Source organism: Enhydra lutris, unplaced genomic scaffold, assembly GCF_002288905.1.
Source record: "Enhydra lutris kenyoni isolate GAN:26980312 unplaced genomic scaffold, ASM228890v2 scaffoldscaffold7, whole genome shotgun sequence".
Taxonomy (NCBI): Eukaryota; Metazoa; Chordata; class Mammalia; order Carnivora; family Mustelidae; genus Enhydra; species Enhydra lutris.
The window spans coordinates 46,376,939-46,521,117 of record NW_019154091.1 but is presented as its reverse complement, the minus strand read 5'-3'; the positions used below and the strand labels follow the sequence as shown (position 1 = coordinate 46,521,117).

General features: G+C 36.1%; 3 protein-coding genes across 5 annotated transcripts in view; all 3 read right to left on the bottom strand.

Moving 5' to 3' along the window:
- LOC111142168 (solute carrier organic anion transporter family member 1B3) overlaps positions 1-14,808 on the bottom strand; it is a 45,857-nt gene extending 31,049 nt beyond the window's left edge. The window contains exon 1 of the mRNA XM_022495169.1: positions 14,666-14,808. Within this exon, the coding sequence (XP_022350877.1) occupies positions 14,666-14,749 (84 nt within the window). The 5' untranslated portion in view covers positions 14,750-14,808. The remainder of the gene's footprint in view (positions 1-14,665) is intronic.
- A 34,486-nt stretch (positions 14,809-49,294) lies between these two features.
- LOC111142204 (solute carrier organic anion transporter family member 1C1) lies at positions 49,295-105,962 on the bottom strand. 3 transcript variants are annotated; one of them, XM_022495228.1, is made up of 14 exons: positions 105,834-105,962; positions 104,347-104,488; positions 92,881-93,013; positions 81,709-81,833; positions 78,341-78,487; positions 76,444-76,542; positions 74,424-74,669; positions 73,228-73,392; positions 65,051-65,246; positions 60,510-60,675; positions 57,634-57,818; positions 54,897-54,961; positions 51,092-51,209; positions 49,295-49,517 (listed from the first exon to the last, which is right to left on the bottom strand). In XM_022495228.1, the coding sequence occupies exons 1-14, from the start codon at positions 105,960-105,962 to the stop codon at positions 49,295-49,297; spliced, it is 2,139 nt and encodes a 712-aa protein (XP_022350936.1). The 3 variants fall into 3 exon arrangements, with proteins under 3 accessions (XP_022350936.1, XP_022350938.1, XP_022350937.1); XM_022495229.1 differs by having other exon boundaries at positions 49,416-49,515; positions 50,987-51,209; XM_022495230.1 differs by lacking the exon at positions 78,341-78,487.
- Positions 105,963-124,925: 18,963 nt separating this feature from the next.
- Positions 124,926-144,179, bottom strand: part of LOC111142110 (phosphodiesterase 3A) — a 320,975-nt gene continuing 301,721 nt past the window's right edge. The window contains 6 exon segments of the mRNA XM_022495077.1: positions 124,926-125,779; positions 133,562-133,817; positions 135,968-136,123; positions 136,801-137,004; positions 138,665-138,864; positions 139,005-139,118. Of these exon segments, the coding sequence (XP_022350785.1) occupies positions 125,538-125,779; positions 133,562-133,817; positions 135,968-136,123; positions 136,801-137,004; positions 138,665-138,864; positions 139,005-139,118 (1,172 nt within the window). The 3' untranslated portion in view covers positions 124,926-125,537.

The window sequence follows — 144,179 nt, the reverse complement described above, 5'->3', positions numbered from 1 at the left end:
TCCTCTAACACAGTAACTACAAAAATTATTTCAAAATAAAAATTAGATTATGCCACTGCTCCCTGTTTTCCAATCTCACTCTTAGTAATATCTAGTCTTTCCAATAGCCTACAATGCTCTAAATGATCTGTCCTCCCCTGATTATCCCTTCCCTAAAAATATTCCATTTTACCTTTCTGATCTCATTTTCTGTTACTCTATTCTTGCTCATTGCTCTGCATCCACAAGAGCCTTCTTGTTTTATCTTGAGCATTCCAGGCTTATTATTTTGCCACAGGTTCTTTGTTCTTGCTTTTCTTCTTGCAGGCAAAGCTCTTCCCCATAGTTATTCCCCTATCACTCACTCCTTCACATCCTTGAGGATTTTCCTCAATGTAACTTTCAGAGTGAGGCTTTCCTTATCCATCCTATTTAAAATTATACCATATCCCCCTCACAATATTTTATTTATGTATGTAATATACATTGCCCTCACTATAACTTTCATCAGTGAAGGATTTTTTTTTTGTCTGTTTTGTTCACTGCTATATTCCCAGGGCTTAGAATTTTTTTTAAGATTTTATTTATTTATTTATTTGATAGAGAACACAAATAGGCAGTGAGGCAGGCAGAGAGAGAGGAGGAAGCAGGCTCCCCACTGAGCAGAGAGCCCAATGCGGGGCTCTATCCCAGGGCCCTGGGATCATGACCTGAGCTGAAGGCGGAGGCTTTAACGCACTGAGCCACCCAGGTGCCCCTATCCCTGGGCTTAGAACAGTGTCTGCTACAAAGATGCTGAAAAGTGTTTTAAACTGTTGTATAACTAGAACTTACTATGTGTCTTACATGAGGTGCTTGGAGGAGGAGATAAAAGGCCCAATACAGCCCTTCCATGGCTGGAAAACTGTGCGTACTTTCCTTCTTGTATATGGAACTTGCAATGAAGTTGAAAGAGCTTGAGAAAAGTTGTAAATACTACAACTTATTAGAAATAACTAAGAATTCTTATATAAAATATAGGAAGTCATCTAAGAATGAAACACCAAAGGTGGAAGGGTATCAAAGTCAGTTTTGTTAGGTTGGTAAAGGGAACAACAAGGCTCACAGGACAAAAATAATAAATTTGTCCAGAGAGATTAGAAAAAATTATCAATATTTTCTTCATGGAAAGCCAATTTTGACATATTATAATATCATTTATTATCTTTACATTATAGAACAGAAAGGAAAATTTTCCGGTTTTAGTCATTTCAAAAGAATCATGTTATTGACACCAGAAATTAAGAAATGGAGATAGGAGTGATGTCCACAAGATTACAAAATAGGAATATTCAATCTTCCTTACCCCATGGATATATAAGTTTAACAACAACAAACTGAACATCTCTGTGAGAAATCCACAAATTATTTGAAATAATTCTGCATCTGTGCAGTGTGAAGCCAACTGCACAAGTTCAGTAGGAAAATCTGTGATACTCTCAACTTTCTTGTCAGAGCCTTCCCCCAAACAAGCATCACTGATGCGATTGGGAAAAAACCCCCAACTCCCATATTCTGTCTGGGGAGAAAAAGGAATAGACTTATATCCAATGTTCTGGCTTGTAAGGAGGCAGCACGAGGGACCAGTTAGTATTCAAGTACTGACAAAAGTGTATGGCCAGATTTGAGAAGCTCAAAATAGACAATGAACAATGAACCAGAATCTGTAGTACCAAGGACAGACACTAGGTGGAGCACCAGTATTGTAATTTACTAAATCGGGGAGGGTGCCGTATCTTAGGCACTGGGCAGAACTCCTAAGTAGACACCAGCAAACTTTTCTAATAGCCCAAGAACAAACATCCAGAAAAAACTTGAGAGGTCTAGATAATCTCTAGCCTGGCTACATAGTTAATCTCATCCTGTACAAAGCCACCCAGTCTGAGAGAAATGGCTGATCCTTCAAATGCCAAATTTCCAACGACAAAACTAGTAAGACGTATAAAGAAACAGAAAAACATAACACATTCAAAGGAAGAAATTAAATCTCCAAAACAGACCCTGAAGAAACGGAGATACATGAATTGCCAGAAAAAGAATTCAAAATTATCATCATAAGGATATTCAATGAATTAAAACACAGAATAGATATACCTCTAAATGAAATCAGAAAAACAATGCATAAACAAAGTGAGATTATTAATGATGCAATGGAAACTTGGAAGAAGAATCAAACAGAAATTCTGAAACTGAAGAAAACATTACCTGAATTGAAAACTTCACCAGAGGAGCTCAAAATTAAACTTGACCAGACAGAAAAAGAATCAACAAACTCAAAGACTGATCCAAGAGGGGGGAAAAAAATGAATGAATAAAAATGAAGAATGTAAGGACCTATGTAACACCACCATCAAGCAGAACAGTATTTACATTATGAGAATACCAGAAGAAGAAAGAGAAAGGGGCAGAAAAATTGTTCAAAGACTATAGCTCCAAATTTCCCAAATCTAAGTAAAGAAATGTACATACACATTTGATAAATTCAAAGAAGCAAGTCTAGGATAAATGTAATGAGACTGACACCAAATATATCATAATTAAATTGTCAGAAGCCACAGACAAAAAGAAAATCTTGAAAGCAGTAGGAGAAAAGTGATTAATCACATACAAGGGAATTCCCATTAAACTATCATCAGATTTTTCAGCAAAAAACCTTGCAAACTAGAAAGGAATAGAATAAAGTATTCAAAGTACTAAAAGAAAAAGACTGCCAAGAAAGAATATTATATCTGTCAAAACTGTCCTTTTTTTAAAAAAAATTTTTTTTCATTTATTTGACAGAGAGAGATCACAAGTAGGCAGAGAGGCAGGCAGAGAGAGATGGGGAAGCAGGCTCTCTGCTGAGCAGAGAGCCTGATGTGGGGCTCAATTCCAGGACCCTGAGATCATGACCTGAGCCAAAGGCACAGGATTAACCCACTGAGCCACCCAGGTGCCCCAAAACTGTCCTTTAAGAATAAGAAATCAAGATTTTCTCAGATAAGTCAAAGCTGAGGGAATTCATAACCACTGGATCTGCCTTACAAGAAACACTGAGGTTTCTACAAGTTGAAGTGAAAGGATGATGAATAGCAACACAAAACCATACCAAATATAAAATTCCCTAGTAAAGGAAATTTAAAATACAATACAATAATACAATTTATTGTCTATAGAGTATACATAAAGGGAAATGAAAGGAGTATCAAAATACATCACTACAAAAAATATAAACATGAAGAGAAACATCAAGAGAGGAAAAGAGAATAAAAAATTTTAAGACAGAAAGAAAACAAATGGAAAAATGATAATTGTTGTTTGCTATTCATAATTACTTTAAATATAACTTGATTAAGTACATTAATTAAAAGACATGGATTTCCTGAGTTGATTAAAAAAAATAAGATTCAACTACATGCTGTCTATAAGAGATTCACTTTAGATCTAGGACACCAAAAGGCTGAAAAGGAGAGGTATGTAATAATCTGAATATTTCTGTCCCTTTAAAATTCATGTTGAAAACCTAATCATGAAAGAGAAGGTTTTAAGAAGTGGGACCTTTGGAAGGTTATTATGTCAAGCAGAGACCCCGTGAATAGGATTAGCATCCTTAAAAAAGAGACACCAAAGGGCTCTCCTGCCCTTTTTCCATCATATGTAGACACAATGAGAAAACAGCTATGACAGGAAACTAGCCATCACCAGTAACCTAATCTGCCAGCAGCTTGATCTTGAATTTCCCAAACTCCAAAATTATGAGAAATAAATATTTGTTATTTAGGTCACCCAGTCTATGGTATTTTTGTTATACTGCCCAAACAGGTGAGAAATAATATTTTATGCAAATAAGAACCTAAAGAGAATAGGGATAGCCATACTTTTATAGATAAAATAGTCTTTAAGACAAAAACTCACAAGAGACAAAGGACATTATATAATGAAAAAATGGTCAGTATATCAGGAAGATATAATAATTGTAAACACATATATATGTAACTAAAATTAGAACTCAAATATTTGAAGCGAATATTGACAGAACTAATAGTAGAAATAGAAACATATTAAGAATAAGAGGTCGATACCCCCACTTTTAATAGTGAATAGAACAACTAGATAGGAAATCAATAGGGAAACAAGACTTGAATAACACGGTAAGCCAATTAAACCCATTTGGACCCAGACATTTGTAGAATACTCCATCTATCAGCAAAATATACATTGTTCTCAAGTATACATGAAACCTTTTCCAAAACAGACCATATGTTATGTCACAAAACAGTCCTAACAAATTGAATAAAACTGAAATCATACAATGTATTCTTTCTCATTGACCACAGAAAAATCCACAAATATGTGGAAATTAAACAATACAACTAATAAATCAAAGAAGAAATCACAAGAGAATTTAGAAACTATCTGGAGACAAATGAAAATGAAAACACAACATACCAAAACATATGGGTGTCGTAAAAGCACTATTAAAAATGTATAGTGATAGATGATAACATTGAAAAAATAGATCTCAAATCAACAACCTATCCTTATACCTCAAGGGTCTAGAAAAAGAAGAAAAAACTCAACCCAAAATTAACAGAGTTAAGTAAATAATAAGGATTTTAGAGTAGAGATAAATGAAAAGAGGACAGAAAACAATAGAAAAAATCAATGAAACTAAGAGTTAGGTTTTGAAGAAATCAACAAAATTGACAAACATTTAGATTAATGGAGAAAAAGAGAGGACACTCAAATAGCTAAAGTTAGAAATGAAAGAGGAGACATTACAAATAATGTCACGGAAATAAAATAAGTTATGACACTACTATGAACAATTATATGCCAAAAAATTGGATAACCTAGAAGAAATGGATAAATGATTAGAGATGAAATAACCTACTGGAATTGAATAATGAAGAAATTAAAACTCTGAACAGACTTGTATCCAGTGAGGAGATTGAAGCTGTAGTTAGAAACTCCCAACAAAGAAAGTCCAGGACAGGATGGCTTCACTGGAGAATTCTACCAAGCATTTAAACAATTAATACTAATCCTTCTCAAACACTTCGAAAGAATTGAAGAGGAGGGGATACTTCCAAATCCATTAAATGAGGCCACATGACCTAATATCAAAGCCACACAGATATCACAAGGAACTACAGACTAGAATCCCTGGTGACTACTGTTGTAAACATTCTCAACAAAATACTAGCGAACGGTAATTAACAGTGCATAAAAAGGATCACATATCATAACTAAGTGGAATTTATAACTGGAATGTAAGTCAGATTGTTGAAAATCTAACTTATGAAAATAAACCAATGTAATACCTCACATTAACAAAATGGAGAATAAAACCACATAATTATCTCAAGAGATGCAGAAAAAAACATTTCACAAAATTCAACAGTCTTATGTTAGAAGCACTCAGCAAACTAGGAATAGAAGGAAACTATCTCAGGGCACCTGGGTGGCTCAGTGGGTTAAGCCTCTGCTTTCAGCTCAGGTCATGATCTCAGGGTTCTGGAATCAAGGCCCACATTGGGCTCTCTGCTCAGCAAGGAGCCTGCTTCCCCCTCTCTCTCTGCCTGCCTCTCATCCTACTTGTGATCTCTCTCTTTCTGTCAAATAAATAGATCTTTAAAAAAAGAAGGAAACTATCTCAACATGATAAAGGCCATATGTAAAAAGCCCATATCTAACATCATAATCAATGGGGAAATATTGAAAACTTTTCCTCTGAGATCAGGAACAAGGTAAGGATGCCCACTGTAGCCACTACTACTCAACACAGTACTGGAAGTTCTAGCCAGAGTAATTAGACAAGAAAAAAAAATTAAAATCATACAAACTGGAAAAGAAGCAAAATTATATTTTTACTATATTATTTATTTATACTTTATGTTATTATTATTATTTGTTTATGGATGACATGATCTAGTTCATAGAAATCTGTAAGGATTCCACATATAAAAAGCTATTAGAACTACTAAACAAGTACAGCAAAGATACGGGATAAAAAAGTTAACACTCAAAAATTAGTTGTTTCTATACATTGAAAATAAGCAATCTGAAAAGGAAATTTAAAAAAGAATCCTGTTTACTATAGCGTTGAAGGAATAAAATATTTAAGAATAAGGAGGTGAAAGACTTGTATCTTAAATACTACAAAATACTGTTAAAAAAATCAAAGAAGATCAAATAAATGGAAAGACAACTGTGCTAGTAGATTAGAAGATAAAATATTGTTAAAATGTCCATGTTACGCAAAGTTAAAATGTTCACACTACTAAGTGGGGGTATGTTGATGATCAGGGGAGACCTGTTAAACAAGGAAAGATGCATGTTTTCATTTACTGAATGAGTGGGATACCCAACCAACCTCCTGTCAGTTTTCCCTGGGACCTCTCTTCCTCCTGTTATCCGTGTCTTTGCCTTTGATATACACTTGGAGCCACTTCCATGCTTTACAGTTTTCTTCTCTTGCACCTGTCTTGGACTAGAATCTCTAGTTCTTTTTACTATTTACCTTTCAGAAAACCCTCATGGTTTCTGATTTACAGAATATATCCCTTCTTGTTTTCTAATAGGGTTATCAGTTGCTTTTAATACCCTTCAGAATATTTATTAAAATTGGAGGGAGGAAGATGTGGCTTCTGACTTATGGTCAGTCTGCTATGAAGAATTGGAAGGCTTCGAGTTTTGACTCTCTTCTAGTGAATAAATAGAGAAAATGTTATTAGGCTCTCCATCAAATTCGGATGCCTAACATGCAATGAGCAAAGACTCAATAAATGTTTTTGGGTTGTTAGATAAATTATTATTCCCCAATTCAGATTGTAAATCTGGTACAGAGTCAACATGTAGTGAAACCTCTCATTTTTTAGTTTTCTGAGTTTTCAGATGGAGATAATTCTTGTACATTTGTTAGGAAGATTAATTTAAATAAAATATATAAAATTCTTGGCATAGTGCTGGCCATATAGTAAGCACAGATAAATGTATTTTTATTACCATTATGAGATACCATCATCCAGTTTTTTAATTTTTTATTTTTTAAATTTCTTTTCAGTGTACCAGAATTCATTGTTTATGTGCCACATCATCCAGTTTTTAACTTTAGGTTCATAAACTTTAGGTTCATTCAGAGCAAAACTGAACTTATGATCATTTAGCTAAACACAATTTTATGCCATATACTATGATAGGCATTGCAGAATCAGTAATGAGCATATTGACAATATGATTTATTGATTATTAAAGAAATAGAAAAGTGAACTCATCTAAATACTGACCACTAAATCACTCCTTTGTGAAATCAAAGAGGAGAAAATTTCGGAAAGTAACAGAATATCTCATTAAAGCAGATATAATCAAATATAAACCCTGACCTGTATGAGAGGAAATTTCTGGAAGTTCAGGGAAAGCTTTTTCACAGTTCATATCTACAATCTTAAAAGGCAAATTAGCTTAAGATAAGAGACTCAATGCTGTGAAGTGTGTAAACCTGGCGATTCACAGACCTGTACCCCTGGGGCTAATAATAGATTATATGTTTATAAAAAAATTTTAAAAATTATAAAAAAAGATAAGAGACTCAAAATAGTGGAACTCTCATAGCATAATTCTAAACTTTTTTAAAGAAAGGGAAAAGTTCATTAAATTCTGCCTCTGAAGCCAATATACACTCTATGCTAATTAACTGAATTTAAATAAATTAAAATAAAAAATAAATTAAAATTTAAAAAAGAAAAAGGTAATAGATGTAAACGTATAGCCACCAAAGAATCCCTTCAATGAACTGGGATTTTAGAAGGATATGAAATCAGTTAATATAGATAGATTTATAAATGTGCTTTCTTTTAATCTAACTATAACCCCATGAGATGGGCATTTTTAACCCTATTCCTAATGTAGGACTGAAATGCAGAGAAAGAATGATATAATGATTTTTCTCAGAACTTAAAAAAAATCAAAAGGAATAAGAAAGCCAAAATCTTTAGTGAAAAATATTAAAAGGACATGCCATGAAGGAGAGAATTTAAGGCTGAAAGATTTCAAAACAGAGATACAAATGTTCACAATTATCAAGTGGATATTAAAGCATCACAGGTTGAAGAAGGTTACTGGTATTCAGGTAAGAGATAAAGTCTATATTTACCTGCAATCATGGCAAGTTAGTTCATTATATTTTTTGGCAAGAGTTCTGGGATTGAAGTCAGGAGACAGTTCCAAGTTTCTATTTTGCCAGAGGTACAGCCATGATTAACTAGGTTAACTCATTTGAACCTCAATTGATTTACTCAGCAAACATTTATTGAGCAATTCCAATCTAGCAATTATTCTGCTACATCTTGGAGTTGAGACAGGTACAGAGTAAGAAGGGCGGTAAGCCTCTGGTCAGGTCCTGGGATCAAATCCCAGATCAGGCTCCCTGCTCACTGGGGAGCCTGCTCCTCCCTCTCCCTCTGCTGCTCCCCCTGCTTGTGCTCTCTCTCTCTCTCCTTCTGACAAATAAATAAATAAAATAAAATCTTGAAAGAAAGAGAGAAAGCAAGCAAGAGAGAGAGAAAGAAAAAAAGAAAAGAAAATTTGAAAAGAAGGAAAGAAAACAAAGAAGAAAGCAAGCTGATCTCAGAAAAAAAAGAAAGCCTAAGCTGGAAAGAAGGAAACAAAAGATCACAGACACACTTTGGAGAAGTTTAAGGGGAGAATCAACAAGATGTGGGAATAAGAGGAAATGAGTTTTCTGATTTTATTTTCTAAGTTTCTAGTTTGGATAAGTGTATGTATTAACATTGTTATTTGAGATGAGAAGAGAAGTCTTGGGGTTAAAAACAATGAAATCACCTTTTCAAAAGTCAAGTGTGAGATACCTAAAAATAAACATGCATCAAGAAGACACAGCTGGCAGGTTTGGTGCTCAAGAGAGAGTTTTGTCTGGAGGCAATAGGGAATGGCTTTATAGTTAATCAATTTTCAAGTTTATTCTATTTTAAAAAATCTCCTGCCCCACTGCACCCTCACTTTTCCATAAGTCTCTTTCCTGTCCTTTCCAGTAAGTTGTTTACATTTGCATGAATCAAACCCTATTTCTTGACTCACTCCTCTCAAGTATTCTGAGCAGGCTTATGTTATTCTCGCTTTTCAATTTTTTTTTTTTTTTCAGGGTTTTGTTTCAGACTCTCTTCTCTTTTTACTCTACATACCCCTTCTGGGAAAGCTCACCAACTGTCATTGTAGCCAGGGTGATCTTGAAATATGTATAACCATTTCTGCCTCCAAAAGAGCTCAGTAAGTTCCCACGAAACGGATCCTCCAGCAAATAACAATTATAAAGACTAAGGGGAAACCCAAAACCACCTGGAGGAAGACACGGGAACAGAGCAAACAAAAGCAGTCAGACTCTGGTTGGGAGTTGACACTTAGAAGAAAAAGGTGTAAGATTAGGTTCTCATTCTTATGGCTTTGAGGTGAGGCCACAGTACCTTCAAAGCTACAACTCTAGGGCAACTGGGTGGCTTGTCCATTGAGTGAACTACTCTTCCACTCAGGTCATGAACTCAGAGTCTTTAGATCAAGCCTGCTTAGGGTCCTCCGTCTCCTTCTCCCTCTGCTCCTGCTCCCTGCACTTGTGCACATGCATTTTCTCTCCCAGGGGCATGCGGGGGCGGGGGTAGGGGGAACAAAATCCCTGTAGTCCTTTTCATTTCAAAAAATGAAAAAGAAGAGTTTAGGTTAACCACAGCCACCTAAAAGTTGCAGGAGGAGACTCTTATAAAGGAAAGGTCCAGAGAAAGGTGGCAGGGGGTGCTGGGGAGGTGCAGCTGGGATGATAAGAAGTAAGGCAAAAGTCAGGCAAAATTGGAAAATAGTGTGAGTATACACTAATTAAATGTTTGCTGGAAGGGGCGCCTGGGTGGCTCAGTGGGTTAAGCCGCTGCCTTCGGCTCAGGTCATGATCTCAGGGTCCTGGGATCGAGTCCCGCATCGGGCTCTCTGCTCAGCAGGGAGCCTGCTTCCTCCTCTCTCTCCGCCTGCCTCTGTCTACTTGTGGTCTCTCTCTGTCAAATAAAAAAAAAAAAAATGTTTGCTGGAATTTAAATTAAGAAAAATGGAAACAGTTGTGTTTCCATTTTTATTCTTAGAGCTCTTAGTTTTTAAAAAAAACTTATTTTTCATGTTAATATAATGACATGGGGCGCTGTTTTAGCTTTTTTACTGAAATGCAAAATTTTCATAGTTGAATACTACAAATTATTATTTGATCTTTTTTCGTTTGTTTGTTTTCAGTTATCTCTTGAAAACTATATCTAAGTTTTTTCCTGCCTTTTAGAAACAAGGTATAGGGTTTTTAAATTAATCTTAATTCACTAATATTTGTAATGTAAATTTATTATGCTATTTGCTTTACCGAAATAAACTGATTTTTTTCTCATCTTCAGATAGTACTGTTGCTCAGAAGAATTTCTAGTTAGAATGCTTTGTGAATGGAGAAGACAACTGTGGATGTGGTAGAAACAGGAAGAGAATTGGAATTAGAAGTGGAGCCTGACGATTTGACTCTATTGCGGCAATCTCCTGATAAAACTTTAATGGAAGAGGAGTTGCTTCTTATGGACAAAGAAAGTGTTTCTTGAGATGGAATCTACTCCTGGTGAAAATGCTACGAAGACTGTAAAATGACAATAAAGCATTTAGAATATTATATCAACTTAGCTTAACGTGGCAATAGGGGTTGGTTGAGAGGCTTGACTCCAATTTTGAAAGAAATTCTACTATGGTGAAATGCTACCAAACAGAGAGCTATGAAAGGAAGAGCTGACTTGTGTGGCCAACTTCACGGCTGTCTCATTTCAGGAAATTGCCAAACTTCAGCAACCACCACCCTGATCAGCCAGTAGTCATGAACTTTGAGGCAAGACCCTCCACTAGCCAAACGATTATCAATTTCTGAAAGTTCAGATGATGGTTAGCATTTTTTAGCAATATTTTTAAAAATTAAGGTATGTACATTGTTTTAGGCATAATGTTATTGCACACTTAATAAACTACATCATAGTGAAGTATAACTTTTGTATGCACTGAGAAACAAACAAATAAAAAATTATTTGACTCCCTTTGCTGCAGTGTTTGCTTTGTTATGGTGGTCTGAAACCAAACCCAAAATATCTCTGAGGTATACTTTTACAAGACTAACAGAAAACAACACTGTATCAATAGTAAGTCTTCTCTATCAATAATTACTCTAAATGTAAATAGATTAAGACATTATAATTGATGCCACAGAAATAAAAAGGATTGGGCTCAGTTGATTAAGCATCTGACTCTTGGTTTTGGCTCAGGTCACGATCTCAGGGTTGTGAGATGAGCCCAAAGTTGGGCTCAGCCAGGAGTCAACTTAAGATTCTCTCCCTCCACCCTTCCCACATGCATGCATGCGCTCTTTCTTTCTCTCTCTCTCTCAAAAAAAAAAAAAAAAGAGAGAGAAAAGAAAAGAAAAGAAAAAAGAAAAAAAGAAAGAAAAGAAAAGAAAAAGAAAAAGAAATAAAAAATAAAAAGAGACTACTGTGAAAGACCACTTTTTAGAGACTACTACACCAACAAACTGGATAACTTAATAGAAATGGATAAATTACTAAAAACATACAATGTACCAAGACAAAATATATAAAATATATGTAATATACAAAGTGTGTATATATATATATATATATATATATATATATATATATATATATATATTTATACACATAGTATATTTTTTCACAAGTTTTGGAGATTAGGACCTGGACATCTCCCTTTGAGGGCTGTTATTCTGCCTATCTGTGAATTTATTAGGTAAATGGCAAAGAGGTATTAAGGTTGCAAATGGAGTTGCTAATCAGATGACCTAATGAGATTATCCTGAATTATCCTGGTTAACCCAATGGGATCACAAGGGTCCTTTAAATGTGGAAGGGGGAAGCATAAGAGTTAGTGTTCACCTGATGCAGTCTGAGACTTTTGGACTGACCACCAGCTCTGCATATGAAAGAAAGCCTTAAGCCACAGACTTTGGGCAGCCTCCAGAAGCGGGAAAAGGCAAGGAAATGGACTGTTAACCTAGAGTCTCCAGAAAGGAACACAGCCTTGCCAACACCTTGATTGTAGTACACTGTGAACCCATTTTGGACTTCTGAACTTCAGGACTCTAAGGTTATTACAGAACTCTAATAAATTAGTTTGTTATGCCATTAAAGGCACACATGTGTACACACTCATCTACATATCTGAGTTTGTGTGTCAGTGTCAGCTGGTGATAAATTCTATGAAAAAAATAAATTTGATCAATGAGTTATGAGTAGGAAAGGGTATTTTATATGGGGTAGTCAGGGATGAGGTAATGTTTAAACAGAAATGTGAATGAAATGAAGGAGCAAGGTATCTGGAAGTAGAACATTCAGAAGGGAAAATAGCAAGTAGAAACTTCTCCAAGTCAGAAGTTTGCTCAACATTTTGACAAATTAGCAAAAGTCTAATATGGCTGATGGTTAATATGGAAAGTGAGTCAGAGGAAACCAGCAGGATATGAATATTACTGATGGTTACATAAGGGGTGGTTATTCTGATTGTTTTTGAAGGGGGAGTGCAATGAAGGCAAAAAGGGAGGACTTTTACTTCCACCTTATTATTTACATTTTTTTATAACGATGCATTATCATTGCCTTAAGAATTTTTGTTACAACATAATGGTACAAGAAATCTGAAGCCAGAAATGACACATGTAAAGATGAAGAATGTATCAGCAGGGTTTATGTGATGTAGTTGGTTTAGTCTAAAACTTGAGGGAAAGTGGTAAGGAAAAAAATCAAACTATGCTGTTGTTATTTATTTAGCTTTTCAAATTTTATTTTATTTAAATTCAATTAATTAACATATTATGCTGTTGTTATTTTCAGAGGTCTATTATCTATTTGCACTCTGATACATTTCTGAGTTTACACTTGTCAATAACATCATGTGTACATGTGTGTGCCCATGCACCTAAACAGATTTAAGAATCCTGTGGTTGCTTGATACTGAATTACTTGGTCTGAAGGTGAATTTTTTAAAAACACAGAATGAGGAAGATCACTGAATCCCTACCTACCAGAACATCTGGAGGGTACTAATATAGAAAACCACAGTTACTATAGCAATGTGGAGTAGAATTGAGAGCATGGGATTTGGAATCAGACTGCCTCAGTTCAGACCTTGGCTCCAATACTTAACAGCTTTGGGACCAAGAAGGATTCATTTACCCTCTCTGTGTCTCAGTTTTTTCATCTGTAAAAGAGAGATACTAGAATCTGGCGGTGGAATCGTGGTAAGGAAAAAAACCACTAAAGCATGGCTAGAACAGAGTCTGACATATAATAAGTGCTCAATAAATGTTAGCTTCTATTGCTATTCTAGCTCTCAGGTCCGGATCATTATACTGCAATTAACATACTTTGTACATACTAACTTGTAAATATGCTACAGAGGACCATTCTGGCAATTTTAATTGTTTCAGCCAGATTGATGTGCAAATGAGATCATTGTAACCCTCAATGTTTAAAAGCAGAAAGAACCCAGCATACCATATTACCCTTAGACTTGCATTCACCATTACCTTTTACTTGTGACTGCTATTCTGCTTAAATATTACTCAAATCTTTCATCAGAATAGACCTTATCCGTAATCTCTGAAAATAAACAAACATGTTCTCTGGACAAAGTTAAAAGGGACCTTATATAACAATATTGCAATTGAGTCTGATTCCTGTGGTCCTTATTCAGCAACTAAGACTACAACTTTGAGGAAAACACTTAAAATATTGGTAAAAGACAGACATGTTTTTTTTTTAATTTTTTTAATTTCTTCAAAACTTCTCTATGGGGGTTGAAAAGTTTTGACTTGGGTTTAAGGGTTTTCAGTTACAAGCTGGATGACATTAGGCAAACTTCTCAATTTCCTTGAGTCTTGGTTTCTTCAACATTATACTCAGGGAGTACTTTTTTCTGTCAATGAAAATCCTAATACAGTCTATATCCTCTAATGTCTTACAGTTGTAAGACAAAATCAAGACACAACATTATTACTTTTATTAACTTGCATATGAAAAAATTAAATGGCTTTCCTAAGACAGTAGTTAGGTATTTGGTTCATGTTTTTTTACTGTTATTACAAATCTCTTTTCTACCAGCCTCTATTATTTAAATTATTAGAATAAAAATTGCTGTTCTTCAAAAGAAAAAATAATCAGTAGGTCAAGACCACAAAGTGATTCATAAAACTAATGAATCTGCTCTCTTTATAGGTCAGTTCCAAGAATTCATTTTATATACTATTCATTATACAGTGACTTATTTTAATGAAATTTATAAATATCTTTTGGTCCATCAAAAACCAAAGAGAAGATATCAAAACATTTCTAAATTTTTTTTAACATTAGTAAACTCTCAGCCATCAGAATTATCATGGAAGAAATTCCTTTTTCAAATTTAAAGACTTCTTTAAATCAAGATATAGATCATTCTGTTAATATTTTAAGATGTACTTTAGTTGGAAACTCTAATTTGAAATACAATGTTCTTTTCCAAAACTGGCTTAAACAACAACAACAAACCCCCCACTTACTTTAGTTTGAAAGCATGAAACTATTCCTACCTTGAATCCATTGCAGCATCTAGTTTCCCTTTCCTTGGAAGGTGTTTCTTCCACTGTCTTTTTCAAATGTTGATTTGAGTCCATCACGGAACTACTGATAGCATGTGAGTGTTTCCAACTGTCCTTGCTGCTTGGTTTGAAATGATCACCTATTCAGGGAGGAAAAAGGAGAATTTATTTCACTTTAACAATATAGGATTCAAAAACAAGAAAAGCTGCAAGGTTGACCTCAATCAATAAACCTACTAATACTCATTCAGGGTCTTTAATGTCACAAGCACTAGACTAGGTAAATGCTAGACACAAAGGGAGGGTAAACACACACACAGAGTACTAGCTTTAGGGGGATTATATTTTAATTGGGAAGATAGATTTATAAAGAGAACTTGAAACAAGTAAATAGTATAGAGTCACACACTAGATGAGATAAAAATTTTAAATCACAAAAATTTTAAATATGTTTTACCTACCTACATTATAAAATTTAGGAAAGCAAATACAAGTTTAATTCATCTTTATAGTTTTACAAAGTGTCAAAGAGTGTCTTGCGCATAGTGAACAGTCAAAATGGGTAGAAAAATCATGTAATGAACTGTAATTACAGTGGCTAAGCCCAGAAGTTTTCAAGGAAGAGATACCTCAAGCACCAGGTTTGAAATGCAGGTTGGATTTGTTAAAGAAAGCAAAGCACACTCTAAGTACCTCTCAGACAGACTCTAGCCATGCCTGACCTTACCACCATCACGATCCTACTTTAATTTTGTTCATTTATTTTTGAAGAGAAAATGTATGCAGTTGAATATATGTAAAATATATGTAGTTCAAAGTACAAAATATCAAAAAGACATATATTAAAGATTCTTCCTCTAGCCCTTATCCACCCAGAATCTAGTTTCTTATTTTGAAGACTAATATCAGTTTTCAGTGAATATGATCTAGAAATATAATATGTATTTTTAATTAAATACATAATGGTTTCCTTTTTTAACACAAATGGCAGCATACCATTAACGCTGCTCTCAACCTTTTTATGCTACTTTATATACTTTATATTAATAAATGACTTCCTTAGTTTTCTTATGGTTGCAGATTATCCCATTATCCATAATATATCTAGCTAGTTACATGTTGAAAACATTTAAGTTGTATCTAAGTATTTCACATTAGGACATAATGTGTATGATAATATCTGTAGGACAAATTCTTACAAGTGGAATTTTGAGGTCAAAATGCAAGAGGTTGTAATTTTGTAAGTTATTAAGCCTCTATTTAATTTTTTATTTTTATTTTTTTTAATTTATTCAAATTAGAGTTAGTTAACATACAGTGTGCTATTAGTATCAGGTGTACAACAAAGTGATTTAACATTTCCATACAACACCCAGTGCTCATCACAAGGACATTCCTTAATCCCTGTCGCCTATCTAACCCATCCCCCATCCACCTCCAAATAAATCATCAGTTTGTTCTCTTGGGTAAAGAAATCTGTTGCTTGGTTTGCCTCCCTCTCTTTTTTCCCTTTGCTCATGTTTTGTTTCCTAAATCCCACACAGGAGTGAAATCATATGGTATTTGCTTTCTCTGACTAACTTATTTCATTAAGCCTCTATATTAAAGAGTAGTAAAATGAGCAATTTTTTCCTTAGATTTGCTCTTTAATAGTGGGTTCTTCACTGAGGTTTAGAAAATGTATTCACATTCATACATATCTGAATAATACATACTTATATATCTAAGATATTTATATATAGAAACACACATAAGCATAAATAGATAATAATAAGTCTGCATAATTACATTGATTCTTATTATTTGTAGTACCTGTGTTCTATAAAGTTGCTGCAAACTGTGAAACCTGAACACTGTTTGTTCCCTATAGGGAACCTAACCCTATTTCTCATAGGGTTAGGTTCCTATATATCTCTGGTCACAGCATTTTTATCAAACAATTAATTTACAACCTTGTTTCTATGTGCTTCTGTTTAAAGACATCTAATTAAAATATATTGTTGATCCATTAATTTTAAATTTGTGGCCAACAGCACTATAGCTCATGCCTGAAGGAAGCTTCTGGTACTCATATATTCTTTCCATCATGTGCATTACGGCCTTCTTACATTTACGCACACCGACCAGCTCTTTACAGTACTCTTCAGAACTGATTAAACAGCAAAATCATCCAAAAAAAAAAAAAAAGAACAAAAATGAAAAAGGTATGGCATTCTCATTTACAATATGAAAGATAAAACAAGGACGCAGAGCCACATCTTATCTGACCTCAGTGGGGACCATGTATGTTGGACAATTCTGATTTTTTTGTCACTCTGTCAGGCATATGAATGACCACAAAAGAGCAGCATTGATTTGGGGGTTAAAAATAAATTTTAAAGAGAAAGCAACTTCACAAATACTGAATCCATGAATAATGAGAGTTAACTATATATTTTATGTGTCAATTTATTCAATAAGGATTCATTGAGTACCCATATTATAAATATATAAAGACCATGAATATATATAATACCAATTTAATGTACAATGCAGGATATAGAAATGATAAATATCTAAAGATATTATCACTTGTGTATATAAACATATGCATCAATGCAAAAATCCATATCTATGTACATCTAAGTAAATCCTAGTTATTCCATTTTTTTGCATGTGCTCCAAACATGCCTGTACCTATTCAGTTATGGAATGGAGTGGAGTGAGGAAGAAATTATTAGTTGGGTGGTCCCAACATCATAAGCAGTCCTTTGATAAATTTCATGTTTATTTTTTTTTTCATGAATACCTCCTTCTGTATCCTTCCCCAGAATTTAAATGTTAGAAAGTCATTTTTTACCACTTAATTCTATTATTACAGATCTCTCTCTGAATGATTGACATGGTGTGTATATGCCCTTTAGCTTTAGTTTTGTTTGTTTGGTTGGTTGGGTTTTTTAGCTACTGAACAAGAACTCCTGAAGGCCATTACCTGACCAGTCTGGTCCTGTTTACTGCAACTGATTAAATGCTGATTATCCTTTCAGCCTTCTTCCTGTTTTATGACTATCATATCCACCTTCAGAATCTTTCAGAGGTCTCCTATAGTGTATAGAATAAAATTCACATTTCCTATTTGAGGTTGTTTATGAATAAACACAGCCCTTGTTTTTAGTCTTTTTCCCAAGACACCCATAAGCTCCTTCAGCCTTGTGGAACCACCTGTCCCTAGAATACCTTGCCCTTCTATATTCCTTCTTAACCTGTAATGTTCTTCCTCATCTCTTGGTTGTAATTCTGTCCCAAATCACCCTTCTTAGGTATTTCTCCAGTTACTCCCAGCTGAAAAAAACCTCTCCACACTGTTGTTCCACTAGAGGATATAACATGTAACATAGTCATTAATTTTCCCTATTATTTCCACTACTTACCCAGACAGGTCAATATTCCACACCTCTCTCCTAGATAATTGAGAAAAAAATATGTTGACAAAAAGTGGGAAATGTAGGTACTTTCCCCCCTCGTTTCTGAGAACAGCTAAATTATAATAGGTAACTCCAGAGTAATTACAAAGTTGGAATATCAATTTAGGTTTGGCTTTAAAACCCCACTTTCTACTTCATCATGACATTTTAAGTCTGACTAGGAGAATTTAACTTATTTTTCTCTGGACATATTTTTTCCTTAGAGTCCCCAAAAACTGACATTTAAATAAATCTGGGAGAAATGATATGTTTATAAAACAGGACCACAGGCATTCAGACAGAGCACTGCAATTCTTCCTTCAACAGAACAGCCCAGTTCTGCTTAATTTGATTGGACTGGAGAGGAGAGCTGGATCTCATCAGCCTCTCCTTACCTGCATCAAGATTTTACTGTTTGAAAGCCACTGAAAAATAGTACAAGCCACGTGACCCAGTTTGTACTATGCATCCGTTGAACCAAGGAGGAAAAAAAAGACAAACAAATTTACTAACTTTTTGACATTTTATAGGTGGATTTTCCCCATTTTCTACCTTCCTTTGACAATAACAACTGTCTTATAAGGTAGCCACCTTCCTGAATTGGAGAAGGGAAATAATATGTATTAAATTCTTAGTTTTTGCCAGAAACCATGCTGAGCAATTTTTTTTTTCTCATTCGATCAAAGACAAAATTATCTAGAAAGCTTCTTTTTCCTCACCTTGAATCAGTCAAACAAGTTGAAACAGGAATGTAGAGGTGGGTAAATGACTTTGAGACACATCCCGTTTCTTAATGTTTGCTAACACTCTGCCCCATACTATCCAGTTAAGATGGACTCAAAAAAATAGGGAATAAATCTAATTATTCCATGTAGTTAGTGAAAATAATTGCCTTGTGGTATATTTTGAGAAGGTAACCAGAGATCCATTTTTTAAACTTGAAGTTCCACTTATCTAGAAAGTAATAGGAACAGGGTTTCAAACTTTATTTTTAAATTACAAATGTCTTATTTTCTGTATTTTATCTTTAAGAGTATATAAACCTGAGATTCACCTATCTCCAGAAGGAATACTTAATGAGCTTTAAGGGCTTAAACATAAGTGTGTAGAAGACAGAAAGCATAAAATGTTTAATACTTATCATTTCCATCTGAAAAATTTTTCCCTTGAAATCTGTGGCAGTTTCTCACATAGAAGAAACCCTGAAATTACAGAATGTCAAAGGTTCTTACCTGGACTTAGAATCTTACAGTGGCAGCTACAAGTCCATCCTTTATTTGTTGTTAAAGCCTCTCTTTAAATAGTTAGCTGACTTTTTTTTTTTTTTTTTATCAGTTCAATGATGATTAACCATCTTACTAGGTCATTGTCCTAGGCAGATAAAAGAAAATTAACTAGCTATCCTAGCAGTCTGTTCCAGATTCTGGTATTTTTAAAGTTATATATTTTGTGCCAGTCTCAGTCTATTAACAACCAATGTTACAGTTGGACCCCTCTGGGTGGTTCTCATTATGATTTCAAGACACCCCTCACCAATAACCATCAGGGAACTTAGAAAAAATAAAGGTTTATTTCTTATAGGACCTGGAATTTACACAGCACACATGGGGCCACGCAGCAAGGTCATGGGTAGAAGGAGAGAGTTCAAAGCCTGGGGCTCTGCTTTTATTGGGGTTGAGATTAAGGCCCTAGCCAGCTCCCTCTCATTGGTGAATTTCAAATGTAAGAGTGAAAACATAAAACGCAGGAAAAGAAAAATAAAAATGACCCAAATGGTCAGTTATTGAAGTCAACCAAGATTGTTAAAACAAAGATGCCTCAGTGCTGGGGACAGTGGCCTGGCTCTTCACCTAGTCAGTGGTTGGCAGTGTGTTTATTTGAGATAGTTCTCTTTAAAGTGGATGCCTCTTTGAAATGAATGCTTTGGTAATCAAAGTTTAAGCCAGACAATTCAATTACAGAAAAGAAAAAAAAAGTCAGACTTTATACTATATTAATAATTTCTCAGAATTTATAAATTATTTTCACATAAAAGTTTAATTATTAAGCTTTGTTTCTGAGAATAACATATTTGGTTATGTTGGTTACATAATATTTTTTTCTTCAAAATTACAACAGATTATCCAAGATAGTTAAAACTCCTCCAAATAGAAAATAATTCAAAAACAGTTATTAAAATGTGTCTACTGGTTCCTTTAGCTTTTAAGATAAAATATGTTCTTTTGGGAGGCATCTGGGGGGCTCAGTCAGTTAAGCATCTGCCTTCTGCTCAGATCTCTGAGTCTAGGCTCCCGGCTGAGCCAGGAGCCTGCTTCTCCCTCTCCCTCTGCCGCTCCCCCAGCTTGTGCTCTCTCTGTCAAATAAATAAATAAATCTTTAAAAATATATGTTTTTTTTTACTTGATAGTTTGGTACAATTCTAATATGGTATTGATGAATACTAGCTATTACATAGCACTGTATGTGTGTGTGTCTGTGTATATACATATACATACACAGACACACATATACATATACATACACACACACACACACATGCATATACAGTAATGTGAAGAGGCATATATGAAAACATTACCCCTTAATCACTTCTTTTTAAAAAGTTTTATTAATTAATTAATTAATTAATTTATTTATTTATTTTGAGAAAGAGAAAGAGAGAGAGTGCATGCATGTATGAGTTGGGGGAGGACAGGGAGAGGGAGACAATTATAAGTAGGCTTCATACTGAGCACAGAGCCCGAGGCTGGGCTCAGTCTCATGACCGCTCTCCCTTCCCCCAAGGTCATGACCTGAGCTGAAACCGAGAGTCTGACACTTAACTGAATGAGCCACCCAGGTGCCCCAACCTTAATCCCTTCTGGAGGACAACTGTTTGTACACTGCAGCAATACGTATTTTAGTTCTATTTCTCTCTTATTTGATATATTAGTTCTGTCCTCGTTTATTCTTGGAAGTACTAGAATCATGAGAAGAACCAGAGACTAAGGAGAGGTAGAAGGGGTTGGGAAATTCTAATTTCCCAAGGAAGGGGAACTGGGAAATGTACACCTAGGGCAAAGAAAATTAAGACCTGGGCTCCCAGATAGTTTTCTGCTGAATCAGAATCTGCTGAATCAGAATCTATAGCAGGCCAGCGTGCATCCCCGAACACACAGCCCCACCCCTCCTCAAATCTCCCCACAAGAAGTTCTGATTCACCTGAATAAAAATTATATGGGTTCTTCTTTTTTTTTTGATAGGCACTTTGGTTAATTTTTTATTTAACACTAGATTTTAAGAACCATTATAGCAGAACAAGAGAACACTTTCAGGACATTATGGACTTCCCTATCATTCAGAGTGGAAATATAGTTCAGGTTGTCCCACGTTAGTGATTTTCTCTTCAAATTTCCATTCCACCCAAGGTTCCTCCCAAAACTTTATTTTGGGACAGCTATATAAAAAGAATGAAGGTAAAACAGAACAAATTAAGTGAGAACATTTCTAATCCCTAAACCAAAGCCTTCTGGTGAAATCTGGAAGTGTTTCCAGAGGTCAAAGAGCATTCTCTGTGTCCTTCCTTCTGCATGACAATTTAAATACTAATTAGACTATTTTTGTGAACCTTGTGGAGAAATAAGGTGGTCAGAAGAAAAATATTATAACAGTTCTTTCAAGATCCATATTATGGCAACATCCATGGGTCACGAAAATTGTAAAAATTTACTAAAATAATCTCGTGATATTTATTTAAGAGATAATCGTTACAGTTCTGATGACATATCATGGTCCTTGAAATCCAATAAATTTTAATGCCAGTTTGTCTCTGCTACTTGTTAACAGTATGAACTTAGTTATTAAATTTTCTAAGCATCAATATTCTCATCTATAAAGTACAAAGATAATCAATTACACTGTCTATCTTTCCAGCATATACTCTGTAATATATATATCTGTATATATATGTAATATATATGTAATATGTATTACATATGTAATATATATGTAATAATCAGGATCTATATAATCCACTGGTTGATTCTACTGCAGATTTCACTGCTCTTTGTTTCCTGTCCTCATTTTCCTGCATATCTGGGTTAAATTTAGTGGTCATGGTAATCACTTTTTTCCACATATATTCAAGTTATTAGTAACTTTTGTGTTTTAATTGCTTGATGAAACTACAACCTTGATGAAGCCCAACTCTCAGACAACCTGTCCATTCATCCATGCTACTGAATAGGGTTGAAGAAAAACCCTCAACATGTTAACTTTATGATTAAGAAACTCAAATGAGCCTTTCATTTTACGTAGGTATGTCGCATTTTCCTAATTCATGTCACCTTGTTTTCTATTTTATAACTTCATATCTCTCCTCAAAACTCTAACATATCCTCTCCTATTAAAAATTCCAAAATCTCCTTCCATCTCACTTATCTTTCTATAGCATCAGACCACATATTTCACCTTGATGAACTGTTCATGAAGAAGCTTAGACCATCCTCCATTTGTCTACAAAGTTGTCTCTCACCCTGTGTTCCCAAGGATATCAATTTTCCTTCTCTAAAGAAATGTTCCCATCAGCTTATAAGTATGTTCTCACTTTCCTACCTTCAAAAATCCCTCTTTTGATAACATTCCAAATACTGTCCTATTTCTGTACTATTAAAAAAAAACTCCCAAAACTCTTATCTATAATATTGTTTTCTATTCATTTTCTCATATTCTTTGAGTACACTCTATCAAGTTTATACACCCAACTCCATTCAAACTACTTTCGCCTGTCATAAATTACCTAAATGTGGTAGTGTAATGGCCTTTATCTGATTTGACCTATTAGCCATTTTTTCATACCTGAATATTCCCTTCTCCTGGAAATAGGTTTCAGGACCCTATCCTTTGTGGTTTTCCTCTTAACTCATTGGTTATTCCATTTCCACCTCATTTATTAAATATTTTATATATTTTTGGTCTCTTAATGGGAATTTCAGGATTTAATTCCCACTTATTCCATGACAGTTTTATGAGTCATTCCCAGTTTTTCCATGACCACCTCGGGATTCAATCATCGTATTTTCATGATCTCATCTATTCTCATATCTTTAATGTTCTCTATTTGTTGAAAATTCTAAAATTTTTACCTTTGGTCAAGACTTTACTCCTGAGATTTTTCCTCGGGACTTTACATTTTTTCCATTGCCTGCTCACCATATCCTTTTAGATAGATAATAGGCTTCTGATACTTAAAATTTTTAAAGCTCTTCCCCTCATCTTCCCTTCCCAAATCTCTCCTCCTATGATATTCCATATTTCAGTCCATTGTAATTCTATCCTTCCAGTTGCGTTTGCATGCATGCATGTATGCACACACCCATACACACACCCACACACACACAATATTGGAATCATTATTGACTCCTCCTTACTCAAAATATATCAAGATTTAATTTCAAAATATACCTAGAATCTGTTTCTCACCACCACCATGGCTACCACTCCAGTCTTGAATTACTGTGACACTCTCTAATTTGTATCTTAGCTATCTCCTTAAACTTACCAACTCCACTCCCCTGTGTAAACTTCACCACGAAGCTAGAATAATCATGTAAAAATAGGTCATATCATGACACTTTCCTGCCCAAATCCCCCCAATGGCTTTCTTTAGCACTCATCATAAAGTCCAAAGAATGGCCTTAAGGTTTATAAAATATATACCCCATATTCAGAGTATTTCTACTTGCCATTCTTCCCACTTTTCTCCAGATATCTACATATCTTGCTCCATCACCAACTTTTAGTACCCACACAAATGATACCTTTTTTCCGACTTCTTTTATTCAAGATAATTATTGTGAAATTCAACCATATTGTTATGTATATCAATAGTTTATTCCTTTTTTTATGCTGATGAGTATTTCATTATATAAATATATTACAGGGGCGCCTGGGTGGCTCAGTTGGCTAAGCATCTGCATTCAGCTCGGGTCATGATCTTAGGGCCCTGGGATCAAGCCCCGCATCTGGCTCTCTGCTCATTGGTGAGTCTGCTTCTCCTTCTCCCTATCCCTCTGTGATCTCTCTTACTCTCACTCTTTCTCAAATGAATAAATAAAATCTTAGAGAAATAAATATTTCATGATTTCTTTATTCAACTGTTTATAGGAATTTCTGTTGTTTCCAGTTTTTGGCTATTACAAATAAAAGTGTTGTGAACATTTGTTTATAAGTTTTTGTGTAAACATATGCTTTCAATTCCCTTGGAAAATGCCTCAGTGGAATGCCTGCATCATAAGGGAAGAGTGTATTTAAGTTTTTAAGGAATTGCTATACTGTTTTCTAACATAATTATATCATTTTACGTTCTCTTCAATAGCGCATAAGAGTTTTGTTCCTCAACCTCTTCACCAACAATTGGTATGAATAGTCTTTTTAATTTTATTCCTTCTAGTAGATATGTAGTGGCATATAATTCTGATTTTAAATTTTCATTTACTTCATGACTAATGATGTTGAGTTTCCTGTCATGTCCTTATTTGCTATCTACCCCCGCAACCCTTTTTGGTAATATGTCTGCTCAAACATTTTGCTCAATGTTTACTGGAAGGTTTGTCTTCTTATCACTGAGTTGTAAGAGTTATTTAGATCTGAGTTGGATATATGTTTACAAAGATTTTCAAGTTAGAACTTTAAAATTTGATGAAGTCTAATTTATGAATTTTTTACCTTTGTGCTTTTGGTGTTCTATGTGAGAAATCTTTACCAAAATCAGAGTCAATAAGATTTTCTCATCTTTTTCTAGAGTTCATGTGCTTTTAGATATTACATTTAAGTCTATACTGCATTACTGAATTACTGTTGGTATAAGGTATGAGACAAGGGTCAAGATTTATTATTTTGCCTATTATTATCCAATTTATTTAGGAATATTTGTTTAAAAAGATTGTTATTTCCCTACTAACTTAGACTGGAATCTTTGTAAAATATTGGTTAAACATAAATATGTGGGTCTATTTCTAGACTGTTTATTCTGGGTCATTGATCTTTTTATCAATACCATACTATCTTGTTTGCTATCACTTCATAATAAATCTTGAAATCAGATAATATAAGTCTTCCTACTTTGCACTTTTTTTTCAAGAATGTTGTGGCTATTCTAGGTCCTTGACACTTCCATATATATTTTTGAATATGCTTGTCAATTTCTGCAAAAAAGGCTCTGCTGAAATTTTGGTAGGGATTGCAATGACTCTATAGATCAGTTTTGGTAGAATTGTCATCTTAGCAATAATGAGTCATACAATCCACACGTACACTATATCTCCCCTTTGCTTAAGTTTTCTTTAATTTCTCATAGCACGGTTTTGAGTTCTCAGTGACAAGTCTGTCCCATATTTTGTCAAATTTATTAAGCATTTACTATTTTTATACTATTATAAATTATATTATTTTCATTTCTATTTCTGATTGCTTAATGTTAGTATGTAAAAATAAAACTTTTGTATGAATATTGAACTTATATCTTGCAATCTTACTAAACTCACTTGGTGGTTCTACTGGATTTAAAAAAATATATTTCTTAGCATTATTATTATTTTTTTTTTTTTTGAGAGAGAGAGAGAGAGAACGTGAGGAGAGGCAGGGGCAGAGGAAGAAAGAATCTTAAGCAGGCTCCATGCTCAGAGCAGAGCCCAGTGAGGGGCTTGATTTCATGACCCTGAGATCTTGACCTGAGCCAAAATCGAGAAACAAACACTTAACTGACTGAACCACAAGGCTCCCCCTATTTCTTAGAATTTTTAGTGTAGATTACTATGTTGTATGCAAACAAAGACAGCTGAACTTCTACCTTTCTAATTTGGATGCCTTTTCCCTGTCCTTATTGTACTAAAACCTGCAGGGTTCTCTCTATACTATCATATCACAAAAAAGGAAAGGTGATAGCAGGGTCTTGCCTTGGTCCCAATATTAGTGGGGAAAGTTTTCAACCTTTCACAATTAAGAATCATGATAGCAGGAAGAGAAGGAGAGCAGCAATTCTATGAACAGAAAAGTGACCATTTTCTGGAAGGTAGGACATGCAGAGAAGTGAATCTGAGGCGATAAATGGGAAGATAGACTGTGGTGGGCAGGGCCGGCTCCTGGCAAGCGGTGGAGCAACAGAGCACAAAATTAGAACTTTAGGAAGTCTGCTCCACTGAGGGATGTCACTCCAGAGGCTAAGAGGTGGGTGGAGACCTCACAGGGACAGTGTGGTCTCAGGACCTATTGGGTCACAGAAAGAGCAGGGGTGTCTGAGTGCGGCAGAGCTCCCAGGTATTGGAGCAGGGAAGCTGGCTCCAGAGACAGAGCCAAGGAGTCAGTTCTCAGCTCAGGGTTACCTTAAACCATGATCCGAGGCACAGTCGGGCCACTGTTCACGGAGCAGGGACCCCACAAGTGGCAGATCCAGGGAGATCCCCTCCTTCCTCCCCTGGGAGGAGCTGCAGGGGAGCACTGCAGGAATCTGCTGGGTTTGGAGACTCCAAAAAGGGCTGTGCGCCAGAGATAGAAACGCTCAATCACAGTCCGGGTGAGCACGGAGTGTGGCCAGAGTCAGAGGAACAGGAGGGACTGACTGCTTTTCTCTGAGGGTGCCCTGAGGAGCAGGGCCCTGAGCTCTGGTTTCCTATGGGCCAGCAACTGGGAGGCCACCATCTTCATTCCTGTCCTCCAAAGCTCTATGGAAAGCATTCAGGGAACAAAACTCCCAAGACCAAAACCAAGCAGACTGCTTACCCTGGCCCCCGGCAAGGGCAGTGCAATTCCACCTCAGGCAAAGATATTTGAGAATCACGGCAATAGTCCCTTCCCCAGAAGATCAGCAAGAGGATCCAGCCAATACTAAGTTCATAAATCAATGAGAACTGTAGAACTCCAGAGCTAGGGGAAGGCAACACAGAATTTATGGCTTTTTTCCTATGATTCTTTAGTCTTTCAAAGTTAATTTTATTAATTTTATTTTTTTTCTTATTCTATTTTTAAAATTTTTACTCTTTCCTCTTTTAACCTTTTTAAACTATTTAATTTTATCAATACCTTTTTTAAAAAATCTTTTAAAATTTTCATTGTTATAATCATATTCTATCCTTCATTGTATTTAACCTTATTTTTGGTATACATATAGGTTTTCTTTCTTTAAAATTTTGGGATATGGGGTGCCTGGGTGGCTCAGTGGGTTAAAGTTCTGCCTTCGGCTCAGGTCATGCTCTCACGGTCCTGGGATCAAGCCCCACATTAGGCTCTCTGCTCAGCAGGGAGCCTGCTTCCCACCCCCCGCCCCCGCCACCCTGCCTGCCTCTCTGCCTACTTGTGATCTCTGTCTGTCAAATAAATAAATTAAATCTTTAAATAAATAAATAAATAAATAAAAATTGGGGATACAGTTTTTTCTAACAGACCAAAATATATCCTAAATCTCATGCATGGCTATGTTCTCGTCTCCAGCCTGATCATTCTTTACTTTTTTTTTTCTTTTCAACCAACTACTTATCAATTCCTTTTTTAGAATCTTTTTCAATTTTCATCTTTACAGTTATATTTCATCCTTTCATCATGTTTACCCTCATTTTTGTATATATGTAAGTTTTTCTTTCTTTAAAATTTTGGGAGGCAGTTTCTTCTAACAGACCAAAATACACCCAAAATCAAATGTGTGGCTCTGTTCTATTCACCAGATATCTATATATTTATATAGGTATGTGGATATATATGTATGTATATATTTTACTCCCCCCGCCCCTTTCTTCTTCCCCTGGTTTTGGTTCTTTTCCAATTTGGTTAGTGTATTTTTTTCTGGGGTCATTGCTACACTTTTAGTATTTTGTTCTCTAATTCATCTATCCTTATCTGGATAAAATGACAAGGTTGAAAAACTCAGCTCAGAAGAAAAAGAACAAGAGGCAATACCAATGGCTAGGTAACTAATCAATACATACATTAGTAAGGTGTCAGAACTAGAGTTCAGAATGATGATTATCAAGGTGCTATTAGGCTCAAATAAAGCATGGAAGATACTAGAAAATCCCTTTCTGGAGAAATAAAATTCCTTTCTGGAGAAATAAAAGAACTAAAATCTAACGAAGCTGAAATCAAAAAAGCTATTAATGAGGTGTAATAAAAAATGGAGGCTCTTACTGCTAGGATAAATGAGGCAGAAGAGAGAATTGTAGTGATACAGAAGACCAAATGATGGAGAATAAAGAAGCTGAGAAACAGAGAGACAAACAACTACTGGACCACAAGGGGAGAATTTGAGAGATAAGTGATACCATAAGATGAAACAATATTAGAATAATTGGGATCCCAGAAGAAGAAGAAAGAGACAGAGGGGCAGAAGGTATATTGGAGCAAATTATAGCAGAGAATTTCCCTAATTTGGTGAAGGGAACAGAATCAAAATCCAGGAGGCACAGACCCACCCCCCAAAATCAATAAAAATAGTTCATAAATCATCTAACAGTAAAACTTACAAGTCTCAGTGACAAAGAGAAAATCCTGAAAGCAGCTTGGACAAGAGATCTGTAACATACAATAGTAGAAATATTAGATTGGGAGCAGACCTATCCGCAGAGACCTGGCAGGCCAGAAAGGACTGGCATGATATATTTAGAGCATTAAACAAGAAAAATATGCAGCCAAGAATACTATATCCAGCTAGGCTGTCATTGAAAATAGAAGGAGAGAGAAAAAGCTTCCAGGACAAAAATTAAAAGGTTTTGCGAATACCAAACCAGCCCTATAGGAAATATGGAAAGGGGTCCTCTAAGCAAAGAGAAAGTCTAAAAGTAGTAGACCAGAAAGGAACAGAGACAATATACAGTAATAGTCACCTTACAAGCAGTACAATGGCACTAAATTCATATCTTTCAATAGTTACTCTGAATGTAAATGGGCTCAATGCTCCAGTCAAAAGACACAGGGCAGCAGAATGGATAAAAAAAACAAGACCCATTGAAATGCTGTCTGCAAGAAACTCATTTTAGACCCAAAGATACCTCCAGATTGAACATGAGGGGGTGGAAAACAATTTACCATGCTAATGGACATCGAAAGAAAGCTGGGGTGGTGATTGTTCTGTCAGATAAATTGGATTTTAAGCCAAAGACTATAATAAGAGATGAGGAAGGATACTATATCATATTCAAAGGGTCTGTCCAACAAGAAGTTCTAACAATTTCAAATATTTATGCCTGTAACATGGGAGCAGCCAATTAAATAAACCAATTAATAACAAAATCAAAGAAACACATTGACAATAATACAATAATAGTAGGGGACTTTAACAACCTCCCTCACTGAAATGGACAGATCATCTAAGTAAAAGATCAACAAGGAAATAAATGCTCTAAATGAAACACTGGACCAGATGGACATCACAGATATAGTCAGAACATCCCATCCCAAAGCAACAGAATACACATTCTTCTCTAATGCACATGGAACATTCTCCAGAATAGATCACATCCTGGGTCACAAATCAGGTCTCAACCAGTGCCAAAAGATTGGGATCATTCCCTGAATATTTTCAGACCACAATGCTTTGAAACTAGAACTCAACCACAAGAGGAAAGTTGGAAAGAACTCAAATACATGGATGCTAAAGAGCATACTACTAAAGAATGAATGGGTCAATCAGGAAATTAAAGAAGAATTGAAAAAAATTATGGAAACAAATGAAAATGAAAACACAACTGTTCAGAATCTTCGGGACACAGTAAAGGTGGTCCTGAGAGGAAAGCATAGAGCAATACAAGCCTTTCTCAAGAAACAAGGAAGGTCTCAAGTACACAAACTAATCCTACACCTAAAGGAGCTGGAGAAAGAAAGAACAGCAAAGAAAGCCTAAACTCAGCAGGAGAAGAGAAATAATAAAGATCAGAGCAGAAATCAATGAAATAGAAACCAAAAAAACAATAGAATAGATCAACAAAACTAGGAGCTGGTTCTTTGAAAGAATTAATAAGATTGATAAACCCCTGTCCAGACTTATCAAAAAGAAAAGAGAAAGGACCCAAATAAATAAAATCATCAATGAAAGAGGAGAGATCACAACCAACACCAAAGAAATACAAACAATTATAAGAACATATTATGAACAACCATACACCAGCAAATTTGACAATCTGGAAGAAATGGATGCATTCCTAAAGACATAAACTATCAAAACTGAACCAGAACTAAATAGAAAACCTGAGCAGACCCATAACCAGTAAGGCGATTGAAGCCATAATCAAAAATCTCCCCCAAAAAACCAAGAGCCCAGGGCCAGATGGCTTCCCAGGGAATTCTACTAAACATTTAAAGAAGAATTAATTCTTTCTGTTCTCCTGAAACTGTTCCAAAAAAGAGAAATGGAAGGAAAACTTCCAAACTTACATTATGAGGCTAACATTACTTTGATCCCAAAACCAGACAATGACCCCATCAAAAAGAATTACAGACCAATATCCTTGATGAACATGAATGCAAAAATTCTCACCAAAATACTAGCCAATAGTATCCAACAGTACATTAAAAGGATTATTCACCACCAAGTGGGATTTATTCCTGGGCGGCAAGGTTGGTTTAACATCCGCAAATCAACCAATGTGACACAATACAGTAATAAAAGAAAGAACAGGAACCATATGATATTCTGAATAGAAGCTGAAAAAACATTTGACAAAGTACAGCATCCTTTCTTGATCAAAACTCTTCACAGTGTAGGGACAGAGGGTACATATCTCAATACCATAAAAGCCATCTATGAAAAACACACAGTGGATATCATTTTCAATGGGGAAAAATTAAGAGTTTTTCCCCTAAGATCAGTAACATGGCAGGGCTGTCCACTGTCACCACTGCTATTCAATATAGTACTAGAAGGCCTACTCTCAGCTATCAGACAACAAAAAGAAATAAAAGGCATCCTAATCAGCAAAGAAGAAGTCCAACTCTCACTCTTTGTAGATGATATGATACTTTATGTGGAAAACTCAAAAGACTCTACTCCAAAACTGCTAGAACTCATACAGGAATTCAGTAAAGTATTCAGTATATAAAATCAATGCACAGAAATCAGTTGCATTTCTATATACCAACAGCAAGACAGAAGAAAGAGAAATTAAAGAGTTAATCCCATTTAAAATTGCACCCCAAACCATAAGCTGCTTAAGAATAAACCTAACCAAAGAGACAAAGAATCTATACTCAGAAAACTATAAAGTACTCATGAAAGAAATTGAGGAAGACACAAAGAAATGGAAAAATGTTCCATTCTCATGGATTGGAAGAACAAATACTGTGAAAATATCTATACTACCTAAAGCAATCTACATGTTTAATGCAATCCCTATCAAAATACCATCTTTTTTTTTTTCAAAGAAATGGAACAAAGAATCCTAAAATTTATATGGAACCAGAAAAGACCCTGAATAGCAAGAGGAATGTTGAAAAAGAAAACCAAAGTCAGTGGCATTACAATTGCAGACTTCAAGTCCTATTATAAAGCTGTAATCATCAAGACAGTATGGTATTGGCACAAAAACAGACACACAGAATAATGGAACAGAATAGAGAGCCTAGAAATGAACCCTCAACTCTACTGTCAACTAATCTTTGACAAAGCAGGAAAGAATGTCCAATGGAAGAAAGACAGTCTCTTCAACAAATGGTGTTGGGAAACTTGGACAGCCACATGCAGAAGAATGAAATTGGACCATTTCCTTACACCACACACAAAAATAGACTCCAAATGGATGAAAGACCTCAATGTGAGAAAGGAATCCATCAAAATCCTTGAGAGAACACAGCCAGCAACCTCTTCAACATCAGTTGCAGCAACTTCTTCCTGGAAACATTGCCAAAGGCAAGGGAAGCAAGGGCAAAAATGAACTATTGGGACTTCATCAAGGTCAAAAGCTTTTGCACAGCAAAGGAAATAGTCAACAAAACCAAAAGACAAGTGACAGGATGAGAGAAGATATTTTCAAATGACATATCAGATGAAGGGCTAGTATCCAAAATGTATAAAGAACTTATGAAACTCAACACCCAAGGACAAATAATCTAATCAAGAAATGGGCAGAAGACATGAACAGACATTTCCACAAAGAAGACATCCAAATGGCTAACAGACACATGAAAAAGTGCTCAACATCACTTGGCATCAGGGAAATACAAATCAAAACCACAGTGAGATACCATCTCACACCAGTCAGAATAGCTAAAATTAACAAGTCAGGAAACAACAGATGTTGGTGAGGATGCAGAGAAAGGGGAACTCTCCTACACCATTGGTGGGAATGCAAACTGTGCAGCCACTCTGGAAAACAGTATGGATATTCCTCAAAAAGTTGAAAATAGAGCTACCCTAAAACCCAGAAATTGCACTACTGGATATTTACCCTAAAGATACAAATGTAGTGATCTGAAGGGGGCACGTGCAAAATGTTTATAGCAGCAATGTCCACAATAGCCAAACTATGGAAAGAGCCTGGATGTCCATAAACAGATGAAAGGATAAAGAAGATGTGGTGTATATATATGCAATGGAATACTTTGCAGCCATCAAAAACCCCTGAAATCTTGTCATTTTCAATGACGTGAATGGAACTAGAGGGTATTATGCTAAGCGAAATAAGTCCATCGGAGAAAGACAATTATCATATGATCTCTCTGATATGAGGAATTTGAGAGGCAGAGCAGGGGGTTGTGAGAGATAGAGAGGGAAAAAAATGAAACAAGATGGGATTGGGAAGGAGACAAACTAGAAGAGACTCTTAATCTCAGGAAACAAACTGAGGGTTGCTGGGGTGTGGGGGGATAGGGAGGGATGGGGTGTCTGGGTTATGGACATTGGGGAGGATATGAGCTATTGTGAGTGCTGTGAACTGTGTAAGACTGATGATTTACAGACCTATACCCCTGAAGCAAATAATACATTATATGTTAATAAAAAAATTATCATGCTAGCAGGCACCTGTGTGACTCAGTTGGTCAAGTGTCCAACTCTTGATTTTGGATCAGGTCATGATCTCAGGGTGGTAAGACTGAGTCCCGCTTTGGGCTCTGTAGTCAATGTAGAATCTGCTTGAAATATTCCCTCTCCTTTTCCCTTTGTCTCTCCCCCTGCTCTCTAAATAAATAAATAAATAAATAAATAATAAATAAATAAATAAATAATTTTTTTGGAAAGAATGATGCTTGCTGTAGGTTTCTGTACACACAGGCTGAAGAGGTTCTCTTCTATTTCTAGTTTTCTGAGATTTTAAAATCACTAATAGCTTAACATTCAAAAGTCAATCAAGGTAATTGATTGCATTGATAGAATAAAGAGGAAAAATCTTCTAAATTTATATTATCATTTTAAAAGGTACAAAAAATGCATTTGATAAAATTCTTCATTACTCATCATAAAAACTTAGCAAACCATGACTAGAATTTCCTTAAAGTAATGCAGATTGTCAGAGTACCTATATAATCATCATAGTTCATTATATGTTTATTGGACATCAGTGTACCAGTGGATAAGGAGAAAATAGAGGGACCAATAAATTGAAAGTCCAATGAGGCAGGAAGAAGGGTATATGGAGAACAAGTGAGGGAATGAGATGATGGGGGGAAAGTGGAAATCTAATTTTATTATTTTGAAGCAATTTCCCAGTGATAATAAATACCAGGTACAAGATGGGGTGACTAACGTGAAATGGAATAGATCTTTCCCACGGCTCAGCAAGGCATAGAACTCACAGTTATTTATTTGTGTTGAGCCTTCAGGGCAGTGCTATGTAAAAGCACTTCCTATAATGATGAAAATGTTCTATAAGTGTACTCTCAAATGTGGTAGCAACTAGCTACGTGTGGTTAGTGAGCACTTCAAATGTGGCTCGTGTGACCGAACAACTGAATTTCTTTTCTTTAATTTAGATGTAAGTAGCCACATGTAACTACAGGGTCTGTCTTATTGGGCAGCATAACTTCAGGATTATCAGTCTGTATCATGGCTGAAGTGCAGCAAAGGGAAAATGGCCTTTTCCTACGAGTGTCACAGAATCTTACACCATTTTTAAGGCTTCCATCTTTAATCTAACTCTTTCTAAGGCCTGAAATACCAAATCATAGGTTGTTAGGAAACATAGGGGATAGGCAATGAATACCCTATTACTTCTATTTTCTTTTATTTTTTTAAATTTCTCTTTTCTTATAGTATTCCTCTCTTTTCCTTCTCTTTTCTCTTCCTTTATTTCCCTGCTGTCTCTCAAGATCAAGGATCAAGCACAATGGCAGAAACATTGTAACTACTGAATATATGGTAACTATTATAATAGACCTTTTCTGATTAAACAATACTGTACGGAATATATTTTTATGTAAATATTTAAACACATCTATGATTATTTCTACGGTGTATATCCTAGAATCAAAACAACCAAATCAGAATATAAACTTTTCAAAGTACACTTTTCAAAATTGCCTTCTAAAAGGATTAGTAACAATGCCTCCAAATACACTGCATCTCTTAATTCTTACCCATCAATCATATATTCCTTCAATCTTGAACAATTAATTGCAAAATGAAATCTCACTCTTTCATTTTTGCACTTATTTGATCATAGACTACGTTCATGCTAATTCTGTAAGACTTTGTGACAGAGTCTTCTAATATATTTCAAATGATTCAAATCTTTCCCTCAATTCTTTTTAGGTCTCTTTGGCTCAAACCCAGAATAATATTTTTCACACTCAAATGACAAAAGTGTGTGTTCTCTTGAATAGCACAAGTATAACATTTGGTTTTCTGTAATAGAAATCCTAACTAACCCTGTTTTCTAAAAGATTCTTAACATTTCTGACAATAAAATAAATATTTTGTTCTGGAAATCACAACTTTCCTAGAGAATTTTCAAGCTGTTTGCTCTCACATGACATAACAAAGACTAGTTACAATCCCCAAGACTGTCTTTGGAGCAACAGAATTCTCCTGTCCTCAGCAATGGCTAACCTCGGCCCCCTAAAATTCCAGTCATGCCCTTACCTCCTTTGATCATCTTGCTCCTTTTCCTCAGGGTCCTCTAAGTGTGTTCTGTATTCCACGGACTTCCTCCTGGATTCAGATGTCCTCTGAGATACTTGGTTCTCTGTAGCTACCTAACAATTTTCATAAAACAGCACACTTGTTAGTGTAATCACCCACTCTAGAAGGCAGGACCAGAAAGAGCTGGTTAGTTTGGGAGTAAAGAAGGCCTAGTAGGCCGGAGTGGACATTATGCCTTTAACTCAGACACAAATACAAAAATCCAAGTAGAAATTACCTGTGTGGTCCTGATTGTGAAATTCTCCAGCCAGTAGATGGAAGCAGGCTCCTATCTGTAAAGATGAATACTATCAACAGTTCACACATCTGAGCACTCGTTTAGCTGTTTGCGGTAAAAGCAGCCATCATTCTCCAAAGATCAGCTCTTTCTTGGGCAATATTTATCCTGTCACTAATCCCTATTCAAAGGAGATTAGGGGCCGTCCCAAATTTAACCCATGCCTAGGATATTAAATTTCCATGTAACCTTCAGGTTAGGTGAAGTAAAAGTAATAACTGAAGAAGAAAACACCATCTGAGGTTTCTAATGCTAATAAACAAATCATGCTATTCATGTTATGTGTTTACATGAATCCTGCTCTTGCCCCATCCTCTGACAAAATCAGGCTACCTGGTGTAGGGTAAGGAAGGCAGGACTGGACAACGAAGGGCAAACTCACAGAAGCAAGAAAAGGAGTAAGGGGAAGGGTGTACATTATTTAATAAAGGGGATAATGTGACCTGTGAGTTCCAAGGAGGCCAGACTATATCTATGATGGGCTAACATGGTTCTGGATACCTAGTAGATATCCATCAAATATCTGTTGAATAAAACAGTGAGTGATTAAATAGAAGTTCAAATGGTGTCTCTTCTTGGGATTTGCTATCTCAGCAGTGCCCCTTGTGGAATATATGTAATGTATAAAAGAAATTTAAAAGGTAGTGGAGAGGGACGCCTGGGTGGCTCAGTTGGTTGGACGACTGCCTTCGGCTCAGGTCATGATCCTGGAGTTCCGGGATCGAGTCCCGCATCGGGCTCCCAGCTCCACGGGGAGTCTGCTTCTCGCTCTGACCTTCTCCTCGCTCATGCTCTCTCTCAAATAAATAAATAAAATCTTTAAAAAAATAAAATAAAAGGTAGTGGAGAATGATGTCATGGGAAACTCAATGGTGGCCCCCAAAGATATCCTCATCACCGGAACCTGTAAATGTTCACTTACGTGGCAAAAGAGACTGTGCAAATGTGATTAAGGATCTTAACATAGGGAGGGTATCCTGGATAATTTGGATTGGTCCTAACTGCAATTGGAAGTGTTCTTTAACAAGGGAGTAGAGCCAGGTTTGACTACACTCAGAGAAGGTGATGCGGTGGTAGCACAGACTGCAGCAACACATTTTGACAGGGAGATAGAGGCCAGAAGCCTCAGAATACAAGTTACTAGAAGCTGAGAAAATCCTGAAAACAGACTCTACTCTCAGAGTCTCCAAAGGTGCCAGCCCTGTCAATACCTTGACTTTATCCCAGTGAAACTGATTTCAGACTTGGGACTTCAACAGCCAGAAGAGAATAAATTTGTGCTAGGGCAAACCACTAAGTCTGTGAAACTTTGTATAGTAGCAATAGGAAAAGAACACAGGTGGTAACTGCCTTCTTATTAGTCTTATTAATTAATAATTAATCTTATTTTGTTATTTCCTTCAAATACATGTGAATCTTGAACATAATCTCATTCCTCTTCTTTATCATGCTCCACTTTAGAAATGATCCTAGTCTACACCATCGTCTACACTATTGACCATAGTTCCAACAGCTCATTCTCTTCCAAGAAGTTGAATCTGCTTCCACTCTCACCTCAGATTGAGACCCTACTCCATATTGGTCATGCCACCTTAAATATCATTCACTTGACCATAGATATTCTATTTCCCTCCCCAGACTCCAACTGATATTCTTTCCATTCTTGATCACTCTGGAGATAAATTTTGATGAAGCTCCTTGAAGGAGAAACTCATATACCTTTGAGCTCACAGACTGAATACAGATTACGTAGGCTTCAATTCCAGCTCTTCCACTTAGGAACACTGGGACCCAGTTAAGTTCCTAAACCATGTCTCACTTTTTCTCATCTGTTAAATAATAATAATGCCTGCCTTATGGTTGTTAGGAAGATTAAACACGAGAAATATTTGAAGTATTTAAAACAATTTTGGCCTCAAAAGTTCACATTTTTTTATATTTCCAGTTATGCGAAAGGTCAGAATAGACAAATACATCAAGACAAAAAAATAGATTAGTGGTTGACAGGGGCAGCAGCAGGAGAGAGAAAGAGTGAGAAGTGACTGCTAATGAGTGGGTTTTTTTTGGGGGGGGGGTAATGTTCTAAAATGAACAGTGATGATGTTTGCATGGTTCTTTCAATATATTTAAAAACCCACTGAATTGTACACTTTAAAATAATGAATTTTATGGTATGTAAATTTTATCCCAATTTAAAAAACAATGTGGGCACATTGTGCTGCTGTTACTTTAAATCATTATTATGGTCAGTGTGTCTGGTCATTCTCTCTTACATTAAAAAGAGGTGCTAAACTGAACTGTGTTGTCCCAAAATGCATATATTGAAGCCCTAAAACTCAGTATAGCTGCTTTTGGAGATTACGTTCTTAGGAAGTAATAAAGGTTAAATGAGGTCATAAGGATGGGGCCCTAATCCAATAGGACTGGTGGCTGTATAGGAAAGGAAGCTAGGAATGTCATGTAATTTTAAGAAAGCAACCAGAAGTTAGATTTGAACCCAGGGTTGGCTCTGTAGACTCTTGTGACTTTGTGAAAATTAGTTAACTTCTCTAAGCCTCAGTGTCCCTCTCATCTTTAACACAGGAATCATTATTTACATATCTTGATTGTTCAGATCATTAATTGAAGGTATATGTTTATAGGAGCATAATACCTATACTTAGCGATTGACGAAAAATAACTATTAATATTCTACAGAATATTTTTGGGAACTAGGGTATAATAAAAGAAGGATAAAATAATAACTAGAGGGAGCTGTAAGATCAAGAAGGAGTTGTTCTCTTTCTCCCATTTTTTTTTTCCTTTAATAGCTTGAGAAAAAGGAACTCACTATCTAGTGGGAAGGCAATATAAGAAAAAAAAAAGCTGGTTACTGAAGCAGAACTTTATTTCAGACACAGGTCTTTAATAAGCATCCTGTGTACAGAAGTCAAGTGCTTTAACTACCTTGTTCCTCCAAGTTGGAGGAATCGGAAGCCCAGAAATAACCGGCAGGAGGAAGCATTCAGGAACAGGGCCACAAGAGCGGGTACTGATGCCTGTGGCTCTATGACAAATTCCTAGGGATTGTAGAATGTTTTGATGAAGGCAAAGAAGCAGGGCACCCCTGTCGTGAGAGGGACTGCATTCCCTCAAGTATGGTGGGGTGGACAGGAGAGTAGGTGAGGTGATGTCCATGTACAGACATGGCATTTTGCCAGCTCCCAGGCAATCCAAACCTAGATACCTAATGGCAGAGACTCCGTTTACAAATGTACAATAAACACTCATCACATGAAGAATTGCAGGAAGAGAAATCCTTTCAAAATGGCCAGGGTTCTGGCGGGTTTGTTGTTTTTGTTATTGTTGTTGTTTTTAATATGCATTTCTGAATAAGGCAAAACAGATGCACTTGTTAGCCTCCTAAATACTTTTCTGTCTTGGAATTGGAATATTTTACTACTTTGGATTTTGCTTATGAAGGATGTAGTATGTTCCAATCACACCGGCCTTAGGCATGAAATAAATCAATGCCTGAATTTTTAAAACATGGATTTAATCCAAGCCAGACCTGGCCTTAAGCACTGCATAACCTGAGATTGGGTCGTAATGATGTGGGAGGCTGAATGTTAGAAAATGCAATCTGTTAAAGGGTCTTATGTGTAGGTACGACCAAATAACCTCAGTAGTAAAGCCCAATTAGTTGTAAATAATACCTTAATAAATAAAAATTTCTGTAAAAATTCATGTCAAACTTTGGTTCGAGAGTTTGTTAGCTTCCAGTATGTGATATTTATTTACACTTTTTTTTTATGGACAAAATGTTTTTTTGTTTTTGTTTTTGTTTTTTAATGGAGAAGAAGACTTCTATTCTAACCTCCAGACACTTCTTTCAAATCTGGGATGTTTCATTCTTTTAGTCATTGGGTACCAATTCTGTGCCAAGATAGTTACAGGGGGGACAACTACTTCTTGACACATTGTGGAACTTGCAGGCAATAAATAAGTTAGCAAGAGGATATATATTTATATATTAAGGAGGAATAACTGCTGTAAAGAGAAATAAGTAAGATTAACGGAATAGAAAGGGGTCACACATCTTATTCTAAATAGGGTTTTCATGGAAGTTTTCTGAGGGCCAATGTTTGAACAACAAGAGAGTGAGGGGTCAAGTCATAGGGGCAAAATGTTCCAGAGAGGGCTCAGGAAATGCAGAGACCCTGATATAGAGGCTGCTTGATGTGCTGGAGGAACATGAGGGAGGCCTGAGTGGAGCAGAGTGAGAGGGGAAGAGAGGAGGAAATGAGAGTGAGAGGTAGCTGTGTTTAAGTTATGTAAGAACTGGGAAGGCCATGGTCACATTAAATATATATATATTTAATATAATATAATTTTATGCCAAAAATTATATGTTGGATCAGGTGGGTGCGCTACTCATAAAGTTATCAGAGTTTCTCACACCAGTTTTTATCCTAGGTTAGTCTACCTTGAACTTCAGAGGCCTTGAATCTCAACTCAGGTTGGCCAATGACAGGTACTGGCGGTGAGTCAGGGCGCCTGCCTAGCAACCCCACACAGTTAGGAGGTAACCTGACTTTGTGGACCACGAGAGCTTTTGCTTCTGTGGTCCTGATCCTCCTATCTGTTAACTGATGACTTCTGAAACCACCCGGATTGCCGGCACTCTGATTACTATGGTAGTACGTATTCTGCTTTCCATGGTCAGCCCTACTACCATAATGGGTTCTCTGCAGTACGTGAAACTCTAACCCCAGTATCCCAGAATGTGACAGTACTTGGAGATAGAACCTTCCAGGAGGTGACTAAGTTAAAATGAGGCCATTAGAGTGGGCCCAAATCTAATCTGGCTGATATCCTTATAAGAGCAGGATATTAGGATAGAGGAAGAAACACCAGGGATACACATGTACACAAAAAAAGACCACAGGAAGACCTGGAGAAGGCAGCTCTCTGCAAGCTAAAAGGAAGCCCTCCAGAGAAAGCAAACCTGACAACACTTTGATAATGGACTTCCAGTTCCCAGGACTGTTGGAAGATAAATGTCCGTTGTTTAAGCCACACAGTCGGTGGTATTTTATTGTGGCAGCTCTAGCAAACTAATACCACCCCCAAATTAGAAAAAATATTACACACGGAACACACTCACAGTTAGTATCATTAATAACTAACAAGATAAATAATATTCAAGGCTGTGAACACAACCTATAAGAGATGTGACCAGTAGACATACGAGTTTTAACATACGAGTTTTAACACACTAGCAAAAAGAATGAAAATCAAAACACTGATATGCCATTTTTAATGTATAAAATTGATAAATTAGTGATGTTTAGAACAGCTAATTTTTCAAATGCAGTTTGTGTGACATTCTATTGTCTTTCCCTTTTGGAATGCCACTGGTTAGTATATTTAAAACCCTCTATCTCTAGGAATCTATTTTAAAGAAATAAATATAGGCAAAGGGGAGTATGCTTAAAATTTTCCTTGTGGATTTGTTTATATAGCAAAGACAAGACACACAAAAGTAATTTATTAATAATTTATGTCTTACATCTTTGATTACATTAGTAAAACAATCTTGGAATTGTGATGGGGAGAGGAGATAGAAAGTAAAGACAATTTTTTGTAGTTTTATTTTTTAAATTGAAACAAGTAGTAGATCTACTGAGGTAAAATTAACATATAAAATAGTAAGATATCCCAAATATACATAATGGTGATTGTTTGATTTATATCTAAAGAATCCCTCATCTACTTAATTAACACAACCATAACCTCATTTTTGTGTGTGAGAACATTTAAGTTCTACTCTCTTAGCAATTTCAATTATACAATACAGTATCGATAATAATCACCATGTTTTATATTAGATCCTCAGTTCTTTCTTCTTACCCTTTTAAAATCTGTACCCTTTTACCAACCTCTCTCAATCTTCCCCACCCTCTAACCCCTGGCAACACCCTCTTCTACTCTCTGATTCTATGAATTTAATTTTTTTTGTTCAGGTTTCACACGTAAGTGATACCATATAGTATTTGTATTTCTCTCTCTGGCTTATGTCATTTAGCATAATGCCCTCAAAGTCCATCCATGGTGTCATACATGGCAGGGTCTCCTTCTTTCTCATGGCTGAATTATACTCCATCATATATAGTAGGTGTATACCACATCTTCTTTATCCATTCATCCACTGATGGACACTTGGGTTGCTTCCAAATCTTATCTATATGAATAATGCTGTGATGAACATGAACATGGAAATGCAGATATCTTTTCAATATCCTGTTTTCATTTCCTTTGAATATATACCAGTCGTGGAACTACTGAATCATATGGTGGTTGTATTTTAAAATTTTTGAGGAACCTCCACACTGTTTTCTGTTGTGGCTGCATAAATTTATATTCTTACCAATAGTTTACAAGGGTTTCCTTTTCTCCACATCCCTGTCATGCCCGTTACCTCTTGCCTTTTGATGATAGCCATTCTAACAAAGTGTGAAGAGAGATCTCATTGTGGATTTGATTTTCATTTCCCTGATGATTAGTGATATTGAACACCTTTTCATTTTCTTGATGGAAATCTGTATGTCTTCTTTGGAAAAATTTCTACTCAGTTCTTCTGCCCATTTTTTAATTGGATTGTTTATTTTGTTGCTGTGAGTTGTATGAATTCATTATATATTTTGACTATTAATCCCTTTATCAGATATATGATTTACAAATACATTCTCCCATTTTATAGGTTGCCTTTTCATTTTGTTGTGTTTTTCTTTTGCTGTGCAGAAGCGTTCTAGTTTGATGTCATCCCACTTGCTTATCTTTGCTTAAGTTGCCTTTGCTTTTGGTGTCAAATCCAAAAAATTACTGTCAAGACTAGTGTCAGGGCACCTGGGTGGCTCAGTGGGTTGAGCCTCTGCCTTTGGCTCAGGTCATGATCTCAGGGTCCTGGAATCAAGCCCCACATCAGGCTCTCCGCTCAGGGAAGCCTGCTTCCCTCCCTCTCTCTGCCTGCCTCTCTGCCTGCCTGTAATCTCTCTCTCTCTCTCATTCTCTCTCTGTCAAATAAATAAATAAAATCTTTGGAAAAAAAAAAAAAAGACTATTGCCAAGGAGCTCTGCTCTTATGTTTTCTTCTAGTAGTTTTATGGTTTCAGGTCTTACATTCAAGACTTTTAAGTTTAACATTTTAAATGTTTAACCTCAGACAAAGAGTCAATGGAAAGCATTATTTGATGTTTTGCATTTTTAAGAAGAGAAAAATAGTATTAACGCATTTATATAATTTGGGGATAACTTTAGGATAACCAATTGCAAAATATTTTTCAAATTGCTAAAGAAGTGGTTATAACTTCCATGTTGTTAGTAAGAACAAAAAGCAAAAATATAGGGATGCCTGGGTGGCTCAGTTGGTTAAAAGTTTGCATTCAGCTCAGGTCATGATCCCAGGGTCCTGGGAGGGAGCCTGCTTCTCCCTCTACCTGGTTCTCCCCCTGCTTGTGCTCTCTCTTTCTGACAAATAAACAAAATCTTAAAAAAAATAAAATAAAAGCAAAAATATAGCACAGATAGCATATGGAAGTATAAAGGAAAACACAAGGAAGAAAACATAAAACAAAATGGAATAAATAATATAAAAGAAGGAAAATCAAACATCAAGTATGACAATTAAATATATTTGCTAATAGAAAAAATTTTAGATAAAGTACAGAAAAAATCCAATTTTATCCTGTTAATAAATTTCTAACCTTAAACAGAACACAAAAAATTTAAAAAAATAAAGGCAGGGCCAAAAATATATCAAGTAAACATAATCAATATAGACAGCAGAAGTGGCAATATTATTATAATAAAATTTTTAAAAAATATTAACTATGATAAATTTTTAAAAATCAAGTCTATATACCATAAATACATAATAGCTATAAAACACATTAAATTCTACAAATGAAAACTTTTGGAAAAAATGGAAGCAATTCACAAAACTCATTCAATCATATGAAAAGACTTTAATATACGATTACTCTCAAGCTTTAAAAAACAGTAAAGAAAATAAGTGTCAAAAGATGTGAATGGCATAATTAATTGGTCTGATTTGGTAAATATATATTTAATATAGTCTTACAATCAATGAACATACTTTATTTTCAAAACCTGAACTTAATATTCATAAACTGATTTCTTTGGTTTAAGTCCTCAATTAATTTCTAAAAGGATAAATTGAATAAGCTACATTCCCTAACTATAAATGTGATTAATCTGAAAAATAAAAGACAAATTTAAATTAAAATACCAAACAGAGAAATTTTAAATCATTTTCCTTTCAGAGCAAATAGGATATTTGAATCTAATAGAAAATCCAGAATGTATTTGTAAACAATTTGGAAAACATCATTGGTACTGCAGCATGGCAAACCTTTTAATCATATACAAATTTTTACATTAAAAGATATTAATGTTTTCATTACTAAGCTAGAGCATATAATTGTAAGCTTACAAGTCAAGAATTTAGGTAAAGATTTTTTTTAAGCATGCCTAAAGAAAGAAGGAAAGTAAGAAATAAATATTAATTAAAAATAAATAAATATTAATTAGGCAGCTGAGAAACAGAATCCAAAAGCCATTTCTCCAAAAATTTCAGTAAAGTCTCTGTCAAGCAAAATCCACAAAAATGAAAAACCCAAGTATAAAACTAAGAATGAGAAAAGAATATAATCTAAGCTTACTTGCTCTAATTTTATAAAATTAAAAAATCTTTAAAGAAACTAGAAGATTTTTCTAGGAAAAAACACAAATTTTCAAAGTTGAATCACTAAGCAGATATTTTTTAAAAAGTTAAAATAACCAATCAAAAATTTTTCAAAGTATTATTTCTTTAAAAGGCTAAAACATTCTTTCAAATGTAAAAGAGACAGATACTTCCTATGCTATAAAATCTGTTCCAGAACTTTAAAAATGAAATAGTTTTCTAGTTAATTTTACAAAACTGCGTAAGCCTGATACCAGAAGCTGACATATAGGATAACAAAAATGTATAAAGGAGGAGGATAAAATTTTATTTTCCTAATACACTGCAATTAAAATTACCTAGGTCCAAGACTTGTTAATACAAAGTAGATTTAATGCCAAATAAATCTGCCAAATAAAGTTACTCATCTTTTGAAGAGATCAGTAGTGCACATCATCACATTAGAGATCCTGCACTTGTGTGAGTTATCATTAACTCAGTATATTCTAAAATTACTGAAGCATAAAACTTTTAATTATACTCGTTAATATTTAAATGTGTTAATGTGCCTTTAATGCTTGATTCGTAGGAGGTCCTCAATACATGTTTTTATTCCTTTTTCTTTTTTCCTAATTGTGAGATTTCATGGCTTCACCAGTAGATGGCATCGATCTTATCATAACCATTTAGGCTTTTCCTGATGGAACGTTCACAGAGCTGACGACACGTGTTATTCTCGACAATGTTAAAGTAAAGGCACAGTGAGCAGAAAGGAGATGAGAGTTTGGAAACATCAAGGAGAGGGAGGAAGCTCTAGGGTCTTCATTTTGCAGGGTGGGGAAACACAATATGGTTTGTGTTTCTTAAATGAGAAATGGAGGTAGTAGGGTGACGTTTGAAGAACTCAGAACAGTGACCTCACTATATGCTAATTACAGGGGAGGAGAGGCATTACTCCTAATCTATCAGAGTGGACAGTCAATAGACTTTGCCCAAAGTTGATGAGTCCAGAAGCAGTATTTGTATGTTATTTAAAAACAGGGAAGTGACCATCAGAAAAACCAACAACCCAAACTTGCAAGAAGTAATTGCCTTTGAGGAACAGAAGTGAAGTTAGGGTGCAGGACTGTTACTTTTCATTTTAAATCATTCTGCATCATTTGATTTTCTTTAACCATGTGCATATTTTGGTATGTTAAAACTTCCAAAGTAGATGTCCAAAAGTTATTTTTAGCAAAATTACTGGGAGATAACAATTTAGGGTATAGATTAATACAGGCATAATGTGGCTGTCCAAATCTGATAAAACTCAATTGAAATCTTGGCTCAACCAATTACTGAGACTTGTTAGCTTTGAATAAGTTGCTAAACTCTCTAAATCTAGGTTTCTTCCTTTAAAGATATCACTAATTATACCCAACACATAATGTTATTTTGATATTTGAAATTGAGGAAATGTGTCTAAAGCACTCAGCACACATATGGAGAATGCTTAATATTGTTATACTTACTAGATGTTATAAAATTATTAAAAATGCTTATTATTCTCAAGGATATGCTACAGTCACTGTATTCTATCAATCTCCATTTATGTATTATTATATAAATCCTCATATATAAGTGGAGATTTCTTTTTTTTTTTTTTAAAGATTTTATTTATTTAACAGAGAGAGAGACCACAAGTTGGCAGGGAGGCAGGCAGAGACAGAGAGGGGGAAGCAGGCTCCCTGCTGAGGAGAGAGCCCGATGTGGGGCTCGATCCCAGAACCCTGAGATCATGACTCAAGCCAAAGGCAGAGGCTTTAACCCACTGAGCCACCCATGTGCCCCAGTGGAGATTTCTTAAATGCTATTAATTATAAAAGTTCTTCTAGTTGTTTTTCAGAGTTTCAGAGGGCTTGTTTTTATTACCTGCTTCAGAGGCCTCATGATGGAAGAGAAGAAGCCAGCACTAGTTTGCCCCCCTCCACCTTGGCTAAATCATTTCATCCAATTTAAGTCACTCCATTCATAAAATGACATTGCTGGAGATTAACCTGTCTGAAAGTTACAGGGAATCAGATGGTCATTTGAGGTGCTGGTCAGTTCTAGAGGCTATGGCTGTGGAACAAGAGAAGAAAGTGGCCCACTGAATATGGAGCAATTGTGGAGTCCCACGTGTTGGTCAAGGCCTTACCTCTAAATGTCTGACCCGGGAGCTGAGGGGATTTTTTTGACCTTTGAAATGAAGTTGGGCTTGTTAGAAAAAAAAAGTTAATCATGTGCTTTCTGAGGCTTAAAAAGCCTGCTTACTTCTGTCAGATGAATTTACTCATCCAAAATATCAGGGTCCCCTTTAGTAAATTCAGTTCCCCACTAAATGATACCCTCGTGTGCCATATTAGTGAGTTTAGTTTTTATAATTCCACTGTCAAATTAATGGTTATGCATAAAAAATGCTTCCTTTTCACCGACATCCAGTACTTTTATGAAAAAAAGATCATCCAATCAGCCTTCATGCCAATTTTTACTTATTTTTCAAGTTACTCAAGAGTAAATTGGATAGGATTCCATTTAGAAATTTACTTGCAAAAAAGTTATTTTTCAGAATTTTGCTACAGAAAGGTTTGAAAAATAAAGAGGATGTGGGAGACAGGATGAGGACCATGAATTTTAATTTCATCCCCACAAAAAAAATTCTTGACAAGCGTAGTCACTCACCGACTCGAAAAATATTTGTTCTGGGTTAGACTGATACCGAGACGACAAAAAGAATTCCTGCTCTCAAGTTAGCACAGCAGCAGCAGGTCTGATGGAGGCCTGCTGGAAACAAAACAGGTCTATTTTCATTTTCAAAAATAGTACAATATGAGATGATCTCACATCACTAATTCAAATGAAATGACAACATTAATATACATTTAAAGGAAAAGCCCTCTGCTCTCCATCCCCAAACTTTCCATCTCATTTTTTTTTTTTCCATTTGTATTTACAGGATTGGTATGTAATGGAAAAAGGAAAAAACAGCAAACTGTTTTGTTTGGACTATTTGATCCTTCCACTGTTGAAGACTATTGGTTTTGCTTGTTTGTTTGTTTGGTTGGTTGGTTTTTTGTTTGTTTTGTTTTTTGACTATTGCATTTTTAAACTGGGCCTTCTTGTTGGACTTAGGCTCCTAGAAACTCCTCAAACAAACTTCTTGCTGGGAGCGTTCTGATTGCATGCTCTATTTGTTGTAAAGTCTGCTAAGAATCATGGTACAATTTCAAGACTCCACTGCAGTGGTCTCTACTTTAAGTCTGCTTTCTTAGGAGGCCCAGGCTCCTCTCACACAGCTGGTGGAGGAAGAAACATATAGTAAGTAATAGAGCTGATGATGGAGGACTGGTGAACCTACTATATCTCCTCAGAGAAGCTCCAGGAAGCCAGCAGAGAAGAAATGCCCGAAATGAAAGAGCTATCTGGCAAGCTGCAGCCCCCTGCCCAGAAGCCCTTAGACCCCATGATGAGTGCCAGATAAAGCACCCAAGAACCACACCATCACTCAACCCATCACCTCTGCATTCCTCTTACACCATCTAAGCTTACTGTAGACTTTCAGAAATTCAACTTTGAACAGCATTTTAGGATCACATCATGTGTGTATGTCTGGAGGAGCTTACATACATTAAAATATGGGCAGAATTAACTGTACTTCTTAATCCACTGAAAAAAATGGAAGGGCAATGAAGCATTTTTTAAAAAATTTTATTTTATTTTTCCAGTATTCCAAGATTCATTGTTTCTGCACCACAACCAGAGCTCCATGCAATACGTGCCCTCCTTAATACCCACCACCAGGCTCATCCCTCCCCCAAATCCCCTCCCCTCCAAAACCCTCAGTTTGTTTCTCAGAGTCCACCATCTCTCATGGTTTCTGATTTCCCCCAACTCACTTCTCCTCTCCATCTCCCCATGTCCTCCATACTTACTATTCCTTATGCTCCACAAGTAAGTGAAACCATATAATTGACTCTCTCTGCGTGACTTATTTCACTCAGCATAATCTCTTCCAGTTCCATCCATGTTGATACAAAAGTTGGGTATTCATCCTTTCTGATGGAGGCATAATACTCCATTGTATATATGGGCCATATCTTCTTTATCCATTCGTCCGTTGAAGGGCATCTTGGCTCTTTCCACAGTTTGGCAATTGTGGCCATTGCTGCTATGAACATTGGAGTACATATGGCCCTTCTTCTTACTACATCTGTATCTTTGGGGTAAACACTCAGTAGTGCAATTGCAGAGTCATAGGGTAGCTCTATTTTTAATTTCTTAAGGAATCTCCACACTGTTTTCCAAAGTGGCTATAACAACTTGCATTCCTAGCAACAGTGTAAGAGGGTTCCCCTTTCTCCACATCCTCTCCAACACTTGTTGTTTACTGTCTCATTAATTTTGGCCAGACAATGAAGCATGGTAATAATAATTTTATACTTTATCATTATGGTCACTTCAGGTGTCACACACAATGCACATATAATGGATGGCAGAAGAGCTAATAATCCAAAATTTTAATCCTCCAAGATCATTTGCCACTATATATTTCTGTGCCAATTACTAAAGTCCAAAAGAAAGGAAGAGCTTAAAATGAAATCTTTCTCTACATATTCTGGCTCTAGTCCAACATCTTCATTAAGGTCATATTTGAAGGAGGCCAAGATATAATTTAATTTTTTAACAGGACTCTCTTCCCCTTGACAAGTATTTCAGTTTAAAAATTACTCTATGCATAGCCATTAGACTATCAGGACAATTGTTCTAGCAATACAGCTAATAGATAACGAGCGCAAGGCAAAATTAAGCAGAATGAGTAAATAATATGTGGAATTTATAAATAATATAAGGAAGAAATAAAAGGTTTGGATTAGCTTTATTATCTGTATTTTCTATAATATGTTTAATTTTATTTGTTATTAGGTACATTATCTCATACTTAGAGTCAAAGACATATTTTGAAAGGAGAAAAAAAATGACACATTAAAAACCCCTTTGATTAAAATCTATTTGTTTGCAAAATTTCCAGAAATTAGAAAACATGGCTTCAAGTCATCATTTTTTAAAGCTGTGTTTCCTTGCCTGGCCAGCAGCTGGGTTGTAGTAAATGATCACTTGTAGTACAATTTTCCTTCCTGATTCTTGTAGACACCATTGTTCCTTCTGTCTTGGTTCTGAAGCTTCTATGTTTTGAAACACAATTTTTCTTTAAAGTGAAAAGTACTGCAATACTTAGGAAAATGGACACTGTACCCAGCATCACAGTAAGTCCCAGATATATATGTCTAAAAGAAGAGAGAAACTCAGTCATAATTATTGCAACTATCCAACTTTAAAATGGGCAAGGAAGGTAACAGTATCATTCAGTAGATAGCAATACCAAGAAAACCAATCTATCAATGAAACTGTCACGAGGATGTTTTTTCTTAAGAATGCAAATTCAGTGGCTACAAAAGACCTTTCTATGAACATCTGGCAGACTATTGAAGGCAGTATGCTAATATAAAGCGACTTCTTAGTGGTGCCATAATTTTTAGTTACTACTAATTACATAATCAGGTCCATCCTCTCTGTAAATTATTCCCTTAGACCAGGTGACCATATGTCTATTTGCCCAGAACAGTCCTAGCTTATGCTGGTGTTGTCCCAGTGTACTTTTTAATAGTGCCCCCTTTCACTCTCAAAAGTGTCCAGGTTGAATGATAAATTATGTGGTTACCCTACCCTTGAAACCTGCCCAGATGCACTTCTACAAAAAAAAAAAAAAAAAAAAAAAAAGCCACAAAAAGAAATGTCAAGGGAGAATCAGAGCTCTTAGTAGAGCAGAATGACTTAAGAATTAACCAAAGGTTTAAATCACCTTCTTCAGTAAGAAGCCTTTAGTTCTTCATTCTGTCATAAAACAGGAAGGTATGGAAGGGCAGGTTGAATGATTTCTTCTGGTCACCTTGTACACATAATCAGTCTCTGATTGAAATACATTGTCTTTACATTAAAGGAAATGCCACCTTAGCAAATGTGAGCAAAGCACAAATTCTACTCAAAGGTCAACTCCCTTTCAAAGACCAAAATAAATTTCTCACATAACATCAAAGCCTATTAATCAAACAAACTTATTTGAGATGCTTGGCTCAATTCACATCCAACTTCCAACTTATACAGTTTAGTACCAAGCTTATGCCTCCTGAAAATGCTCAGATTTGTAAATCTAAAAAAAAAAAAAAAAATCCTTCCTGCTTTTAAGCCACTGAAGCATTGCTTTTAGCAATAAGGGGACTAAAGTTTGATGAACTGAACTGAATGATACCACAGTGAAAAACCCATGCCCCTCAACCCCATGCACACTCATACACACAGAAAAAACCTTTTACTTTTATGCATCTCAAGTACTGGAATAATTGAACATCAGTTTGGCAATAAAAGCTGGACAGATTTAGAGCCAAATCCAACTCTTGCCCAGGGGGATTATATCTGACGTAAATGGGACAGTTTGGCTTGGTTTGAAAAAGAATAGAATTAAACCCAAAATGTGACCTAAATTTAAATGCTTCTGAGCTTCAGAGAATTACCCACTTGTGTGCATCAACTTACAAAAATTCTACTATATTCTGGAATCTTTTGTAAACTTTATTTAAAAAAAGATTACTCTTTTAAAATGGGAGTCAAGATTAGGAATGGGGAAAAGCTGAAAGGTCTAGCCAAATAAATAGCAATAAAATTATTCTATAAAATAGAACATGCTTCTTGGTTCGATGATCCTTGTGCAGTGAAACTCCATAAGGAATGATTATTGCTCATTTCATTGTTCAAACCTGGAATGTTGTAGTGGGGAGACGCAGGAACGAGTCTAATACAGTACCTGAAAGCATTTGAATCATATAATCTACAGGAGCCTCTACTTCCACATCTTTTAAATCCCCATTTGAGGCATGAAGTGTCAATCAAAATTCCAAAATACACAGGAGCTGGGATTCCTGCTGTGAGAAAAACACACAATTGCTACTAAAAATATATGTCCATCTCTTGATTACCCTATAATGAATGAGTCTCAGAACCACTTACTTTCAAACTAAAAAGAAAAAAACTGCTTTGGGGGAAATGGGTACCTGTAGAAGACCAGAATACACCACCTCATATTTCTCTGGCATAAAGGTTATTTTGAGCAACAGAAGGCACAGAAACCCCTAAGACAGAGCAGAAGTTTCCTTTTTGTAAGGGAAGCAACATTTATAACAGAGATCTCCATTTGTTAAGGGTGTCTACATCTCTGTACCCAGAAGAGGAGGATTCCTAATCCTAAGAGGCTTTAATCAAAGGAGAAGGAACCCATCCAAATCTCCCTAACTAATCTAACCTTTGTTTACCTTACTTTTCCTGGTCACCTTCCCATTATTTAAGAATGGGTTTTACTTATTCTACGTTATCACTTTTCTATTGGGCAGACAATATTCACTTCTAATGATATTAACATAATCTCTCATTTGCTTTATTTTAAAATACATAATAGTTTCAACATAATGACACCAATGTTAGTATTAAAGATAAGACTACAAAATGTAGTGAAGTTATGTGGCTTTGGTAATGATTCTGTCCTTTTAAACCTGTTTTTCTTTATGATTATGCCTCTTATTTGATACACAACAAATTTCAGTTTGTTTCAAAAAAGTCTTAGTTTCTTTTTGTTGTTTTCAATTACAAAAAAACTTAGCATAATTTCATTTTTTAAAATGTCTTCTCCCAGTATATTTTTTAAAGATTTTATTTATTTATTAGACACAGAGAGAGAGATCACAAGTAAGCAGAGAGGTAGGCAGAGAGAGAGGAGGAAGCAGGCTCCCCGTTGAGCAGAGAGCCCGATGCGGGGCTCTATCCCAGGACCCTAAGATCATGACCTGAGCCAAAGTCAGAGGCTTAACCCACTGAGCCACCCAGACACCCCGCATAATTTCATTTTAAAAAAAAATATTTACTTATGTATTTAAGAGAGATAGAGGAGACAGAGCACGCAGGGGGCCCATGAGTAGTGGCAGGGGGGTGTGCGGGAGGGGGTAGGGGCAGAGACAGAGGAAGAGAATCTTCAGCGGACTCTCTACTGTGCACAGAGTCCCACATGGGGCTCCATCCCAGGCCCTGAGATCAAGATTTGAAAAAACTTTGCATGATTTCAAATTAAAAATTAAACCAGAGTTATATTTATAAACTCTACTTTCCAGTCTGTCCTCTCTTACCTTTTTCCTTCCTTCCCTTATAGGTAACCACCACCGCAACCACTACCATTACTATCATCATCATCATGTTTTTAGTTTATACTTCCGTTGTTTCTTTTTTAAATGTTAGCAAATACCTTTGCATATATTTATAATAATTCTACCTTTCCATACTTCTTACACCAAATGTATCATAGTATGAACATCGTTCTACATTTTACTTCACTAAGGGTATAGCCTGGAGATCCCTTGGTAGTATAGACTGCTGTGTCCCTCTGAAATTCATATGCTGAAGCCCTAACCCTAATATGACTGCATTTGGACACAGAGTTATTAAGGAGATTATTAAGGTTAAGTGAAGTCCCAAGGGACTTAATTTGCTAGGACTGGTATCCTAATCAGAGGAGTAAAAGATACCAAAGCTCCCTCTCTCTCCATGTGTACACAGGGGAAATCCTTGTAAGGACACAGTGAGAGGGCAGCAGTCTACAAACCAGGAAAAAGGGTCTCAGGGATCTCGCCAGATACCAGGCCTGTTGGTACCTTGATCTTGGACTTCCCAGCCTTCAGAATGGTGAGACTATAAATTTTGTTGTTTAAGTCTTTCAGTCTGTGGTATTTTGTTATGGCAGCCAGAGATGACTAATGAATTTGTTAACATTACAGGGAGATTTTTTTTCCCCATTCATCCTTACAGCTGCATAGGATTCCATTATGTGGGTTAACTATAGTTTATTCAAATATGTCATATTGATGGACAACTAGATTGTTTATTGTCTTGCTATTATACATAATGCCACAATAATTAGACATCCATAAAATTTTACTTATTTCATAGTTTTGCTAGCAAATTTTTGGTATCAACTTCTACAAGTGGGATTGCTAGATCAAAAGATAAATCTATACATAGTTTTTTTGTTCGCTACTGTCACATAATCATCAGGAAATGGCACCATTTTTTCAACAGCAATATGTAAGCATATCTATTCTTCCATGCGTTGGGAACAACATTTGGTAGTTTGCAAATCTGATAGCAAAAAACATTCTCTCAGTATAATTTTAATTTGTGCTCTCTTTATTATGAGTTTGACTATCTTTTCATATATTAAGAGGCATTTACATTTTTTTTCCATGAGATGGCTATTCATATCTTTTACCCATTTTTCCATATGGGTGTTGGTCTTTTTGTTCTCAATACTTAGGGGCTCTCTTTGTAATAGGGATATTATAAATAGTCTATTACATAATTGGCAAAAAATAATTATTCCAAGTTTATCATTTGCCTTTTGACTTGCTTATGATATTTTTGCCATTTTCAAGTATATTTTTACTTTTATGGAATCCATTTTATGAATTTTTTTAATACTTTTTTTTTTCATTTTAAAAATAGGCTCCATGCCCAAGATGGGGCTTGAACTCACAACCCTGAGATAAAGAGTTATGTGTTCTACTGACAGAACCAGCCAGTGCCCCAGTGAAACATTTCTTTTCCTTGAAATCTTTTTCACGGTGTAGGTTATATCTTTATCTCCAAAAGGAGTAGATATAGAAACCAATTCTAGTCAGAGATTTCCTTCAGGCTCAAAAATCTGATGTTTTTCTAGGTAAGCTCTGTTGTAGAATTAGATTCAGCCATAATGGAATAAACTTCCTTATTTGCTGCTTCCCCAATTTCATTGGGATTATACCGTATCTTCATATATACCCATTTTATATCGAGATTTATTTATTTTCAGATTTTTTAAAGATCTGAGTTTGTTTTTCTCCCTGCAGTTCTTTTCTGTTAAATTACAGAAGAACATGTGTGATTGTTTTGCTTTCTCCCTTAGAATATAAACTCTGCACAAACAGAAAACTTACCTGATTCATTAACTCTATTTTGTATGGGTTTTAACTAATGCATACTGAAAAATCTATTAGTCATAAAAGAACCATTCCAATTACATTTAAAAATTGTCAGCTCAAAGCCATACTGTTTTGGTTGTATGAAAGAGCTGATCTTTCTACGAAATGATATATCCCAGCATTGAGACTAGGTCAAAAGAATTCTTTCTATTTCAACAACTGAAAAAATTATATTAAGGCTTCAGCCTTTCTTACTGATTCATTTCTTGCTTTCTTCCCAGAGGGCTCTTTCATAACAAGAATAAACTTTTTGACAATAGACCAATGCTGGAAGAGACAAGATTGTTAAACAAAAAAAGTCACTATTCTCACAACATCACTTTATTATACCACAAGCAGAGCATCGGCTCTCAGTTTCTAAAACAAAGGAAGGGAGAAGTTGAGAGTCGGAAGGAAGGAAGGAATAAAGAAATAAGGGAAGAAATGAAAGAAAGAGGGACCTAACCACCTATATTATTTAGTTATGCATGGCAATTCTGTAAAAAATACTTAGAAAAGTATTCAAAACACATTTGACATGGCTACCATAATTAAAACATACATTATACTTACCAAGAACTCTTATTGCTAAGGTGTAGATACCCAGGGCAAAAGACTTAAGTTGTGGCTTAATGCACCTAAAAACAACAAAAGCACTATAAAGAAAATGTAGCCCATTAAAGCAAATAGTAATGTTAGTGATAATCTGCTTAACATAAATGAAATAATGTTAGAATTCAAGTAGCATTTATGGAGAACCCATAGTGTCCTAGCATAGGGTGGGCAAACTATGTAACTCCATGTGCTACTAGATACAATACATCAGAGAGTTTACAGTTACTATTTCCAAAATGTAAATCCCCTCTCCATGATATATTCAAATGGTATTGGATAAAGTAAAATTGTCAGTTTAATCAGCAAAACAACAAAGACTTACAGACAAAAAATTCTAAGAAATTTGAGGCAACAAGGGATCAATAACCTATAACTAATTTTTGTGGCTCTTGCTGTAAAAGCACAGGACTGTATTGATCCAAGTTGACACAATCACCATTGCTGTGGCATGCTAAGTGTTTCTGTTAAATAGTGGTGACCTGAATCTTGCAGCCAAGTGTAAGAATACCTAAATAACAAGAGCATCCTTAATATGACTGTATAGCTTTAACTAATTGGCCTGTCAATTTTAATGAGAATAATCATGATGATATTATAATAACTATTGAGTGTTAAGCATGGTACCAATTTCTTTGTATGTATAATATCACTTAATCTCTACTTTAAAGGAGGTAAAAATCACAACTTTTCTCCTTTAGTCCAGAGACATCTCCTTCTGCCATCAAAACACAGCGTGGAAGGGCTGGTGGTGAAGATAACTCTTCGTTAGGAGCCTGATTAAGCACTTGACCCAGTTTAAGTTCTAGAAGAAACAGCCACCCATGAAGAACAATTCTGGTTTGAGAACTCTGGTGCAATGCTCTCCATATCATGCTCCCATTTGAAAACACAGTATTGCATGTTTTCCTTAAGCCCTTTTGCGAAAAACGTATTTGTGGATGTTAGGTCCTGTTTTCTGTTTATCTTTCCTGATCAATTTCCTTAATATATTGTAGGAAATCATAGATATATACTTTTGATGAGTTTCATTGTAGAATAATGTTATATTCATCCTTCAATATGTACATTAAGTTAAAAATCAACTAATCATTTAATAAAAGATGGGTTTCTGATAAAACTTGACTTTTTATGCTTAATAACTTTACCAAAATTTGTAATATTTTTAGATTATTTTATCAATTGTATAATAGTAATATTTGCATGGCTAGTTCCATTAGGAAGACAATTTTTTAAAAAGATTTTATTTATTATTTATTTGCAGAGAGAGAGAGAGAGACCATAAGCAGACAGAGAAGCAGGCAGAAGGAGAGGAGGAAGCAGGCTCCCCCTCTCTCCCAAGCAGAGAACCCGATGTGGGGCTTGATCCCAGGACCCTGAGATCATGATCCGAGCCGAAGGCAGAGGCTCAACCCACTGAGCCACCCAGGCGCCCCTCATTAGGAAGGAAATTTTATCACTGACAAAATTTTATCACTGACAATTATCCAATACCATTTGAATATACTTATATATAGCTATACATAGTTATAACTATATATATATAGTTATAAAACTACTATTTTAAAGTTTGAATTTATATACTTTTTTATAGAGATCTATGATAGGAGAGTCAATAAGTAATGTTCAAACATAAATTATATTACAATAGAAGAGAAGCCTATAGGAAAGTTGAATTAAGATATAAGCACAAGAAGAAAATGTAACATATTCACTGTAAAAGATTTTTTTGTGTGTAATTTTAAATTAGGTAATATTGGTTACCTAATCTGTTTTCTAGATTCTCACTGATTACATTTAAGAGTGATCTACATTTAAAATTATTATATTTTTAAATGTAAATATTTATAATATACTGGAAATCAATGTTTACTTACTATTAAACTTAAATTTTTAGATGTTCACTTAACAATATGCAAAAGGGGTACACAGTTTTAAAAATTCTTTTAGAGTTTTTAAGCAAACACACTTGGAATCATTAACATATATTCATAGATTAGAGAATGCAATTGATTCAAAGTCATGAATACCCCCCACACCCATATATATAGATAATTCTAGTCAGAACAAGAAAAATAACCTATATATTAAAATAATAAATGTGAAACATTGTGATATTAGATGAATCTTTAAAACTATCTTAAAATTTTATCATCCATAATTTGGTGAAACCATGCTTAATCTAAAACACAACCTAGGGGCACCTGGCTAGCTCAGTTGGTAGAGCATGTGACACGTGATCTCTGGGTTGTAAGTTTGAATCCCATGTTGGGTGTAGAGATTACTTAAAATTAATATCTTAAAAAAATAATAAAAAACACATTTAGTCTACACTGGATAATATTATCCAGAAATAGCATATTATTATTGGTAATAATAATATGATAATTATTATATTATCTAGAAATAGCATAGTGTATTTTTTGAGTGGCTATAGTGATGTAGGTACTACAATGGTGTAGGCTCTCTAGACCAATGATTTGCAAAAAATTTTTAACTAGAAAAACTTCTTTTCAACCATATTTTTGCATAAAAACCCAAAATGGGAAGAGTCTAAAACTAGAATAAGGATATGGGTCAAGACCCCTGAGAGAGCAATAAGGAATCACAATTCTATGGAACAGAATTTGAAATCAATATTCCAAACTATTGTAGTACATCTTTTATTAAAACTGGGTCAGGGAGAATCAGTGTTCACCTCAGAAGCAGTATGTATCCAGGTATGCCACCTAGAGATAAAGTATAGGACGTGATGACTGAAATGACAAGGAAATACAGAAACATTTTGGGACATCCATTATCTTTTTGACACCTGCCCACCATGCCTGAGGAATTTCCTGACTTTGAGGCTGCAATCCCCACACAGGTGCAGTTATAAAATATCTGTAATACAACAGAACAAAGTCCAATTATTGAGGTAACATTTAAGTAAAATTGAAAAAATATATATTTTTAAATAGACTTCACAATATAGTATGCATGCATTATATAAACAATAAGGTAAATATTCTTTTATTTCTCTGTGTTAAGTATAGTGAGCAAAGTGAAATCTATAGAGATCATGTTTTTTTCATCCAAACAGCAGCTGTTCAAACTACTGACCCTACCAAACAATCTCTCAGTAAATCCTGGTGCGTCCAAACATACTTCATCTTCTTCTCTGCCATTTCCAAGTCTAAGCCACTATTATTCCTTGCCTTGGTTATTGTAGTGATCTCTTTATGCTCAACTTATTTCCGCTCTTATCCAGCTATCGTTTGTTACCCACACAGTAACCAAAGTGAGCCTTTAAAAATGGCAGTCACTATTCTCAGCCTTCCAGTAGCTTCTTCTTATGGTTGTATAAAATCCAAAATCCTCACAGATGCATACATACTCTAATGGAGCTCCTGGATTCCCCTCTGATCTCACAGCTCAGTGATCTTCCCTTTCTCCCTCTGCTTCAGCGGCACACATGGGTTTCCACTGCGCCCTTGCCAATCTTTGAACATGGTGAGTTTACCCATGCCTCACAGCCTCGCTGTTCTCTCTGCTGGGTAGCTCTCCTAGATAGTAGGAAGGCTGGTGCACGTACCCCAGGTCTCTGCTTAGTTCATTAAAGAGGGCTTCCATGACTACCCTTTCAAAAAAAATACCCCCATCTCTCCATCCTTTATCCCAACTCATCTTATCATTACTCATTAGAATACTATATATTCATTTGTTTTTAAACTATATATTCCACTAGAATGAAACCTCTAGCAGAAACCGTCTACTTTCTCATCATCACATATATAAAGCCTAAAAAGGTTCCTCTTTTTATGCATTCAACAAAAAAATCTGTTAAATAAATGGGCATAAATTGAGGATGTGACTTTTTAATGGTAACTGGGGGAAAAATCCTGACTAATAAACCTCAACTAAATCTTGGAGAGGCAACTTTGATAATCCCTCATTATTTTTATAAATTTCACAAAAGAGTTTGTGAATTTTTAGTTAAACAGTGAAATAAAGCTGGCATTTCCTTTCCAAGGAAGAGTAGAAATGTTGTTGGTTGTTTTTTTTAACTGTCAGGTAAACACTTTTGAACCTTGACCTTGCCTCTTACTAGATACATGAGTTTAGGCACCTCAGTGCCTCAGTTCTCACATGAGAAAAATAAGATAAGTAATACCTAATTACTCGAAGATCATGATATTTAAATCCCATTTTTTTTAAGCACCTCTCTTAGTTCCTGGCATGAATGCTTTCAATAAGTGGAAGTTCTAGGTAAGGAAAACTTTCAAGCAGTTTGGAGAAAAGAGTAGAGGCTGGAAGAAAAGAAAGGAGCAGGAGGAAGGGAAAGGAAGAGGAAAGGAAGGGAAAGAGAAGGGGAGGGGTGGGGGGAGGAAGGAAAGGGAAGGGAAGGGAAGGGAAGGGAAGGGAAAGGGAGGGAAGGGGAAAAGAAAGAAAGAGGGAGAAAGAGAGAAAGGAAAAGAAAAGAAAGAAAAAGAAGAGGAAAGAAAAGAAATTAAAAGAGAAGAGAAGAAAAAAAGGAAGGAAGGAAGGACGGAAGGGAGAAAAGAGGCAGGGAGAAAAAAGAGGTAGGGAGGGAGGGAGGAAAGGAAAGGGAGAGAGGAAAGGAAGGAGGGAAGAGGGAAATGGGGAGGAGGAGAGGAGAGGGAAAGGGGAATGGAGGGCAAAACTCAGTTTCATTTGGGTAGGTAGTCCCGTTCATGGTTGCTGGAGGCTAACCCTTCCTACTCCGAATAAAAAGTCAAAGTAACAATAAACAGAGAAAACTAACATGTTACTCTACATCAACATAAGTCTTTGCCTAAGCATTCTTATCTAGTTGATAAGTATATGTAAATAGATGTGTGGGTTAATTTTCAGCCCCCCAGGACTGTCAAATACAGGCAGATTTCATCACCACAAACAGACAGCAGTCTGACTGCTAGCCATATAAACAGAGAGTACAAGAGAGAGTCTATGTATGCAACAGAAATGTAAAGGTGTGACTACAGAAATGAGTCTTTTAATGATTAAAGTACATAATATCCTTCACAACTGATTTCTTACCTTTATTTCCAGCCTCATCTCCATAATCTACCCTACAGAGCTCCTTCATTCCACCATCTACTCTTTTCACACATGGGCTTGATTTCCCAGGCAGAATGTCTGGTGCTATCAGTCTCCTCAAAATCAAGTTTGTGATCCCTGGGTTTAGACCTCTCAGGCTAGACTTTCTAACACTGGCCTCTATTTGTCCTGTCCCTAAAACCACCAACTACCACTGGCCTTGAGGCCAGAAGAATTGGATCCCAATGCAGATCTTATCACTAAGATTTTCTCAGTTGAGGCTAATATTCCTCACAAGCAAAATGAGAGAACTACATCACGTGAGGCTCTTCTAGCATGTTTCATGATTCTAATTCTTACCCTCGTTCTTTCAACAAGTCTAGTCCACTAGCTCTCCACGTAAAAGAACAAGGGTAGAGCAAGATCCAGAGCAGCGACCAGTGTGGTCTGCTTCTGGGTTGGTCCCTGAGCTACCACAGAGCTGTGTGGTTTATGTAGAAGGCACCACAGGCACACACATTAGGGATTTCTTACAAGAGTTTTTCCACTCCTGGTGGAGGTTTGACAACCAGCAAGACATGCCGATGCATATGTGATTCCATTTTCACCACACACAGGTTCCCATTTTGTCTCTGAACATTTGCATCTTGAGTTGCAATCTGAAAAGAGAGCTCGTTCATGATAAGAGACAGGTTTGGTTCTGAAAAGAAATGTAACAGTATAAAATATTACCTCTTAGCAGGCAGCACCCTAAAATCTTCAAAAATCAGTGTTCTTGAGTATATAAGTGGCACAGCCAATGGAGCTTGCCTTTTGAAAACACAATGGTCATCAGGAATGCTGGTTTCTGATTATTAAATGTGAGTCTACTATTAAAAAGCTTTCTCTTGAAAGTTATCTTTAGAGGTTTACACATTCACATAATATCCAGTTCCTGGTTTATGGTTTCTATTAAAATCGACGTTCTCTAGCATCTTCTAATGTATTTCTGTGCAAAGATGGAGGAAAACGGCTAACAAAGCAGAAAGATAGAGTAAACTTCTAGAGCAACTAATGACGTTTCTTAAATACATTGCAGGCAGTGTGTGCATGCGCGTGTGTGCTTTTCTGTCAATTTCCTTCACAACTGTCCCAGCATCAATAAAATGGGCATTGCTGATGGTGCAGTAAAAGAAAAAAACAGTCAAGCAGTCAGCATTTTGTCAACAGACTTCAGTTTGGAAGAACTACACATCCTATGTGAGTGTCTTACTAAAAAAAGCATTGGCAGTTCATCTAACTTTTCTCTCCCTCATAATCTCCCACTCTACGTAGCTCTTCCATATCTCATGTCATTCTTTCTGATTCTCTTGCACATGCTCTTTCAATCACTTACCCATTCATTTGTTCATGTGTTCAAAATTTTGTGGAAGCCTTCTAAGTGCTAGCTTTGGGAGGAGAGAGGATAGTTACAAATACGAATGAGACAATATTTGCCCTTAAGGAGCTATCTTTTGGTTCTAACAGTTAACTTTACATAATTTTGATATCTTCTCTCTTTTCTCTCCCTGTCATTCTGTCTCACCTTCTCCCCTTACCTCTCCCAGAATTCCTCCTCTTTCACCTCTATTTCTTCTCCTCAACTGAATGACCTCATTTTTCTTCTTTTATTCTCCTTGTTCTGTTCATATTCCTGTATTCTTCTAGGGGATACTTGTGCAGTGATATTTCTCTTCTACTTGCAACTTATTTTTCATCCGTTAGCACTCCATCATTCTTTTTTTTTTTTTCCATTATTTTGAATTTATTTATTTGTTTATTCTCCTCCTCTCATTTTTTTTTAAACAAAAGTGTTTGAGGGCCTTAAAACCAAAACAACAACAAAACCCCCAAGGGCACTGTCATGTACACTCAGTGAGGGCAGAACGATTTCTTTTATTCACTCCTGTATCTCCAGCAGCAAGAACAATCTGGAACAGACTAGGTTAAGAATAAGATTTCTGGTAAGTCAATCAAAGTAAAATGCTATTCTATTTTGGAGGAAAATAAATGTCATTTTGGCCCCTCCTTCTAAGAGGTAAACCCCATAATGACTGCAATTATAATTTCTTAATTGATAGACTATTCCATCTAGTAGAACTGCCATGCATTTGGTTACTGCAAACATAAAAAACAAAAACAAAACAACAACAACAACAACAAAAAACAGCCCCTGAGATGTCTCCAGACAGAATAAAAGGGTATAACTAGGCCTTCTGGGAAGTCATATAGGAATATTTCATCCTGTTCTCTTCCATAAGACAGTATTTGGTAAATTAACTGAAACTATTTGGTAGTATCTGAAAGTATAAATAAGTGCCTTTGAAAGCCTAGAATCAGGCCACTATGGGTAGTGTAGGACTGAGATCTCAGAAGGTTGTGCGGAAAGAATTTTGGGGGAGATCTAGGCCAACTTCTCATTTGGCAGATCAGGAAAGTCATGTCCAAAGTGGGCAAATTACCGGCTCAAATTCACAATGTTTATTAGAGACAAACTTCAAAATGAGAATTCTTCCAGGCCTTTGGATTCTAAATTCTTGTCTCACATCAAACTTACTCTCATTATTGCAGAAGAAAGGTTTCTTCCATTACCATATCTAAAGCTGTCTACAGGGTTCCTGTTGAATGTCCAGAATCAAAACAGCCTTGTGGAACAAAACAACTCAGGATAATCCCTGGGGAGCATGTTGTATTCTATAAAGCCAATTATTTTCTATTACTAAAAGTAAGTTAAATTTATCATCTATGACTATCTTGAAGCAGAAATTAATTGCATGCATGTTTTACAAAGGATGTGTTGACAGAATTATTTAAAATTTTAAGATAACTTTTATCAAATATATCAGAATGTTTATACTCAAATGGGATTTGCTTTCAAAAGAATCATGTTGGGATGCAAGAGCTTTTTCCAGGGATGTTGCCATTTCTTTGGTTGCTTCCAATAGCAAAGCTACTCTTAAAGGTTAAATCTTTGCCATTGTTGGGAATATTCTGAAAAACATGGAAGGCAATTTTAGTATATGTGCTGTCGAAGCGAGCACTGGAAAGCAATTTCAAAAGAGAAGTTTGAGAATGTTTTAGACAATGATAACATTATTGTAATGCAATTGTAGTCTTTTAAGGCAACTGCTTCAAGAGCTAGTACTTCTAGGGCTAGTACTCATGCAATGAATACGCTATCTTTTATTTGTTTAAAAATATCTAATCATTTATTGTGTGAGTATACTTTTAAAACGTGAACCTCAAAACTTTGCCACTGTTGCCTGTTTATGTGCTTACTTTTGGCTTAGAAATGCCATGATGTTGTACAACGAATATTATACTTTGAAGAGATAATTGACCTTTCTAAATTCAGTTTCTTTTAAATGAGGGTAACAAAAGTTACCTCATAAAGATGCTTTGAGGATATAAGTGAGATAATGAAAGTCATGGTGTTTTGTAAATTGCAAAATACTAAGAAGTTTACCACTGTCCATCTACCATCAGGATCATAGGGACAGTTGAAGAGCGTAGGGCTTCTACTCTCTCCAGAATCTTCTTGCAATTCCTGTTTACAGCTAACGTCCTTATTCTATATTGCTGACTGTTAGCAAGGCAATGCTACTACACTCAGTTAAGTCTAAAATCACTCTGGTAACTCCCAGAAGCAACAGTATATAAACTTCACAGTCACTAGTTTTCTTGGACTTTTTAGATGGTGAAAAGTATAACTAATATTCACTTAAGAGCAGGAGAAACCAGATTAATGAGGGTGATGGAGATTGGACTATGGAGACAAGACAGACAGGTAAGCATGGAAGGAAGCACAGGAAGAAGCCTGGAGAGCAAGCAGTAAATAGGCAGCAGCTGAACTAACAGAATACACATCATTAGATCAGGAGCACTGGCCTTTGAGGCACAGGCAGAGTTTGGGCAGTGAGGTAGTGCAGTCAGGGTGGTAGGCCTGGCATACAGTAGTGGCTCAATGTTTAATTTAAACAGATAATATATAGTTGGGTGGAAGAATGAAGACAGCTGTGTCTGGGAACTCATGTTCAGAGGTAGAGTGATGGCAAGGACTCTTCAAAGGAAAAGACAGGGTAGTTCCTTCAGGATGCAGCTTCGTATTAAGATTGACAGACCCTGGAAACTAAGAAAAGTAGTCATCCCTCCCATACGAGATGGCACAGGTCTGAAAACATCAATAAATATTCTCTTGACCAATTGCTAAGAGCTAAACAGAGCTGTTGTGTGGTTCACCAGGATGAGAAATAGCATTCTCTTCTGAAACTTCACATGATTTGAGTACAACAGAGACTACAAAAAGTAGCACGGAGACCTTTTCAGTTATCCAAGTGTTCAAAGAAAAAAAATACAATTATTTACAAATGGCACATCTCTTCTGTGCCAGGCAAGTACTAATCATTTCCACGTATATTATCTTGCTTAAATCTTATAAAATTTTATAAGGTAGTTAGTATTCTTTTTTTTAAAATAGAAAAATTTGGGGTGCCTGGGTAGCTCAGTCAGTTAAAGCTTCTGTCTTCAGCTCAGGTCATGATCTCAGAGTCCTGGGATGAAGCGTTGCATTGGGCTCTTTGCTCAGCAGGGAGCCTGCTTCCCTTCCTCTCTTTCTGCCTGCCTCTCTGCCTACTTGTGAGCTCTCTCTCTCTCTGTCAAATAAATAAATAAAATCTTTTAAAAAAAATTTAAAAACTATAATGGAAAATTTGAGGTTTGATTAGATTAAATGACCTATGCAATGTCACTTCACTAATGATGAACAGAGGTGAGATTCAAGGTCTGTGTTTTCCATTGTCAGGTTGCCCTATACAGGAAGATGTAGATTTAATATTTTTAATAATTTCTCGTAGACAACCAAATTCAAAGGAGATGACAAATTTTGGTGACAATAACAGCTCCCATGTCAACGTACCATCAGCTATTCCATGATAAAACTATAATCCTTTCTCATATTTATGATGTTTACAATAAAATTATCTTATTTTGAAGCTCTATCTATAATTAATTTGATTAAACAAGCCAATCTCCTCAGATTACTTAATAAGTGAACCTACCCTTGGTAGGAGACAGTTATTCCTGCCACATCAGAATTTTCACAGCCCAGTGCAAACAGGGAAAGGAATAGGAGGTACCCAAGAACAGACGATCCCAAGTAGAGTTTTGCAGCTCCATACACACTGATCCTGAACTTTTTCATAACTATCCCCCCAGAGAATATTCCAAGGGCCACTGCAGGTATGTTGATGAGTCCTGAAGAACAAACAAACAAACAAACAAAAAATATATATATATAATTTTGTGAATCTCTAAAAGAAATTTGAGTGTGCCGACATAAACTTTCTGAGAGATTATATAAAGCTATATAATAATTCCTGACAATTTATTAGACTGGTTGGTCATTTTAAGTTATAGAAATATTCATTTACTATTATTCACTGACATATCAAGAGATTTTGTGAGTGTCTAGGTTATAGATTAAGGATAGCACAACTGAGAGTCTCAGAAGCCTGCCTAACACAATATCCAGCACAGAGTTTAAAATCAATAAACACTGAATTAATCAATGAGTCAATGTCTTTCTGGTCTAATCCCAGGATTAACAGGTACAATCAAGGGGCAACTAGGTGAAAATTAACGTTAAGTTTGTGCATAAGAGAATAATAGGTACATGGAATTCAGGGAACAAAAACACAGTTTTGGTTCTTTTTTTCTGGCCCAAACCAAATTTATTTTATTTAGACTCTAGTTGTTTAGTTTGGTATCTACCCTAACAACCGCAACAACAAAACAATGTATTAGTTGATGACATTTATATTTACTATTTGCTTATAATGTACCAGCCACTTGGGTAAGCATTTGATGTATCTCTCACATTTATTCTTTACCACAACCCTAGTAGATAGCCGTATTGTTATTTTCACTTCTGACAGTAATTTATTCATGGTCATGATTAGTAAGTGTTAAAACAAGATTCGACAATACAGAGTCTGATGTCAAATCTCTTGTTTTTAGTCACTACATTATACCATCTCTCCTCCAGACAGTTTGGGACTCAGGATTCTTGATAAACAGATGTGCAATCTCACTAGTAATAAAATAAATGCGATTTTAAAACAGCACTAAGAAGAGATCCAACAAAGTGGTTGAGAGCTTGGACTCTGGGGACCTAACTGCCTGGTTTGGCTCTCAGCCCCATACCTTCATGGCTTTGCAATGGCAGGTGATTTCTCTGAACTTCTATAAACCTGTCACCTTACCTATAATATGGAGCAAAAACAGTACTGAGGTGTTAACATGAAAAGTTCCTAGCACAATATATGGCACATAAATATCATTCAATTAAGTTGTTACTTGCATTTCAATCTATTAGAGTCACAAAGATGAAAATATTGGGATGGGTGGGTGGAGTGGAACATTTCTGTGTTAGAAAAGGTGGGAAAACAGGCTCTTTGCTGACTTCTTGTTTAGATTTTAAATTGGTAAATGTTAAAATTAAAATGATCACATTAGAGATCATCCCATCTTGAAGGAGGCAAGATCACAAAACTGTTGAAAAAAAAAAAAAAAAAGAGATGCTATTTTTTTCTTTCCCAGCTAAGCTGAGGTTTGTGGCTATAGCAAGTGGTAGAGATAAATGTATCCTGGGCCCCTTAAGAGCCAAAGGTCAACTAAAAGGAAACTGCTTATTATTTATTTTTCCAAAGAGAGGATATAATGGAAAATAATATAACAAACTTGGTTTCTCATGACCCAAGTTAATAAATGCTAATATATTCTCCCAATTTTTCTGATTTTTAAATATGGAGATATATAAAACAGATTCCTTCTCTGTTCCAGATTCCATCTTCCTTCTCAAGAATTAAGCATTGCCATGGAGTTGATGTGTGCCATTTAAGACCCTATTTTTACATACACATATTCACAGTACTTGACTTCAAATCCCCCTCTCACAGACCCAAGACTTACACAAAAAGGGCAGAGTCCTATTCTCTCTTTCAATTCTATCTCCCAAAAGCAATTTATAAAAAACACATCTTCTGAAAACTAGCCTCTAAATTGAAACCTTGAGAGAGTGTGCTTAGAATTTCATTTATTTTGTAAAATATCAATCCAAACTTGGGACATAAGGAGTCATAGCACAAAGGATCACAAAGGATACCCTTTGATACTTTGTGTAGGTTCATGCTGTATGGGTTTCCCTAACTCTTCCCCACCCTGATCTGGCCTAGAAGACCTTGAGAATCAAAATGGGGTGATTCTAAGGGCATTGCTCCCTCAGTACAGAATGTTAAAAATCAGGAATATCCTCTCCTGACTGATCTCCTCTTAGAGCCTGTGTTCTCCTAAAATTCCAGAAAGTTTCATGCACTCTCTTGCCTCCAGTCCTTTCTAGGCAAGATATTTGCTTCATCTGATCAACATCCTTTCAGTACACCACCCTAGTGTCCACATTTCATGTTTTAACACCCCCTTATTCTTTTGCTTTTAATTTAAGAGGTATTGATACCTCTTCCTAGAGGATTTTCTTCTGACTCCAAGATAGGGTTTGTTCTCCCAGAGTTCTCTAGACTACTCCTAGAGACTTCTCACAGCCTCCACCAGCCATATGGTGCCTCCAGAGACATCTCTGATATCAGGGTGCACAAGGTGGGTCATCAGAAGCCCCTTTCCTCCCTCTGCCTCTGACCCTTGTACAGGGTCCCATAGGCATCAGTCTTGGTCCTTGTCACAATTACTGGCTAGCTTATCTGGTTTACACCCCTCACCTTCCCATAGCACCTTCAAGACAAAAACTGTGCTCACCATCATATCCTGAGCTCCTTGTAGTTTTCCATAAAAATGTGCCAAATGGCTAAACTTTAGTTTATCCACATACAACAGTTCTCTTGGATATTTTACTTTCCTATTTCAAGACAAATGAATTATAAAATGATTCTGTAAAAACAGTAGCAGTACATTTCAAATATACTGTCAACTTGATTCCCCCTTTCAAATTCTCTAGGATCTGTAAGCTATCTATGCTGGGCCAAGTTGAGTTGATAGCAGATTTCCTAAACATCAGATGAGATGTGCTGCTTGCCTCCCAAAGCTTCTCCTCTTTAGTCTAAAGTATTTTAAGTCAGCTGATGAAGTAGAAATTTCACTGATTTCTTCATTACACACTTCTTTTCACTCACACCATAAAATGTGCTGATCTTAAAATGTTTACCATTTAAATACTCCAAATGGAAATACCAGTTGTAATTTACAACAGCATCCACAATTTGTTTCAATTTAATTTATGTATGTCTTTTGAATTTAATATATTTACTCAAATAACAGGAAAGCTAAGAGAAATTTAAGAATGAATATGTTGTTGTTACTTCCATATACTCATTCAAGCTGAAGACCTTATTCTTTGTTACTGTTCAAAACAGGAGTTATTAAATATAAATATTTATATATATTAAATATAAATATTTTAAGATTGACAGCACAGTTACAATATAATTTGGGAACTCTGATTCCCATACAAATGTACAATAGCCTTAGCCACTAAAATAAAATGGTAATAGTTTATAGTAATAATAGTACTTTGGGATGTTTTAGAGCTTTTCTCCCAGCAAAGTAAAATTCTGTAATATATAATGGACCTTCACAATGTTATACTGTTAGAAGATTTAAATATATGGGACTTTTCACACTCATGTAGCCAATTTGGTATAGACAAAGAAGTAAAATTAGCCATCTTTCTTGGGTATAATAAGAGTATTTTTTTCTCACAAACTAAGATTGTTTTCCATTATTTCTCAGATTTTTAATATAACTTGACCTAATTTTAGAACATATCATAACACACATTTAATTTGCTAATGCTAGCTTAGCCACAAAAAATTAATGTTTTCTATTATAAGCAACTTTCCCGAAATAATTATCATAACTTTCCCTTATTTGTCTGTGTATCATCTCCAAGAATGGAGAATGGATCACTGCTGTCAATGAGAATCAATGTCAATGTATCATGTCCACTAGGTATTGTTTTATTTAATAAAAAAAAAACTCCAAGAAATTAAGAAAAATGGCTAAAAAATTGCAATCTGTGTATTAAGAAGGAAAACAAAACTTAAGATCATTCTCATGTAACTTAACAGTGATAGGAGAAGCTTTGAAAAAAGGAGAAAAATTAAGCTATCTAAACTTCTTCCAGTGGAAACTGCAATGGGGGAAGAAAAACCCCACACACTTGAAAAAGCAAGATCATTTTGCCATATGCCTCCTAGTCCCTGAATTTGAAACATTTTTGTTGCTTATTTTTCATTAATTTTCTTGGCAAAATTATATTTTAATAATTAAAATATTTTAATAAGTAGTTAACATGAGAAAATATTAATCTAAACTTTAGAAATACGGCCAACATAGCAAAACACATACAGCAAAAATAAATCAACAATGTATCAACTGGCCTTTGAAAACTAGGAAAATTTCTGTTTATTCTTTCTGCCATGTCAGGTCAAATGCCTTCTCTGAGAGCAGAGAGGAAACGTGCTTTCTTTGTGCTTCTCCCTTATTTCATCACAGAAAGGATCATCCTTTATAATTTCCCCCAGCACACCCCCCCCAAAAAAATGAAGGAGGAAAGAGAGAGAAAAATGATAGAAGAAGAGAAAGAAGTGAGAGAACAGTATTTACTGAATGATAGCGATAGACATTTACAATGCATTTTCTAGGTTTTATTTAATCTCTATTTTAACCTAATGATGCATCTATTTTCGCCATTCTAAAGATAATCAAAATAAGTATTATGGATGTTGACTCATTTTCCCACTTACCCTTACTCTGCTTTTTTTCCATACTTAATGTGAAACCCAGATACATTCAGAGAAGAATCCTAGCTATAAAGATTGAAATCATTAGACACTATTACTTATCTCTCATAAAGTACTTGAATAATCCATAGACATGACATGATGGAAACTATGAAGAATCAGAACCTTAGGTAAACTTTGATAGATGAGTTAAAAAATTCTGATGATGAGCTTGGATCTCAGGGACCATATGAGTGTACAGAGGATTATGGTTGAAAGAAATCAACTGTCCACAACTTAAAAAACAATTATTAGATTCTTCTTGTCAGTTTTCCAAAACTGATTATGTCCAGAGAAGAAATATAACTCAGGGGAAATAATTTTATTCCTGGCTACATTATAATGTATGTATGCAATTAGGTAGACCATTGAATCTCTCAGAATTTTAAGTTCTTTCATCTGTGCTAATTTTTCTTAAGAATAATTTTATAGCAAAAGTATTTCATTTATTATCTACCCAATAAAAAAATAAGATTACATACAATCTCATTTTCTATTATAAATATCTTTTCCCAAACAATGCTCTTAATTTTCCTTTATGAAATAAATGTTTTCAATTTGAAATAAAAAATGTATTTATCATTCTAGTGACACCAAAATCAAATGCCCTCAAACTCTAAGTGTTATGCACATGTTGAATAATAAGAAATGAACATACACTTAAAGATGTGTCACTTCATTGCAATTCATAGGGAAAAGATGGCTTTTTCATTTTGATAAAAGAAACTTGACCTTTTTCACATTATATTAAAAAAATTGAAATGTATTATAACCAGCAGCGCCTGGGTAGCTCAATCAGTTAAGCATCTGCCTTCCACTGGGGTAATGAACCAAGGGTGTTGGGATAAAACCCCACATCTGGCTCCCTGCTCAGCAGGGAATCTGCTTCTCCCTCTCCCTCTGCCTGTCCCCCTACTTGTGTTCTCTCTCTCTCAAATAAATAAATAAAATCTTTGAAAACAATCCACTATCTGAAATGTATTATAACCTAAATGTGAAAGTTAAAACAATTAGGCTACTAGTAGAAATATTAGGAAAACATTTTCACAGCCTTCAGGTTTGAGAATTTCTTGAAACAGGCTTAAAATAGCAGTAATGAGAAGAAAAAGACTGGAAAATGGACTTGTTTAAAAATATGAAATGGGCTGCCAGGTGTAGGGGGTTAGGGAGAGGGTGGTTGGCTTATGGACATTGGGGAGGGCACGTGCTATGGTGAGTGATGTGAAGTGTGTAAACCTGGTGATTCACAGACCTGTACCCCTGGAGCTAATAATACATTATATGTTAATAAAAAAATATGAAGCTCACCACTAGGAGAGTAAAAAGAACTGAAGTCTGTGAGAAAATAGTTATAATACGTATATTCAGTAAAGAACTTGTATCAAGAAAAAGTACCTATCCGTACAAATCAGTAAGAGACAGACAGCTCAAGAGAAACAGGCAAACAATTTGAACATAATCCACAAAAAGAGAATGTTGAAACGACTAACAAGCCTGCAAAAAAGTGCTCAACATCATCAGTTACCAGTTACATGCAAATAAATTATAATAGGATATCTCCACACCCCGTAAGAATGGTGACAATGAAAAACACTGACAATAGTGAGTATGACAGGGATACAGAGAAACTGGAACGTTTTTATACTTCTAGTGTGAGTATAAATTTACACAACCCTACTGTAAATGTTTTGGTTATATTTAATGGGTCTAAACATATATACTTTCCATGACCAGCAATTCTGCTCCAAGTTACAGTCAAGAAAAACATTGTGTATACACCCACTAAAATACATATAGAATGATCAGGCAGTGTTATTGATACTAGTGAACACCAGAAAACAACCCAAATACCCACCAACAATAAAATGAACAAACTGTGGTATATTCATATGATAGGATATGACACAGCAATGAAAAAGATCAAACTGTTATACACAACATGAATGAGTCTCATAGATTTCACTTTGACTGAAATCACCTAGACACAAAAGACTACACAGCATACGCAACATACGATCCCATTTGTCTAAGTTCAAAAACCATCTATGATGACAGGGTTCAGGCAGGGTTCAGGGTAATTATTAGCTCTGGGAAAGCATATGGAGTAGGACGAGGTTTGAGAGAGCCCTCTGTGATTCTGAAATGAGCTCCACGTTCTAGCTGACAGTCACTACACAGGTTTTGATGTAAACATTTATCCAGCCGAGCTACACATTTAGGGGCTGCAGAGTTAACTAGCGCTTGTAAGTTATGGCTCAATAAACACAAAGGAGATTTTGAAATAAAATTTTAAAAATGTCTCCTAAGCTTTTATTTCTCTTCTATTCTTGTTAAAGTCAGTATAAAGTACCAACTGGCACGATGGGGTTTTGGGGGGAATAAAACCTAAAATGTTTTTTCAGCTCCACCATTAAATCACACAATTAACTTAATTTGAACCAATCAATGTTGAAAGCAAAAGTTGAGTGGTATAGCTTTAATATTTATAATTTAGAAGAGTAGTCTGAATAGTCAATTAAATTAACATCTGTTAAGTGCCCATTACCCAGGACTGTTACAGGATAATTACATATTCTGAAATAAACGCAGAGGCCTCTTTCAGAGATAGATACATAGAAAATTTTAAAAACATTTTATGAAGAAGAAATGTTTTTAAATCATTGGAGTTTCCTACTACTAAGGAATTTGTCCAAAGGAATAAAATCTATTTATGCCTTGAAACAGAACCATTAAATGATGTCCTCATGAACTAAGGGAGCTAACCCAGGTTTTAAAAGTATCCAATTACTAGGAGCATGATGTTCATGTATTTGCACATTCTGGTTCTTCTTCCTTCATTTCTACATGCTTTTCTTTGCCCTTCAATAGCTTTTTCATCGTTGACTGACCTGCTCTGTTAGAAACACAGCCCTTAAAAATAACCTGAATGCCAGGACTCAGAAAAGTCCTTTAACTCTGAGCAAAAACAAACTTTGTTTTGCAATGAGCACCTTTTAACCTCTCTGAATACTCACTTTTTTATAATCCTAGAAACGGTTCAGGTTAAATGGCCACTGTTAGGAAGTTCTGGCTACACTTGAAAGACACATACCCAATATCACAATCTCCTAATAAAATGCACATTCAGTTTAATATTCTTAAGGTCACTCACTTACAGTTGTGAATAATTCTTGCTGCAAAGTTGTACCACCGACAACCTCAGTATTTTAACTGGATTTTTTTTCACTCTGGTAGATTTGTTTTCACTCACTTTTTGACTTCATATCTAAAATGCCATAAATCATCTTCAGTCTAAACAGGAGAAGAGCTTTCTCTAAAATACCTAAGGGTGAACAAGATGCAGCTGATGGTGCCTACTGGTGAGTGTGAAGGACAGATGAGCATACCGATAACAAAGTTGGCTTTGGAGGATGACTGCCCATACTGCTGCTCGATGTACTTGGGTTTATAGGTCACCATTCCAAACAAAGAATTGAACTGAACCGTGCTGGCACACAAATACAGCAGGTACAGTGGATTTCCAAAGAGATTCTTCAGTGACGGAAGAAAGTCTGTAAGACAAAAATAACGTGGGAGTGATTAAAGACCGTGTTGCACTCAGCAGAAGACACAGTCTTATCACCAGGGCACAGCTGGCCGGGTCCCACTGCCACAGTTAGAAGGAGCGGTTCTAGCACGGTGCATACAGACACTATGGATATGAAGCACTGGCATAAGTCAAGGCTGAGATTTGTCGGGTTCATATCAAGACACAAGCACTCGCTTCTACAGGCATATAATTTAGATGACAGTTAGAGGTAGAAGTCAGACAGGAACACGTTCCTCCCAATGACATGGGTAGAAGGAAAGAGAAACAAGAATACTCCCTCCCCACAGAGCTGAAAGTCATTGGCAGGACATCAAGAACTTCAGTTTTCTGGTATCTCCTCTTTAAACTTGCATCATGGTCACAAAGAAACATGAACCTTATCTCCATTTAATTTAATGAACTTAATCTAAGAAATGAGGTTTAGCATTCTCCCTTCTTCCTATGATGTAGCTGAAAAGTTTGAAATGTGGAGATTTTCTGTAAATACTGTTTGCTGGGCCCAACTAAGGGGGACCCATCATTCTCATGGTCACTCTTTTTCCACGTGGAAGGAATTCACGTGAACATGTCTGGCCTTGTGCCTCCCCATTGCACTCATTCCTTCCGTCAAGGGTGGGAAACAGGCACTGACACATTTGTCAAATGACTGAATCTCATCTGTCAAAAGGCCACAAGATCTGAAGATTCACTCTCTTCAGTCCACCCAGACTGATGTGAAGCAGCAATCCCAGATAGGGGCCATTGCTAGGTCTAACCTGAAGTAGTGTAAGGGTGGGAATGTCAGCAATGAAGGTTACCCAAACTTTGGGTCATATTCTTTAATCTACTCTCCAGTAATAAAGCTGACTTTGTAATCTTCAATTCTGTGTCCTGTATAGTTTCTGAATTCTTCTAAACAAACGATGGGGAGAGAAGGGTATTATATATAGATACCCTACAGAGTCTTAACAGGAAAACTGAAAGTGCTTCAAAATCAAGGAGAGTCTGGTTCACCTCTTGCCATTTCCATTATTTTTGATTTCTCTCCAAGGGATGTTTGGTAGTCTGTATGATCGTCCATAATAAACTTGGATTTCTCAGAGGAGGAACTGGAATCCTCTTTACTTCGGTGTCTCGGAAGACTTTTTGGTAAACACCAGAAAGGCAGAGCTGCGAGAAGACTTACAATTCCTGCTATTAGGTAACCCAGCCACCAGGCTCCTACCCACTGGGGATCCTTTGGAGTAATGGTTATGTGATCTGAAAGACAGAGAGGACGGCTAAATTGCATATACAGCAAAGCCAGTGAGTTGAAATAAGCCTCTTTTTTTTTTTTTTTTTAAATCCTAGCATTAGCTCTATCACATCATAAGAATACCTAATAATTCATGCATGATAACTTTCTAGTCTGAACGTTATAATCTTCTTGCTTTTTGAAGGAAACATGCTGCTTTATTTCTGGAACATGCTGCTTTTCTTTATTTGTTCCTTAGATTTAAAATATAGAGCCTAAATCCTGGGGGAGGGGGTCTTACTCTGGGGTTTTGCAGAGGAAACCCCTGGTCCATGACACAGGAAGCAAGCACCCTATGAGGGAGAATTATGGGGGCTCCAAGCCTTCTGCCGGCTACCCCCCAACAGCAACCCTTGCGTCTGGTCCACATATTGAATGTCTGTCCAGGATTTTTCTCAAAGAAAGACTGGTCCCAGTGTAGTCTAAAACACTCAATGTTACTCACTAAATGACAGTAATACTCCAGAGCTACTCTAGGTCTGAAGCAAGATTTGTTTATATAAATAAAATGTCAAAATCTTATTCATCAGCAAAACTTTATTTTTGACACCATTTCTTATTTGACAAAAAGGTAAGTGGTGATGAAGTTTTTTTTGAACCAAATCAAGTGGTTTTTTTTTCTTTTCTATTTCTATATCAGAACCCATAAAACTTACGATAGATCTACCTCCACTACACTCCGTGAGAACAATGAACTAAACACATGTCCTGTGATGACGAGGCTCCGTTGCCACATTATACTTGGTAAAATGTTCACACTGGCTCATCGTCACATCTTCATTTCTTCCCCTTAACAACTTCCCTCTGTACCACTCATCACACCTATGCTTTCTTATCTGAATCAGCCTCCATGAATGGATTTTAAAACCTCAGGAAGTCAAGCACTCAACTACTATTGTATTCACCATTTTGTGGTAGAACAGCACCTGGGACAGAATAGATGCAAAATTAATGAGGTTAATGAATAAATAAATGAATGAATAAAAAAAAATATTTGGAATGTGTCTTGCAGTTTGATAAAAAAGAAAACCTGGCGCAAGAGTTTTGCATTTAACTTTAACACATGTGGACCTCAAAATGCAGTTTCAGAATTTAAAAAAAAAAAATGAAACCTGTTTTCTTGTTTCTAACTGCTTTCTTGAACTTCTTTAAAAAGAAAGAAAAGTGATCTCCACATCTAGGAGGTACATCTCACAAGAAAGAAACACATTAATAGAATGGAAAGATGAGGTCCCCCATTTGTTCCCTCCACAAGCACTCTCCCAGAGAATTAGGTAGCCTCATTCTAATATACCTCCATCTGAAAAAGATCTGTACAGTAAAGAACATATTTTGGTTGCCAGAAGACTTTCAATTCTTGGTCTTTCTGGCAAATCTACAAAATACATTATCAACTGATGTGACTGTCATGTTGCTACACCTGAACCAACAAGAAGCCACAGTTTTTAGTCTTAACTATGCTGGAATTCATTTGAAGTGGCAAACCAGAAGTGGAAAGGGATACATCTGAATAACAAACCATGGGTCATCCAGTTCTAACCATTGCCTATTTTTCGTATTCCATTTATTAATGCATGTAGTGATTATATCAATGACCAATTTTCAGTGGATTATTTTCATTTTATGAAAGATTGCCATCCTGTCACTTTATAAAAAGGGAATTTGATATTTTCTACACCATCCCCATTAAAAATGTTCAGTGACTAAAATAAATAAATAAATAAAAATAAACTTCCTTACCTAGGTTTACAAAGCCAATGTCAACATACAGTTTGGCACATAGTGAGCCTAGCAGGAAGCCAAAGATTGGTCCTATAATTGCAACCGTCTGCACACACCCTGCATCAAAAAAAAAAAGAAAGAAAGAAAATGAAAAAGAAGTGGCATTTCTCCACTTTTGTAAATGATTAATTTTTTAAACAAGAAATAGGAGTGAGGTCCAGTTAGTAGCTGAAAATATCTCATCAACTCTTCACTTAACTGTGCTTAATTTGTCCATTTTTCAACCTTACTGAATCATGAAATAAGTCCTGCTCAGCTTTGGAAGAAGAATGAATATGTGGAAGGCGTTAATTGCCTCTTAGTAAGGAAGTAACACCAAGATTCTGAAGAAGTTAATTTCCCCCAAATGGAGAAAACTTTACTCCCTAGAATTAGATTTCCCCTACTGGTTTTAAAAAAAAAAAAAAAAAATCAGAATTATACTATTTTGACAGTCTTTCAAAAACTTTTTATGGTTGGGTAAGTGTTGAGTCCTTTTAACATGAAAATTGATTTTTTCCACCTTAGTGCCAAAGTGCATGCATTCAGAGAGTCTGTGCAACCATCTGTGGGAGCGGTAGCCATGCAGATCCCTGAATACAACCAGTCAGACCTGGGAGTGTAGAGAGGTGCTCTTTGGAACAATCATGACCAGCCTGGGCCGCATTAATATGAGACGGGAGCAGATTACTTAAAAAACACCGTTTCTGGTTACCAGAAAGGTAGCTCTTCCCTGCAAAGTATGTCCCATCTGCCTTTCATGTCACCACAGTACTTCTCGCACACGTATCCCTGGCAGATTAACTTAAGAAAAAGAGTAAATGGCAATTCACAGATCCTTTCCGGAAGAGAAGAATGAAGAGAGAGAGCAAGGAAGGGACACCCGGACACCTGCATGCATCTCTTTGCTTGCAATTTTTCTTCCAGTCACCAGAGTAACTGTCTAGCACATGTGATGGAGCTTCTGTGCCAGGTCCTGACTTACACTGCAGTGTTCCATTAGAGCAGGTAACCTGTTTTTAATTACAGCTCGCCTGACTGTAAGGAGAGCCCTCTGGAGTTCTGCACACATGGCCAGGGCAGAACTATAGTGTAGGGCTGGTCGCAGCCCCTCTCAGTGAATTTAAATCTTGTCCTCTATGCCTTGAAGGCCAGGCCCTCAAAAGATTAGAACCCCAAGAAATCAAGGCTGATATGTGAAATGGAGACAAATTTAGTTTCCAAGACATAAGAGGCACTCAATAAATGCTGCTTAGATGCACCTGGCCTTGGAATTAGAGTTTGCTGTATTGTGTGTGTATGCGTGTGTGTCTATGCGTGTGTGTGTGTGATTTTAGCTGCTGGTCTATCTACTGGCACCTGTTCCAGGCATGGGTTCACCTCAGGCCTTGCTCTCATGCTCCCTGTGTTTTTATCCATTCATGCCTGCTATTGAGATCTCAAAATTCCTTGCCCATCCCTCATAGGATAAAAATGCTTTAAATAGGGTTTAAAAGATGGGAAGCAGTTCCTAGAGCTCTGGAAACAAAATAAAAAATGAATATAAATGATACCTAGGTGGTTCAGTAGTACAGTTAACCCAGTAAAAACCTATGAAATCTGAAGTTCATGAAAATATTTGCATGAAGTCATACATCATGGCAGTCCATCTTCCAGTTATTTCTTTTTAATCTGATGTTCTTTCCCTAACGCAATTGGTCCTTCTAATTTGAGTTTCTTCATCATCCAAATCCTCAGTGTGGACCTCTGAAACATGTGAACTCAGTAAAGGAACAGGATCTGAAGGATAAAACCTTCCATGCCCTATTTAGTTTGGAGTGGAGTCAAGAAAAGTGGGTACTCTGCGTCCTCAGAAGATGAATGAGGTAGGTATTACCAATATAGAAAGCGGAATTATCTTCACTGGCAAAATCATCAAGGTAGGCGATGCCTAGAGGCTGAATCGGAGTTTCCCCAATTCCACGAAGAAGGTTCCCCAGGAAAACATAAACCCACATGGAAGAGCTGGCATCCATTTCACATTCTCAAAAGGAAAGCAAACAAGAGGAATGAAATTAGATCAGTATCGAAGTTAAATATTTATTCTGCATTTCTACAAGCTCTAGTGAAATTGGATTAGGATGTAAAAGTGAAATTTTCAACAGACATAATTTGATAGGAGTCAAACCAAGATTGGAAAATATTTAAGCTTCAATGTTTTAGGTAGGGTAAATCCCTCAGAGATTCTGATCGAGGAACTCCTTTGATTTTTCTTTCTGATGCCTTGTTTCTAATTTTCTCTTCTCTTTCTTATTTTTATTTACACTGAGTTCTTTGAATTCCTATGCTACTATAACATTCAATATCCTGTCTGGGACAAAACACACAATTTTGAATGAAAGGTTTTCTCTTCTTAATCTTTAAACTTTTCTATTTTTCAACAGAAATCACTTGCAAGGTTATTGCTGACCAACTTGCACCTGCAATTCAAAATTTTATATGGGTAATACTTCAACTTTGGGCAGCATCACAACTGCTTGACAACAAATAATGATTTTTAGGGCTCAGGTTTAGGAAATAAAATTCACATAAAATTTTAAAACCTTATATGCTTTAGTAACTATTCCAACATAAAGAACCTTTCATCAGTATTCTTAGAATGAAATTCAAAGCTAACAACTTTTAAATGCTTTTATAGAAGTCATGTCTTGATATAATCATGTGAAGCTGGAGAATTAACTCCCATATCACAAGTGAAATACACTTTGAAGAGTTTAATCACTTTAATAAAAGAGATAATACTTTCTATCTCTGACAATCACCTCTTCTGAGTGCTCTTTTCCTGTCAGACACTGGGCTAAGTGATTGGCAGGCATTTTTAAAGTTAAATTCTCCTATGATCCTATGAGGTGAGAGTTATTTCCACTCTTCAGTAGCCCTTAAAGTAAATTTTGAAACTAAAATATGGTTATTTAGAACTGAGGTGAATCCTTTTGTGCAGATGAGTCAGATTGTGTGACAGATAAAACTACTGTGTAGTTTTGTTGCTTCTAACTCTGCGTCTTCTGAAAATGTAGCCAAGTGATGAAGCATTTCTTTTTTAATCTTCTGTGGATTTCCAGTCTACCCCCCCCCCCCAAATATAATGTGAATTCCTTTTCTGGAAACACTGATTCTAATTCAATTCTACCCCTAACATTTGTGTGATCCCAAGAAGCTTGTTTGTAGGGAAGTCTTATAGATAGGGGAAGACATCTTAGATCTATGCTTTCCAGTATAGTAACCACACACCATATGTGGCTACTGAAGTGTAAATTAATTAAAGTTACAGAAAATTAAAAATTCAGTTCTTCAGTCACACTAGCTGTATTACAGTACTCAATAATCACATGTGGTTAATGGCTGCTGTATCGAACAGCATAGATACAGAACATTTCCACCGTTGCAGAGAGTTCTGTCAGACAGCTCTGCTTTCCAGTATTATGGGGGGATGGGAGTTGTAGGTGGAGCATTTTTGAGAAGAGCCCTATATTTACCCCACTATCATTTTTAGGATGAACTTTGTGTCCACTATGTCTGATGTCCACATAGGTCTATGGCGTTAAGGGAGCAAGACCTCATTTAAAGGAAAGAAAGAGATTGAGTTGTGAGTCTTATATTATATACCTGTCTAATAACTTGTCTCTCTTCCCATTAAAAACATTTTAATTCTCGCCTTTAACCCTGTTTCTCTTAACATTAAAGGTTTAAATATTTCCTAATTAGTTGTATTGCCATTTGTATCACATCTTCCATGATTATCAAAAACAAAAACAAAATATCTTCAGTGACTGTACACATGTAGAGATGAAAGTGCAAGCCCTCCTCTTATACTCTCCTCTTCTTCCAGTGTGCTTTTCTGCTTCTTTTCATACAGCAGGATGGGGTAAACTTTTTTCATGATTACATCTTCCATACCTCATCCCCTCAAATTTCTAGATTTTCTTTAATCCTCTGGCCCTTCCCTTCATTCAAATAACCTCAAGTGTTCAGTGCTCAGGAAAAAGACATCTAAAAAGAAAGCACTGGTGAGGATATCAGGGGAAACAAAAGGTTTTATGCTATAGATAAAAGATTTGCATGACTAGCAGGTAGATAAAAGAGAAGCTTCCACACTGCCTATACAGAAATCAATCCAGAGGCTAGGCGCAGGGAGGGAGATGGGATTGATGAAGAGGAAGCATAGAGCATGTCAATGCTGAAGGGCAGTGAGAGAGGACATTTGAGCTCCTGCCTCATTAGCATCCTAGAGACAGGGCAGACACCTGTGGGTAGATGGTGTGGACTCCATGAGCAGGGAGAACCTGTGCTACCATGGGCATATAGAGCCCAGGAAGGTATCAAGACCCCAAAGATGAGACAGCTGTACATTGTGGCTAAACACTCCTGCTTTGGACTCCTCAAAGGGTTTCTGGATGATTCCCATGTTCCCATGGGTGGCTCACAGAATGCATTGCTATAGAATATGTGTCAGCCATATGGAACTCTAGACATGCTAACAAAATTCCCTGCATCCTGTCTTGTGTGGAAAATAGAACTATTTCTGAGTTTCTAAGACTGTCACCTCTGCATCAGAGCAAGTTGCTGTTCTAAAGAGGACATAAAGGTAGACACAGGGTGGCACTAATGTGACATGTATGACCACATACTGTGGCCGGAGGGATTTTAAATATCTAAGTTGACAAGGGACTGATAACACCAAGAGGCCCCTCCCACGACCACCCCCTTTGCTATTATGTAAGCTCCCCAGAATGTAAGCCACCCCTGGGAAAAAGGGTGAAGGTTAGGGACAAATTGAGATTAAATTTTTGTCATTCTGATGAAAAGGGGCTGCACACAGATTTTCAATTGAGATCTGGTGGAAAAATATATTTCTTTCGTAGTGGAGCAATGGACTGAGATCTGTTATGTGCCAAGTTAGTTTTATCCTGATTTGATGGCCCACCTTATTAGGAACTAGTCGTTCCTAATGAGCTTTTCTCAGTCACTGGTAATTAATGGCCCTTTCCATAAGATTTGAATCTCTGCATATTCTCTTAGGATCTCATCATATACTGCCTTATATTCTAGGAATTTTTATGGCACTATAATATCGTGATTTAAATGGTAAAGCTTTTAACAGAAAAAAAAATCACAGAAATTTTTGTCCATCCTAAAGCACACATAAAGTCTTTTTTTTTTTTTTTAGCTTTCTTAGTCAAGTAAAAAAAAAAAAAATCATCTTACCATCATTTCTTTTGGATTGTGGTTTTTCTATAACCGAGAGAGGTAACTGACTGTCTGACTCCAAGAGACATGGAGAGAGGCTGAGAGTAGAATTAGAGAAAGGAGAATACTTTTCATATCTGTACCTGTACAAAAAGAATGTTTTCTTTACTACAGATTCACTTAACATCATGTTAAAAATATTATATGGACACTGTATGACTTATTAGGGCACGTGTTCGAGCTTGCAGCTACCTCTGAATCTGAATCATTAAAACTGAAACAGCATTTAACAGCAATGACCTGAAGACATAGCCAGAAACTCTGCCGGGAAGTCTGGTTCACTGGTATTTCCACTAGATCCAAACCAATTACCCAGTGTGGTAAAAGAAAATAAAAGAAGAATCATTTACAAGGGTTCCTTTTAATGTAAAAATAAGGATCCTAAATCACCTGTTCTCCTGATGAAAAAAATATCCAACACTTGATAAAATCATGATGATCTCTAAGTCAGCATAAAAGAAATAATTTAAGAACTATGGTCTTACACGGTGGTTTTAGAGTTGTAAATTTAGTAGAACAACTGCATTGCTGATACTAGAGAATTGATGATGATATGTGGGGTTTGGGGATTTAAGTTTTTATTTAAATCCCAGTTAGTTAATATGCAGTGTTATATTAGTTTCAAGTGTACAGTATAGTGATTCCACACTTACTGAAACATCAGGTGATTATCACAAGTGCACTCCTTAATCCCATCACCTATTTAACCCATCCCCCCACCAAACTCCCCTCTGGTCACCATCAGTTTGTTCTCTAGAGTTAAGAGTCTGTTTTCTGGTTTGTCTCCCTCTCTCCCTCCCTCCCTCTCCCCTTTGGTCATTTGTTTTTCTTCTTAAATTCCATGTGAGTGAAATCATATGGTATTTGTCTTTCTCTGACTGATTTATTTCACTTAGCATAACATCCTCTAGGTCCCATTCATGTCATTGCAAATGGCAAAATTTCATTCTTTTTGATGGTGGAGTAATTTTCCACGGTGTGTGTGTGTGTGTGTGTGTATGTGTGTATATATATATATATATAATATATATATATATATATATATAGGTACATATATATATATGGCACATCTTCCTTATCCAGTCATCTGGATATGGAATATATATATTGGATATGGATATTGGATATGGATATTGGATATGGATATTGGATATGGATATTGGATATATATATATATATATATATATATGGCACATCTTCCTTATCCAGTCATTAGTCAATAAACACTTCAGCTATTTCCTTAATTTGGCTATTGGAGATAATGCTGCTATAAACATAGAGGTGCATGTATCCCTTTGAATCAGTATTTTTATATCCTTTGGATAAATACCTAGTAGTGCAATTACTAGATCATAGGCTGTTCTATTTTTAACTTTTTGAGGAACCTCCAAACTGTTTTTCACGGAGTGGCAGCACCAGATTGCATTCCCACTAACAGTGCAAGAGGGTTCCCCTCTTCTCCACATTTTCACCAATACTTGTTTCCTGTGTTGTTGATTTTAGCCATTCTCACAAGTGTGAGATGGTATCTCATTGTAGTTTTGATTTATATTTCCCCAATGTTTAGTGATGTTGAGCATCTTTTCATGTGTCTGTTGGCCATCTGTATGTCTTCTTTGGAAATATGTTACTTATGTTTTCTGCCCATTTTTAAATTGCATTTTTCATTTTTTGAGTGTTGAGTTTTATAAGTTCTTTATATATATTGGATAGTAATGTTTATCAGATGTCATTTGCAAAAATCTTCTCCCATTCCATAGGCTGCCTTTTAGTTTTGTTGATTGTTCCCTTCACTGTGAAGAAGCTTTCTATTTTGCTGAAGTCCCAGTAGTTTATTTTTGCTTTTGTATCCCTGGCTCCAGGATACATATCTAGAAAGGAGACGGCAGATATCAAAGAGGTTACTGCCTGTGTTCTCCTCTAGGATTTTTCTGGTTTTAGATCTCACATTTAGGTCTTTCATCCATTTTGAGTTTATTTTTGTGTGTGGTGTAAGTTGTCCAGTTTCTTTCTTTTGCATGTTGCTGTCCAGTTTTCTCAACACCATTTATTGAAGACATTGTCTTTTTCCCATTGGATATTCCTTTCTGCTTTGTCAAACATTAGTTGGCCATATAGTTGTGGGTTCATTTCCGGGTTTTCAATTCCGTTTCATTGATCTATGTTTGTGCTGGTAACAATACTATCTTGATCACTATAGTTTCGTTATGTATATATGTATACACATATGTATATGTATTCATTATGTATATATGTGTGTGTATATATAGATGTATGTATATATACATATATATATATATATGAATGACTGAATGAATGACTGACTCTTTGGGGTCATTTGTGGTCCCTTCAAATTTTAGGATTGTTTATTCTTGCTCTGTGAAAATTGCTGGTGGTATTTTGATAGGGACTGCATTAAATGTGTAGATGGCTTTGGGTAGTATAGATATTTTTAACAATTTGTTCTTCTAATCTAAGAGTGTCTTTCCATTTATTTGTGTCATCTTTAATTTCTTTCATCAGTGTTTTATAGTTTTTAGAGTATAGGTCTTTCACCTCTTTGGTTAGGTTTATTCCTACATATCTTACTATTTTTGGTGCAACTGTACATGGGATTGATTCCTTAAACTCTCTTACTGCTATTTTATTATTGATGAACAGAAATGCAACAGATTTCTGTACATTTTGTATCCTGCCACTTTTTGTTTATTCATTTATTGGTTCTAGTAGGTTTTTTTTTGTGTGTGTGGAGTCTTTCAGCTTTTCCATTTGGAGTGTCATGTCATCTGCAAATAGCAGAAGTTTGACTTCCTCCTTGATGAGTTGCATGCTTTTTATTTTTATTGTTGTTGTTGTCTGATTGATGTGGCTAGGAGTCCTAGTACCATAGTGAATAAAAATGGTGGGAAAGGATATCCCTGTCTTGTTCATGACCATAGAGGAAAAGCCCTCAATTTTTCTCCACTGAGGATATTAGCTGTGGATTTTTCACAGATGGCCTTTATTACGTTGAGGTATGTCCCCTCTAAACCTACTTTATTGAGGATTTTTATCATGAATGGATGTTACACTTTGACAAATGCTTTTTTTCACATCTGCTTGGTTTTCATCCCTTCTTTTATTAATGTGGTGTATCACACTGATTTCTGAATATTGAATCACCCTTGAAACCCAGGAATAAATCCCACCTGATTGTGGTGAATAATTTTTTTAATGTATTGTTGGATTCTGTTTGCTAGTATTCTATTGAGAATTTTTGCATCCATGTTCATTAGGGTTATTGGCCAGTAGTTCTCTGTTTTAGTGAAGTCTTGATCTGGTTTGATATCAGGGAAATGCTAGCCTAATAGAATGAATTTGGAAGTTTTCCTTCCTTTTCTGTTTTTTGGAACAGTTTGAGAAGAACAGGTATTAACTCTTCTTTAAATGTTCCTTAGAAATCCTCTGTGAAGCCATTTGGCCCTGGATATTTGTTTGTTTAGTGGTTTTTAATTACCGATTCAGTATCTTAGCTGATCATAGGTCTATTCAAATTTTCCATTTCTTATTGTTTCAGTTTTGGTAATTTATATGTTTTTAGGAATTTATCTACTTCTAGATTGTTCAATTTGTGGCATACAGTTTTTCATAATATTCTCTTGTAATTGTTTATATTTCTGTGGTGTTGGTTATTTCTCCTCTCTTTTGTGATTTTTTAAAAAAAGATTTTATTTTTTAGAGAGAGAGAGTGCAAACACAAGTGAGAGGGAGAGGGAAAGGGAGAAACAGACTCCTTACTGACCAGGGAGCCCGATACAGGGCTCGTTCCTAGGACCCTAAAGTCATGACCTGAGCCAAAGGCAGACACTTACCTACTTCACCAACCGAGCCACACAAGTGGCCCTCTCCTTTGTGATTTTATTTATTTGGGTCCTTTCTCTTTTCTATTTTGAAAAGTCTGGCCAGAGGTTTATTAATATTAATTAATTTTGTCAAAGAACCAGCTCCTGATTTCATTAATCTGTTGTATTGGTTTTTTTTTTCTTTTTTTAGTTTCTGTATCATTTATTTCTGCTGTTCATTATTTCCCTCATTCTTCTGGCATTAGGCTTCATTTATTGTTCTTTTTCTAGCTCCTTTAGGTATAAGGTTATGTTGTTTGAGATTTTTCTTGCTTCTTGAGGTAGGCCTTTACTGCTCCATACTTCCATCTTAGAATAACTTTTGCCACACCCCAAAAGTTTTGGACAATTTTTATTTTCATTTTCATTTCTTTTGGTGCATTTTTTCATTACTGTTTTGGTTTTCTGGTTGACCCATTCATTGTTTAGTAGTATGTCATTTAAACTCCATGTAATTTTGGTCTTTCCAGATTTTTTCTTGTGGTTGGCCTCTAATTTCATAGTGTTGTGGTCAGAAAAGGTGCATGGAATGATTTCAATCTTTTTGTATTTGTTGAGGCCTAATTTGTGACGTATTATGTGATCTATTCTGAAAAACGTTCTATTTGCACTTGAAAAGAATGTGTATTTTTTTGTTTTAGAATCAAATGTTCTGAATGTATTTGTAAAGTGCATCTGGTTCAGTGTGTCATTCAAAGTCATTGTTTCTGTATTTATTTTCTGTTTAGATGATCTGTCCATTGATATAAGTGGAATGTCAAAGTCCCCTACTATTATTATATTATCATCAATTCCTTTATGTTTGTTATTGTTTTATGTATTTGGATGCTTCACGTTGAGCACATAAATTTTTACAATTATTAGATCTTCTTGTGGGATTGTCCCCTTTATTATGAGATAGTATCCTTTATTTGTCACTTATTATAGTCTTCATTTCAAAGTGTAGTTTGTCTGATATAAGTATTGCTACTCTGGCTTTCTTTTTATATCAATTTGCATGATAAATGTTTCTCTATCCCTCACTTTTCAATCTGTGTCTATAGGTCTAAAATGAATCTATTAGAAGCAGCATATAGATGGATTTTTTAATATATTCTGACACCCTATGTCTTTTTATTGTTTAGTATATTTACATTCAAAGTAATTATTGATAGATATCTGTTTATTGTCATTTTATCCTTGTTTTGTCATTGTTTCCGGACATTTCTTTGATCTTTGTTACTTTTGGTCTCCTTTGCACTAAAAGAGTCCCTAATATTCCTTGAAGGGCTGGTTTAATGGTCATGAATTCTTTTAGTTCTTATTTATCTGGGAAACTTTATCTCACCTTCTATTCTGAATGATGGCGTTGCTGATAGAGTACTCTTGGCTATAGATTTTTCCCATTCAGCACTTTGAATGTGTCATGCCACTCTCTTCTGGCTTGCCAAGTTTCTGTTGAGAAATCTGCAACTAGCCTTATGGATCTTCCCTTGTAAGTTAAAGACTTATTTTGTCTTTCTGCCTTTTTTTTTTTTCTTTATCACTATATTTTGCAAATTTAATTGCAATAAGTCTCGGTGTTGGCCTGCTTTTGTTGATTTTGATGGGCATTCTCTGTGCCTCCTGGATCTGGATGTCTGTTTCCTTCTGCAGATTAGGGAAGTTTTCAGTTATTATTTCCTCAAATAAATTTTCTGCCCCCTTTCTCTCTGCTCTTCTTCAGAGACTCTTATAATATGAATGTTATGTTTGATGGAGTCCCCGAGTTCCCTAAGCATATTCTCATGTTCCATAATTCTTCTTTCTCTCTTTTGTTCCACTTCATTATTTTTCCATTGTCTTCTAGGTCACTAATCTGTTCCTCTGTTTCTTCCAGCCTGTTGCTCATTGCATGAAGCCCGTTTCCAATTTTGCTTATTGTATTCTTCATCTCTGATTATTTTTTAACTCTTTTATCTCTGTTGTAAGGGACTTACTGACGTCTTCTATTCTTTTCTCAAGTCCAGTGAGTATCCTTATGATTCTTTTTTTACATTCTCCATCAGGTATGTTACTTACATCTGTTTTACTTAGATCTCTGGCTATGGCCTTATCTTGTTCTTTCATTTGCAATAAATGCTTCCTTCTTTGAATTTTTTCTAAGTCTCTGCCTTCTTCTCTGTGTTAGAAAAGCCAATTATGTTTTCTGCTCCTGAAAGTAATGGCCTCATGAATAAGAGATCATGTAGTGTCCAGGACCTGGTTTCAGGGAGTATCTCACGTATATGCTGCATGTGTTCTGGTGTTGTCTTTTATCTAAGCTATCCTTCATGCCAGTCATCCTCAGAGGCTCTCCTTGCCTTCAGTGGACAGTGTTTTATCCCTGGCTTGAATACAGTGAGTTTTAACCAGGTGTGCTTTGGTCTGCTTATGAAATGAGACTTGACACCACTTCCACCAGAACTGAGGCCCTGCAGAATTCTCTGCTTGGGAGATATGGTATGAGCAGGGTTTTGTGCTAGTCTTCCTGAGGTAGGGGCCCACTGCACTGGGACTCTGAGGCAAGCTTAACTGAGAAGAGTAGTCCTGCCAGAGTGGGGCTTGGTATATGCAATTTAGGTAGCCAGTGTCTGTAGGTTGCTCTGTGTTTATGCTAAGGGACAGTGAGGGTGGGGAATGGCCAATCAGCTCCTTTGTTTCAGAGGTGTCTCTGTGAGTGCTATCTCTCAGAGACGTGCTCCAAGAAGAGCAAATAATGTCCCTGTTGTGTGCCCTAGGCATTCTTCAGATCACTGTTTCCACGCTGTATGCCCCTGGATTGTTTGCCTGCCTTCTCTCCAGGAGCAGCACAGTATCCTCTGGGCTCTATCCCAGTGAAGCCTGTTAACCCTTAAAACTTCAAACTTTATGCCCCACTGGTTGCAAGAACTCATGAAGTTCAGCCTCTCTCATTTTCCAAGCCAATGGCTTTGGGGAAATGTTCTCCTTGTGTTCCCCCCTTTGTGATTCTCTTTCTCTTGCCCTTCTCTGGGACTACAGCCCCCTCTCCTCTGCCACACTTGCAATTTGATCTGTCTCTTCCCTAAACCAAGTCTCTACACATCCTACCTTCTTCAGTGTGACTCTTCCCTCCCTTTAGCTGTGGAGTTTGTTCTTTCAGTCTTCAGGTCAATTTCTAGAGTAGTTAGGATGATTTGATAGTTATCTGGTTGTGCTCATGGGAATAGTCAAGCCTAGGGTCTTCCTACTCTGCCTCCATTTTCTTCTTCTCTGACATGTGGGGGTTTTGGACCATTTATCTGGATGGCATTGCTTTCTTCTACAGTTTATTGATCTGGCTCTAAGTTATTTCTAATTCCACCCTTTCCTCTGCATGTAAGGTTATAATAACAGCTGCATAGAAGAGCAAATGCTGAATGGTAGCACTATGATAATTCAGTCTCAGTTCCCCAGCCACACTGCCTCTCAAATTATCCTTCATGAGCCAACTTTTCTGCTCTACTGCACCTTCAGGGAAGAGGTGCCTAGTAAGAGGAAATCACAACATCATCTTGATTTTCCCTTTGTTCAAGTACCATGTGACAAAAGACTAGTAATCAGAGTAATATTTTTAAATATTAACAACCTACTCAACCATGTAAGGAAGAGATATACTGAATTATTAAAATATTCAGTCTTATATCAGTTTTGCATAATCTACACCTCAACAATTCCAAGAAGCTCCCAAAAAAGAACATTTTTGTAGTATGTTAGTATTTAAGGAAAGAAGTTTATAGTTTTTGTTACATTTATCAAATGGTTCTCTGACCAAAATAGGTTAAGAACCACTTAGTGAGGATAACTGTTTTTCAATTCTTAGCTATACAGAGAGAACATGTAAATCATGATGAACATAATTTTCTTTCTTTAATAATTCCAGAGATACCAGATTGTTATAATGCCTCAAAGTTCTTAAAATGAGTATCCGTAATGATTAAACAGTATTGTGAAATTTTTAAATTATTTGAGCTTTCTCAATTCATTCTATCAAAATGCAACTGTGTAAGCATAACCATTATTTAGATTTTGAATAAATAAATAAATAAAATGGAATTTTATGCAAGTGTCTCCTTTGTCACTAATTACTATATATGATACTCTAGAAAAATCAATTAACTTCTTCAAATTTCAATCTTCATAGTGGTAAAATGAGGGTATCCATGTAGTCTGTGCCTCTTTAGGCTCTGTTGGATATGGACACAGAGAAGTAGCTGAACGGGGGACCAGTGCTTTAAATGCTTTTAAATCATGGATTTTAGATCTGACCTGATTCAAACTCAGACACAATCTTGACTCTGATACAATAGCCTCCAAAATAGTCTCCTTCCTTCCAAGTTTCCTCCATCAGACTTATTTTTCCAAGCAGTAGTCTGAATGACATTTAAAAAAATGTAATTGAGGTCATGTCATTCTGTTCAAAGCTCTCCACTGGCTTCCCACCTCATTCCCAAAAGAAGCTGAAGTCATCATAATTGTTTGCAACTTTACCACTCAAAGTGAAGTCTACAGACTAGCAGCATCAGCTGAAACCAAACCCTATGGGAGAGCTACTAAATCAGAATCTACAGTCTACAGAGAGCCTCAGGTGACACAAATGTCATCAAAGTTTGAGAAACAACCTTGATGGCTTCTCCTTTTCCCCTTTCTATTTTCCCCTTGCTCGTCCTCTTTTTCCCCTTGCTACAGAGGCCTGGCCTTCCTACAGCTCAACCACATGCCAGACTCCCTCTTGCTGCAGGAACTTTACATTCGTCATTCAGTCAGCACAAAATCTCTCTTCCCCAGGTATCTGCAGGGGTTTCCCCTTCATCTCCTTCAGTCCTTCCCAAGTGTTGTCATCTTGGTGAGCCACCTCCTGACAACCCTACTTGAAACTGCAAACCTCCCTCCCCACAACATACTCCTTATGTGTCTTCAGGAAGTTACTTTTTTCTATAGCATTTAACATTATTTGGCATACTCTATCATTATTTATTTATGATTTCTCTCCTCCTCCTAAGATCCACGAGAGCAGAGATTTTTGTCTCTACTCTATCCCCATTACCTAAAACAATGGCCACTACATATTTGTTAAATTCATGAATCAGGTGAGCTTACATATATAAAGTTGGTTGGGGTTAGACCCTCAATAATTAATATCCATATTATGTTTTGTTGGACATCAAAGGTATTTCTCCTAGGCAGACAGGGTATAGTTGTCTTACAGAGATCAAAAATGACATTTTGGACAATTCATGCTGTGAAAAGTTGAAAAGAAGTTATTATAATAACCCTCAGCAGACAGAAAACTTAATAGGTAAAGAACTTGCATATATATTTATTTCATTTTTTTCCCACTGAAGTAGCCCCATTACATGGTGCAGTGCCAGGAAAATGGCAGTCACTAAATAATGAATGAACAAATATAACAAATATAACTTTAAACATATATAAAGATAGTATATAAGAATCTGTATTTGACTCTCTGGCATCCTTTGACAGCCCTAACCTGGCTACCTGTCTGGTCTTTTGATTTTCTTGTACCAGCATTTTATATTTATCATTAACTTGAAGTAACAAAACTACTAATCTGAAACCAACACCTTTAAGACAAACTATTGCTGGTATCTGGTTAAAACCAGGTGGCTTAATTATCTAAGGAGGACCGATAGCAAAACTTAATAATAATGACACAACTACTAGTTATATCAGGAAACTTTATAACTTACAGTTATAGCTGTGTCATCCTCACAGTTTTAGCTGTGTCATCTAATCTCTGCAATGCTATTATAAGCTAGGTATTATTTTTAATATCTATAATACCTATTTTTAGGATGCATCAACTGAGGCCTAGAAAGGTTAGGCAACATGCCCAGAGTCATACAGGAAAGCTACTGATCCACTGCAGAATGAGTTATATCAAGAGTCAAGGATTTATTTATCCTCTGCAACTACTTTCAGATTTTAGTTTTTTTAGTAATGGAATTCTTTTAACCCCCGGGCAAACTGTTGCATGAGGGCTCAGGGACTAGAACGGATAATAGTGGCACAGCTATTGATCAAGAAGGGATGAGGCAGAGTGAAGACCCATTGCCTTAGCCTTCTCCTTTGCTCCTCCTTATCCATTGGCTCTGTCTAGAACCTTTGCAGAACCTCAGTGATCTAAGGAAAACCTTTGCCCTGTGGAAAGGAGGTTGGACAAGCATCCAAACAGCAGATAGAAGTTCTAAAATCTCTCTCCAAGTAAAAATAAAGGGGCCAGGGGAACCATCCTAATAGGTAGTAAAAATCCCACACAGGATTCTGTGTACTACTTTTATAGACTGATCACAAAGGTAAAAATCTGACTATATAAGTAACTTGGGACTCCAAGAAGAAGTTTGGACTATATCATACCTAAGTCTCTTCAAATCTAAAATGTCATGATATAATGATCTAGAGTGGGTAATAATCAAAGTATGATTTGATATATAACTTTTATAATTATCCTGCTTCAAAGCCTCGAGGTAGTCATTTCTCTAAGTTGGCACAGGTAACTGGACAAGGAAGGCAACATGGATATGCGTGAATAAGTCAGAATACCTGTTTCCAGTTCTATCATTATAAGGCACCTAACCTTGAGAAAGTCAGATCTTTAAATAAAAAGTATGCTCTTCTACCTCACAGGTAAAGGTAAGACGATATAATAATGATGATAATCTTCGGAACTACCGAAGTTGTACGCAAATGCTAACAAAAGTATTAGCTAAAGTACCAAAAGTAGACTTTAGGGTTAAAGAATACACATATCCTACTTCTATTGAGAAAATGCTATGAGATGATATTTGGACACTAAATAGTTATTTGAATTGATAATACATCCTTAAGTCAATGATCTGCCAGTCAAGTTATCCAGCACATTGTCAGCGGCATTCATTCATTACCTATTTGACAGCCATTTGACATTTACCACAATATGCTAATTTCTTACTTATTTTACCACCACAGATAAATTATTTGAATGAAGACATCTAATGAAAATGTCCCTTTAGTTTTTGCTAACACCAATCGACAGTAGTCTATCAAAACAAGTTTTTATAGATTACTGAATTATAAATAAAAGTGTAAATATGCTGTAATTTTGCCCAAAGAAGATATAGCAAAAATGAGATATAATGATTACACTTTAAGCTGTGTGTCATTTCCTTAACTTTAAATAATTAATTGCAATTATAAAAAGGGAGGAATACAATTGGTAAAAGCAAGAAAAAGATAATTGCTTTAGACTTACTGCTGCATGAAGAACTGAGGCAGTGCGATAAGCAATGTTCCAACTCCCATGATTAGACACCCTGTTCCGATTATTTTTGGTCTGTGAAGTTTGGCTCCAAAGTAGCTTACGAATGTTATAACTAAGAGATTCCCTTGGGGCAAAGAATAAAATGTTTATCAGTTAGATAACTTAGAAAAAGTCATCAGCATAACTAAATGAATATAACTAAGTGAATGAATGTCCTTAGCAGGTCTGGCAATGTTTTGTTTTAACTAAACGGTCTCCCCACCCTCTTTCCCATCCTTTGTCTTTCTTGGCTTTAATCTAAGATGACTGTTGAAATTGCCTGCATACTCATTACTTCAATTAGCTCATCCATTTAGCAAAATACTTTAATTATGAATACTACTACCTCAATTTTATCCACCCTAATTATTTGTCCTTTTTAAAGTGTTTTATCAGTAAATCAAATAGTAGAAGGGTTCCTTTATTGCTCTCTTAAGTTTTCCTTAGTGATTTTGAAGTGAACTTTATTACTATTTCTTCATTCATTTTCTATTAAAGCTTTTATCAGTTTCCCATTTGCTCTTGAAACATACATTACATATTCTTATTTTAGCAGATATTCCTCATAGAAAAAGTAAAACAAACACAACTATACCTCACTTTGTTAAATCAAATTATGAAATTCATGTTAATTCTAAGATACTTTACAATTTGCTATGTGCTTTTTACAAAAAGACTCAAAACAGAGGTAAAAATTACTTCATATAAGCAAACTTCAGGAATATACCAGTTATATAATCTCAATGTTTACTTATAATCCAAATTTTATGAAATACAAAATTTCCATAAAATGTACCCATCTTTTTAAAAAAATAATTGACAAAATTTTTTTGAAGGTGGAAATTATGCTTTCATAAAGTTTCTAGAGAAGCATGGAATAAATTAGTTTTAGTTGATGATGGTGATGAGTTATTAATATGCTTTAGGGAAAATATTTTGCTGTATAGAAAAATACTACAAGGAGGTGGTAAGGGAAACAGAAACCTTAAAAATGTAAAATCTTGGAAGCTTCCAACAGTTTCTTATTTCATGGATCTAGGGGTAGGCCAAGAAATCTGCATTTTAATATCGCTCAAATGTGCTGATGGAGATGGTTCCAGGAACATGCTTTGATAAACACTGTTTAGGATCTTAGATTTCAAAGGGCTTTTAAAGTTTCAGCTCTTTGCACTTGGAATAGTTTTTTAAAAACTGCAGTGCTAGATAGAGTAATAACTTAGCAACTCCCCAGCAATTGATTGTGATGGCTGATGGGTAGTGTTGCTTTGAAGCTCTGCCTTCAATGTTTCCAATTTTCTAGCAAGAATATGTTTGCTTACATCTGTAAGCAATCATCTAATTTACTACTGTTTGTTCACATTGCCAGCTTCAGTCAAGTGCAAAAAGAGCAGCAATTTTTATAGCCTTGAGGACAATAATGACAGTGAAAAAATTAGCATGCACAGTGGCTCTAAGTTTTATGGCTCCAGAAAGAATTAAGCTTCTTTTTTCATAGGAAAAAAAAAACAAAAAACAAAACCCTTGAATATGAGATTTCTCATTTGATATTTAAGCATTTAGTAGAAGTAATTTTGTGTCATATTCCAGTGATAATTATGTCTATACTTTTGTTAATGTGTCACAGTTAATAAACTAAAGTACAGTGAAAGCTGACCTTTAGTTTATAGATAACGTATCACTGCAACCAATTATCACCTACCCTCCCCACCTCCCACAACATCAAAACCTCACAATAAAGGACTTATGTTTCAGGCTGTTTCTGTGTTACATTAGTGGGTATGCCAAAGACCACATAATACAAAAAAAAAAAAAAAAAAAAAAAAAAAAAAGACCACATAATACCACTTCAGTGTCTGTGATATCTACAGAGTTTTTGCTTTCTTTACTTAGTATCTCTTCTGAGTTCTCAGAAGATACACATAGGAAATTAATGGTGATGAGCTTTAAAAAATTAAATTGGATATCAAAAATCACTTCTATTATCACTAGCCTCTGGAAAAGATAATACAACCACAGTGCTTTAAAACTGTTTTACCAAACTTTTAAGTAACCGATTCTCCCCCCTTCTTTCTTCCTCTCTCTCTCCCTCTCTCTCCACACACATAATTTAGATAACAGAAAAGAAAGCCACCCAACTCATCTCCTATGACTTATATACCTTGAAAACAAAAACTAGAGAAGGACAATGAAAGAAAAGACCAAATGCAATTTGTTCCAAAAGTGCAAGGGTATCACCAAATAAGAGGAAAAAAATTTAACTTAATCATTGTCTTAAATGATAAAAGGAGAAAAAAATCCATGGTTATCTTAATAGATGTAGTAAAAGCATCCAATATAATTAACCACCCACTTGTGAGAAGAAAAATATTTAAGCAAATTAACTTTTTTTTTTAGTTTTTCTTATTATGTTCAGCTAGCCAATTAACATTTAAGCATATCTACCAAACTATAGAGCACACATATTACTTAATTGTGAAATTGTAAAAGCATTTTCATTAAGGTCAGATATGAGAAAAGAACACCCATTGTCACCGCTTCTATTTAACACAGTACTGAGGCCAATGCAATATAGCAAGAACAAGAAATAACAGATCTAGAATTGGAAAGAATAATATAAAACTGACTTCTGTTTCAGACAATATGATTGTCTATTCAGAAAACTCTATAGCATCTAAAAGAAAAAGAAAACTCTACAGCATATATAATCAATTAAAATTGATAATCAATTAAAATTAACATACATTTATACTAACATATAGAAAATCCTAGAGACTGCACAAAAAAACTACTAGAATTAATAAACAAATTAAGTAAAGTGGCAGGATACAAAATTAATATCCAGAAATCAGTTTTTCTATATACCCAAAATTGATTAGAGACCTATATGGGAGATCTGAAACCAAAGAAGTCCTAGAAGAGAACACAGGTAATAATTTCTTTGACATTGGCTGTAGCAAGATTTTTCTAGCTATGTCTCCTCACACAAGGAAAACAAAAGCTAAAAAAACTATTGGGACTATATCAAAATAAAAAGCTTTTGCACAGGAAAGGAAACTATTAATGAAACAAAAAGAAAACCTGCTGACTGGGAGAAAGTATTTGCAAATGATATTACCTGATAAGGGCTAATATCTAAAATATATAGGAACTTTTATAATTCAACACCAAAACAAACAATCTGATTTAAAAATGGTGCATAAACAATGAATGCTGGCACACTGAAAAGAAATAAAATAAAATAAAATGGAAAAAAAAATAATAAAACTGGGCAGAGGACCTGAATAGACATTTTCCAAAGAAGACATACAAATGGCCAACAGACACATGAAAACATGCTCAAATCACTAATCAGGGAATTGCAAATCAAAACCACAATGAGATATCACCTTATCCCGGTTAGAATGGCAAAAATCAAAGTGGCAAAAAATAACAAATGTTGCAAGGATGTGGAGGAAAAGAAACTATTGGTGAGAAGGAAAACTGGTACAGCACTGGTAGAAAACAGTATGGATGTTCCTCAAAAAATTAAAAATTGAAATACTATATGATCCAATAATTTCATTATTGGGTATTTACCAAAAGAAATTGAAAACAGTAATTCAAAAAGATATATGTACCTCTATGTTTATTGCAGCACTATTTATAATAGCCAAGATATTATATGGAAGCAACCCAAATATAACCCAAATATAAATACAACCCAAATATAAATCCAAATGTCCATTCTTAAATGAAGAATTCTTCTTTATCCAAAGAAGAGAAGGTGTATACACATGTACATGGGCACACATGTGCCTGCGTGTGCGTGCACGTGCACACGCGCACACACACACACACACACACACACACACACAGAAATATTATGCTGCCATAAAAAGGGATGAGATCATGCCATTTGTGACAACATGGATAAATCTATCAGTGAAATAAGCTAGACTAAGAAAGACAAATATCATATGATTCCACTTAAGAAAAGAAATGAATAAACAAAAACCAGATTCAGATTCAGACCTTTAAATACAGAGAACAAATTGAAGGTTGCCATTGGGTTGGGATGGTTGGGCAAAGAGAGTGAAGGAGAGAGGGAGATACAGGCTTCCAAGTTATGGAATGAATAAGTCATAGGAATAAAAGGCACAGCATAAGGAATAGTTAATGATACTATAATAGTGATGTGATGGAATAGATGGTAACTACACTTGTGGTTAACATAGCATAATCATAAACTTGTCAAATCACTAAGTTAAACATCTGAAACTAATGTAACATTTTGTGTCAACTATACTTAAGTTAAAAAATATTAACATAAGTTTAGCAAGGTTTTTGCATACAGATAACATTAGATATTAACATGGTTACAATATTCCTGGAATTACTAAATAGGAATTGTAACAAAAATCTATTACTATAAAAGCAATGATTAAAAGGAAACTCATTGCACTGAATGCATATATTTGGAAATAGTAAAAATCTAAAGTCAGTTTTCTAAGTTTCTACCTAGGAAACTAGAAAGAGCCAATTAAATCTAAAGTAGGTAGAAGAAAAGACATAATAAAATTAGAGCAGAAATAAATGAAATTGAAAACAGAAACTCAGAAGAGAAAATTAGCAAAACCAAAAGGTGATTCTTTGAAAAGATAAATGAAATCAATAAGCCTCTAGTCATGCTCACCAAGAAAAAGAGAGAGAGAGAGAAGATACTAATACTAATACCAGAAATGAAAGGGGAGACATCACTATAAATTTTATGGACATTAAAAGAATAATAAAGGAGTATTATGAATAACTCTATACTTACAAATACTATAATCTAAATAAAATGGACCAACTACTTAAAAGACACAATCTGCCAAATATCCCTAAGAATTAACAGGCAATATGAACACGTCTGTATCTATTATAGAAATTGAACCAATAATCTTTTTTTTTAATCTTTTTTTAAAATTTATTTTCAGCATAACAGTATTCATTGTTTTTGTACCACACCCAGTGCTCCATGCAGTCCGTGCCCTCTCCAATACCCACCACCTGGTTCCCCCAACCTCCCACCCCCCCACCTCTTCAAACCCTTCAGATTGTTTTTCAGAGTCCATAGTCTCTCATGGTTCACCTCCCCTTCCAATTTCCCCCAACTCCCTTCTCCTAACTCCCCATGTCCTCCATGCTATTTGTTATGTTCCACAAATAAGTGAAACCATATGATAATTGACTCTCTCTGCTTGATTTATTTCACTCGACATAATCTCTTCCAGTCCCGTCCATGTTGCTACAAAAGTTGGGTATTCATCCTTTCTGATGGAGGCATAATACTCCATAGTGTATATGGACCACATCTTCCTTATCCATTCGTCCATTGAAGGGCATCTTGGTTCTTTCCACAGTTTGGCGACCGTGGCCATTGCTGCTATAAACATTGGGGTACAAATGGCCCTTCTTTTCACTACCTCTGTATCTTTGGGGTAAATACCCAGTAGTGCAATTGCAGGGTCATAGGGAAGTTCTATTTTTAATTTCTTGAGGAATCTCCACACTGTTCTCCAAAGAGGCTGCACCAACTTGCATTCCCACCAACAGTGTAAGACGGTTCCCCTTTCTCCACATCCCCTCCAACACATGTTGTTTCCTGTCTTGCTAATTTTGGCCATTCAAACTGGTGTAAGGTGATATCTCAATGTGGTTTTAATTTGAATCTCCCTGATGGCTAGTGATGATGAACATTTTTTCATGTGTCTGATAGCCATTTGTATGTCTTTGTTGAAGAAGTGTCTGTTCATATCTTCTGCCCATTTTTTGATATGATTATCTGTTTTGTGTGTGTTGAGTTTGAGGAGTTCTTTATAGATCCTGGATATCAATCTTTTGTCTGTACTGTCATTTGCAAATATCTTCTCCCATTCCGTGGGTTGCCTCTTTGTTTTCTTGACTGTTTCCTTTGCTGTGCAGAAGCTTTTGATTTTGATGAAGTCCCAAAAGTTTATTTTCGCTTTTGTTTCCTTTGCCTTTGGAGACATATCTTGAAAGAAGTTGCTGTGGCTGATATCGAAGAGATTACTGCCTATGTTCTCCTCTAGGATTCTGATGGATTCCTGTCTCACATTGAGGTCTTTTATCCATTTTGAGTTTATCTTTGTGTACGGTGTAAGAGAATGGTCGAGTTTCATTCTTCTACATACAGCTACCCAGTTTTCCCAGCACCATTTATTGAAGAGACTGTCTTTTTTCCACTGTATATTTTTTCCTGTTTTGTCGAAGATTAACTGACCATAGAGTTGAGGCATAAAAACAGACACATAGACCAGTGGAACAGAGTAGAGAGCCCAGATATGGACCCTCAACTCTATGGTCAGTTGAACCAATAATCTAATAGCCTTCTAATAGAGAAAGCACCAGGCCCAGAAAGATTCACTGGCAAATTTTATCCAGCAGTTAATGAAGAAATTACACCAATTCTCTATAATCTCTTTTGAAAAACAGAAGCAAAGGAGAAATTTCCTAGATCATTTCTATGAGCTCAGCATTACCCTAAGACCAAAACCAGATAAAAAAAAAAATCCCTACAAATCAATATCTCATGAACACAGGTATAAAAATCCTCAACAAAATATTAGCAAGTCATATTCAACAGTATATAGAATATGTGACCAAGTGGGATTTATCCCAGGCATGCAAGGCTGGTTAAACATTAGAAAATCAAATAATATAATCTAGCACATCACAGGCTAAAGAAGAAAAATCACATGCTCATATCAATAGATGTAGAAAAAGCATTTGACGAAAATCCAAAAACCATCCATGATAAAAACTCAGCAAATGCAGGAGAGACAAATTTCCTCAACTTGATAAAGAACTTCTACAAAAACATAGAATTAACATCATACTTACTGACGATAAACTCAAAGCTTCCCACTAAGATCAGGTACAAAGCAAGAATGTCCCTTCTCACCATTAGTTTTCATTATTGTACTGGGAATCCTAGTAAATACAATAGGACAAGGGGGCACTTGGGTGGCTCAGAGGGTTAAGTCTCTGCCTTTGGCTCAGGTTAGGATCTCAGGATCCTGGGATCGAGGCCTGCATCAGGCTCTCTGCTGCTCAGTGGGGAGTCTGCTTCTCCCTCTCTCTCTTCTTGCCTCTCTGCCTACTTGTGATCTCTCTCTTGTCAAATAAATAAATAAAATCTTTAAAAATGAAAAAAAATATAATAGGACAAGAAAAACAAGTAAAGGTACTCAGACTGGGAAAGAAAAAATAAAACTGTTTGCTCCCAGAAGATGTGATCATCTACATAGAAAATCCAAACTGACAAAGGAACTCCCGAAACTAATAAATGATTATAGTAGGGTTGTAAGATGCAAGGCTAATATACAAAAGTAAACTGCTTTTCTATAGGCCAGCAATGGATAAATGGGATTGAAAAAGCATTTACTTTATCACCCCAAAATAAAATACTTAGGAATAAATCTAATAAAATATGTACAAGATCTACATGAAAAAAACCATAAAACTCTGATGAAAGAAGTAAAAGCAAAACTATATAAATGGAGATACACCCCATGTTCATGACTAGGAAGACTCATTATTATCAAGATGCCAGTTCTACTGAACATGATCTGTAGATTCAATTCAAATCTCAGCCAAAATCACAGGGAGTTATTTTGTGGATACTGATAAAACGGTTTCTAAGCTGACAAAATGGAGAGCCAAAAGACTGAGAATAACCAACACAATAATGAAGAAGAACAAAGTTAAAGGAGTGACACTACTGAACTTCAAGACATACTGTAAAGCCACATTAATCAGTGTAACAGCGGTGAAAGAATAGACAAATAGATCAGTGGAATAGCTTATAAGGTCCAGAAACAGACCTCCATAAATATAGTTAACTGCTCATCAACGAAGGAGCAAACGTAATGAGATAGAGCAAACAAAATCTTTCCAACAAACGGTCCTGGAACAACTGGACATCCACATGCAAAAAAGATGAATTTAGACACAGTCCTTACACTCTTCACAAAAGTAAAGGCAAAAGAGACCAGAGACCTCTATAAAATGTGAAACTATAACACTTCTGGAAGATAACTTAGGAGAAAATCTAGATGACCTCAGGTTTGGGGAGGACTTTTTAGATGCAACACCAAGAGCATAATCTGTGACCAAAAAAAAAAAAAAAAAAAAAAAAGGAAAGAGGAAAAAGGATAAGCCAGACTTCATTAAAATTAAAAATTTCTTCTCTGTGACAGATAATGTCAAAAGGATGAAAAGAAAGCCACATCAGATAAAGGACAGTTATCAGTATTATACAAAGAACACTTAAAACTCAATGAGAAGAACACAAACAATGAGATTTAAAAATAGGCCAAATAACAGATAGGTCACCAAAAATGATATACAGATGGCAGATAAGCATATGAAAAGATGTTCGACATCACACGACATGAGGGAACCGGAAACTGAAATGACAATGAGCCACCCCACTACACACTTATTAGAATGGTCAAAATCCAACATACTGAATGCTGGTGAGGGCACAGGGCAAAATGAATGCTCATTCATTGTTAATAGGAATGTAAAATGGTACAAACTCTTTGGGAAACAATTTGGCAGTTTCTCACAAAACTAAACATATTCTTCCGACGTGATCCAGCAGTTATGCTCCTTGGTATTTACCCAAATGAGCTGAAAATGAAAATATGTCCACACAAAAACCTGAACAGGGATGTTTACTGCAGCTTTCTTCATAATGGCCAACACTTTGAAACAATCAAGATGTCCTTCAGTGGGTGAGTGGATAAGTAAACGAAGGCCTATCCAGAAAATGGATTATTTTCTGGCATAAAAAGAAATGAGCTATCCAGCTATGAAAAGACATGGAGGAATCCCAAATGCATATTACTAAGTGAAAGAAGCCAAACTAAAAAGGCTACATACTGTATGATTCCAACTACATGACATTCTGAGAAAGGCAAAACTATGGAGATATTAAAAATATCAGTGGATGCCAGGGGTAAGGCAAAGTTTGGGTGAATAGGCAGAGCAGAGGGACTTTTAGGTCAGTGAAAGTAGAATGCATGATACTGGAGTAGTGGATACAAACCATTACATATTTGTTCAATCCCATAGAATATACAACACAAAGAGTGAATCTTAATGTTAACTATGGACCCTGAATGACAATAATGTATTGTAGGTCCATCATCTGCAACAAATATCCCATTCTGGTGGGGGAAGTTGGTAATGAGAGAGGCTTTGCATTTGTGGGAACAGGGTATATATGAAAAATCTCTGTAACTTCCACTCAATTTTGCTGTGAACCCAAAACTACTCTAAATAACAAAATTTTTATAAAATCTATCTGACGATTAAATACTAAAATATGAAGAGCAAAACTTTTCAATATTTATAAGAATATGTGGGGAAATATTTGAAAGAGAATATTTGGAAATATTAGGAGGTCATGATATAGAAAACATTTTTTAAACAATTTTCTTGGCAGCTCTGTTGTTGGAGAAAGACTTCATTATGAGAAAATACATGGGAAAAAATGGGGTGTCCAGTATGTGGACATGAGATAATAATGCCAAATGATGTCAGAGGATAAATGAAATTTTTCTGTAAATAAGAAGAAATGAGAGGTAGAGACAGGTGGGAGTGGGTCCAGAATCCTGGAAGGAAGGAATATGGAGAGATGCAAGAGGAGTAGATTAAGCTCATGGTCAGGAGACCCACTTTTCTGAAAAAATTATGGATTGCAATTATCTAGAGCAAACCTGGCGATGTTTGGAATGAAGTTTTGCAGTGTAAGTGAGAGGATCTGAAGACATTTTATTGTATCTAATTCAATAAATAACTTCCATCCTTAGAATGGTCTGGAAGAATTACTACGAATTTATTCTCAGGATCCTCTGTCACTTCCTGTGAAACATTGGTACTCTCTATCAAATACAGAATCTCTCAAGTTGCATCAGGACCTGGGGACCCAAGAAAAATTTGGACCATATTGTAAGTCTCTTTGGCTCTAAAATGTTTCTATACCATAATCTAGAATCGGCAATAGTTAATAGTTGATATATAATTTTCTATCTGCTCATTTCTTGTTCTTTCTGTGTGATTTAATCTTTCAATCTGTAACAACTGCCTCTTCATACTGGTTTCTTCCTGTGATTCAGTGTGTCACTCTTACCTTGACTCAGTCTACCTTCACTCAGTTTAAGGCTATAGATTAGACAGGCCTTAAGGAATACATCAACTATCAAGGCATATCTAAGGAATTTACACAAGGGAGTGATATGATCATGCTTTAGAAATTTGCTACACAAAGTACGGCCCATTGACTCAACAGCATCACACCATATGAGAGCCTGTAGAAAGGCAGCCCTATTCCCCTTCCTAAAGAATGAGCATCTGCATTTTTACAAGACTGCCCAGTTATTTGTAGGCACATTAACTATTGATTAGTACTGAGCTACATAATCTCATTCTGGAGGATGATGACAGACAGATTTGGGAAGAAAACCCTAAAGGTAAAATGTTGCCTATTCATTCTTTTTATTCTTTCTGTGATATTCACGGTAAGAACTGAAACATACAGTATGAACTAAAAAAGTCATTGTTGCAGAGTTAAAAAATATTTCTTCACTTTTCTGAAAGTTTAAGTGAGCCAAACCTGGAGCCATTAGAGATTTTTCTATATAAAGTAAAGCATATATTTGAATCCCAACAGGGAGTAAGGACCCCAGAGCTATCATTCTGTTTACTTCAATGAAGAATTAAAGCCTTGTAGTTTATTATTTCAGGAAGCTCTACCTGGGATTATACTCCTCAAAGTACTTCCAAAACAGTAACAAAAATCACTTGGTCTTTTCAAGTGCCAAGAAGAAGTCTATAGTCAAAGGCTACCTAAAGACACATGAGAGCAGAATTTTTCTTGCCTGCCTTGCTCTACTGTTCTCATTAGTAGGCTTTCTTTATCCTCTGTGTAGACCTCTGGGCAGAAACCCCTTTTACTGTTTCACTTCTTAAATCATTACAATAAATTTTTGTAGAGCCCATTTGAATTCTTCCAAATTTTGATTCACAGGGCTGTTGGGATATAGGACTCTTTTTGTAAAAAATACCTCCCAAATACTTCAAACTTAAAATCCTAATAGAACCTTACCCTCTCCTCCAAGAAAGTCTCTCACTCTGGTTGGAAACTCTAAATTGTGTGAATCACAAAGTAGTGAACACCTGAGGCAGGAAATTTATTGTTGGTTGCTTAGAGAGAACAAATTGCCTCTACTGTACAATAAGGTCCTAGCAAATTCTGTCTCAACAGGAATTTACAGATAGAGTCTAGCAGACAAGAGAATGCAGTGAGGATGTCATTTAGTCATGCCTAGAGGACATGTAAAAGTAAAACCAGGCTTCTGCAATACCTACCAATTTCAAAACTACCATCAATAACTCCCACCAGTGAAGAAGGGATATCAAATCTTCTCTCTATCTGAGTGATGGTGCTCTTCAGATAGCCTTCTGCCAATGCTTTAGCGAAGTAGACGAAAGACAAGGCACCCAAAAATACCTGGAAATTAGGAGAAATCACACTTAGTCTGACTCCAGCTTGACACACAACTGGAAACTTAACTCAATAAATAGACAAACAAAATGCAAACCAAGAACAATGTAACAAGATTATCACTGAAGATTTCTCTCAAGCATGGGTACAGGCTTCCTTCAGCCTCAAGCTCAGGTAGATTGTTAAAAATACAAATTCTAAAGCAGATTTTGTTCAGAATTTATGTTGAATTCTGTTCTTTCCCTTCTTTTCCCTTCCTCCAAAGGACATCTGAAGGAGTCTTGGCTTTGAAAGGAAAATCCACTGTATGGTGAAGCCAAGAGTGGAAGGAGCCAGTCACAGGTAAGAAAATAAAACAAGAACCATAATTCAAAGCCTTAATATTTTATCATAAGTCTCGTACTCATGACTTGGGTTTCACAGTGGTGACGCATGCACCAGCAGGAGACACAACAGACCAAAAAAACCACTATCCTCATGTTTAAGTTCATATTCAAAGTAAATTCATGCATTTGAGTATGAATTTTTTTTAATAGCTGGCTTATATATTTTGTTAGACTTGAGTCCCTGATGGAATATCCATGGAGGAGGTTAGCATTTATATGAAAAAGCACATATAGAGGGTGCTGGGGTTATAGACATTGGGGAAGGTATGTGCTATGGTGAGTGCTGTGAAGTGTATAAACCTGGCAATTCACACACCTGTACCCCTGGGACTAATAATACATTATATGTTAATAAAAAAATAAAACATTATATAAAAAAAAGAAAAAGCACATGTATTTGCTGAGTGAATGTTGGGTACAAAGAACAGGAACTTGGGAGTCACACTAGGCACCATTTAAAAAGTTTCCCTGCTCCTTGTTGTGTGGCGAGGAAAATCAAAATTTTCCTTTATAAAATGGGAATGATATGGATGTTTTATAGATTAAATATTATAACTATACTTAGTATAATATCTGGAACATAGTTGAAACTAAATAAATGTTAGTTTCTTTTTCTCTCTTACTTCAGTTTAGGAGGCGCATTCAAATGAGCCCAGAAAGTAATATTTAGTAATTTAATCTACATGGTAGGAAGAGATGGCTTTCACTGCCTGGTAGAGTATGTTTTAATAATTGCACCTAAGTTCACTTTTCAAAAAGGGAAAAAAATTCTCGCTTCTAGCTACATATGGGAAATATGTAATTGTACAGAAATATCAATTATGAAATTGCATAGCACACATCTGAATGGAGAGTCAACAACATAGCCTCCACCTAATCTGTGGGCTTTTTCCTCCCACCTAATTCTTTGTTACTCTTTCGTTCACTACTTATCGTTGTTTGTTTACCATTTAATTGTTTGTTACCTTCAGTTCGCCACAGCATCCTTGCTTCTCCTTTGAGGAAGAATATTCTTTTTTAAAGGAAGGTCGCCCAACAGGTTGCATCGAACTTTTACAGAACAACTGGATATTTTCTTTGGATGAAGTGTCCATTATGGAAATATTCCTTGACTCTGATCCTGTCAAAGTAGATTTCAATAGTAAAAAGCCAACCAACCAACCAAACAAAACAAACAAAACACACAAAAAAAACAAAAAACAAAACAAAAATTAATTCAACTCCACCATTTATTAAATAATGTTTTTATTTCACAGTAGATCACAATGTAGGGAACATGATTCTATATGAAGCTACCTTACTTTACCACAGTCAGCTGGCAAAGTTTTTCAATTAAAATTGACCAGTATATTTGATTAACTAATCCAGCTATCGGGACTCTCTAGCCAGCATTCTTTCCCAATCCCTTCAGCTTAAGCCTCATTATGGCAAAGAAGAAATTTAAATGTTGCCTTTGGAATAAATAATGAGGCAGAATTTTGTGGTCTTGCCAGCTTAAACTAGAAGCAAGCAGAAAAGGAAGAGGAATTCAACCATCTGAATATTGATTCATGAAAATTAAGTCATTAAGGCCTTTAAATCTATCTTAACAGAATGGATAGAAAATATTGATGCTCACTGTAGTTCCCTATGGCACACTACAAGTCCTATAGGTCTGTAGCATCCGAAGAAAGGTATAAAATATGGCAAAAAAAGAAGAGGACCATTTATGTATCATTTTACTTTGACAGATAAGGAAGCAGCAGGATTTGTGCCTTAGGCTTACCTTTAATTCAGGCAAAAATTACTTTAGCCTGCCTTGAAGTAAAAAAGATGGCCTCCCTTCCTATGCTTAATTTCCCATCCACCCATCCTTACCAAGCCCTGGACAGATCCATATACTCTGAACTTATTTTCTCCCTATTCATATCAGTATTTATATGTCCCATGCCTTACATTAGAATTTTGTATGGCTCAATGCCTGCCTGTAAAAGTAATGTATCTGAAGAAATTAGAAAACAAAATAACTCCTAGATCACCCTCATATTTATTAGATGATGCATTTTCACATTAACAGAAATCTGTATTTTCATAGCACTAATTAAAGAAATAAGATTACGAGTAAAATTAAATGTACTGTGGTAATAACTGAGGCTTATTCTGTCTATGAGTATATTACCTTGACTTTATGTAATTCTTATTTTGTGTTTACTAAACCTCATCCTTCACAGTTTGAAGTTTGATAATTTCTCAAAACTGAAAAATAAATTTTATTTTGAAATATGTAATTATATATGAAAAGAAAGACCTGAACAATTAGAAGTGGAGGAGTAGCAAATGAGTTGAGAAGGGTATAGCAAAGGCCTGTTTAAAAAATATATATATATTTGATTCTTAGATTATTTGATGCATAAATTTAACTTTAAAAAAAAGATTTTATTTATTTATGAGAGAGAGACAGAGAATGAGAGAGAGATAGCATGAGAGGAGAGAGGTCAGTGGGAGAAGCAGACTCCCTGCTGAGCAGGAAGCCCAATGCGGGACTCAATCCCAGGACTCCAGGATCATGACCTGAACTGAAGGCAGTTGCTTAACCAACTGAGCCACCCAGGAAGCCCTAAATTTAACTTTTAAAAAATGGGCAAAGGAAAGTCGAATGAAACAGAAAAAAGATAAAAACCAAAGAACTAAAGTAAACAAAGAACAGAAAATGTTAAGCGAGATCAAAAGATAAGGACATGAGAATACTATATTAGTGAGTTCTAAACAAAGATGTTCAAAAGTATAAAACATAAAAATTATGCATAATATATAAAAATAACTTGAAAGTCTTGACCAAATAGATAATTTTCTAGCAAGAATTACCTGTATTAATATAAACCAGAAAAGAAAAAGAGCCAAGGAAGACACTACCAAAAATATTCTAAAACTATCCCCTAAACAAAACTAATAAGGATAGATGATGTAACAGGAGTGCTTTATCAAGGGATATCCTTCAAGGAGAAAATAGTAGGTAACTGAAACAGATAATAAAAATGTCTATTCATTTTAAAAAGACATAATTATTTTGATAATAAAATCTCATTAAGATAGTACAAGAAAAAAAAACACTTCAGATGAAATTTAGAGATGCTAAAATTTTAAATAAAATACTAGCAAATCCAAACGAATTTATATTCTTTAATTAAGATCTAGTTTAAAAATGTAACAATATTAGGAACTTTATTCACCTAAATCATCACATTAAAAATTCAGTAAGTTATATAGGTATATCAAAACATCGCATTGTATGCCATGCATGTATACAATTTTTATTTGTCAATCACATCTCAGTAAAGCTGGGAAAAAAAGGAATTCAAAGTAATAAATAATAAAATCTCAATAGATGCAAAATATCAGGTGATAAAATACAACATCCATTCCTGATTTATAAAAAACACAAATTCTAAGAAACTAAGGACATAGAAATTCTTCTTTACCATCTATCTGATACCAATGGCCAACTTTGTACATTCAGAGTCAACGAAGCTAGTTGTCCAGAACAACACTTTGTCAGAACAATAAAAAGGAGTTTGAGAAACACTGGATTATGCAATATTAGTTAGGTTTCACACTAAAAGACTACTGAGTACCTTTAATTAAACTGCCAGAGACACACAGCTATTAATAATAATAATAATAATTTGATAATAACAAATAATAATAAAAAGTCAAAACAACTAAATGACCTAAATGTCCAACAAATTATGGTCTATTCATACAGTGAAATCTTTTGAACCCATTAGAAATTAGTATAAGAAGTAAATACAACTATATAGAATATGTTTATTAGAGAACTGATTTTTAAAATCCATGGTGATTTTAAAATCCATGGTGAAAAACAATATATATAAAACTCTATTTTACAGAAGAAGCACCCATTTTCACATGTGTATATGAAACAACAAAGTTTGAGAAAATCTTTAAAGAACAGGTTAACACATTATTTCTGGTTGGTGACAATGCAGATAATGTTTTCAAAAATGCTTTGTGTGGGGCACCTGGGTGGCTCAGTGGTTAAGCCTCTGCCTTCGGCTCAGGTCATGATCTCAGGGTCCTGGGATCGAGTCCCGCATCGGGTTCTCTGCTCTGCGGGGAGCCTGCTTCCTCCTCTCTCTCTCTCTGCTTGCCTCTCTGACCACTTGTGATCTCTCTCTGTCAAATAAATAAAATTTTGAAAAAAAAATATGCTTTGTGTGTCTATATTTTCTAATTTTTCTATAATGAACATATAAAAATATTTTAAATATTACAAGTACAAACATATCACCAAGCAAGAAATACTCACCAGAAAAAATTTAAATATCATTCAAATTGGCCTACTCTTTCAGGGGTTCAATATATTATTTCTGGCCAGTCATAATAAAGCCAGTGGACAAGAACAGGCAAATTAATCCTTTAATAATTAAATATACTATCACTACACTAATCCAGAATGCTAATGCTAAAGAGAAAAACAATCATGTTGAAATTATACTAAAAGCTTGAGACACCAAACACACTGTCTTCTTAAACTTAGGAGGTGATGACACAAAAATCACTCTAACTAGAATCCAGAAGTGATAACAAAAACAAGAGAACTATGGTCATCCTAGATGATGTGGTATTAGGGCAAAATAATATAAAACACTGACACTGCATATTGTTACAGAATCTTGGTGGCTAATTTGCATATCATCTCAAGGATAGTATGTTTCAAGGAGGCTATGTTTATGAACATTGAGCTTTTCATCCCTCTGTGAAAAGAAACGGAAGGCGAGCTCAGGGACCTGAACAGAAAGATCCTCCAAATTCTCTCTCTCTCCATTCATTTGCAGTCGCAGAAGTAGAGCAAGAACACAGTTATTGAGAAGGATTTGCATTTGGCAAATCCTTAATTGTTCTCCCACCTCTTGAACAGATTCCACCAGAAAAAGAGTCATGGCAAAGTTTTCATCCAACCTGGGTTGGAGTGTATCTTATTTTGGGGGCCAAAGAAAAAGAAGCCAACCATAGATAACAGAATAGATTATTATTAATAGATATAAAATAATATATTAATAGATATACAACAATAGAAAATCTCTATTCCTCTTTTTTAAAAAAAGGAATTCTCTGTTCACATGGGCTTGAAAATCAATCTCGCAGTCTTTAAAGAGCACAGACAGCCTCGGCATGTTATGACTGGGTCATGCCCAGAACCTCCGTGCTGTGATCCTGTGACATAAACTCCAACCACCGTCAAACCCTAAAGACTGCCAGAGAGCAAGTCAGAAAGAACCACCCTCTTCTCCACTCCTCTTCTACTTCACCCCACACGAGGAAAACCTTTGGACTAGTTGGTCTTCTGGGCACCAAGTAATCTCACAGTACTTGCAACAAGGAGTGTGTGTTAAGAAGGCTGAGCCCCCCCCCCCCCACATACAAATAAGTGTTCGTGTCAGATTCAGATTGAATAAGTACTTATGTATGTGCCAGGCGAATGACAGACTTTTTGCTAATCCTAAAAACAACTCAACGAGGTAAGCATCAGAATACCCATTTTACAGAAAATGATCCAACTCAGAGCCATTCAGTGGTCAAGAACTACCCAACTAATAAGTTCTCAGAGTCAAAATCTGAACCCAGATCTGAGGTGACCTGACTTTAACCAGTGTCCTTTTGCTATTTCTATCAACCTAACAAGGGCCCCAACAACTTTGATGGTGGGTGTGGGTAAGACGCTGGTAGTGCAGAACTGAAAGGCTGATTAGCCTCTCTCCTATGAGAATCAGACGTGAGAGCCACAAAGCAGGAAAGCAGAGAACGAAATCTTACCTGGAGGTGGAGATCAAAGACGGCCAGTTCCTCTCAGCGTGCTCAGGGAGAGGCTGGACCCCACTCCACAGGCTGAGAGAGGAAACTGGGGTGAATTCTACAGCAGCTCTGAGCAGTTATGCCAGGTGGGGAGAGCCTGGATGGACACAGACAGAGCAAATTAGGGGAAAGAAAAGATGAAGGGCATGGTCTCACCCCTGGGCAATTTCAACTCTTTCCTCTTTCCTCCTGGCCTCTTTTCTCTGGCAGTCTGCAAAGAACAGGCCACGCTGGCAAAGCCACTGACGTGCATCTCAGCTCCCAGGGCACAGAAAGAGCTGAAGCTTTGGAGCCATTTCTTTGCAGTTTGCTGCAAGTTTAAGGCCACACGTGATAAAGCTTTCTGTATGAGAGAGAGAGTGAAAAGAGAAAAGACCACTTGTGATCTTACTTGCTGATTCCCAGAAACACAACTCTGCAGGGGGCAGAGGGGAAAGGAACAGAAGCAGGAGGAGGGGCGGAAGTTTGTAACAAAGATCCCTCCTTCTCCTTCCAAGAAGTTTTTAAGCCAGCCGCTCCTTGAGGACATCACTGGGATCCTTCTGAGAAAGAAAAAAAAAAAAAAAAAAAAAAAAAAGGCTCACAGGCTAAATCTCTGCATGGTTTCTTTTCCCGCTGGGATTCGAGAATCTTACGGACCACATACCAGGTCAGGATCAAGGTTCTGCCCAGAGTTCTCTCTAGAAAGGGCCAATTCTCAGACACATGATCAGTTGCTCGCATCCAATTTATAAGGGTCTGATAGAAAAAAAGAAAAACACTGAAATTCTGGCAGCCACTTGTTTATTCTATCTAAATTCCAAGGAGAGAGAACTCCTTGCACTGAAAAATTCTACAATTATGATAAATTCTTTTTCCAAGAGTACCATTTTAGGAGATTCTGAGTAGTATTGGCTTGCATTTCGTTTATAGCAATAAACGAATCTGCTACCGGTACTACCCAAGATCCAGCATATTCTTAAACGGCTATCACTCTGGCCTGGTCACTAAACTTTACTGAATCTCAACTTCCCCTCCATAAAGCACAATTCTTATTATACAGAAAACAAAACACATTCATAGGGCTGTTTTAAGGATTTAATGATACGATGTAGTCAAAAGTACGTCTCAAATAACAAAGCACTAAATGACTGGAAAGTATCAACATTACACGTGTAATTTCAGTTCACACAATGGTAAGGATCATTAACCAATAATCAAATATGATTATAAGCACCTTTTCCTACCAAAGGGAAAAAGGGATACAAGGAAAATATAATAATATTTAATATTATTAAATAATAAAATAATAGATCTTACAGTGAAGCAATGGTGCATTCAGACTCTGAAGACCACATATTTTATTTTAGCAATCAAACCAGCCTTTGCTAGTGAGCAAGCATCGCCATAGGTCTTATACTTTTCAATGCATCTAACAGGTGGCCACTGGTGCATTTAGGGGAAAACAGTGTTTACTATCCTCATTGAGAAATGCAGTTCTCCTCTGAGAATGTAATTTGGCCTACCCCCAATTTGCTCAAGTTTACTCTCTACCATGGTTCCTCTCCTGACCGCTTGAGTCCACAGTTCATGTTACAGTTCTGAATGTCCATAATGCTTACTTTACGTAATATTCAGAGCTTCTCATGTATATAGTCTTGCATCGGACTGTATCCTACTTCCATACTATAGACCTGGGGTCAGCAAAATTTTCCTGCAAAGAGTCAAAGAGTAAATCCTTTAGGTTTTCCAGGCCATATAATCTCTATCAAAACCACTAGACTCTGCCACTGTGTTGTGAGATTAACCATCAATGAATGAGTTTCCCAGTGCTGCAATAACAAGAGTACCACAACCTGGGAGGCTTAAAGCAGAAGAACTTTATTATCTCAGTTCTGGATGCCAGAAGTCCAAACTCGAGGTGTCAGCAGAGCCATGCTCCCTCTGAAACCTACAGAGATCCCTCCTTACCTCTTCCCCCTTCATTGGTGGCTGACAACTGTGGGCATTGCTTGGCTTATGGATTTACTGCTTCAATCTCTGCCTCTATTGTCACATGACACATCTTCTCTTGTGTGTTTCTGTCTTCTCCTGTTCTTGAAAGGACACCAATCATAGTGAATGAGGTCCCGTTTCAGTGACCTCATGGTAGCTTGATCAATCTGCAAAGATCCTATTTCCAAATAAGGTCACATTCAATGATACTGGGGGCTAGAATTTCAACATATTTGGGGGCGGGCGGCACAATTTAACCCATAACATTCATATTATCATTTCCCTCCTTACCTGAGTTGAGTTTCATACAATTGTTCGAATCACTCACTTGCACAATACGATGGTACATTCCCTTGTCCATTGGTCAGTTTGTTGCTCTTCCTTGGCAAACCACAGCTGAGTTAAATTCAACTTCCCATCCACTCTGTGTTTACACCCACACTATTTTAAATAGTTGAAGAAAACTCATTTCCATGCCCTCAGGGTTCATCTTTAATTCATGACCACTAACCTCACTGGGTATCAGAGGCACTGTTAAACGTATCTTTTAATAACCTAATCACTTTTCCTTTCTCCTGAATGACTTCTCTCAAACTTTGGTTTTCCCTCAACTTTCATTACCAGCCAATGATCTTGCTTAGGGAACTCACTGATGAAATTTTTAAAATCAGGAGAGAAATATTGTATTCTGCCCTCACCACATTTACTCCCCACCTGTTTGTGTATTCATATTATTTGTCTTCTTTCTATTCCTATGGATGTATGGTCCATGTTGCTAAGCATACACTATCATCTATGCTCCTTATCTAAAATTCCTCTTCTATATTTCTTGTCCCGCCCATTCTGTTTTTTGCTTCCACCACTTTACCACAGCTACTTTCATCAATAACATCAAAGACCTTCACATTAATAAATCCAGGGATCAATTTCCAGGCTTCATTTTAATTGATTAGCAGAACTGTATACTACTGATTGTGCCCTTTCCTTTGATCCTTTTTTTTAACCCAGTTTTTAGAACCTCACACTCTCTTAGTTTTCCTCCTGCCTCAGTGGTCATTTTCCATTAACATTCATTGCCAAAACACTGCACAGTTCAGTCCTTAGAATATCTTCTTTGCTCTATCTACACTTACTCCCTTATGACCTCACCCAGGCTCATCACTTAAAGTGTCATTTATAATTTAAGATGAATGAGGTTAAGAAAAACTTTGCAGTCCTGTGTTGGAACTAGGAGTTTTCAGTCTGAATAGTACATATCCCAGATCTCTGCACTGAAAAGGTCTAAAAACTCACGCTGGTGGGAATGTAAAATGGTACACACATTTTGGAAGAGGGTTTGGTGGTTTCTCATAAAACTGAGCATATTCTTCTCATATGACCCAGTAATCACACTTCTTGGAATTTACCCAAAGGAGTTGAAAACTTATGTCTACTCAGAAACCTGCACATAGATGTTTACAAACATCTATGTTTAACATAACATCTAAGCTTTATTCGTAAGTGCTGAAACTTGGAAGGAATTGCAATGTCCTTCAGTCGGTAAATAAATAAATAAATAAATGGTGGTCCATCCTACCCAGCCATGAAAAGACATGAAGGAAATTTATTATTTTTTAAAACATTTGTTTATTTATTTTAGAGAGACACAGAGAGAGAGCACATCTGGGAGGGGCAGAAGGAGAGGGAGAAAGAATCTCAAGCAGACTCCTCACTGAGCACAGAGCCTGATGCAGGGCTGGATCCCAGGACCCTGAGATCATGACCGGAGCTGAAGCCAGAGTCAGATGTTTAATAATTGTGTCACCCAGGCACGCTGACTTGGAGGAGCTTTAAATGCAAATTACTAAGTGAGAGAAACTAATCTGAAAAGGGTACATACGGTATGATTCCAACTCTAAGACATTCTGGAAAAGACAAAACTAGAGAGACAGTGAAAGACCAGTGGTGGTCAAAGGTTAGGGCTGTGGGTGATGAATAGGCAGAATATAGAGGATTTTTAAGGCAGTGAAAATACTCTATATGATATCATAATGATGAATACATGTCATTATATGTTTGTCCAAACCCTTAGAATGTACACCACCAAGAGTAAACCCTAAATAATGGACTTTGGGTGATTTATGATGTGTTCATAAATAGTTCATTAATGGTAACAACTATACCATTCTGATAGGAATATCGATACTGGGGGACGTTGAGTGTATGGGAGCAGGGGGTATATGGGAAATCTCTATACCTTCCCTTCAATTTCATTGTAGGCATGAGCTTCCATTATGTAGAATAACTGTGTGGCCCAGACACCTTCTTTATCTCCACCTTGTTCCTTATCCTATTCATAATTTGTAGAAGATAGAATTATAGCCCCCAAAGATGTCTGCCCCATCATCCCCAGAAAATCGTTAATATGTTAAGTTACATGGCAAAAGAGACTTTTCAAATGTAATTCAAGGTCTTAAAGTAGGGAGATCATCTTGGATTCTCTGGGCCCAATATAATCACCCGAGCCCTTAAAAGCAGAGAACGCTCTCTAGCTGGAGATGGAAAGGATGCAGCAGAAGTGAGAACGTCTTAAAGTGTAAGAAGGAATCATGTAACATTGCTGGTCTGAAGATGGGGCTGGTGAGAAAAGCAATGCCTAGAGAAAGGAAATGGCCTGAAGAAGCTGAGAGAGGTTCCCAGTGGTCAGCTGGCAAGGAATGGGGGCCTCAGCCCTATAACACAAGGAACTGCATTCTGCCAACAACCCAAGTGTGTTCAGAAGTGGATTCTAGAGACTTCAGGGAAGAGCCAGGCTGGCAAACACTGGATTTTAATCTTGTGAGAGACCAGAAGCTGTGAGCTAATAAGTTTGCACTGTTTGAAGTCACCAAATTTGTGTTAATTTATTACAGCAGAAATAGAAAACAAATACATAATCACTAGCTACTTTGAAGTCTCTGAAGACCAGGCCTTTTGTGAATTCACCTTTGCATCTGGCAGGGAAAATCAGTCAGACTGACAATAGAGCAAGGAGCCACTGTACTTCCTGAGTGCTAATGACAAAGTATGAAGCAATGTGCACCACCATCCCCGGCCCAGCCCACCCAGCTCTGACTGGTCCCAGGAGGCCAAATGATCCTAGACAGCATGGGCAGCTGGACAATTCCTCAAATCTGACAGATTTCAACAGAAGTGGATGTGGAGCTCCTTTCTTAAGCCACCAATGGTGTCAGAAAAAATGATCAGGACATGAAGTATCTTCAGGATTAAAGAAGCTTAAATCTGTCCTAACAAGCAGAAGATTTTCTAATGATTTAAGAATGGATTTTCTTTCTTTCTTCTTTTCATTGGTTAGAGTATATCCATATCCCAAGCCCCACCTCATGCGGTTCAACGAGCATAGGGGAGATGTGTAGAGCTGACCCAGGACACACTGAACTGATCTTCGAGGCTTTCTATTCCTGCCAGTGGCTGTGACCATCCCTTTGCTTGGCCTGGATCTCAGGATCCATTAGAAGATACACATCATCACCTCTCTTACTGTACCATGGGAATTCACTTTTCCTTACCTAAAACAAGTTCAACAGCACCTAATTGCAGGAAGGAGATGAAGGTTCAGGTGGGAACAGCCAGATATGTTCTCCCTTCCAGGAAGGACCAGAGCATCACTGTAAGAGGATAGCCCTGGGTGAGAATAAGAGTCACATCTTGAGAAGATATTGGCAGTCTTGCTCCTTTGTGCTGTCTGTGGTTGGAAGAGGGTGTATGTACACAAAGGAAGAAAGAAAATACAAGTATACAGCGTGTGTAAATACTCCACTGATATACTTTGCCCAAGACATAGAAATATAAATGATAAATGGTTAGTTATTTCAGTAGGGGATAGTTTTGGACCAGAGTGAAGAAAGATATGAATACACCAAACTTAGGAGCAGGGATTTTTATCTAATAGGTAATGCGGAAATCTGTACATGTAGCTTAAAGAATTAATTCCTTGAGAACTTTGGGTAGAAATCACATTTTGCTTTCGTTTCTGAGGACTATATATTTGAGTTAATTAAAACACTCTGAATGCCCTGAATCCTTCAGAGTCTTTGAAAGCTTTCACATACTCAGAACAAAAATAATTATGAGCCTTTACAATCAAATATCCCATGTATTGGGCATCAGTAGACAATCTTTATGGGACAAATTGTAGTATTTATGGGATAAAGGGCAGAACCGCTTATTTTATAGGACTCTGAAGCTAAATGCCAGAAATCCTGGGATCTTGGTTATGGTGTTGACTATTTGTTTAGAGAAAGAATACAGCTTAGCTACAGCGAGATGAAGATTAACACAGATAAGAATTCATTGGTGACAGGGAAGGGAAAGTGACCATGGGAATAGAGGCCCCCAGGAGTCATTAGGAATTATAAAGAATGGCTTGCTACAGTGTGCATAGTCCTGGCACAAGCCACTGCACTTGGAAATAAGAGGAAAGGGAGCCTTCAGAACTGGATGGGGGGGGGCGCCTGGGTGGCTCAGTGGGTTAAGCCTCTGCATTCGGCTCAGGTCATGATCTCAGGGTCCTGGGATCGAGCCCCGCATCGGGCTCTCTGCTCCACAGCGAGCCTGCCTCTCTGCCTAGTTGTGATTTCTGTCAAATAAATAAAATATTAAAAAAAAAAAAACTGGATGGGGGACTTGGATTGTACAAATAACTACATCAAACATAATGCCACAGAGTTATATTTATATTATACACTGTTTTCACATTGTGACATCCACACTGATCACCTGTGACACAATTCTTATGATTTTGAGCATACGGTTACTGTAATATTTTTATATATATAATATATACATAAATATATATGTGTGTACACACACACACACGTATATATATTCTATAAAATCAAGAGGCACTTCCAGGAATTCTGGCAAACAAGGAGCATCATTGTAGTGTCTAAGCTAAAGAACAATAAAAATAAGTACAATTTATCTAATATTTTTTCCTGTACAGATTTTACTTTTTACAAAATACTTATCAGCACATTAACTAAATTACTTAACAAATAATTATGATAGGAATATATGAAGTATTGTTACGTATATTAAGTGCAAGGTACAGGTGAAAGGACAAGATTTATTTCAGTTACAAAATGATCATTTAAGTCCAATGCTTCACTTTTGGGTTTCTAAAAATTGATAAATTTGGGGAGTTATTAATAAACATATTCAGTTGAAAGTGGTAAGAATTACCTTGTTAAAAACTGTCATGTGCAAAAGACATCCCCTATACTGTTGTTTTGGTTGATACTTCTTTGAAAATATTGCTTTCTAGGAATACTAAATTAAGTTCATACTCTTTGGTTCACAAATACTCTACAAAGTTAAACATTTGGGACATGCTAATTCAAACTTTCCAATGGCAGTTTTTTTGTTTCTTGGGTTTATTGGTCAGGAAAAGGGAGAAATAATGACAATCAGAACAACTACTCCATCGAGAATAACAAACCAATTTTAACACCAAAAACCAAATCAAATTAACCAAATCAACCCAAACCAAAAATACTCTAGATTCAAATTAAAGTTCTTTCAGTTGCACATCTTAAGAGCATTATAGAAAGCTAGGGAGAATCGCATTTTCATTATTTTGCACTGAAAATTTCAGAACATTTATAAAAGCACCAATTTTCATTTTGTGATTTGCATGATAAATATCTCAGGAAGAAATATCAGGGAGTGGGTGGGTTCAGTGATAGTTATTTCTAGTGCTCATCAACTAACAAACTCTCCTTGTTGGAACAAAAATGGTATGTGTACTTCTGTGAGAATGTATCAAGAAGTAAAGTGATACTCATAAATGGAAAACAAAAATAAAACAAATCCACCAGTTAAGCAAACATAATATGGTGAAAATCCCAAGCAAATATTTCAGAGTATTAAAAAACAGTGATTTTTTTAAAAAAAACCAATGAACAAATATATACTAAAAGTCAGGCCAATAAACCCCACTAACAGGTAAATACATAGATGTGCTGGGTTATTATTTAAAGATAGCGACACTATGGTACTGATTATGCTTATAACTAACTAAAACAAAGTATGTGGTAGGAGTGGCTTGTGCTGTAAAAATCAGTTAACTTTTAAAAGAAGCTTGATGGAAAATTCTAACAATCAACAAGTTATATACACAAATAAAACATCTTTAAACCATTACTTTTAATGTTGCATGAAATCATCCAAATATTTTGCTATATAATATAGGGAGTAAAATTACTAGATTAAAAAAAATTCCTTCCCTTCAAAAGGTAGTCAAGCAGCAGTTTCCAAGCTCCAAAGGCGAATTTGCATTCCAGAGCATGTGTAAGTGCTGATTGTTGCAAGGGAAGTCGGGGTTGAACTATGGATCTATTCAGTTCCTTTATTCCAGAGTCACTGATAAATAAATAAATTGGTTTGTCACAAAGACGAAGGGGTGTCCCAGGGTGATCCTTCACATTTTATGTAGTGTTCACTCCCAATCTATAGCTCCGTTTTTGTTTTTGCTTTTTAGTACCATGGGCCGTACAATGAAACCAGGCATGGCAAGTTAGAACTTGGGGTGAAAAGCATTTTTTCTCCTTATTATGGCAGAGAAGAAGTTGATTCCTTTTGCTTTACTATTTTGAGCATGGGAAGTAAAATTGAAGAGAATCCCCACTTTTCTCCTTTGAGTTTGACTTTTTGTTTTGTTTTTTTTTGTAAGAGGGAAGGGAGAATTTCCAGCTACAGTTTTTTTTTTTTTTCATTGAAAGAAGCACTTCTATTGACACTGAAATTTTAGTTAAGGCAGTAAAGTTTTTAAAATAGTTTTTGAATTACTTTTCTATTAATGAATTATAAATTCCAACCTACCATTTGATCAGTCTTGGTAGATGAAGCAGTGGGTGTGGATTATTGCCTGGTCAGTGCTTCATCTGTGAAAGTCAAGATTAATAAGATGTAATTTTTCTTAGTAATGAAGGTAAGTATTTGGCATTTTCAGTGTGTTATAACTTAGCAAAATGTAACCTATGTTAATAGACCACTTATTCTAAAAACAACCTAATCCAAGATAAATTGCTGGATAATAATACATTTTTTTCCCCTGGGAAAACACAGAACAACTCAGGCCTATAATTTGTACACTTAATCTAACTAGAGAGACTAACTTTATTTTTATCTATTTCATGTATTTCTTGGACCCTCCATAAAGCATTTGTCTCCCTGAGGCATGACATACATTAGAAAAAGAATTAAATATTCTTTCCAGTTTTGTTACACAATAGTAGTTCTGATTATACTAATGTATTTAGCATCTCTATACCATGGAATGTCATTTTGTGAGTTTTTAGTCAAATTAAAAAAAAATATTTTAAACAGCTTTGGTTCAAATGCTTAATCAAATTTAAATATTCTTGATAGTACTTACATAGGATGATTTAATACTACTCTCTTTGAAGCATTTTTTGATTGAATTATTTGCATGACCAAACTGATGCGAAGCAATGAGGAAACCTTTCTGAACATGTTCAGGATTTATCAAGAAGGCGACGGCTTGACTTCTCTTCTCTGTTCCACCACTCCTCAGGGAAGCAGAAATCCATGAATACCAATGCCTGTCAAAGCAATCAACCTCAGAAGTATAATATGAAGAACTAGCTGCCCTTAGATAGGAAATTCGGCTTTTTAGAGCTTGAAGCATATGCCAAAAACTAATTTTGTTTTCCATCTCTACATAATCCATGTATAATCTTATTACACTTGAATAATTTATAGTGGATCAGTATTTTTGAATCTGCAGATGTGAACACTGAGTTCCACCAAATTATAAAGCTTTAATGGTCAGTTTTGGATCTCCAAATGTATTTTGCAACAAAATACCCAATTCTTCTGGGTCATCATCGTTAACCTGCTGTTAGAATGATTTCATAGTATGAACATAAAGATCACTTCAGGTGAGATAAAAGCACCATTAGGTAAGGTAAAAGCAGTATCATTTTAACAAATGAAATGTGTTGGTGATACACAAATGGCCTACCACCCAGAGTGTATCATGGAGACTGAAAACCCTGTTCTTGTCTCTGACCATGGGTCATCAGTGCTGAACATGGTAAATGCCAGCAAATCTCAGGTTAAGTGATTCAGTGCACTGTTGCCAGTTTTATTAACTCAAGGCTATAGTCTAGTTAATTCATCCCAAACTTGCTGTAAGAATTTGGGTATTCTAGAGAAACAACCTAATATGAATATAGGACCTAAAACTTGCATAATTTGCTCTGAGTAGACGTTCTATGAGTAATTTTATTTTGGAATGCTCGTCACCTAAAATGGTTACTCGGTTTCCTAATCTTCAGGTGGAATTTCATTGAACAGATTAGATACACAGACTAACAACATCAGCAAATTCAGTTTCCTTTCAGAAAAATCATGAGAGAAAGGAATGACCTAGAACAATGACCATAAAGTATTTTGTTGCTTATTAGGAGAAAAGGTGAATAAAGGAAACTCAGTTTGGTTTCAAACTATATAGATATTTCAGCTCTCGGTGGTTTGTAGTTGAGCTATTGGCATTTGAAATTTTATTGACATTTTCTTTCCATACGCAGTAGCTCATACTCTCTAGAATGAGGGGAATCTTGATTTACCCCAGACTATGAAAGTTTACAAAACTCTGTTTTACTGGAGCCTTCTGCCAGTTTGAAAAGAAAACAGTTTATTTCCAAAGTGGCATATGAGCTAGGAAAGGCATCAAGTGGGGACTCAGAGTTAGGATGGAAGAGAGGATAGTAAGATCCTTACTGTGGTTTTCATTCTTATTTTACAAGTATTTTAAAAGGCGAGGAGAGTGGAGATCCCCATACTGACAGAGAACCACCAAAAAATACCTGCCAAAGTAGGACAGAAAAGAGTTTTTGATTATTTACTTCTCATTACTCAGCAGTTGCTCATCACACAAATAGCTCACTTTTGTAAAACAGTGATTTCAAACTTTAGACTTTATTTACAATGATAATTTTCATACCTTTATTATTTAGAAAATAACTTATATTTTTCCACCATTTAAACAAAGAATAGGCCTGAGTCTCATGCCTTTTGCACAGCTTTTACTGTCAAAGAAAGTTCTCTGGGCACATGACAGGGGACACTGGGAAATTGCAAATAAAGAGAGGCAGGGGACATGAGGAAATCACAATACATACATATAATATGAACAGTCTGCATGTTCTACAATCCCTTTCCTTTAGTTTTACTGGGATTGCCATGGTTAGGTTTTGTTCAGAATTCCATCAAAATGGAACAGACAGAATTGGGTATTCTGCTCTTAGAAAATGAGTATTTTCTTAACTATGAGGACATTCCTTCACTTGTCAGATGAAGACCAATACAGATCTATCCAAAACTGTCTTCATCTTCTATGGAGAGCAAAACCAAGTCTTTTATAAATGACAAAAAATACAATTTTATCACTTAGAAAAAAACCAAAGTGGTGTTTTCACCAAGGATAAAGGTTGGCTTTGATGGATAACTGAAAAGACATTCTATGAGCATGCTGGAAATGACACCAGTGATGCTCACAGGATACCTGGTCTTTTCCTGAACAGAAACCAAGCCTTAGCATCAAGGTCACCAGTTCCCAATTTTCCCACCATTGGTTTTATGGCTATCTATACAACTATTCTTTTTCCTAAATGGGCTAGAAACTCCTTCATTTGAAAGACCTGAGTTTATCTAATGGCACCTATAAACAGGCTCATATAAAAATGTAATAAATGGCAACAAATACGCTGGCACCACAGGGAGTAAGCTCCAGAGTTGGAAGTGAACATGGGAATATTGCTGGCACCAAGGTAGGGGGAGAGTATCATCAGCGGAAACCATCTTTTTATGCCCCTAGGCTTCCTTTGGGATGTAATGAATGTGTATGAAAGCCTCATAATTGATCTTCATTCTATTATTTCGATGGACTTTTAGTTTTAATAGACTGGCAATTTATTTTTGAAGAAAAAATGGTCAATCTGCCTGGACTGATGAACATAATTCTGGAATGAAGTGGTTCTAAGTGCTTTGGCCACCAGTACTTCATGTACTTTAAAACAAAATAAATGAAACTAGGTAGTTTGGTAAGACCTCTACTCTGACAGCCAGGCTGGCCCCTACTTGAGGCCTTCCAGCTTTGACCAACCTACCCTTGTAGGCTTCTAGACTCTTAACTGCTAGGCTGTCATCCCACTTGCTCCACACTCCCATTTTTCCTTGACTTAATGAGTGTTTTAGATATGTATGCCATTAGGAGAAAGGGAAAAGATTTATTTTGTTAAGGAATTAAATGCAAGAGGTATATGAGCATAATTTTTTTTCCTCCTCTCTTATTGGTAAGGGCAGGAAGACAGTTAAAGTAACTGGGGAAACAAATGCATCTGACTCACAGTAATTTTTGCAAACATGAGACATGTAGTTGAAACACTAAGAAAATGGAAAACAACTCAGTACATCCTGAATAATGAAGACCTCAAGTGTTAAGTCAAAAAACAGGAAATTATTCTCATTATTTAAGTAGAGTCTGCAATCTACTTGAGCCTTTTCATATTTTCTTACTTAATGGGAAATTTGCCTTGAAACAGTGTTTGTTTTTGATTGAATTATCTTTGCCTTGTTTGGAAAATGCCACAGTTAATGTACAATCATTGCTTTGGGAGGTAAGAATATTCATTTATGAGAAACAAAGGAATCTTTAAAATGTAAACACTCTTTTCTATTATGTCAGAGGAAATAAAAGTTAGAAATCACCATCAAGGTCTACTTAGAAACTAAGATTGTTTCATTGGTGAGCAGTTCCATACATAGTATTGAAGGAGTTATGATCAAAAAGTGTTGACAAGAAATGGATACCAATCATAAAAATTCGGTATTGGTTAAGAAAGTCCTTCCCTTTGGGAGACATGGACCCAAAAGTTTCCCAAAAGGTAGTAAAAGTTCCTAGTGAAAAAAAAAAAAAAACACTTTTTTGTGGCATCCTCATTTAATTAGCATAAAATAACTGTATCAGGTTATCATTTAAATTAGGATAGGCAGTTAAGTGGCTGTCCATAGACCTCCGTGCAAATGAATCATCGTTCTCTTACGGGGCTTGGAGATAGATACAATGTATACAAATGGTGATTAAAATATAACTTTATAAAAACGTTTCCCTTTTCCTTTTTTTTTTTAAAAAAAGAGTTTACTATCTACAGAAACAAATCTTTATATTTACATCAAGATAACTATTCATGACAAATATAATAATATGAAATAAAATATTGAAAGTGAGTATCAACTTTTTAAATAGAGGTTTGGCTCACAGCATAAACAAGTGTAGATAAACAAATTAAAAAAAAAAAAAAAGACTTCCAATAATAGGCCCAGTCCCCCCAAATCCTTCCATAATCTTCCCTGCCCAAAGGAACATGACAAGGGGCCAGACTGCAGATCGAAGCCACCCCATCCCACAGCACGTGGACCACCACAACAGGCCCTCAGTGGAAACTTGGCCACCCAAAGCCAATCTTCAACAATTGCCAAGAATCGGTCTCTCACTCTGTCCACACACACCAAACCCCGGGTTGAAATTTCCCCCCTTTACCTCTCACTATATATCCTCCCATTGTAGGTTCTTCTTGCTTTTCTTCCTTCCTTTTCTACCACACATTTTGCAGCACATTGAGACCCTGGGAGATCGATTGTATTAGAGCAATTCCCCAGGTCTTCTCTGGCAATGTTTTAGAATGCTAACCTCATGAAAAGATCTGTCTCCAGCTCCTTCTTAAGTCTTTACGTATAAAGAAGGCCATCCCCTTACAAAGGTGATTCAATCTTCCGTGAGTGACCTACTCACAAACAGCTCCTATACATTCATTAGGCAAGGAGATTGGAAAATGCCTGTCTTCCAGGTTTAAGGCTGGCAATGGAGTGCCTCCAAGTGGTGCCTGGGCAGTAGTACCAGTCACATGGCCCGCTCGCCAGCCTGTGACTACCCTCCCTCTGGGGAGGGGTCTGTACTGGAGCTACATGGAGGAAGGCATTTGGCACGGCTGCCTCTCAAAGACACTCCAGAGTGAACCACCTTCTCTTTGTTCAGATGCGCAGAGTCATTTGCTGCAGCTACTCTATGAGCTACTAAAACCAAAAGAATCTCTGGTACATACACACATACATACACACAGGCACCCTTTCACTCCTCTCTCTCTCTCTCTCTCTCTCACACACACACACACACACACACACACACACACACACACACACACGATGTTGGCAGGATGTGTAAGAACTCAAATAATGCTCTGGAACTTTCATCCGTCATTACTAAGAGCCAAAGCTCCTTAGTTGGGAACTGACATTCCCTGCACTGTTTCCCTGCTAAGCCGCACCATTTCCTTTGTGATTTGTTTTCCTTTATTTTTTTCCTTTATAACTTATTATATCACAGTGAGCACTATATATCTTAACATGAATGTTACTAAATGGTGGCGCCAGGAAGCCTGGCTTTCAGTGTGCATGTGCGTGTGCGTGTATGTGTGTGAATATGTTTTACATGTATCTACGTGCGAGCTTATATACACACACACATATATATGTCTTCCTTAAAAAAAAATCCTTAGAAGCTGGTGTTGCAAATGTGAAAGCTTCTCTGAGCAAGAGTTTTTAACAATGTACCTCACTGTAAAAATAAACCCATAAAATGCGAAGAATCCCAAAATGCAATAGCTGTTTGCCCATCTTCTCATATTTCTACAGTGTTGTGTCTAAGTGTTGTGCTGGCTTGAAAAGAGTCTGTGACAAGTCACTCTGCTGGGAAACACAGCTCATTGTATCCACTGTCACTGGTTTTGCTCCGGAGCCGGGATCTCCTCTCCTTTGGGCTTCCCTTTCTCTTCCTCTTCTTCCCTGATGGCCTGGATCTGTTCTGAGGGAGGCAGCTGGGGGGACGGGTCCAGGGACGGGTTCTCTATGCCTGCCAACCGCTGCTCCTCTTCAATGACTCTCTTCCACATCTTGTGGTTCTGCAGGAGGTGCTGAGTTATTTGGCAGTAGATCTTCCTCCTTTTGAAAGTTTTCTTTCCTGAGAAAACACCAAATCACTTATTTGTATGCTCAGTTATCTCTTTTCACATTATTAATAGGAGCTAAGTACCAAATGGATACGTGTCCCTGGATTTGTTTATCACATTAACGTTGCTGATGAGAGTGGGGAAGGAAGAGGAAGATGGCAACAATCAGTCATGAATCATTGAGACATACAGTGAACAGCATTTTAATATTCAGTAATGCCCAAGAGAGTTTTGCTTGCATCTTGGCGTTATTCTCCAGTCACATCCTCGAGACTGTTCACCTTAGACTACTGGAAGAACTTCTTGTGATGTCTTCCTTTACTTTGTCAACTAATTCAACTCGCACAAGTCTACAAGACTGGTTTCTTTAAAGCTGGTTTCAGTGTTATTGTTCTGCTTCATGGGGACTAAAAAATTCATGTCAAACTCCTCTCAAAGTTCTCCCACAAAGTGGTACGAGCCCACGTTTGCAGTCTTCCTTCTTCTATAGCCTGGCTTCTGTCTCTACTTCACTGTTCTCTCTCCTGTACATACAGTGAAATCTTCTGCTTTCAAGCTGGTACTGCCCTCTTTCTCAAATGCTCTTCTCAGTCACTGAAAGTTCACACCCATTTATTATTTTAAGACTCAATCAGATTTCACTGAATTCCTCCTCTAAGAAACAATCTCTCCCTCTCCCTCTCTTCTCAACTCTCATTTTACTCCATATATGCTTCTCAGAATACAGATTGCTTTCCTTTTTTTTCCCTCTTTCTCATCATCATTACCTCTTTTTCTGATCACCAAAGTCATTGAGTGGAAACTCTCATCCCTTTTTTAATTATGTAGTTCTAGAAAAGGTTTTCAAATTCTACTCCCCACCTCCCAAACTTCTGACAAAACAGCTATGTCTCAGTGATGGGTCAAAGGGTACACACGTGACCCAAATCAGGTCAGTTAGAGTCCTTCGCTAGGATTTTTTTCCAATGGCACAGAATGAGAATGAGTCAGGGACTGGGGACTGAGGATCTTTTCTCCTCTGTTTGTTTATCTGGAATGAAGGGAACACAGAGCTGGCTATATAGTCCAGTCTCATGAAGAAAGCAAGGATGAAGATCAGGCTGTCAGGCAGGAGACTCCAAGACAAGGGCAGGTGCAAGTAAGCATAGATACTAGACAACATCAGGTTTACCTAAACCAATCATTTTCCCTTTTGCATATGCTCCCTTGATTGGAGTCTTGTCACTTGTAACAAAAACATCATCCTCAATACTGTGCATCCTTTAGGACATTTATCTTGTTCTCCTATATTCTAGGCATTAGCCCCTCTATTAGATTACAGCTTCTTTGAGGAAGCCTTGTAAAGACCCATAAATACCTCAAACAAGCAGGCTCAGCAAATATGTATTTAATAAGTAAACAAATTACATTATCTTGGTGACCCGAACATTTCATGTTTTCAACAAAGAAGTACTGAAGCCAGTTTTTACAAATCACATCTCTTGGTCGGGGAAGTGTAGTAAAATCAATTTCAACAGAAGAAACATAAGATATTTTAAAGAATTTGAATTGATACCATAATTCACTGTTTAGTCTTCCACTTCCTTATCTACTTATTAAGCACCTAATATGTACCAAGTAGGCCAGATTCTGGTCATTCACTGATAGACATAATGCTTGCCAGCATGGAGTTTTTACTCTAGTGGGTAGACAGTGGAAAATCAAGCGCAATCACACTGAGACTTACAAGATCTTTTAAAGGTGGCACAAAGAGAGAAAAAGAGCTCAGATGGGAGGATACAACATGATGATGGTGGCTGGGGATAGAGTGAAGGTAATGGAAATGAAGAGAAGTCGGTAAGTGTGAGATATATTTGTGAGGTTTCATCAACAGGACTTTGGCAACTGATTAGATGTAGAGAAAAAAGAAGAGGGATGAATCAAGTTAAAAAACAGAGCTACCCTATGACCCAGCAAGTGGTATTTACCCAAAGGATACAAACATTGTGATTTGAAGGGGCACATGCACCCCACTGTTTATAGTAGCAGTGTCCACAATAGGCAAAATATGGGAAGAGCCTGAATGTCCAGTGACAGATGAATGGATAAAGATGTGGTGTATATGTACAATGAACTATCACTCAGCCATCACAAGGAATGAAGTCCTAACATGTGCAATGATGTGGATGGAACTAGAGGGTATTTACTACACTAAGCAGAGTAAGTCAGTCAGAAAAAGACAAATATTGTAAGATTTCACTCTTATGTGGAATTTAGGAAACAAAACAGATGAACATAGGGGAAGGGAGGGAAAAATAAGATGAAAAATGAGAGAAAGACAAACCGTAAAAGATGCTGAACTCTAGGAAACAAACTGAGGGTTGCTGGAGAGGTCAGTGGGGCAATGGTGTAACTGGGCGCTGGCATTAAAGACAGCATGTGAGGTAACGAGCACTGGGTGTTACATTCCACTGATGGATCACTAAATACTACCTCTGAAACTAACAAAAAACAAATCAAACCAAAACAAAACCAAAAAAACAACCCTGAGCTGTCTGGTCTGAGCCATTGAGTAGTACTAAGATATAGTGAGAAAGGCTAATCTTGAGATTTGAGGGGGATGCTGAACATGAAATGTCTGGGAGACCTTCAAGGGCAGAGGTAAAGTTGGTAGCTCATCTTGAGCTTTGAAGAGGGTCTGTTCACAACCACAGTGTAACTCTTAGTACCTTTATCTGAGTGACCATTGTAGACTTAGGCCAAGAATTTAGAAAGTAGGCTAAGATCCCCTGTTAGACTATAAACTTCCCTATGGGCAGAAACCTGTATCCCCTTTTTGTGTATATTCACAAACCTCCAGACGTTAGTAAGTATTCAGTAGTAAGAGTTTACTAGATGAATCATGTTCTCCCTAGCTTCTGTTCCACAGTTGCAAGTAAATGATAAAGCGTTGGTAAGTCATAAAAATGACAATGATATGAAAAGGATATCTGATCTAGTAGAGACTATGTTAAGAGGTATCAGTAATAGTACAAGTTTCCAGGATGGTCAGCAGGGATATGTGGGCTTACTTAATAAAGTAGCAATGATTCACAATGTATAATCAGGGGCGGGGGGAAGAAGAAAAAATAGAAGGAAAAAAATAGTAATGATAGGAAAAAAAAAAAAATCCATTTGCTATGAGGTGTGCCAAAGGAACTAGATCTCTCGGAGGCCATCCAGCAAAATTTTTACGGAAGTACTAGTGATTCCTTCAACAGCTTTATTTTAATATACCACAAAAATTTCTTGCATTTTACAGGATAAGATTGATTTAAAAATACAGATCAAATAAAAGGACCTTAAATTATCTTGAATTACTTTTGAACCATGCAGACACAAAACAAAATTATTACGTTGAATTAATGCCACGGGGAAGGGATACAAGCAGAGTCATAAGCAAAAATTTAAAAAACAATTTACTGTATTCATTATTTTATTTATGAGATAAACCCACCAATCAAACTTGTATCAACCACTCATTAATTGGCAAGCAATTTTCTGGATGCTATGGATACAAAGACTGATTAGTCCAGAGCTTGCCTTAAGGGTGCTTACAGTTTATAGGGGAGAGGGCAAAGAAGACAAAAAATGAAACACACATGTTGTATTTGTGTTTTATGATAATGTATGCATGTGATCAAGATGGGCTTAATGTTCCCCTCAGCTTGACTAAAATTAAGATTGGTTTCTTCCAGATTATAGGTTTCTGACTTCCCTTTTTATATAGCATTTACTTTCTAAGAGTTGAAAGTGCAAATACCTTCTCTGCTCCTTTGTAATATAGATAAATCTTCTCCCAGCTTCTAGCTAGTTTTACAATCCAAGAACATGTCTCCCACGTACCTCGGTGTGATTCCTTTGAAATGAAATCATTGAAAAAAATAGGGTCCCTAACTTCCAGTCTCCATGGGAGGGGAAGTGCCCAACTTCAGCAAGTACCAATTAGCAAAAACAGATGGCTCGATCACATTGACCAACATCCCTCTAAGGTCCTATAGTGGATTTTCACTAACTCACGCTAGTGCTTAAATATCCTCCTGCCTTAGTTTCAATGGAGTTGAATTTAATCTCTCTTCTTTATTGCAATAATCTTGAATAAAGTCTTTTCTGACATTTTTAATAAGCGTGCAGTGCAATTTCTCTCTGACACGTCAAACCACTGCAACACACATGACTCGATCTGCGAGGGAACAGTTAAGATTTTTTTCAAAGGATAGGACACCTGAGGTGAGATGTAAATTTTGAAAATTAAATACAGTAGGTGAAAAAGGTGTGGGCAGCATTCCAGGCAGAGTGAAGGGCATGCATACGGCAGAAGGTCATAGGGTCCTGGAGCATGACATCAATTTCTTCATTTGAAAGTTTCTTAATAAGCATACACACACACACACACACACACACACACACACACACAAAATTTAAAGAAATCTGAATTATTCCTATAAAATACTACTTTTTTTTTTTTTTTTTTTTTTACTATTAAAGAGAGGGAAGGAGGGGCAGAGGGAGAGAGGGAATTGGGGCTCGATCCCACGACCCTGAATTCATGGCCTGTGCTAAAATCAAGAGTCAGGTGCTCAACCAACTGAGCCACCCAGGAACCCCTACATTAGATTTTTAAAAGCACATTTATAAAATTACTATTCTACCAAGCCATCTACTTGCTTATTTCTACTTTGTTTTTATTGGAGTTAGGTACAAATCAGTTTCTGTTGAGAAATTTTTAAATGTTAATGTAGTTTTTAACCTATTCCTTTGAATTAAGAGAGTTGCACGTGAGCACTGGCTGAAGGATAGATCGGAGTCACTGTGATACGAGAAACACTACTGCCCAAGGTGGTCACTCCATCTGACTGTTGTACACATTCACGCAGTGTATTCATAGGGAAGAGGTAACAAAAGCTCAATTTTTCTCCTTTTCCTTTCAGGGCAGCCCCCATGAGAACAGCTGTTCTCTTATTAATGCTGTTAAATGTTAGCAATAAACCTCTCTGGAATTAAACTGCATAAGGTGACGTAGAAGAAAGTTTGTACCAAATAAATTTGCGTAGATTAGAGTCTGCAGGTGGTCTAAAGCATGCCTGTATTGGGAGCCAAATTGTTCAGCACTGGAACCTTTTGAAATGAGAACAAAGAGCCTTTCATTGCTCAAATTCTAAATGCAGCTTAGTACTTCATTAGAAACCTCTTAGTTCGCTGTAGGAATCTTTCAGATTTAATTATGAGGTTGGGAAAAAGCCTTTTTTCCCTAGGATACCATATTGAAACATTTAATTCTGTGTTTCCTGGGAGATCTCCAAGTTTTGCAAATTGCTGAAATTATCAGTGCATATTTAATCTAAATTTTTTCTGAAACCTAAGTTTCAGGCTAAATCAAGTTAACTATCTCAGTCAAATGATTACAGAATTAAAATTACTAGGATTCTACAGCAGTAGAGTTTGGAGTGCTTGGTCTGGAGAGCAGAATCTGGAAGTCAGTATGGCAACTGAACCCCACAGAACGGAAAAGTAATTGAATATCTGGTTGTCGCGTTTGTTGCTAAAGCCAATGATGTCAAGTTGAGCCTGTAAAATCTCTTGGCCTGTGTTCTTTGATTCCTGATGCCTGTATTATGTGTGTGCTTTTTCGATGTGTTTGAGTTCAAATAGCAATCATTGAGTGCCCATGGGAACAAGGCTTTTCCAAGAGGCTAAGCTGACAACACTTTCTAATGTCACTCATTCAAAAAAAAAAAAAAAAAAACAAAACAAACAAACAAACCAACAACAACAACCCAAAACCAAAACCAAAAAACCCTGTCCTGTCCTTAAACAGCAAACTACAGGTCTCTGAAATGAAAACAAGTTAAAAAAAAAAAGGGGGGGGGGAAAGAAAACCAATACATGTTTATTAAATGAGCAAATGAAAAAATAAGCCATGAATCCCAATCTTGGTTCCAACCTCTGAATCTCAGGACTAGCCCCAAATTGCTAACGGAAATCTTTTTTATAAGCACCAGAGAAATAAAATATAATTACTTCAATAATAGAATATTGAAGGAAAACAACTTTTGACTTTTTTCTCATTCTGTACCAAAGTTAATATACAGGACAGAGAACTTGGGCAAAAATTTGACCTAGAATCAAAACTGCAAAACCCTCATCAGTTTATACTTAATAAAGATCTCCCTATCTTTGTAAGCTTACAGCAGAGTACTTATATGAAGGCAAATGACTCACTACCCATGTTAGACTGTATTTACTGGATGGCTGAGATGAACTGAGTCATGAATTTTCCTGACTGGGCTAAAAAATAGAAACAGATGATCAGAATATCTCTCTTTGGTAATATTTTGGATAAGCACTTCGAAAAAATATGACTGCACATTCTTTCTGAAGGCACATGTAAACCACACACTATGTTTTCGTGAATGCAAGAACAGTATTTGTGCAAGAGCACTGTTAAGAGTTATGGGTTTTACTAATTATGCTCTTTGGGTCTCCTCCCTATGACAGGAGAAATATCAGAGAATATTTCAAGATGAGAAGAAAAAAAAATCTCTTTTTACAGTCAGATAAACTCATGTAGCCATCATGTAGACTGGCTACATCATGTACTCCAAATGAGAGACCGGATGGAAACACTTTTCATCATCATTAACACTACTGCTCTGTCCTGTTCAAAGCCACAGTCCTTTCTCACTTGGATAATTTCAATAGCCTCTTAACTTATTACCCTTGCTCTACCCTAAACTCAAGGTATTCTCACTACAGCAGCTGAGGTAACCCATTTAAAACATAAGCTGAATCAGCTAACTCTTCTGCACAAAATCACTGACAGCTTCCCATCTTACTCAGAGTTAAGAGCCAAACTCCATACAGTGCCCTACAGAGCCCCACCCTCACGCCCTACATCATCTGGCTCCCCACCGCCTCTCGCCTGCTGCTCCCTCACTACCTTTCCTCTTAGCCACCCCAGCCCACTCCATGCTTCTTCAACACCCAGCCAATGCCCACCTCAGGACCTTTACAAGGTTTGCTTTTCTCTCTTTCTTGGCACACTTTTTCCTATACTTCCATGGATCATTCCCCCCAAATCTTTCAGTCTTTTTTTTTTTTATCTCTTTTTTTTTTAGCCCATTTTTGGCTACCTTATCTAAAATTTTAACCTTTCTCTGCAATATTTCATATCCCTCTTCCATTTTTTTTTAAAAGCTCTAGCATTTATCAGTACCTCACATGTCAGAGACTTACCGATTGGTCTTGCTTAGTGTCTACGTACTCCACTGAAAGAGTCATTTAAATGGGCAACAATTTATTTATATTTTGTCTGATCTGCTCATGGCTCTATCTTCAGTACTTGGAAGAATGCCTGGCACAAAGTAGATGCTTAATAAATATTTGTTACATGAATGAGTGATAGCTACCTCTTACCACTTCACACAGCCTTCCTCCAACTAAACCAACACAAGCGTGTGGTTGCTCTATAGGGTATCTGAAACTCCTCTCATCTCTAAATCATTAAGATACTCTGAAGGACAGGCTCCAACTGTTTAATTTCTTTTTACTTCATAACAGAGGCTGTATCTTTATCTGAATGTGGTATTATAATAGATTCCATAGTCTATAATTTCTATTATTATATTAGGGAAAGGAGATTATACACAATCAGATGAAGATGGTATCCGGACACAAACTATGTACTTCTTGAGAAGCACAAGATTTATCTGAACCTATGTTAAAAAAAAGAAACTTAGAAAAAACACACTAGAAATAGATTTCATAAAACTTACTTGGAGATTCATTATTTTCACAGGTTTCCTCTTCATTTGGTGCTTCCTCCTCCTCTTCTTCTTCTGGGTCATCAGTATCTCCTGACTCATCACTATCTTCCACCCATTTCCCTGGCATTAGTCCTGCTGAATCATAGGAGTTGCACAGAGGACCCACAATGTGAGAGATGAAGGATTCCTGAAGATTGGCCAACTGAGGAGCAGAACGGTCCATGAAGGGGCTTATTGGTAACCCAAGGCTGGCCTCTTCATCACCCTAGAAATAAGAATTTATCATCAAGAGTCAACCAAAAAGATACATGACATGGAAAGTTTAAAATACTAGTAAAGTCAGCATTCACTTGGCACCTAAAATCTGCAATTATGTAAGAACCCAGACACTCATGTGTGAACTCCCTCTTTTACTTGACTGCTAAAGGATTCTACCCAAATTGCTGAGATCCCTGTAGAAATGTTTTGTTGCCATTTACCACTTTTGTGATCTTGAGGTTTTGGCTTTTGATAAAGGGGCAACAGAAGAAATGGTCTAATGTCTTAGTAGATGGTATTTCTTATCATGTCACTCTTTGGTCTATTAGACTATAAATGTACTCAAAATGCAATGCTGGGAATAATTACCAAAAAAAAATACATAATCTATCACATTTTTTTCCTTTTACCTTGGCTGCCAGTAAAGCTTAGAATAATTTATTGCTCAACTAAAGATGCCACCTTATCTCAGCTTTTGGCTGAATTTTATCTTCTGTGATCACATGATTTCTGATATTCTTACTTGTCAACATGTTTAATAGTACTACTGTGTAAGTGTTTTTATTTTGAAATACTTCAAATCTTTCTGGAAAAAAATAACAGACTGTAAACCAGTAGTCACCTAGCAAAATTAACAAAGGAAATATACTGAAATACCAACAATGGTTATGTCTATGAGGTAGAATTATTATAACTGGGTTATCCTTTTCCTTTATTTTTTTTGCATTTTTTAAATTTTATTTTTTATTTTAAGATTTTTATTTATTTATTAGAGAGAGAGAGAGAGAAAAAAAAACCAATGGGAGGAGGCGCAGAGGGAGAGGGAGAAGTGGGCTCCCCACTGAGCAGGGAGCCCAACATGGACTGAATCCCAAGACCCTGGGATCATGACCTGAGCCAAAAGCAGACACTTAACCGACTAAGCCATCCAGGCGCCCCCCCCCCTCTTTTTTTTGGTATTTCAGTACTTGGGATTGATTATGAATTAATATCATTTCTAGAAAAGGCAATATATTATTTTCTAGAAAGTACAAACCTTTTAACCTATGTATGAGTCTTGTCTATAAAACCCACAAAAGTTCTTTCTAATCCCTCTTCAAGTACATCCAGTGATAGTCAATTTATTATTTAAAAAGGCACCTCATCTTATTTCTGGATGCCTTTATAATACATATTTCTTTCTCACATTGTCTTGAAATCAATCCTTCTATAACTTCTATAGACTAGTTATATTTATACCCTTTTTAGGGAAGCAGAAAGAAATCTAATGTTTCTTATAAATCAAATCCTGTGCTAAGTGATATTTACTTTTATCTCTGCAACATATGATACACTTAATCCTAAATTTGTATGTCAGTCTTTAAAGTATCTGAAGACAGTTACTGTAACACCTCCATTTTCCCTGCCACACAGGGAAATGATCTTCACTTTTTAAAAAAAATTTTTTTTTTATTTAAATACAATTTAGTTAACATACACTGTATTATTAGTTTTAGGGGGAGAATTTCATGATTCATCAGTTGCATATAACACCCAGTGCTCATTACACCAAGTGCCCTCCTTAATGCCCATCACCCATTTAGCCCATCCCCCCACACAACACCCCTCCAGCAACCCTCATCATGTCAATTTATGCTACTGATTCCTGTCCTTTACCCATGCTCCACCACCTCCGGAATCCTCTTAAGAGAACAGATCACAGTACTCAAAGTTTCATATATAATCTGATCAGTGTTTCTGTGGAAGATTCTTCGGTAGTGTGTATACTCTCACATTATCATCTCAAATAAAATGCCTATTTATAAAGATTTTTCAGACACTGCTGTTATTGAATATTAAAAGTCAATGAACTTAATCTGATGTACATTTATTCATATAAATGTAAATGAGCTTCAATTGTAATAAATTTATTTTTAAAAAAGAAACAATTATGTCAATGATCTTCCTAATGTCTCAGTAGGTCATTTCATTATTTCAACATCTTCTTCTGCCCTCACCTCCACTCCCTGCAATACCTGCAAATAACTTTATCTTAGAGTTTTTAGTTTTCTGATGTTAGTATGAATATAAAAGAGACTGATAACACTTTTACAGCTTTTGCAAGCTTTTGTGAATTCATGAGCAGCCTACTATAAATTAAGATAAACAGTTGGTTACCTGTTCATAAAATTCATTGACAATACCCTCCGTCCACTGAAGATGGAGCTCTTTGCATTTAGCTGGCCCATTGATATCAGCCAACTTTATACACATTTGGCAAACCAGGAGGCGATCATTTTCATTGGTCCAATCTATTCCAACATCATCATTCACCTGTTTGAGGGGCAAAGGTAAAATGTGGTTTGCCTCAATGAAATCAAAAGTTGGACAGAATAAACAATGCAATATTTATTATATTAACATGTAGAGATCAGAATACCAAGAAAGGAGGAACTTCTTAGCTATTTAAAATGCTACTGGCTTACATAATAGTAAAACAGCTCATCAGAAAAATAAAATTTTAAATGGTGCATAAAGTAATTATTAATTATGGAACTGAAAATAAATGCTATTTAAAATTAGCATTTATTACCAATGACTAGTAAATAAATACAGCTACAAATGATAAGAAATTTTCTTAAGTTAACATTTGGGTATTTATGTTTGATGTATGAAATTTTGTTTCAGGGTTTTGACCTTTTCTACTTCCAGACAATTTGTGTTAGTACACCATAGAGATGAGAGCAAATAAAATCAAACAAAAAACCCAATGACAGAGAGAATTTTACTTCTTTGCAGCATAAAGTATAATATATAGGTAGCACCTCAACGTCTCAGATTTCTAGATTGGGACCAATCCCCGTATATCTGCTTCTGGTTAAACATTTTATTGCATTTCATTTTCACAGTTGACATGTAAGAGGTGAGAGCAGTAAGTTTTGCTCCATACTTTGATTCCATGACATCTTTCAATATGGTCATAAAATGAAGACTGGTACAAATCTAGTTACCTTGGCATTAAATTTGGCTACAAAATCAAAGTGTTTCTTCAGGTCAGTGGCCAGAATTGCTTCAATGACAAGAAAACGAAAATGCTTAAATTCCACATGGTCAAGGTTAACTAAGAAGTTGTACTCTGGCCGGGACATGAAAAGATTCCATGCAGCAGCTGCGTGATGATTCTCCAAAACGGAACGATCGTTATAGAGCACCGCCTAGGCAAAGAGGGCGAAGACTGAATGGCTCAACTTTTAAATTAAAAACAAAAAACAAAAAACAAAAAAACCCCAAATCATAAAAATACATAAGAATAGGCAAAGCTTTCAGGATCCTCTTTTTTCACAGGACATAGAAATGTAATCTTGTGACTGTTGGTTATTAAGAATTCCATAACGTAATTACATTGGCTGTTGATTACTTTTCTTGGTTAAAATTTCCTTTCTTTGTAAGGTGAATTTCATTTTCTTGAAACTTTATTCCAAATTCTTGCAAATGAGGGGCTTAGAGTTAGCTTTTATCAGATTTGTTTGCACAGAAATTTAACTATTAAAAAAATCCAAATATATTAAAATCCCTCTGAGGTGACTCAGTTAATTTCTGCATCTAGAATAAGAATTACCTTTCTTTAAGCATGTATAACTAATAAATAGGAATGGACTCTCTGAGACGCTCATAATTTAAAAATTCTCATCCCACAAACAGCCATAGAAGATATCACCCTCCAACTAGGAACTAAAGGTGTACAATAAATATCTATTTGCAGGAATTCTCTAATAATGCTGAGGGACACTACAAAAGAAGTTACCTAAACACTGCTTGAACACTAGTGTGGTAGACAGAAAATACAGGAAAAAAGAAGGCATAAAATAAAAAGGAAAAACAAAGCACATGAAAATTTCAATGTACTAAGTAAAAATGCATACATGTGAAGGAAAATACGAATGCTAAACGGTGCTGGCAAAAGGATTTGCCCACCTTTAGGAAAAATAATTCTGGAGTATGAAGGACATGCTGAAATAAGTTAAAGTAGGTAGTTGGGGAAAAAATTCAGGATACTTTTATTGTATTTAGATTAGAGGAAAATTCTAGTCTAGTCTATAAGACAGGTGGAAATGGATGGGAATTTGGTAAAGACAAAAAGCAAATAAGAAAAAAAATAAGTATGAGACTAGATTGGCTTCTAGATCCTCTAGAAAGAAAAACATGATCTCAGAATACTTAGTAACAGAGACACAGCTAATTAAATCAAAGAGAAACTTACTGGGTTTAATTACATAGATGGAGATGCTGAGATACTCAGTGATTAATTTTTGACCTAAATTTAAGTATATATGAAAATGGACTTCTTTAAAGTTATTGTTTTTGGAATACTATGTTTAGGTAAAAAAAAAATTCCCTCAAACGAATGAAATAAGTTGATGTTTAAATCCTACTAACCAAATGTCGTAAGTATCACGGTTGTAATAATAAATGTATTTCAAAGGAATGGGTTTTATATACAAAGACGACTAACATGATTAAAAGTCCAAGAAAGATCTGGTTCTCCAATCTTTTCAAAAAGGGACTTTTGTATAGGTTGGATTTTCTTTGTTGAGAAGGTTCATTAATATGGATTTAACTAGTTTTTCTTCTTTAGAAGAAAACTGAGATGGGATTTCCATGGGTAATAAAGTTACAAGCCTGCCATTAATATCTTGGAACAAATATGATATCTTTTCAAAATTAGCTTGGTCTCCATAAATTCTATCCTAGGGCTAAATATAGTTGGACTCATATTCATCTGTTCCCTATTATAAGTCAAACTTATAAAATTAATTACCTTTGGAAAAATCTCTCAAGCAAATTATTTCTTCACATCAAAATGGAAAGATTTACCTGAGGAGCACTAGTTGCAACCAGGAAAGCGTTTGTCCTTCCTGGGTGATCATAATCATGCATGGCTGCGGCCACATACAATGCCATTAACTCTAAGGCAGGGATATTCCCAGACAGACATCCGTATTTATCATCAGGCACATTATACATTTTTGAGAAGACATATCCCATATGTCCATGTGTAAATCCACTGTCAGAATCTGAGAAGAGAAAATGAAAGTAATAGAAAATTTTAAAAAGTATTAAACTGGTACTATCTGTCTTGACTTCCTTTATTAAAGAAAAGCTTCTCTCCACTCCCCACCCCCAACAAGGGAGCACAGATGCACTTAATACGCACCTGAATCACTTGCTGACCCAGGATCATTAATTACAGTGGAGTGGCCTGGAATTGGCTGGGTAGTAAGGTACCACACAGCATGTAACACATCAGTGGCATGGATTCTGTTATGATCTGTAACCAGTGCAAAGGAACAGTCATTCATTGGTGAACTTTGAGGTCCAAGGACTAAGAGTGCCACCTACTGGATAAACAGTTTAGTTTTAACATTTGAATACCCCAGTGAAAGGCAGCCAAATGTTCTAGGACAAATACTCTTCAATTACTCTTCCAAGACTCCATAATAGCCATAGCAACGAGGATGGGGGCGGGAAGCACACATTACATTGATTATGCATGCAGATGTCTGAAGTGGAAAAATCTGTGTCCGGAAGAAACCGAACATCTATAGAAAGCTCACTAAGTGCAATCACTGCAATGTTTACCCTCATATTTATTTCCATGCTCCTATATAAGATTATGCAGAAGACCAGAAAGACACATGACATACTTCAATTAGGTCAGACCAATGGTATGTACCACCTAATATTCATCTCTGCTAAATAGCATACAAATATAATCTGTGAATAAAACAAAGCAGGATTCTTTTGCATCAAACTTAAAACACTGGTAAAAATTAACAATATATCTTTGAATATAGGTTAAATTCACAAAGCAAAACTGAAAACCACAATCAATGATATTCTCTGATCTAAAAATTCTAATTTGGGAACACAGCTCTAGGAAATACCTGAAGAGAAAAATAAAAACTTTTTTGTACATTAATGTAGGGAGTTGAGTCATTTAGAAGAGCAAAATCTACGAGAAAACCAAATCCTCTAGTTAGAGGTCATTACCATGGTAAGGGGGTATATTCTATATATGCAGTTCAGCATCTGCTAAACCAAGACCAAAGGCATGGTGTGCTCTCAGCTCACCTTTTTCTGGTGCAATTCTTCCAAGTTCTTCTCTTGTTTACTGGCCCTTCAGAATATTTCATTGATTGCTATACATTACTAAGTATGCTAACTTTACATACTCTATTTCTAATGACCAACCATAATACAGTCTCATCCAATATAGTAGATCACATCTCTGAATAATACTCAACAGATAAAAGAGAAAAGAGAACAGTAAGAATGATAATGGGAATTGGGGAAAACATCTGGTCCCTGGTCAGGGAAGAAAGAAAAAAAATGAACATTTTCTTTTCTTTTTTTTTTTTTTTCTTTCCCTTCTTTTTCTTTTAAAGATTTTATTTATTTGAGAAGGAGAGAGAAAGACAGCCCTCTCAGGAGCCCAAGTTGGTGAAGGGGCAGTGGGAGAGGGAAAAGCAGACTTCTTGCTGAGCAGGGAACCTGGGGCAGGACTTGATCCCAGGACCCCAGGATCACGACCTGAGAAGGCAGACACTTAACTGAGCCACCCACGTGCCCCAGAAAAAAAATAACATTTTTGGCATTGATGGCATACAGGGGGAATGTAGGTAGATGGTGCTTATTTCCTTACATTTCCAGGAACTCTTAAGAGTCAATCTTTAAGTGATGACATATAGCTAAATTTTATGTAAACCCCCAGCATTTCAGCAGAGGGGCCTTGTAAGGACTTGAGAGGATGTGTTTATAACAGACATCCAAGGCTCCAAAGGAGGAAATGGCAAACACCATGCCCTCTGTCATTGCCAGAGGAGAATACTGATATTACCTAGTCGTCCAAAGAACAATTTCATTGAAATTGGAGTCTGCATCTCTGTGTATAGACTATCTCAAGTCATCCAAAACCAAACATTTTAGATCCATACCTGTGCCATTACTAAACTCGTCATGCTAAGTGTCTGGATTTAGGACAGATCTGAATTTGTCTCTGTTCTAAGATCTATGACCCGTGTGAGCTCAAGTGAGCTGCTCACAACTCATCTTGTAATCTTAAAAATAAAGGCATATTAAATACTAGTGCCTTATTTCACAGTACATTTGTGAGAATTACAGAAGAAAACATATTTTTAAATTCCTGACACAGAGTAAGCTTGCAACTAATATAAATATAATTCACGTAAAATGCATGACTGCTGGGTCACCTGGGTGACTCACTTGGTTAACCATCTGCCTTGGGCTCAGGTCATGATCCCAGGGGTCCTGGGGTCCAGCTCTGTGCAGGGCTCTCTGCTCAGCAGGAAGCCTGCTTCTCCCTCTCCCCTCTGCCGCTCTCTCCCTTTCATGCTCAAGCATGTGACTGCTCTCTCTCTCTCTCTCAAATAAATAAATAAAATCTTAAAAAAAAAAAAAAAACATGATTGTTTTTGGAACAAGACAGTAAGTTAGCACAGATCACTGGTTTTCTTCCAAGATCAATGCTGGATTTGTTAAGAATTGAAGAGCTAAAATAAAAGATATGCTAAACCCCTGGGGGAGGGAGAAGGCAGAGATGACCTGCTAGAGGAAGAAAATGCCCCCACTGCCACCATGAGGGGATAGGTTGGGAGAGAGCTTTAGTTGAGGTCTTTCCTCCTCCTTTGCAGCAAGCTGGGAAAATTACTGTGTGCAAGTAATTATCACCACTCATTCATGCCCTGTCTCATTCCCATAGCCTGCCCAGCCCCCTCCTCTGTCTTGATACACTTGTTTTCTCAACTTTCTTCCTATCCCTCAAGCACAGAATTGAAGTGAGCTGGCTTGGAGGGTGGGAGTTATATGTAAAATGTATAGATTTTTAGACCTATAGACTTTCAATTGAAAATTCCTTCTATGCTTCCTTAGGAAAGTGTTAAAGAAGAGAAGTGACAATTTAAATATTTTTTCCCTTTGGATTATAGCAAATACTGTCATACTTGTGCCTTTCCAGCTTGTCCCACGCCCCCTCAGTATCTAGCTTTCACACTGGTGGGTACGTGACACACAGCTTAACTGAACTGAACTACACACAGACTGACCAAGATTATTCTCATTGCCGCCATTCTACCCACTTCTTCAGCTTCAAAAACAAGAATGAGAGGTGTTAGGAAGAATATACTTCAGAGATGAAGGTCTCTGAAAATGGAAAAAGCACCCTCAAAACTAACTTCGAATTCACGAATGGATAGGATCTGACAATTTCTCTTCTTTACTTGCCAGTAAGCCCAACTGAAAGGGACTGTGAACAATAATGAACATTATTTATTTCTCTGTGCAACTGAGTATCAACTATACTTTAATTTATCCTAACCTTTACTGAACAAATATATATTCAGCATCATAGTTCTATCAGTGAATTGCCTATATTTATACCTCGTCCACTGCTACCCCATGAAATATCTACCTACCTGTGTCCATTTTTAAATCTAGATTCCTCAAATTTTAGTAAGGGCTCTGGGTACAAATTTAAAAATCTTCATCTCTTAAAAACTGTTAAAAGTGTGCTTAGAAGTATAATAAAATTTAGTTTCTAATATTTTAGGTCATTGTCATATTAAAGTTAATCTAATCCCATTTTAGGTACTTTTGGGATTTTCATTTAGGTATGGGTTGTTTATTTAGATAGAGCTATTAGAACTATTGTCCTCTAGCAGTAGATATTAAAGTAAGGAGACATATAAGAAATATTTGTGTATGATAATTAAAATTAATGATAAACAATGCTTTTAATAAATACCTATATTAGTCTAAATTTACAATACTACCACATGCAAGGAATTACTATTTAAAAGGGATCACCAGGGGCACCTGGGTGGCTCAGTGGGTTAAAGCCTCTGCCTTCGGCTCAGGTCATGATCCCAGGGACCTGGGATCAAGCCCCACATCGGGCTCTCTGCTTAGTGGGAGGCCTGCTTCCTCCTCTCTCTGCCTGCCTCTCTGCCTACTTGTGATCTCTTTCTGTCAAATAAATAAATAAAATCTTTAAAAATAAAATAAAAGGGATCACCAGTCAAGCTAAAACTTCTGTAAATGAATTCCCTTTACAAAAAATGTCTAGGGTTCCAAATAGAACAAACAAGTTTATTATAATAAAAATAAAAAATAAAAAATAAAAAATAATTTGTTAAATTCTTTTCATATGAAATGAAGAAGTCACTATTTCAGAAAAAAGAAACATCTATTCAGTTGTAAAATGAGAAAATATAAACATAAGTAATAAAATTTAGAATCTGGAAACTTCTTTTTACACTTAAATACTGGTCAACTTTCCCTAAGATTTTATGACATACTGCCTAGAGAAAAGTTAGTAGTTACATCAACTGGTACTTAATGGACTTGGCTATAGCTGATTATGTCACTAAAATACATTTGGAAATATAACAATTTGTAAATTTAGTCTAATGACTAGCTGTTGAAAACTCAGTAACACATCAATCACTGGCATCCAACCAGGGTGTGCCCTGGGAAAATGGTATTAAGAAAGCAAGGCTTATCTTGAGATTCTTTCAAACTGCCCCTTTTTTGTCTCTGTCTCTCTCTATTTCCATGGCCCTACTGCCCAGACTTTCCCAAGGGACCCAGCGCTCTTAAGTTTCTCTCTTGTCTACACCACTGTCTGGTCTTGTCTGCATTCTGGTCCCATATTCTCCAACAAATTTCATTTGTAGATCCAATTCTTCATTATCTTCTCCTACCACATGCCATCAGCTGTGTATTTTCATTCCAATGTAGCACATGTTGAAAAACAGTATGTTAATAATGGATCATTAGTTTAATATACTATCCCTTTCTGGAAATACCTCTACTTTATGTGTCTCCATAGAATTTTTATTTAACATCAGCTGTTTACTATTAGAAAAAGACATGGGGTTTTGAAGTCTAAGGTGTATAAAAGCAAATTTAAAACTTACAAGTTAAAGCATGATTCGAACGACGCATTTCTAAGGTATGCTTCAACCAATGTATGTCTGACTACTTCTCTTGCTATGCATTTATTTTCTAAAAGTACCACATGATTTCTGCACATTTTCACAACTTCCCTGACTGGATTTTTGGACATTTTCTTCAGTTCCATATATTCTGTAGCATGATTCTAATCACATGTTCAGGTGATACCAGAAACGCTCCCTACTGAAAATTTAACTTCTCCTCTCTGTTCCAATTTTGTATTAGAAATGACAAAATTACCTTCACAATCTTTTAAGTTCACTAATTTGAACACTTGCTTGTGTCTCTTCCTTTGGTCTTCACATTTATCTGACTTTTAAAATGCTTCTAATAATTTCTTCACAAACCCCTTTGAGGT

Bases quoted from the DNA above. Each gene is read 5' to 3' on its own strand.
- LOC111142204 (XM_022495228.1), bottom strand. From the start codon at position 105,962: ATGGACACTTCATCCAAAGAAAATATCCAGTTGTTCTGTAAAAGTTCG. The intron at 104,489-105,833 runs GTAACAAACAAT...CCTAATTTCCAG, and splicing joins GATGCTGTGGCGAACTGAAG to GTATTTTTGGGTGCCTTGTC. The intron at 76,543-78,340 runs GTAATACCTACC...TTTTTGATGCAG, and splicing joins TAATTCCGCTTTCTATATTG to GGTGTGTGCAGACGGTTGCA.